This window comes from Gymnoscopelus braueri (assembly GCF_963280865.1).
Source record: "Gymnoscopelus braueri genome assembly, chromosome: 4".
In the NCBI taxonomy this organism is placed as follows: Eukaryota; Metazoa; Chordata; class Actinopteri; order Myctophiformes; family Myctophidae; genus Gymnoscopelus; species Gymnoscopelus braueri.
Window position 1 is genome coordinate 25,937,169 of NC_137605.1, and position 144,179 is coordinate 26,081,347.

Genomic DNA, 144,179 nt, shown 5'->3' on the forward strand with positions numbered 1-144,179 from the left:
ATTACTTTAGGTGCTGCTAGGTAGCTTAACCGACAGATATATCATTATTTAGGCTATTACTAATAGTAATGCCTATTCATGTATGGTTTGTTATAATAATCTAAATCTGCAAAGTAACTAATAACTAACGTTATCTCCAATACAATTACTTAAAATAATTGTGGAGTAGGATAATATGTAACATATTTGCCTCTGAGATGTAGTGGATTAGAAAAATGGAAACAGGCTACTCAAGTGAAAGTACCTAACAATTGTACATACGTACAGTACTTGAAATGTACTTCAAAAAAGTTGGAAAGTAAAGTTACTTTCCACCATAGCCCAGTTGAATATTTGTAACATGTAGGCCTATTCTTTCTGGTCCGATGTTGGACAAAACCGGGTTGTAGTAGCCTACTAACAGGATGGTAATGATTCGGCTTACAATGGCATTGTCACAGATGTGGCTTATTTATAGAAATGGAGATGTGCAGGGTGCCTGTCTGCAATGGACAGTACCACCGGACTGTGTCCTGCTGTCATCATATTCAATTTAGCCATGCAATGAACAATGATAGAGAGTCAAGGCAGCTATAACAAATGTGTATTTGCCACTTTTGTTGAAGTGATGTAGAAAACATTAACATTTTTCTCAAACCTTTTGAAATCCAACACTGGCATGCACTGATTCCACACAATCACATGTGTTCAAATAATGTAGAACATGTTTATTATCTCATATTTATCTCACATGTTTATTATCTCATATGTTATTCTATATCATGCAATAATAATCTCTCTGTCTGTCTGTCTGTCTGTCTGTCTGTCTGTCTGTCTGTCTGTCTGTCTGTCTGTCTGTCTGTCTGTGTAAATGAAAAAAGCCTCTGGCTTTTTGAGTCATCCATTTGGCATGTTTTTAACCCGTTCTGCCTGTAACTTTAAAAATCAAGATCTCTCTCTCTCTCTCTCTCTCTCTCTCTCTCTCTCTCTCTCTCTCTCTCTCTCTCTCTCTCTCTCTCTCTCTCTCTCTCTCTCTCTCTCTCTCTCTCTCTCTCTCTCTCTCTCTCTCTCTCTCTCTCTGCCTGCCTGCCTGCCTGCCTGCCTGTCTGTCTGCCTGTCTGTCTGTCTGTCTGTCTGTCTGGTGTCTATCACCATTTCTCAATTACCCACTCATTCACTCTCCCTCCTTCAGACCACTGGTCTGGGGTGGCAGACACCCCGTCTCCAGCATGACTGTGGGTTTGATAGAGAGGAGGAGATGACTGTAAACTATACAGAGTTTACAGTCATCTCCTCCTCTGTATCTAACGGCTACAGTATCATTTGGCTGCCTATCAAATATGCATTAATATAGAAAATTCAGAAGAACTCAACTGAGGAATGTTGTAGATGACAAGGAAAGAAGCCAAGAGCCCAAATTGAGGATGTTCAAATAAGACATTTAATCACTTGATATGGTGCTTCAAATAAGCGTATTTACCATCAACAAGACAAAATATCAACAATATTTTTTTTTCTTTTTAAGATTGTGTGTGTGTGTGTGTGTGTGTGTGTGTGTGTGTGTGTGTGTGTGTGTGTGTGTGTGTGTGTGTGTGTGTGTGTGTGTGTGTGTGTGTGTGTGTGTGTGTGTGTGTGTGTGTGTGTGTGTGTGTGTCTGTCAAAGTGCACATTGAACTACAATAGCTGTCACTTCTCTTACTACTTGAAAGTGTCCGACTGTGTTCTGGGTTAAATCTGTCCCAGACTTGTGTCCCACTTTTCTAGGTACATTGCTGTAACATTGTTGTCACGTGTGGCAAGAATTGCGAACAATCCTCCTCTGCATGGGGCTTTTGTAACATCTTGGCATTCATGTGCAGATAGGCCATAGGCTACCGTCTTTTCCTGCATGGGCAGGGACAAACAATCAAACAACAAAACTACATGTGTCCACCTTTCTGCTGTGTGCTGAACCAAAGAGTGAGAGTCAGCAGTTCAGTTCAGAAAAGGCAAAATTTCACAGCAGAAAGCCCCAAAGCTTTGACATAGGATGGGAAACAGTCAAAGGTTGTAGAATGAGTGGCGTAAGGTCACATCATGTTACCCAGTAAATCCTCAGCATTGATTTAACTGATAGTGTACAAATGTAACCAAATGGACCCTTTTGGTTACATTTGTACACTCTGTAAGGTCATTTGTGTTTCCTATAATAGAAATAGAAGGTGACATCACCCCATTGAAAGTAATAGCTGAAAACCTCACGAGATGGCGCCACTGTTCCTCAAGCTATATTAGGGACTCAGGGAGATAGGTGTTTCCTCTCTAAAGGTTATTACACCAATTACACTCCATAGAGTAATACTGTAGTGTAAGTGTTTGCTATTAGGGAGATAGGTGTTTCCTCTCTAAAGGTTATTACACTAACTATACTAGGGTAATCCTGTAGGTGTTTAGGGAGATAGGTGTTTCCTGTCTATATTAGGGTAATAGGTGTTTGCTATCAGGGTCGCTGCCTTTTACTGAGGTTTTCTTTTTTAAATCATTTATTCATGCACTGTAATTCTATTGTCTTTTTCTGTTTTATTTTTATTATGTCTGATGTTATGTTTCTTTTGCACTCTCTTAAGCTGTGTCTTAAAGTGTTAATGCTTAACGTTTTATGTAAAACACTTTGAATTTACTTAAAATTTGCTATACAAATAAACTTGTCTTGCTTCTCAGAGAAAGGATTTTACCGTGTAGATCTATTCTAGCGGGGTCAGCCCATAACTAATCCTTCTGTTTAAGTAAGCACTAAATACTCGTTAAGATTTTATTTAGAATCACAGAATCACTAAAACTACTGATTAGTGCACTACCAACTTGCAACCCAATTGTAGCCTACTATTTTACATTTAATTTGTATTCGTTTGGTAGCTTTTTATTTTCCTATTGTTTATTTCTTATGAGATGCCTTTTTATGAAATGTGCTATACAAAAACATTTGCCTTACCATCCCTAATGTACATACGATTCAACAGTGAGTATCCAGAGACATGTACTGTGTATTCCTTCATATGACTGGTCTGACCAAGTACATTTACTCAAATACTGTACATTTTGAGGTACCTTTACTTCAGTTGAGTATTTGCATTTTCTACATATACTTATATTCTACCTCTTCTCCACTACACTGCACTTTTTATTCCACTACAATTATGTGACAGCCTTCTCTGCAGATTTAGATTATTAATACAAAACATACTTCAAATTTTATAGCATCACATAAAGTAATTCAAATTAGCTCCAGCTTTACCAGCTGCAACATTAAAGTGATGAACACATTAATACATTACTAATTACAATCCAATAATATTATTGCGAAATGGGCAATTTTGCTTTTTTGTATTTTTTTTTACTTTTACATGTAACATAATTCTACATTGTGGTATAGTTACTTTTACTCAAGTACAAGACAAAATATCTGAGTACTTCTCCATCACTGGTCCGACCTATCACCAATTATGATCTACTTTTCACCATCATTCACTAGCCGAACACCACAAATGCCTCCTCCACCTCCCTCATTTTCTAATGACGTCCAGCTGCTGCTTGTCCAACTGCTCTGCTATGGTGTTTGGTGGGTCTTCATCAGAGGCAGCAGTGCTGTCTCCTGAGTGCAGGGTGGGGTTTGAGTTCCAAGTGCATTTTTGGCAGTGTCCGAGCTGAACCAGGCCCCTCCACAGCTGCAGCAGAACAACCCTCAGTTCTCGGCATCGCAGGGCATACAGCAGCGGGTTGATAGCTGAGTTAGTCAGGCAGAGGGTGCTGCAGAAAGCGAAGGCCCTCTGCTGGCCACGGGTCAGTAGCACAGCAGCATCAGCCAACATGAAGGAGAGCACAGGAAGCCAGCAGCTCACCAATATGAGTAGGATCAGACTAAAGGTACGTGCAAGCATGATGTCCAACCTCATGCGTGCGTGACCTTTCCCCTTCACCGCCTGCCGGCCAGTCATGGAAGCTTCGTGGCGATGGGCTTTCCACAGGATGAGGGCATAGGCTATGAGAATAAGGGACAGAACCACCAGAATGAAGCTGATCCAGCAGATAATGTAGCTCAGGTTGACATAGGGGAAGAGGCGTGAGCATGGCGGCTTTAGGCCCGTCGAGCACCTCCAGCCCATAACAGGCAGGAAGGCGATGAAGATAGTGGTGCTCCACAGGACCAGCAGGCCCAGCAGGGCCCGCCGGCGGGTCAACAGTACCTTGTAGAGGGGCGCCTGGTAAATGCAGAGGTAGCGATCTAGGGCGGTGAGCAGTAAGCTCCCCACAGAGGCAGTGAAGGCCATGATGACTCCGCCCAACTTGAAGAGGTAAGTAGGAGGCCCGTCGCTGCGCTGGAAAAGGTGGAAGTCCAGGAAGCTGGTGGTGAAGAAGATGCTTGCAAACACATCCGCCAGGGCAAGGCTGCCAATGAACAGGTAGGAAGGCCTTCGCCGTAGCGAGGCCGTGGCTGCGATCACCCCAAGCACCAGAGCGTTTTCCAGCAAGGTGAAGGGACCGGCCAGGAAGCAAATGGAGCCGATGGCTTTCTTCTCCGTTTCTGTTAGAACCATATAGCACTCCAGTTTCTCACAAGAGGCTGGGAAGTCAAGGGGAAAAAAAGGTTTTCATCGCAAATGTATGAGGCAAGTACATTTCAAATGTAACTGCATGTTATCATGAATGCGCTAAATGCATCTAATGACAAAGCCCAACCTATTGAGCTCCAATGAAATTTTCATCAGAAAACTTTGAAACACAAGGATGGACTGTATTTATTGAAGGCTAAATACTCATGGGTGATGATGTTGCGTTGCTCTCATCTTTGGGTTCCATGGTTCCTAAAGAGGTGGAAAACTCCCATTCTTCCATCTCTGCTGGTATGTTGAGGCTCAGAACAAGGATCTAATATAGGAATAAATGGTGTTTATAAAAATATATATAAAAAAATAATGAATAAATAATACACGCACGCACACACACACACACGCACGCACGCACGCACGCACGCACGCACGCACGCACGCACGCACGCACGCACGCACGCACGCACGCACGCACACACACACACACACACACACACACACACACACACACACACACACACACACACACACACACACACACACACACAAACACACACACAAAGTTATTTTGTGTTCAAATACATCTTAAACAGCTCTATATTACCATAGCAATCAATTGCTATATACTGTAGAGTGTTGAATTTCCCTGCCAGCAAAGTATTGTGTGCTCTGATCTTGCCTTTGCCATACATATACAAGTAAGACGCGCGAACGCGGTAAGCGAACGCAAAAAAAGAAAAAAAAGAATGAAAAAAAATATTTAAAAAAAAAGTAACCAATCAAATTTTTTTTTTTTTTTTTTTAAATCTGCGTTAAAAGGAGCATCTTAGAAAAATACAAATTCACAAAAAAAAAACTTGGAATGTTTTTGAACAATTCAACAAAGTGTTTGAAGTGCCTGTTTCACCCACTTCCGGGGGGCGGAGCCAAAATCCGAGCCCGATGTATTTGTTCGTAGACCCCCACTTAGGGGGGGTAGAAAAAGTTTGGGAGCGATTCGGGCACTTTTCATTTAACATGGGGTTTCAATGGGGAGTTTTTAGGAGCCTTCTCCGGGGCGTGGCTTCCGGGGGAAGGGGCGGGCTTAAACGTAACCTTGACAGGTGTGTTCAGTTTTCAAAGACCTTTCATTTGATGTATGGTACGTCTAAATTGGACATTTACTTATCTCAGAGGAGCTGCACACAGGCAGTGCACACAGGCAGTGCACACGGAGACACAGACAGAGACACAACCCAAGCAGGGTTACATAGTAAGCTCCACTTGGTCGCGTTCGCAAAGACTGTCCCATCCCAATGCTCCATCTGGACACTGTAGGTACACCTGATACACTCCAATACACCAACAGGACAAGAACATCAGTTAAATCACTGAGCATGTGTATCACACCCTTTCCATAGATGGCTGCATCAGGAACATGAGAAATCATGGTGATGACTGCCTCATCATGACTAAATGCAGTATCTATTGTCAACACTGAAGGTGTACAACATCCTCAACTCAGCTAATGTTCTTGCTCTTCAGGATGACATCTCATGTGGGTAAAGGACATTACTATTCACAACATTCACAACAGCGTGGGGGCAATTTAGCCAAGGATGGGATTGAATAGATGGAGGGTGGTGATCTTTCTGTGTGTGAGGATACACCTGAATCTTTTATGACCAAGACACACCAGTGCTTCAACTCACTCCAGTAAAACTCAAAAGTCACCCATAAGAAAATCACTTGGATCACAGTGTTCAAGCAGCTCACATCATGTACTTTACACCATTACGCCATTACACCAAAGAAAGAATTATTCTTCTATTATCATATATTAGTTTTATACAGTATGATTCATTCATCCTCAACAGAGTCCTGGGATGAATGATGGTCTAACTCTGAACTGATTGGATCGTTGTTAGAGCTTGTGCCCTTATCATCAGCGGGATGCTCAAAAACACAACAAAAAATAATCTTCACCTTGCCAGCCTGCTTTCACTATTCTTCTCACAAAGACGCTTCCATGGCAGGGACGGAGCGACCTAGCTGCATGCACAGATCACTGACATAATTATCTAATTCCTATTTTCTCAATATCCAAATCAAAGACTGTGCACTATAAAGGACTGGCACAGAAATGATCCTTTCAAACATCAAAATGCATGAATGCAGTATGAAGCAGGCCCTAATAAGTTATCATAATGGAATCCATTATGATAAATGGAATATGTCCATTGTTGTGTCCTATATAGCAGTGGTTCCCAAACTGGGGGTGAAGTGTAGGAAGAATGAAGTTGTCTACCCACTGTCAGCCAGTAGGATGGAGATGTGCAGTGTCCAGGTAGGCCACTGCTGTAGCTCTTCAAATGTCTTTGGCCCTGATAGAAACCACTTCAAGAGTGCTGCTGATACACTCAGGACTTACCACTGAACTTGCCTGTCAGCCCCATGCTGTAACCACATGCATTTCCAGTGCTGAACCTTGCATCAGTTTTGCAATGCAGCTGAAGAATGACTGTATAACATGCATCCCACCGGGATGCACAATTACATTATAGAGCTGTTCTGGCTGATTCCAGCATACCTGCAAGGTGTCAACAAACGGCTCCATGTCAACAAACTCCTCCCAGCCATTGATTGCGAGGCTAAGGTGAAGCGTTGTGAGCTTTTAGATCAGCTATTTTCACAATGTTTTGCGTCTTTCTTATGTAGTATATATAGTAAAAGGTCTTAAAAATCCTTAAATTGTAACTTTGGAACTGTGCAGATACCCATACACTTATAACTGTATGTTGGTTTGTTTACTGTTGAGTGAGAAAACAATGTTGCACATTAACCTAATCATCTGGGGACCCCCCAAAATAATTTGGGGATAATTTGGGGTCCCAATTTGGGGTCCCAACCCCCAGTTTGGGAACCACTGCCCTATTTGATCCTGCAGTCTCACATGCAGAGAAAGTAACGAAGGAGAAACCTAATGGAGTCCAAACTGAACCTATGGAGTCCAAACTGCCCCCTTTGGAGATTATATGGAAATATTCTTCAAAATTATGGTCATTTATGTGATTAAACTAATCTCTAATGGGATGAACGTATGCAATCAGTAGATTGAACAGCTAAAAGAGTATGTCAAGCTGCTGTGAGGAGATTAGATCAAAGTAAATGACCCTGCCATAAATGACAGTTGTCATCCATTACTAATGACCTGGTCTATATGTTGTGGAAAATGTTGCAGTGCATGGCTCAAACATTCAAATCATTTAAAATACTCTACTGTTGGCTAAACATAAAATCAAGTTAAATTATGAAAACGACAGATATGACGGAAAATAAACATTCTTCAGTTATCAGTAACTGCTTTGTTGCTCCTTATAAATGCATAACTCCCAAACAGCAAGAGTGCCCACCTTCCCATAGAAAGAAATAAAGCCTTTATTTTCAAATAAATGGATTATTATGCCCCCCTCCTATCTCAATTCCTTCACTTCATTCTGTCACGGTTATTATTACTTTTTTCATCACAAATAAACAATACAGAATATATGGGCACAAACATGGCAGGAATATTACTTTCCGGAGAGCTATTTCTCAATTCAACTGTGCATATTACACCACACCACCTCTGGCGTTCTCTTTTCTTTACGGCGCTGAAGATGTTGATTGACAAGGCACTGAATTCTGTCTCCGAAGATGCTATAGCCTACTGTCCTATCTTCATGGAAAGGAGTGTCAATAAAGAGAATGGCTCTGTGTGTGCAAGAAGCTCCCTTTATCTTAAATCTACAGTATAAGACCATCCATACTGTGGCAGTCACATCAAGCTCGGATGTTGTGTTGAAATATTATGTAATAACCCCAGTGAGTTGTTGTCACACACTAGTCACAGTATTTCAAAATCATCTGTTATAGAAGACGCTATTTGAATTGTTTATATTTAAAAATGACTGTTATGAAGAAGGTCCAAGAAAATGACAACATGGTTACCTTAAATACACTACAACAAAAAGAAGCCATGCAGCAAACGAACAACTTGCATGCTTCAAATGATTTTCTAATATTAACATTGAAATACAATTTGAACATGGAATAACATCACAATACCATCTAAACCAAATCAGGAAGTATATGAAAGGCCTAATAATAATAATAATAATAATATAGAAATAACCCTCAAGAATCTTACCTTCAGTGTCCTCTTGTCAGTAGAAGGGAACTGTGTCTCTGTTCATAACCACTTAACAGCCCAGACCTAGTGAAGTGAGAGAGCGAGGGAAGAGAGAGAGGCTGTGCATGGTGACAGAGGAAAGAGAGAGATAGAGGAAGGGGGGAGACAGAAAGAGTGAGAGAGACCCAAGGGATCCAACACTATTATTTGAAAAAATTATGAACACAGCTGCAGGGAGTATTTAACATAATATGAGACTAAAGTCAAGTTGTTTTAAAACTAGAGCTGTGGAAACAAAACGGTTCGTAAAAAAATGTCTCGCTCTTCTCCACGGCCTTATGTTTAAAGAATAACACTGAAATAATAGACTTGAGTATATCCTCCTTCCATTTAGATTGTTCCTTTTTGCATTCCCCCCACGTAGCCTGTGCTATCAGGGACAAAGTTTGAGCTCTTCTATATTTTAAAGGTGCAATACAATCCTATATAGGCAGGCAGGTGGTGTAAAATAGAGAGATCAACTCCTCTGGGCTCAAAAGAGGAGGGGTGTTGGAGGCAAGCAAGGGTTTATGAGAAATTGCTAGCAGAGTGGGAGTTGATGACAACAGAGCAGAACAGAGAACAAGATTCAGGGAAGAGGGTACACAAATGTTTAATTGGTATTCACTGTTCAGATCAACAGAGATATCACATTTATAAGACCAGAAGACAGGACGGAATTTAAGGTATTTAAATTTGTATTATTATTATTAAAAAGCACTTTAATAAATGTAGCCCATTTTAAGGGAGTTACGAAGCATTTCACATAAACAATGAAATAAAATAATAAACCAACAACAATGAAAATAGTCAAAAAAATATATATATATTACAGTCACCCAGAGTATGTATAAAAATATCCAAGTTGGAAGTGCCTGTGTCCTATCCTATATTAAAATTGCCTAATGGGTCGGCGGACCACCGACAAGTGCCCCCATCACTATGACTCAGACATAACCATACTGTATAGAGTTCATATATGGGCATAAAAGGGACATAAAAGGGAGCCAGAGGCCCTGGTTGCCCCAGGTACGATTCCAGGCCAGGCCAGCAAATGTGTCGATGAAATGAAATTTGTCCCTGAGCAAGACTCTTAAGCCCTAATATAATTTCTTACAGGCCCTCATTGGAAACAAGACCGCAAGGACTTTCATGAACGGACCTGTTAAAAGGAAAAAAGGAATTATCCTTACATGGACTGACAGATAAGAGATCTCCATACATAGGGGCATAAAAGGGACAAAGGTAGACAAGCATTGTGTCCCCTGGGTGCCTCTGATATGCCCAGTCGCCCATATATGGGCATATCAGTCGAATCGGCGGTGCGACATAGGATTAGTAAACATATCAATTGTTTTTCAGTTTTGTTCAATCAAAATACGAAACTATGTTCATTGATCTGTTTTGATATTTGATGTTGTATTTAAATTCAGCCTACACCTTTTCGGACCATTTTAATGTGCATTACTTATATACTGTACTATACTTTATTGTGTAAAAGGACCGAAATAAACGAACCTAACTAACTAACTAACTAAATAGGTGTGAGGGCCACGTAGCAGCCTGAACCTCTAGTACTGAAAAAGGGTCCATTTGTTGAAATGGCATACTTTAATATTGTCTTTGTTAGTCGCTTCTAGGTCACTCTGGATAAGAGCATATTATGCTACATGCCTAAATTGTATACGCATATTTTTTACTTGTGCTGCAGTTCTCTTCAATGTTTTGATGTTGTTGTTCCCCACACAGGATCCATACTATTCTATTTCATGTCACTTATGTACCTGGAGTATGGATACTTACCATTTGCATCTCTCAAGTGAATACTTTTATGGGTTACGTCCTCTGTTGGTGGTATTTGAGAGGACACGGTCAGAAGAGTGTCTATGGAAGAGCTGATGTCCACTTGTAAATGTTTGGAAAAAACATAAATATGTTCCAAGAAATTGCTCTAAATAAGTGGTCTTGGTCAAATTTGTTGATAAGTAAAGGTTGCAAAGCCAAAACTTGGCTAAAACGGTATTGTTATTCACAGAGAATTATCTTATCATTTGTCAACATAACTAGTATTTTGTAATGAACATTGCAGGGGTTTATGATTATATAACAACCAGGTCCTGTCAGTAGAACAATGGTATTTAAGTTCCTGTTTCCACATCTTAAATTGATATGTGAACTTGTACACTGTGTCATTACAAATGAAGTGATCTACTATTTTACATTATTCTATGGTAACCTTCCTCATCGTCTCCCCACACACACACACACACGCACACGCACACGCACACGCACACGCACACGCACACGCACACGCACACACACACACACACACACACACACACACACACACACACACACACACATTAAAATAACATTGCTTCATAATTGTTTTTATTTTTACAAATGATCTAGCTTGTGTTGTCTTTTGTATTTATCATCTAATAATCTATTTAGTAATGCCCACTCTGAATCCAATTAAAACATTTTAGTGTAATGTTATTTACGGTGCAACAGGGGGCAATGATAAACACTGGATTACAGTACAGTGGGAATAATAAGCTACTCAATAACATGGTAACAATGGGATAGTTGTCTCCGCCGAAGGTGGAGAATATGTTTTCGCTTTGTGTGAGCAAACATTGTTAGCCAAGCTAACATTGGGCAAGCTCCACATGACACGTGTCAAGTTGTTGACACCAATGCCTCTGATTGGCTAGAGGGACGCGTGACGAAATAAAATTCTATAAATAGGTGTGTCACTTCAAAAAGCCCCTACTTTTTGAAGTGAGGTAAAACAGGATCAATCAGACTTGATTGGAACAGTACCTTCAGTAAGTCCAAGTCACCCGTCTGTGCGTGTGTGTTTCCCTCTGAGAACACCTAACATTGGTCAAGCAAAGGCGCAGAAGGCCAAAGCTAAGAAAGCATACTCATCTACAATTGTAACGTAGAAGAGGACTAGAGTTGAAATGATCCCACAACAAAGCCGAACTCTTAATACGTGTCAATATGTTGACATCAATGTCTCTGATTGGCTAGAGGGACGCATGACGAAATACAATCCTATAATAAAAAGGTGTGTCACTTCAAAAAGCCGTTTACGTTTTTGAAGCGAGGTAAGACAGGATCAATCAGTCTTGATTGGAACAGTATCTTCTAGTCCAAATCACCCGTCCGTGCGTGTGTGTGTCCCTTTGAGAACACCTGACATTGGTCAAGCAAAGGCGCAGAAGGCCAAAGCTAAGAAAGCATACTCATCTACAACAGTAACACAGAAGAGGACTAGAGTTGAATTGATCCCACAACAAGACCGAAATCTTAATACGTATTAATATGTTGACACCAATGCCTTTGATTGGCTAGAGGAATGCATGACGAAATACAATTCTATAAATAGGTGTGTCACTTCAAAAAACCGTTTACGTTTTTGAAGCGAGGTAAGACAGGATCAATCAGTCTTGATTGGAACAGTATCTTCTAGTCCAAATCACCCGTCCGTGCGTGTGTGTGTCCCTCTGAGAACACCTAACATTGGTCAAACAAAGGCGCAGAAGGCCAAAGCTGATCAAACACACCAATCAACTGCTGAAACTGTTCAAGACAATGAAGATGAAGAAGACAGACAAGTATTTGAACAAACCAGTCAATTATGACGACTCCCATATGATAGATTGCTTCAATGTAAACAAAGCATTGCTTCAATTAAACAGAGCTAAGAATCATAAAGAAAGAATGAAATTAATCAGAGACAAAAAATCGCTAAATGACAAAAGACGAAGACTAGCCATGAATGCTTACAATATGACACAGCAAAGATTGCTACAATCTCTGGAAGAAAAAGTAGAAGAGTCTGAAGAGAACATCGAAAGGAAAAAAAGGAACTGGTCAGAGTATTTAAATAATGAAAGACAACATCAACAAGCACATAACACGAGTAAGAAGAAACGATACAGATCACAAGAATTAGAAGTTAATGAAGCTGCTCTCGCATTCTTAAAGAAGATGTCCGAAAGTGGACCCAATTATGTCTGTGGTTCCTGTGAACGAATGCTCTACAGAGAATCAGTGGCAGAGTTTAAACCTGGAAATTATACAGGAACGATAGATATTGTAAGTCTCCTAGGCAAAAACCCAACTGCAATCAAGCAAAACAACACTTGGATGTGCCACACGTGTCATCGGGCCATTAAACTTGGGAAACTCCCTACACAGGCTTGGGCTAACAACTTATTACTCGACCCAATACCCAAAATATGATTTTTAAATCATTTTTTTTTAAATAAATATTTCTTTAACATACACCTTTTTATTTAACTACAGTATATATCTTTTACTCTACTGTATCTCATTAGTTATTGCTATGATAATATAATTGCTATAGTCTGCTGGCGGAGACTTGTGCTCCGAGGAGCACATTTTCTAGTTAAATCTGTATTGCTCTGTACAGACCAAGTCTACTATATTTATTTATCAGATTACAATTTCTTGCCATAATCAGGCCAGCCTAATCTAAGTGTCCTTCTGGCAAAAAGGCACAATGACATTTCAATTACAATTTAATCAGGTCACAATAACACTTGCCTGAGGTGCGATTATCAGCTAGCTTCACAAAGCTGAAAAGTGTGTTAAGCAATACAACAATTGGGAACTGAAAAAAGTATTGTACACCAAAGTGAGCGCACAAGCAAAATAGGTCAGGTCAGGCAGGTTATGCCGGATATGTTCAATGTCTATGTATGTACATTATGACCATCAGTCTATGGACAGTGTCCAAAAACAGGAGGCTTTACAGTTCTGGCATCACGACTAATGGTTACATAGTGCAGTTGCGGCCTCCTCTCCTCCCCTGCCCTGATCCAATATATCTAACAGGCCAGAGGGCAGGAAGGCAGGAAATATGATTAGGAGCAGATGAGACTGCTCTAATAAGAGTCACTCTCTGTCACACTCAACAGGTGCATAAGCATAGCACAGTATATTGCAGCATGGTGGCAGAAGACCTCAGTTGGTCTATATCATTTGGGCCACATCATTGTGACACAACAGTATATTTTCTTTTGTGTTGGATAATTTCAGTCTTTCTCTCTTTCTGTTTACCAAACCTCCACTCTGCCTGTTCAACACCACTTGTCCTTCTGATTACAGCCAGGTGACATGAATGTGAAAAGACAAACAAGTGGCCGTCTTGCTGTGAGAGTGGCCTCTTGTCAACTAAGTATCACGTGATGGATAGCCTGCTGGTAGAGAATTGCTTTTAAGCATTGTTACTTGAGAAGGTCGCCATTAAGGTGCATGCATGACAGTAAGCTCAATTGATTGCCTTGCGTGAAAATGTCATGGTCTGCTGCTTTTCATGTTGCTCAGTGTTCACATGGCCTGTGTGTGGATGTCTCAGTACACTTCAACCAACCACCATTCAGAGTCATAATGTGAAACTCCCCTACTGTTTACCCTCCACCATTAACACCCAATAAAGGCCTAGTATTGGTTTGTTTACGTGTGCGAGAGTGGGGGGTTTAAGTGTGTGTGTGTGAGACAGAGAGAGAGAGAGAGAGAGAGAGAGAGAGAGAGAGAGAGAGAGAGAGAGAGAGAGAGAGAGAGAGAGAAAGAGAGAGAGAGAGAGAGAGAGAGAGAGAGAGAGAGAGAGAGAGAGAGAGAGAGAGAGAGAGAGAGAGAGAGAAATATTGCTGCCATTTGTTTAAAAGTTTTTCTCAAGCTATAACCTTACCTACAACATGTATAACATTTGGGACTTTATGACCTGCATGTGACTTGCAGTAGCCTCTCAGCGACCGCCGACCTACTTTCCATACATAGCTCTTTCTTGACTGGACAAGACACAGCCTTCCTAAGACTGTGCTTAAGGGATGGGTGTGCCCTTTCATGGACTATGTCTCTTTAGCTTTGTGACATGGAAAATGTTGCACAACACATGTATGGGTTACAAGGAGGTGAGAACTATTATGTGGGCTCTGGACTTAGATAATGTGTTCAGATATGCAAACCAGTTTATTCCTGTAAGTCTATTCTTTAGACTTTGACTATAACAAAATGTCAGTGAAGAACATAAAAGTGTTTTTCGAAAAGCATGGTCTGGATATCTATCCCTATTCCTTATAAGGAACAGAAACAGAAATAAACTGCATGGGCCCTTGTATATATTCTGGGACCTTACTCTGTAGACTTTTCTGAGGAGTTTAAAAACATGTAGCCTACTTTTTTGTCGTTATCATTTACTCCTGCTTTTATGGCTAGACACAAGAGCACTGAGAACAATGAGTACAATACCGTAGATCTCATATTTTCACTAAAATCACTGAATTTCACATCTCAGAATCAGAATCAACTTTATTGTCATATCACTGGTTTACTAATCTCTTAAGACAGATTCAGCTCTAAATCTAAAGTATAAAAGAGGAAAATTGTTACACAGAGCTACCAGGCAGGAAATTGCTCAATACAAATGACACACAAAAGACAGGTATAACAGAAAGAGTGCAACACATTGGCAACCTGTGACATCATGCAATGAAGTGATTCATTAACCATGTTGTTAGGACATGTTGTATAAAAGTGTTTATACTTGAAAAAGACCGAAAGGGTCGAAACGTCGTATCAGCTAGCTGTTTGTTGTGAAATAAAACCTGGAGCATCAAAGTGAGTTGCGAGCCATTTCTTTGTTGTATAAAAGTGATATAACATGATAACACAGGTGCCGAATTGGACCAAGGTTGTGTAGTTTATTGCACGGAGAAAGAAAAATATCAAAGCACAACATAAAACAAACATTTTTTCCATGTATATAACATGCTGTAATTTTGGTTAGACAGGTGAAGAATTATACTTGGAGCTAGATCCCTGCCTATATCAAGCCACAACATACAAGAACTATTTGGCCCATGTTTGCCAATGACAACGTGTCCCAAATTAACAGTCTGCAAATCAATGTTATTACCCAATCAACGTGACCTTGATAGGATTTAGGAACATGGTGACTGAGCAGAATGGACTCAGATAAGTAAAATTCCCTCTGTCTGGAGAAGACAATGATCAACAAACAGGAGGATATACAGACACAACAATTAGCATAAGGACAAAGGGATAGAAGATCAATGAATGTGCCCTCTATCAGCGACTTCACACATTACTGTCCAAACAATGGCCACTGTTTTTATTGTTATACAGTCAAACCAAGCCAGCAGGGGGGGGGTCGCCTGGATGGATGACCATGAGAAACTCACTGGGATTGACCAATGAGAGAAGAGCAAAAGAAAAACAACAACAAGTCCTGCAAAAAGCACTGGTTAGACCAGGGACAAATCCCATTATTATTTTGTATTATTTGTCTCTGTCCAAGCAAATTAGCAATTTCTTTGAGTGATTAGAGGTTGTATTTTGTTATTAGGTAGAGCAGAGGGGCGTGTGTTATGTTGTTTTTGTTTTCTGACCTGACCTCTATCTATCTATGCAGCATGTTGCAGCAGTTCAGAGCCAATGCACTGCATGTTGCTGCAAGTTGCTGGCTTGTGTTCATGGTGTCAATCCTTTTTCTTTCTCCTTGACAGATTCTTGAGTTGAGTGAAAATCTATATGTCAATTCAATTCAAAGGAGCTTTATTGTCATGAGAAAACACACGTTTACATGGCCAAAGCAAGTGTCAAAATATAATAAAAACAGGGGGTAGGCCTACAGCTGCATTGTGTTAAACAGAGCTATAGCCTATATGTCACATTGCCGTGCTGTATATAAGCTATGAGTGGCTTTTTTGAAACAAATAGCAGCAATCTTTTGCAATCAATTAGCAGCATTTTTTTTCAAAACTTCACAATTAGTATTACAAAAAGCCTCAAATTTAAAATGCGTTTAAAGGCAGCAGCTCTGTATGTGCAGTAGGTCGGTCTAGACTAGAGGTCTACGTTTAGTAGACCTCTACTATGTCTTGTCAAAATGTAATGTAATCAGTAGCAGAGCAAACACTTCTGTATAGATTACATAACGCTGAGCTATGCCTATTATTGGCTGTACATAATGTTTTATAAGGACACAGTGGGGTTTCTGGGGTCGATTCTAAACGAATGTAAAAGTTTTCAGCCGAGGGGGGTTTTCTGTGTTATTTTCTCACTTCTCTCCGGAGGAAATACCCCCAACAAAGGAAGAGAAAAGCATTTCACCGTACGACGGTGCCGCGCGCCAATAACAGACGATCTACAAGCTCACATCTCACATCGACGAGGCCCGTCGTGAGCTTTACAGATCTGCTGTTTTTCACCGTCGCCTGGCGAAGTGTGAATCGGGCTTGAGGGCATTGACGTCATCCGTCTGGCAACAGGCATTGGTGGAAAGTAACTAAGTACATTTACTCAAGTACTGCACTTAAGTACAATTTTGAGGTACTTTTACTTCACTGGAGTATTTCCCAGTTTCAATACTTTATACTTCTACTCCATTACATGTCAGAGGCAAATATTGTATTTTTTACTCCACTACAATTATTTGAAAAATTTAGTTACTAGCATTTTTATATTATAAAACAAACATTAACCACTTTAGCCCTATTTTATACCTAGGCTATTTGAACAATATGTCAGTACTTTTACTTTTGGTACATCTTGATGCCAATACTTTTTGTACTTTTACCCAAGTAACATTTTGAACACAGGCCTTTTGAGTTGTCACAGAGTATTTTTTATATTGTGGTATTGATACTTTTACTTAAGTAAAAATATCTGAGTACTTCTTCTTCCCCCACTGGCAACAACAGACATGGACGGCGTCCGACAGGAGCTCGCTGATTGGTCGCTACGCCTCGAGCTGCAGCGCGATTGGTCAGGCCTCGGCTACATAGCTCCACTGTATGCTCCATTTTGTTCGCAAACGGAGTCGGAGGGAGAATTTGTCGTTACAGTAACGAAAGTACGTACGAAAATCCCAGGTTTCCCGGAATTAGGTAGGAAATATAGCGTTGCTGCTATACATAAAACATCATCCACCTTTTTGGGAGATTTCTGAGGTTGAATTTGATCATCTTGTGACGATCTAAGGCTTTTTCACCAACCAAAGCCTGGAAGAAGTCGGTAAGTTTTTTATTTGGAGCCTCCGTCCGTCGCCATATTGTCACTGTTCTTTCTTTGTTGTGGTGCCAGACAGTAATGTGACCCACTGTTGTAAATAGTAAATAGTCACGTACTCGTTCATAGAGTTGGGTAATGGATTGAAAAGAAATCCACCGACAGAAGGTATGTTTTTTCTAGCTCGTCACAACCAGTGAGTGAATACCTCGGTTATTACGACGTCTTGTTTTTCCACGGGACAAACAGGGTTGCCATGTCTATAAGCGACGTTGGGCTTGTTTTTCTGTAAAGTTGCTTGTAAATATTGGTAGTTTCGGGTTACGTTTTTTGGTCTTGTTTCTTAAAAAAGTGTAGTTGCTTATTTTTTAGGGCTTGTTTCCTAATGTTGTTTAAACCAGTGTTCCTCAGAATCCTCACACATTTTCAAGTCAAGGACCCCGAATTAACATTTATTTGTCTACGGGCCCCATCTGAAAATATGTTATGCCAGGGACACCCCACATACAAAATTTGGGTTGTTAAAATACATTAATTAAAAAGATTTTTTTGCATTGTGAGCCTGTAGATCGTCTATTTTCAAATAGTCAATGTATGTTTTAAAAGGCGACGGGCTCGCTTCATAGACCTGGTTGCTTGTTGCTCTCACTAAATCTGGCAACACTGTGGACAAAGCCGGAGGCAGGCTCACAAACAGTGGGATTAGTCGCTTTATAACGTTTATTACTGTGTTATTATTGTGATCATCGACGACAAATAAAGGTGTTCTATCTATTTTATTTGATAATAATAATGATAGTTGTGACAATAGTGGAACACATTCTACACAATATCCAGACCTGGCGTGTTGTGTTTTCGCACTTTTAGTGCGATGACGCACTTGTTAATTCATTGTGTGTGTGGCCGCAGCTCCTTCCTGCTCCTGTGTTCGTCTTTGTTCATCTTCTTGTATTTTGATTATTTCCTTATTATTTTGAGTAATGAACATTGTCAGAACTATACGATTGCTTATGTTTTGTATATATATAACGATACAAATATGAATAATAAAAAAAATACCGTAGTTTTTTTTTTTACCGAATGAACTATGGTCAGATACACTACCCCCACTGTATCAACCAAACAGCTATCTAAACCACTGTTTGGGACACATTTGTATGGATCACGAGTAAATATCCCCTTAGTCCTAGGCATTTTGATTTATTTATTATTTCAAAATATTGTTTTTAAATCCCCCGAAAATGAAAAAAAAATGTCATGAATTCAATGATTTTTGAAAAAATAAATACAATCCCATAAATTATTTGTTTAAAAAGTAGTGAAACTAGCTGATCGCGACGCGTTGTGAGTTTGTAGATCTGTTATTTTCACTAGTTTGGGTCCCGGGGCAAACGTCTGATTTCGGAGCTATACAGCGGAGGGAGAGGTTCCGTCGGAGCTATTTTGGGTCTTGAGCTGAAGTTTGGGAACCAGTGATCTAAAGCATTGTTTATTTTCAACCCTCTGCAGGTAGGCCATCGGCTTCTTTAAGAGCATCGTGCCGTCGAGGTTGAATTAATGTTCAGCTCGGCTTCACGGGTATACATCGCTCATCATTGGCACATGAACACTTCACAACTTGCTGGACACAAACGTGCAGCGAGAAGTAGTAGAACGAGGAAGACTACTTCGAGGACCTGGAGATCTACTGGAGGGGAGACATTAAGCTGCTGCTCAGTCAACTTTGCAACAACAAAGAGGTGGGTGGTGGACAGTGTTGCCAACTTTTGCGAGAGAAACAAGCAACCAGGTCTATGAAAAGAAGCGACTATGCTACATGAAACCTACTTGAAAATAGCTGATTTACAAGCTCACGAATGCAACGCGGTGTGAGCGTGTAGATCGGCTATTTTCAAAAGACCCTGCAAAAAAATATGGAATCTTTTTAAAACATTTTAACAACTCAAATCTTTTATGGGGATCCCTGGCATAAGATGATTTCAGATGGGGGTCTGCAGGCCTACATATTGTTACATACTACATATTATTTTATAATTTATTATTATAAATAAGCAGCTACACTTAAGAAACAAGGCCAAAAAACCGCAACCCACAACACAACTACCAATATTTACAAGCGACTTAACAGAAAAATAATCCCAAAGTCGCTTATAATAAGCGGACATGGCAACGCGGACTGTTTTGCTCTTGGTTGGCTGGTTGTAGGGGGATGGGCGGCTCCGACCACACTGTCTAGTCTGCACGTAGGCCATAAGCCTTTGCAGTTGTTGTTATGCCCACCAGGTTTATCATGTGACCTGCTACTAGAATTTATTGTTGTTTGATAATAACCAATCTACATTTTGCGCAACCTTTGCACTGTCATACCACTTAGTACAAAATAATTCATTCATTTATGGAAAACAAAAACATAAAAAGATATATATACACATATCATCTAATTTATAACCTGTGCAATTTGTGTGTGTTGTATAATTGCGCAGGTTATACTGCAGTTATCTTATAGGTTAAATATTGCATATTATTGTACAACTTTGTATTTGATATGCACAAGAGTGCAAATAGTAGGAGCAAAGATTGATGTGTGCTGCGCTGGATACCAGTGCTTACAGCCTTTTGTGCACTTCATAGATGGTGACATTCTTCTTCTCATTGTTCAGGTGACACACAGGAATAGCAGCATGGGAGGTGGAGAGAGGTACAACATTCCAGTGTCCCACCCTGAGCGCCCGTTGCCCAAGAAGAACCTGGGCCGGGTCAAGCAACGAGGTCGTGATCAAAACATTGCAGCAACAGCAGCATCCTTAGGAGCAGTGGGGGGCCTTCACATCCACCACCATGGCCACCGCAGGAGCGACAAGGGCACAGCCTACCCCTGGTCTCCAGAGGCCCGGCAGGCCGCGGCCGCTGAGAAGAAAAACGCATCTGTCCGTTTTTCAACCAACTATGACCAGAATTGGGAGGGCGCGGTTTCCCATCTCAACAACCTCTTGTTGGACAGCCCAAGCTATGCAGGAGCAAAGTTCAGCGAGCCGCCGTCGCCCAGCGTGCTGCCTAAGCCCCCTAGCCACTGGGTGCCCTTCGCCCTGGGCTCCTGTGATAACAGGGAGATGATGACCTTCCAGCTGAAGAGCCTGCTCAAAGTGCAGGCCTAAGACGGAGCCCCGCACTTGACCTTTATGAAAAAGAAGCCAATGCATGAACTACGGCTCCTCTGAGAGTATTTAGTCCCACCAGGAACGCCACAGTGCTGTACTTCTTTTAGTACATTTTTAGCTTGTTCTCTTGGGTGGCATTTGCAGTGTTCTATTGCAAATGTTAAGTCAATAACATTTTTTTTTTAAAGTGATAGTTTCAAATATTGCAGAACTGTAGCCTTGCTGGTGGGGAAGATGCTCTCAGTCGAGACAGTTTCTGTAACTGACGATGAACTGGATATCCTTTGTACTTTTGCGCTCTGTTATTTTGTTTTGATGTTTTTATGTTGGCTGTTATAGCAGGCCGAGTGAGCTTTTCTTCCCAAATAGCAGGTATGGCAAGGTATTGTAGTAAGCAGTAGAGCTCAAATCTCTTTTACGGTCCATTTCTGTGGACAGATATGCTTTTTCATTGACACAGGTTATGCTAATCCTTTTTGGACCTCACCTCTAAAGCATCTGGTGCTAAAGCACATTCACGTTTGTAGCATTTTATTTTTTTTTAGTTTTATTTGGGGCCCAATATATTATTATTTCTTTTATCTGGGATGTAAAAGCCACTCGCCTGCAATTCTGCAGGGAAACCAGATATATATTTCTGGAGAGGAATCAGCTGTCGCGAATACAGGTCACAAGCATAACCTCAAAAAAACTGAAGGGTAATATGAGACCATGGCACACGGACCTTGGACTCTCAACTCCTGTACCTTTTTTATAGCGCTGTGCGCACTGCACTATGGGAGTTGAGCTTGCCTAAGGCCCGCAGCTCTCTATCATAGCGTTACTTGTGTTAAAGTCCATTTGTGTTGTAGTCGAAAGGTGTATGAGTCTGTCGCACTTAACCAAAGCAATGTCTTTAGCTGTGTTTTTGCCACCTTCTCTTTGCCTGACCGACGTGGTCACTAGTGCCATATCGACCACGTTGGCCGAGTGGGGAATTGGATGGGAGTCCCCGGGGTCACATCCCAATTTCAAATTAGTGCTGTTAGCCCCCTCAGTGGAAACGCCACATGGCAAACAATGCGGAAGAGGACCAGACTCAACAGGTGGTGGATGTGACTGCACCAATTTCACTCTGCCTTAAGCTCATGTCATGGTCCTGTTTGCTGTGTGGCCTTCTTTCCAGTGGGGAAGGCAGGGCTGGGTGATGTGCACGATGTGGCCCAAGGGTCTCAACAATGTAAGGCGCAAGGCCAGTGCGGGTGTGTTTACATTTATACATGGGTCTCAAGGGTTGGCCATCCCAACAATCTCCAGACACTCACTGCCTCCTGCACCCCTTTATCCTCTTGCACTTGTTGTCTTGAGTTACTGGCTGAAAAGCTGTTTTTCGCTCTTAATGGTGGGTGCGTTGTCGACTATCTATAGTGTCTTTATTTTTATTTTACCAAACCTCTATTGAGGCTGTCTTTTTTCCTTTGCAGAACGGGAGCTGTAATTGCCAGCTTAGAAATGACAAAACAAAGTACGAGAGCTTGAAAATATGTTAAAAGAGCCATGTATATAAGGAAATGTATTAAAATACTTGTAGCATATGTACATTTTGCAGGACAATTTGAAGGCCTGCTTGACAAAGTATTTTTAGTAATAACACTGAATGTACGCGACATGCTATGAACATGTCTTAACTTCAAATGCTGAAGAATATTTTTGTTAAAGAAAAGAAATATCTGCATATAGCATTTGTCAATACCCCTGCACTGTGTAATCTTGCCAGTGATCTTGCACATAATGTTTTTATTATTTTGTATTATGAACAGTGTAGGGTGAAAAGATGCTGTAAGTGCACATTTTTATAGAAAAAAAACAAAAAAACCAAATCTTTAATTGGACCTTGGAGGAGGCTTCTGTATGTATGAATTGTTTGGATGTATTTTTTATTGTGCTTACAGTATGTAAGCTTGCTTTTATTTTCCTTTTTTTATGATCAACCACTTGACAAGTTTAACAAAGCCTGATTGTGCCTATGTTGAATCTCTCTCTGAAAAAAGAACTTATCAGACTCATTTTGAGTTTTTGTTTTCTTTTTTTCCTTCATTGGGTAGAGCTCTTACTCATTGACCAAACACACATGGCCACCTGAAACCCACCTTCAGTTCTCAGTTGTTCTTCCGCCAACTGACAACTGAATTTGGTCCAGTTACTTTTATAAACTGTTTTTTCCAACTATTTTATGTAAAAACTGTTTTCTATTGTTTTGTAAATGATCATGCATGCAAAAGTCTCCTCATTCTAAACTTTTAACCAAATTGGCTGTTAATTTGTCCCACTTGTTAAATGTCACCGAAGATGAATATGAAAAAAATGATTCCCTGTCCGCAGAATTGGTACTAATTAGATGTTCAAAAATGTTAAGAAGAAACGGTATGCTATGCTGTTTAAATTGGTAAAGACAAAAATAAGTTCAAAAATATTAAACCCCTCCCCTTTCCCCCCTACCTTTGTGTCTGGTTGTCTGTATTAACATGTTCTTGATGCTCATAAGTGTGAAAGCACAGATTCACATAAGTGCACCCACACCACAAAAAAAGTACATGGCTGACGGAGATTTATTTAAAGTTTCACTAGGTCAGTTTACTTCCCAAAATTCCAAAACGGCTAAATGAAATTATCTTAACATACCCATCTGATTCATCACTGATGAAAAGTGTTCCAGAGCAGAGCTGTTCTCAATACCAATTCCAGTCTTTGAACATACACAATTCAATTCAATAATCTGGGTACCCAGATCTTTACTTCAAGGTGTGCTGCTCTGCAGCATCAGTGCACTTTTACATCAACGATCCATAATATGCAGCTTGAGATGGTTACATTTTCTGTTCTAAAAAAAAAAAAATGCATCCATTTAATGATGAGAACAAAGAATAGCTTCAATGGTGTAACACCACTAAAATACAGATGAGAGTACTAAGGAACACTTGGGAGTCAATTAATTTAGTACATACATACATACACAAGGAAATAAAGCAGCACATACTGAATATTATATGGACTACATGTAACAAAATAGGGCAATGGAAAGAATACTTTTTACAGATTTCTGTAACAAAAAATCAGGCTACATTCCATCCATTCCTTACTAATTTCAGAACTTAGTAAACAATGGCTGCCTGAATGGACTGTAATAACATACAGTAAATAACATGGTAACGTAAACGTGGCATCTTGGGGTACAACATGAATTGCATTATATATTATTTTCCTATTTTTCCATTGGAGAAATAACCAAAACAAACTGAAAAGTAAAATACTGCTATAACGTAGAATATTGAATAAAAATTTAGTATTAATAGATTTAAGGTAACTCAACATAAAAAAATAGGACTTAAATGGCAAAGTTAAATGGAACCATCTTTGAAACTATAATATGAGCTAAATCCACAGTACCCAAGTCAAAAGACACCAGATATAGCCAACAACGTATCAAGAACACTTCCAGGAGCTTGCATTATATCCAACAAATATTTAACTATACACAACATTAAAGGAAACTCCAGGTCTTTCTTTTCTCTTGTGCCGTGCAGCATGTTCAACCAATATCTTGGTGATATAAGCTAGCAATTAACAAGGGTGGGCATGAACATTTGAACTCTAGAAACCATACTCAAAACGTTTTAAACACAAAACATCCTTTAGACAGAGAAAAACAACAGGACTTTGGAAGTATGGAGTTCAATGGCCGCCAGACTTGCGGCCAGCCCACGACCGCGAGCGAGATCGAGACCGGGACGGAGACCTGGAGTAGGAGCGTGACGGTGAGCGTCCCAAGGACTGCTTCTGGGAGCTGGATGCAGGATGAAAGTCTTCAGCTGGGCTCGGGGACCGGGACTGGCTCTTCCTGCCTTTGGGTCTAGATCTAGCAGGGGTTGGGGAGTGAGAGGCTGAGCGACTACGGGATCCTGGGCCATGGTGTGTCCTGTTGTGGTCACGGGGAGGACCTCTGGACCTGGCAGGAAAAATAACGTGAAGCCACAGTGTATTTAGGATCACACTGGCATATGGTAAAAGGTTTAGGAATTTCCCCTTATCACAGGGAATATTTGATAGATAGTTAAATGCAGCATGGCAATAACGAGGTTAATTCTGGGTCTGATGTATTACTGTGATTGCTTCTTTGTTGCATGTTAAAAATGTAATGTTACTATTATTTGACTGCTGGGTAAAAAGAAAATAAATATATATATAGTGCAGTGTCCTAGTGCTATAAGACAAAACATGAAGATACTCACGGACTACAGTGAAAAGTGTGGTCTGTATGGTAACACATTGCAGGTTCAAGAGATGAGTGCGTGCAAGACATTCAAACTGTGTTATAAAACACGCAGGAGCTTGCTAAACCTTGTTCATACAGTCAATGGGCGGCTTATGATACGTTTTGCAATGTTGTTTTCATCTTATAGGGTGCATATGTCTAAACCAACTTTCATTTCTTTTCACCTTCATTTCTAATCTCATGTACATACCTGCTGCTATGTGGACCTACCCAAGTGATACCACCGTTGTGTGTAACCTTATGCACCTTATATCTAACCTCATCTTTTTTCTTGCCTATCTTCAACATGTTTCTCTGTTTTTCTTTCTTTCTCTCCTTGCTCTCCCTGCCCCCAAAACGAGCCCAGTGGCTTGTTTTGAACAAAATGCCTCAAACCATGAACGCAGCGTCCGATTGCCGTGAAAGACAGAGGAAGAAATGACCCTTTTCACAGTGACCTATTATAGTGCCACCAGGAAGCAAATTTTTGCAAAATATATATATTAAAAAAATATATATATATATATATATATATATATATATATATATATTACTCCTACACATCCAAACTTCATGCAAATCGGTACACATTATGTAGTCATGTGATCAAGACAGATCTGTCCATCCTGATTGGCTAAGATTGACATCTAAAGTTGGCAAGAGTGGCTCGTTTGAACACGCCTGTTGTAGCGCCACCAGGAAAGCTTTTATTATGTTCACCATGCACAATAAAATAAGCAAACCCAAAAACAACATACAATAAATTTGCACCTAAACATCCATATCAGTGACGAACTATGTACATAACAATCCCTACCTAATGTCCATCGCAACTAAACACATCATCATGAAACTTACCTAAACACCCCTACTACGCCACGAAAGAACCTCCACCCAAACATTGTCTGACTATAACACTATAACAAGCCACTTCACATTAATAACAATACAATTAACAGTAACTCAAACACAAAACTATATTCTACACTCCCACAAATCATGTGCCATAACTTCATCAACATGAATCCCTCAACTTCTACAGATTCCACTCACCTCTATGACTGAATTCCGAACATTCCTGTGCTGGCCCAGAATAACCTACCTGACCTGCCGGAGACCTGTGTTCCGAGGAGCACTTTTTCTAGTCTCTTCCTTAAAACAACAACAATTATGGAGCTTGCACAAAACAAATTTCACCCACTTCTTTATACCTGTAAACCTGTGATGTGACAATGAAGAGGATTCTGATTCTGTCATCATGGCATGTAAGTATTAAAACAAAGCGTCACTATATCAGTACCATAAAGACGTAATGATGGTGCTTACATACATAACAGATGTCATTTCTATGAACAAACGGTTGTTCCATCAACAAAATGCTTTATAAAATCGAACGGCCCACTGTATAAACTGCTGGTTGGTGATTTTACCATGGATCCTTGCTGTTGGTTTATGTCAACCTCCGACATGCTTTTGCATTATTTGTCATGGAGATTTTTGGTTTTTGGTGACAAACAAAATGGACAAAGTGTGTACTATCTCCCCATTCATTAAAGGAGAATTCCGGACAAATTAAGTGTTATCTTTCATGTCTCGTTACTCACCTAGCGACGTAAAAAGTGGCGTTCTTTTTTTCCATATATTCCCCTGTCGTCATTTTTTAAACCCCCTCCGTTGTCATAATGGGAGCGCGTGGGTTAGTGAAGTTCGTCTATTATAACCGATGCAATGTTATTTTTTTCTCTACTACGATTCATTGTAGAGTCTCATGATAGTCAAACATGCGCTGAAAATTCCTGCGAGCCTGCCGTTAATGGCGAACGATTTAACACTGGATGCTTGTTTCTTTCCAGAACCTGGCAACTCGTGTTGCCAGATTCTGGAAACAAGCAACCAGTGTTAAATCTTTCGCCATTAACACATTAACTGCCAAGACCGTAGCCCTACGGGCCGTTAAATCCAACTGTTAAGTGCCGAGACCGTAGCCCTACGGGCTGCGGTCTTTTCGCGCATGCGCGGTCCGGGTGCACTTTCGGAATTTTTTTGATCCACTTCCGTTTCCGGTTTGATGACAGGAAATAGAATTATTTGGGATCCGGTTTTCACGATCACGCCCGCTCCCATTCTACAGACGAAACTGAAACTCAATTCTCTTCCTGTAGTTTTTTCTCCTCGCATTTCACTGTTTAACGTAATCCGCTCTAACTCAAACATGGATGCCCCGTTTGACACGTGGTTTTCACTGGGAGATACAGGGAGATCTCGCGGATGTAAACAGACTGTGTAGCGCTCAATCTTAAGGATTTTAACAAGATCTATGGCGACATGAAAAAAACAAAAAAACAACAAAAACACCTTGGCACTGGTGAGTACATTATGAGATTAGCCCTTGGCAGTGGATGTGTTAACGGCAGGCTCGCAGGAATTTTCAGCGCAAAAAAATAACATTGCATCGGTTATAATAGACGAACTTCACTAACCCACGCGCTCCCATTATGACAACGGAGGGGGTTTAAAAAATGACGACAGGGGAATATATGGAAAAAAAGAACGCCACTTTTTACGTCGCTAGGTGAGTAACGAGACATGAAAGATAACACTTAATTTGTCCGGAATTCTCCTTTAATAGCCATCAGGTTGTGTAACTTATCACTGTACATTTGCACATAGTGTGAAATTTGTCCTCTGCATTTACCCATCCAAACTATTAGGAGCATTGGGCACCGGGGAGCAATTGTCTTGCTCAGGGACACTATATAAATAGTGATAGTTATAAAATCGAACTGTTACTACAGTAGGTTCTGTAGCTTATAAAATTAATTAATTAACCACTTAAGCCTGATTTATCGTCATTGTACGATCATCTAAAAATATATAATAATAATTATTATTATAATAATATATAATAATATCAGTTATTTTTGCCATTTGTGAAATGTTTTTTAAAGCGCAATATAGTGCCTTTAATATATTTTTTGTTAATAGCGCACCTGTCATTATCGTGGCTTCTGCTCCGTCTGTGCCGTCCATAGGATCGAGAGCTGCAGAAAAAACAAGGACGACAACATCTCTGACAATGGCCATATCGTAACCAACAGACAAGCAGTGAGAGTTGCATTTGCTAAAGGATTAACTCACTCTCTGGGGCTCTCAGACCTCCGAGGACGGCGCTCGTAAGAAGGGCTGCGGGATCGGCGGCGGTTGCTGCGGCTGCGAGAACGGCGGCGGTGGTCATCTCGATCACCGTCGTCGTATCGGGAGAAACTGCGAGGGGAGTGGCGCTCCTTTGTCTTCATCTGGTTAGGGGCTACAATGGACACATTGAGGTCAAGACAACACAGGGACATTTCCCTGTTTTAATCTAGTGTAGTGTGTGCGGCTGTGATCTAGCTGTGGTTAGATGCAATGTTGCTGGGACATGTAACATGGATGAAAGCTGTTCGTACTCTTGCGGTCTCCCTGGGCAAACTGGATCTCGATCTGGCGGCCGCACACCCACTTGCGGTCTAGGTTGTGAAGGGCATCTTCTGCATCCCGGACATCTTCAAATGTACTGGACTGTTAAGGCTTCTCTCTTAGGGAATTATTTTAATTATTTTTCGGGGTGGGGTTGGGGGGAGGGGGGAGGACAAAGGGCTGCGCACATACATACATACCGTAGTACACAAAAGCACAAGGCTAATACTACTACTATACAGGCTGGTGGCTCCATTCTGACAAGGTCTATACATGGAGCTGCTGTGTTCAATACAAAAATAATAATGTATACAAATCATTTTGAAATAAAAAATTAAGTTATTATGACTACAATTACAAATTACAATTACTGATTCAAATAGGCCTACTCGTGATTTGGGCCTAAAGACACATAAGACAAATACTGAGGTGGTGAGCCATCAAGTGGTTTGGGTAGGATACAAAAAGTTAGGTTTGTTACCTTTAACATGCTTGACCTTTGACCTTCAGCTTGCTCTTTATTGGCTTGGCAGAAGAACTTGAGGTTTCCTGCTTGTCTTTGCCCAATAAACTCTTTGCTTTTCCTCCCTTTGGTAGACAAATGGAAGCCTGGATGCTCTCTTTCCTCCACTTTGCATCTTCATCTTTTTTCTTTTTCTTTATTTTCCAATTCCACTATTGCTTGATGCCTGGGTGTCTTTGGCTTGCATCTACTCTACAACGGCCTTTCAACTTTCTTTGGTGTGGGGTCTCCAGAACTGTATCTTTACCATTTCTAAGGCAACAACAGAAGAAATATTAGTTAGGAATATGTTTAATCCTGCATACAATATACTAAGTGACAAATCAATAACACTTTCAATTAAATCCCATACAATAGACCAAACATTTGTGAAATAAAATACACGTAATGTTGACTCAACATCGGAGTACTTAATAGTCCACTCACTGCAACCAAAAGGTTATTATTTAAAACATTTACGATCAGTCAGGGAAAACATCACTCAAAACATCTGAAACATGAAAAATACAAAGGATATTGAATGTAAGCAAATCCTCTTGGTCGCCGTGTATAGAAGTCAAGTGGAATGTAGACATCTACAATAGGCCCAAAACGACCAAACTCACGGCGTATATCCTCTGGCCTAAAGTGTCATGAAATAAGGACATTTATTCTGCTGGCGAGCAGATACACTACGCTAGAGCCCAGTGTGTGGGTGTGTGGTTAGCATCGATTATGATCATACATTATGATCATTACTCATCATACTCACCTGCATTTCCTCCAGGGGATCAATACAAGTTTATCTTATTGACACAAAGACCCAATTACCACACTTACAGGAAGTGTTCTCATTAAAAACAAGTACATGAGCGTTTCCATCAAACCACTGTCCATCTCTGATTACAGCTATGAGAGCTAGATAGGCCAATACTTTTACTTCTACCCCATTACAGCTCAGAGGCAAATATTGTACTTTCACTCCACTACAATTATTTGACAGCTTTAGTTACTAGTTACTTTGTAGATTTTGATTATGAATACAAAACATACATTAACCTCTTCAGCCCTATACTTCAGCTATTTGAAAATAGCAGATCTACAAGTTCGAAGCATTGTGAGCTTGTAAATCTTCAAACGTGTTTTTTTTTTTTTTTTTGAAAACTTCTGCATAATGGGACATTCTGCATAATGAGTACTTTTACTTTTGTACTTTTAAGTATATTTTGATGCCAATACTTTTGTACTTTTACTTAAGTAAATTCTGGACTTTTACTTGCAACAGAGTATTTATACACTGTAGTATTGATACTTTTACTTAAGTAAAACATCTGAGTACTTCTTCCATCACTGTTATTTTCCTCAGCCGTTGGTTTGATTAGCTCGTGTTAAGACAGACAACTACCACAGCATTGTGGAGCCCCAGAGCAGCAGCACATTGACAGACTGTGACAGCCAGTGGTGGAAAAAGTACTCAAATGTTTTGCTTAAGTAAAAGTATCAATACTGCAATGTAGAAGTACTCTGTTACAAGTAAAAGTCCGGAATTCAAAATGTACTTGAGTAAAAGTACAAAAGTATTGGTATCAAAATGTACTTAAAGTACCAAAATTAGAAGTACTAAAATGTTTGAAAATAGCAGATCTACAAGCTCACAACGTGGGCTTGTAGATCGGCTATTTTCAAATAGACTAGGTATAAAATAGGGTTAAAATGGTCAATGTATGTTTTATAATGTAATAATTTATACATGCAAAGTAACTAGTAACTAAAGTTTTAAAATAATTGTAGTGGAGTAAAAGTACAATACTTGCCTCTGAGATGTAGTGGAGTAGAAGTAAAAGTATTGGAAATTGGAAATACTAATAAGTAAAGTACAAATACCTCAAAATTGTACTTAAGTACAGTACTTAAGTAAATGTACTTAGTTACTTTCCACCACTGCAGACTGACAGCACAGGGCTGCAGGCTGGAGGCTGGAGCAGAGCAGTGAGTGGAGGTTACTGTTAGATTTCCTCCTCCTATCAAACCTTAACGTTAGCCATCTTGGTCACGTCAAGCAATAAGCAGCGTACAAACAAACGTACCTGGATTCGTCAGAGATGTTCCTAACGAAGAGAGACGTGTTTGGAGGTCTTAGGTACCTCGCCATTTTGTTTATGGGAAACTGTTATGGTTTATTTTTTGACTCAATGTAACAAGATGTTTTGCCCCAAAGCTGCAGCAGCTGACGCTCTGCCTCCTTCGCCAGGGACTGCTCGGAATGTCCCATTGCGCATGCTCTAAGTCCATAGATAGAAAATACTAATGTGTGTGTGCGTCTGTCTGTCTGTGTGTGTGTGTGTGTGTGTGTGCGCGCGCGTGCGCAGAGGTGGAAAGTAACTAAAGTACATTTACTCAAGAACTGTACAATTTTGAGTTATTTTTTACTTCACTGGAGTGTTTCCAATTTTCAGTACTTTTACTTCTATTCCACTACATCTCAGAGGAAAATATTGTACTTTTACTGCACTACAATTATTTGAATACTTTAGTTTTAGTTACTTTGTAGATTTTTTATTATCCTTACAAAACATGCATTAACCTCACAAATGCGTGAGATGCGATGCTTGTAGATCTGCTATTTTTTACAAAAGAGTTACATATTGAACTTGATGGGATATTCTGCATAATGAGTACTTTTACTTTTAGTACTTTAAGTATGTTTATAGTTTTAATACTGGACGTTTACTTGTAACTGAGTAGCCTATATCTAGATTGTGGTATTGATACTTTTACTTAAGTAAAATAATTCGGTACTTTTTCCACCAGTGTGTGTGTGTGTGTGTGTGTGTGTGTGTGTGTGTGTGTGTGTGTGTGTGTGTGTGTGTGTGTGTGTGTGTGTGTGTGTGTGTGTGTGTGTGTGTGTGTGTGTGTGTGTGTGTGTGTGTGTGTGTGTGTGTGTGTCACCAAAATGTGGAATGCCTGACCAACAGCCATCAAAAAGTGTGACTCCTTATTACCCTCCTTCAAAACCGCCATAAAAGAGCACCTGTCTGCAATTCGTAACTGGTCCTAGAAAAGTCTTCTAAGCTTAACACCAGAACTGAGCCCCCCCCCCCCCCCAATTGTTTTCTGTACATATATGTTTGATTGCTACAGTACAGTGTTGATGAAGTCTTGTATATTATTGCATGTCTATACATGTCTTTATGAATTGAATACACAGGACCACAATGGAAACAAGCCCTTAGGGCTTTTTGTGTTATCCTTTTAGCATCATTGTATAATCGTACCACTGTACTATTTGCAAACTGTTAATAAAGTATTCAATCAAGCAATCAATCAATCAATGAAACTTATTACCCAAGTGCCTCTCCTCCTACTTGGGGGGTCTTAGCATATGGGTTGAGTGGTGCCTGTGCGCACTGTGCAGAGATGCTGGGATTGCAATTGCTCATGTAGGCTGATTGATAACACAGAATGTGGATAAAGATGACAAAAGGCACACTTTATAAGCAACATTTTTATTTAAATAACCAGTTCACTGCCAAGTTTACACCTTCTTACTCTTCCTGATGAAAGTTGTGGGACCCACGGACAAAGTCTGGAATGGGAAACATAAGACAGCGATTCATTGTTATGTAGTGCTTTTCAATCTTTCTTTTTGGCTTTAAATGTGTGTAATAAGAGAGAGACAAAGATAGGCCTACAAAGGAGGGAAAGCGAAAGGCCTACCTCAACCATCTCTCCTCCCTTGAGCTCTTGGATGTGGCTGAACTTGCCAGTGTTGGTGATTAGCTTCCCTCCCTCCATATTGACAGTGCACTGGGGATCACAGAGACAGAGACAGAGACAGAGACAGAGACAGAGACAGAGACAGTGAATATCTTGAACCAGCAAAAACAGATGATAATCGACTGGAACCTGAGCACATCATAGAAATATCATTGTTAGACACAAAAGACATACAGATTAAGACTTTTAGTTCTTTTCAGAATGATTTGCCTTATTTAATGATTTGTAGAAGAAAAAAAATACTGTTGATGTTAACCTTGATGTTTTCATATTTACTGGTAACACTCAAACAGCAATACAGTATATAACATTTTAATTTTGTTGATGTGCAGCAACAATTTTGGTGCGGTTTTAGAGATTTGTGCACCTTGATCTTCTTGCCATCCATGGTGGTGATGTCAGCCTCTTTGCCGATGGTGAAGGAGTTGGTGATAGACTTTCCAGGGGTTATGGAGGTGATGACAAAGCTGTTACCAGTCTGCTGGATCTCGGTACTGGGCTTGATGTCCTTGGCAACCTTGATGATATCGTCAGTAAGTCCTGGTGAATGAAGAGCACAACGGGGAAGTCTTTTCATCAATCACTGTTCAACTTTTCAACATACTAAAAAGTGTCATCTTTAAGTAAATGTAAAATGCTACACATAAAAAAATGGGAGATTCGGGAACTCAGAGTTCTTTATTAAACCAACATGTTTGTTTAATAAAGGCTGCTCCCTTTTTTTTTTTTTACTCTGAGTGCCCGAATCTCCCATTTTTTATCCGATGTCTTATTCCGTCTGATCAGAGCACCTTTTACTATTTTAACTCTGTTGACTGTACGTCTCCGGTGAGCACCTAGTTGCCTCGTTCCAAATGTAAAATGCTGTTTAATCCCCATAAGCATCATCAACATCCAATTCTAGGACCACGATGGAAACGTGCCCAGGACCTTTTTGTGTTATCCTTTCAGCCTTAATGTCTGTACTGTACCACATGCTGTTTACATTTCTGACTAATAAAGCATTCAATCAATCAATCAAAAAACATTCAGTCAGATCTTCTTCCAACATACCAAGTCATTGCAATTCAAGCTATTTGCGACATTATAATAAACACAAGAAACACCTGCTCACAAATTGCGGCTTTGGTTTGCTCTACCAATGGTATAACTTATTTCAATGCCAATCTCTGCAATGTTAGGGTAGCACCTTATGAGTCACACTCACCCATGGCTTTGAGGAACTCCTCGTAGTTCTCCTGGGCGTATACCTGCCATGTTCCAGCGAAGGCCATGTTTTCTAGAAAGGTCCGGGTTCTCCTTCACCAAGGCGGGCAAAGATGCTGTGACAGCTGTGTGTGAAGCTCAACACAATGTAGAGAACACCAATGTTATCACACCTTCTTATATCAGAAGGTGGAGAAGGGGGGGGCCCAGGACTGTGATTAATCAGTAACAAAGGCCTCTGGAGTAATCCCCACTGTTTGAACAACCTAGCGTTCACTTGCACCTGCTTGGCTTGACCTCAACTTCAAGTGAAGAGGGATGAGGATTTTGGATAGGTGGAGTGTGTCACGTGTGATCTGTGCTGCACGATCCCCAATGGCAGATGCTAAAAGTGGTGGGATATCATCATGATATAGTCTGTGTAACTACATTCTTATTAACCTTTTTCATACAGGATAGGTTGACTGAACATCCATGCTCGGGACAGGGCATTGAAGGTAAACCCGAGCAGAGGAAACCCACATGAACTCAGAGAGAACATACAAACCCCGTCAGATTCGACTGATGACCTTCTGGTTTTGTGGCAACAGTGCCTATATGTAGAGATGTGATATTACATTACTGTTGAGGGGACAAATCATTCACATGCCACTCATGTGTATGGACTCTGGCTATGTGTGCTATAAGCTGTACTCAGATGGAATGTGGGTAGGGTGGCACAGTGGCTCAGTAGGCAGAGGGCACGCTTGGGCCGTTATACCCCCTGGTTTTTAATGGTACTAACCGTGGCTGCCCCTGGGTGTCGAAGTGTCCTTTAGCAAGACACTGACCCACTAACTGCTCCCGATGAGCAGATTGGTGCCTTGCATGGTTTCCTCTGTCATCGGTGTGTGAATGTGTGTGAATGGATGAATGTGATGTGAGAAAAAAAGATTGATTCTGATACTTGTTAAGAACAGTGGATAAAGGCTGCAATGCACCATTTATCTATGTGAATGCAGGGCAGTGAAATATATTCAAAATTTGCAGTGAACGGTGTAGTCAACAGTTTAGTAGTTTGATGGCGCAAATAGAATAAGCCTAAACATGTTAAATCACCATTCAGTAAATATGTTTAGGCTTATTCCACTGTATTACACTTACACCGCCATGCCATAAAACTATTCTAAACTTAAACAATACTAAATGATTTGATGTCATTTGGTAGAAAAGTTTCATTACATTCCTTTGATTGTTAAACCTACTGTATGCAAACCTGTGCTGTTGAATTTACTAAAAGATAATCAGATCTACTCTACTGTCTGAGCTCCTATGGAGAGGTCAATGACACTGTGGCCGTTTTCCTTTTTTGGACGAGAGCAAACGACAAAATATCTGCTTGCATAATAATACACAAAGCAGACCTTTCCCTTTATCTTATGACACATTTCTACCAGAATATAAATTAGAATATATTAACAACAGAAACAACATTGATAATAATATTAATAATAATAATAGGCATCACCATAATCAATTTAAATAAGCAATTTTATTAGCTACACACAAGTGAGGACAGAAGTATTTGAAATGTTATTCAGCATAGTATGGTGCAGGGTTTCTGCCTCATTACAGAAATCTTTGTGAACGTCCTAGTTCACACCTATACGTCTAACATGAACGCCCTAATCAAATGTAACTCTCAACGTAATTGGAAATTTGAACATGCTCAGTTCTGTCAAGAGGCAGGAGGACATGTCATTACCAGTTAGCCACCTGCAGATTTGCTTAATGAACCCAACCTCATAACCTCCTGGTCTATCTCTCATATAGCTATAACAAAAGATTCAGGCTGTGTATTAATTGGATATGTGATGTTCTTGGCATATTCATTGGTTGCCTGGTGTCAAAATTGTATAGACATATTTAAGGATATGGAGGGTAATATCTTGGAGTAAACCTCAGTTAAAGTCTCAAAAGCACATATGCTAAATGCGTCCTCACAATGAACAAACCCACCATGTTCTTTAATCAATTATTTTTCTATCTCCTTTTCATTGAAGGTCAAACTAAAGCACGCAAATCACCTCAAAACAAAAATTTCAGACTCAGAGGTTCTCATCCTGATGCTGTTTTAATCAAACTCCACAGCGTTCGTGGGAGGCTTATCCCCATGCTTGTATATGCTCACAGTCACATTGACTGTCTGAGTGCCGTGCTTGTTACGCACAAAGATGTTGTAGTTGCCAGAGTTTTCCATTGTGACATTGTTGACAGTAAGCGAAGTGCTCTTAGGCTCCTTGGTGATGGTAAACTGACCCTGGTTGGTGATTTCTCTGTCGTTCCTGAGCCAGAACATTTCTGGTGCCGGGTCACCATCGACAAAGCAGGTCAAGCACAGAGACTAAATAGAATAGGAAGAGCAGACAAGAATAAGAAATCTATAATCTAAATTCTTGAGAAGATGTCTATTACTATTCTGGTTTCATCACAAAATGTGTCACCACTAAGCAGCTAAACAATTTGTAATGATGATCTACATCAACGTGCACTTTATCTCTAACAACGCTGTACCTTGCCCTCCATGATGGTCACCACATCAGGGAGACCCTTTGTAACCCTGGCCCGATCTGGAAACAATAAGGGTAAGGTTTAATCCTAGTTAAAGTCCTCACCATAATCATTCAATCAATTTAGCAGACAGAAATAGCATGGGGATTAACACGTTCTACTCACTTTTCTCAGCAAATGCCACTTGCCTGCAGGAAATAAAGAAGGAGTCAAATCAAATTGACATTACACAGTGAAAATAATTGTTGCAAATACCCTGTTGTTACCTCTAACCCCTACCCTCTACATAAGTCTGACCCCCATCTGTGTGTTCAACACCAGAAAGTCATGCTGAATACAAGATGCTGCACTTACTTCAACCTTTGGAACTCTAGCAAGGCATCAGCAAAGGCTGTCAGAAATAGAGAATCAGAAAAGCATCCAGCAAATGATGTAACTTCATTTAAATCATATGAATACATTTTGATTTAGTGCTTACTGAAGAAAAACTAAATATTTCTTAATACTGTTTAAGAAGGTTTAGGTTTATGAACTCTTAACAAATATTTAAAGTCTCAACATGTTTTTTTTTCTTCCTGTTTTGACTGGGGAGAAAATGCCAGATAAAGGAAATTAAAATGGCTTTCCCACCAACCTTGTCCAGACAGTTCAAGATGGCGTTTGTGTGTCTCCTGGCCATCAAACATCTCCAGTGTGTAATTGCCCTGGTCGTTCTCAGTGGGGTTAAAGACCTCAACCCAGACCCTCTGCATACTGGTAGCAGGCTTGCATCTGGCTTCCTGGTCAATCCTCTTCTCCCTGCAGGGAACGGAATAAGGAAATCGTTGAGGTATTTCTCTTCCAGTGAATTAGACAAAGAGACTTAAGTTTAGAGATGCATGAGCTTCTGCAGAAAGAACATCAATCATGGAGCAGTCCACTCGGTGAAATAAGTAGGGAATTGTTAACTTCCAGTGTTGCAGAGAGAAGAGGTGTTCCATAGTTCCTTATATAGGCTATATGATCAGATTACCGACAGCTATTCCATCACCTTGTATCTAATCTTCTGTTAGTGCTTTGAAAAAGGAATGGTCCGCATCACACATAATAATTTTCATTTCTTTCCCCAGTCACCTGCTGACTATTTTCTCATGGCTGTTCTTAAAACTCCCAGCAGGGGGTGGTAGCAGCATGAAGAAACCAACAAGACCTTAATATGTGACGTCCTCCTGTAGCTCTTGTCTACTCTGCAGACAACAGGGATAGATGTAAACAATCTATTTTTTTCCCCATTGCTGAACACAATTTGCTGAACACAATGAATAAGCTGGTGGGATCAAATATGACATATTAAATAACATGAATATATACTGTAGTCAGTAATCTTGATGCCCAAAGTTTAAAGTATACAGAATCATCTTCAGATGATTTGATCAATCTTTGACTGGAACAAAGTGACATTGGTCTTCTGTCTGTTGAGGAATTTGGGGAATCAGTTGCTCCACAGACCATAGTTAATGGTATAGAGAGGTGTACAGAGAATAGCTATTTATTTTGTATACTGTATGGTATAATATTGTATTGTATACTTAACTTTCAGTCTACTTTAATATTTAATATATAAGATAGTGGATTAAGTTACCCACCAAGCCCAGAAGCCTGTCCACCGTACTGATGAGCTCTATATTGACAGACACTCTGTATTGCTCATATGCTTACTTTCTGCCCTTCAAGCTTATTTGGGTCAACTCATACTCATGCCTTTGGCTGTTAAAATGAAAGAGGAACCAGAAGATGCAAATCGACCCGTTTTTTATTAAAGATGGTTGGCAACAACAAGAGTAGCCTTGGATGAGATTTGAAAGTCTCTGTGACTTGGCAGTGTTTTGTTTCTCAAAGACTTTCAAAAGGACCCCCATATTAATATTTATTTGGCCATGGACCCCATCTGAAAAATATAATTTTGTGCCAGAGACCCCCATATAAGATTTGCGTTGTTAAAATGTTTAAGAAATATTAAAAATTGCTCAAAACATTTTCAAGATCTACAAGCTCACACGATTGTGAGCCGTTCAAATAGCCAAAGTACACATGGGTTATATTAGTTAAAACTGCGGGACGGGTCCCTGGACCCCACTTTGAGAACCACTGCCACATACAGTAGGATGGGGTGTATGCTCAGGTAGGTTCAAGCATACACAATCTGCTATTTCTTTTTTTTTTTGCAGATCTACAAGCTCACAACGCGTCGCATCACAATGCGTTGTGAGCTTGTAGATAGGCTATTTTCAAACAGCCGACGTATATAGGTTTAAAGTGCTCATGATGTGGCCTTACTGGCCTATAATAGTCGCTTCTTTTAGGCTTCTTTTCCTTAATCTCTCAAGAACAGATTCTGCTCTGCGTTGGACAAGTGAGATAGTACAAACAGCAGAGGGCGCTGTTTTTCCTTCTCAATTGGCTCTGGGTTCCCAGATTGGTTTTCCTAGACCTGGTTGCTTAGTTCTTTCACAAAATCTGCCAACACTACTCACTTCAAGAGCCAGCTGTTCTTCAGGTAGTTCAGATAGTATTTCAGAGAGCAGTAGAACTTGAAGCCCTCAGAGGTGCACTGCAGCTTCATCGGGCCTGCTGACAATGCTGTGGGACAGACAGAGGAGAGAGAGAGAGAGTGAGATGGTGTTGGTAATGGAGGGTTTAATGGAGGGTTTACAAAATAATTCTAGAGGGGAAAAAACATTATAATGTCACCATTTGTTTACACTTTTGTCAGCTTGGATAATTGGATCTGGGTGACAAAAGTGACCCAGATCGAATTTCAGTTAATTGCATAGTATTCTGGAACATCACGCCAAACAATTAATTAGCATGGCTTTCAGTTGTAGTAGCCCCATACCAAAAGAGCACCCTTTATGTTTAAAAAACAACAACTAACCGTTGACACATTTCGAAATGGATGTTCCCTAAATTAGGACTTTGTGATTAACTCACCGCACTGTTTGCTCAGGCGTTGGAGAAGCTTATCAAACTCTGTAAATAAAGAGAATAATTAAACCTCCAGACAGAGTTGTAGGCTATATTGTTGTTGGAACTCTATGAATAACAAACACAGGATTAGGCCACAAGGTGATACGCTATCAGAATCCTGAGGGTACATGAAGACAAAAGAAGGAAAAAATACAGTTTGTGAGGACATGGAAATGTTATGGTGGCAACATTTTTGATGAGAGCAAATAGGATTATTGATGGTGTTTATTTGTTCACACGATGGCAGCGTCATGCCTCACCTTCATTCAGTAATTCCAAGGTGCTGTCATCCTCTCCCCTCCCGTCAGAAATCACAGCTTTGTACACGCCCGCGTCTGCCTGTGTTACCTGGGGAAAACCAAATCATAAAAAAGAAATGCATTCAGAACTTCTTCTATTCTATTATCACTGTTGGGTAGTATTAATATGTCCAAAACTGCTACTTTTCAAGAAATGGAAAAAAGAACCTGTGTTCCAGTGGTAGCCTGGTAAACCCTCCCTCCGGAAATCTCATTTCCATTTGATTCCAGGAGTGAATCAAATGGAAATGAGATTTCCGGAGGGAGGGTTTACCAGGCTATTCCAGTGGATCCAATAATGTAGTTATTATTTAGTCACAAGCGCTTGTTAATACTCCGCACAGGTTGCTGCTCCGAAAAAGTTTAATGTGCAAAGGTTACAACGTTTCGACCATCAAGTGGCCTTTCGTAACCTTTGCACATTAAACTTTTTCGGAGCAGTAGCTGCCTGTGCGGATTTCCTTTTATTTTCATATGTTCATGTTTAGCACCAGCAGCGACCAAGGTGGAAGTGCATAACAATTATTTTAAAATTATGTATAAAACCCATAGACTTAACCACTTTTAACTTGGTGTCCCTACTTTGGCCATGTCATTATATGGTAGGTGAAAATGTTTAAACATTTTCAATTTCTTAAATTTATGGGAAAAAAAGAGGATGAATTATGGACATACAGTACAAGAATTCTGCCTGAGAGCGACAATATTAAATATTGACTCTAGAGAAAACAAACACCGACATAATTAGATTTTGCCACCATGATAACTTGGTTGTAACCTACTGTAACCTGGGGAATATCCCCAAATACTTGATAGTACGCCACAGCGGTGTGTTTATAAACAACCCTATGGATATCCACACCACACATCTTCTCTCTCGCTCTCTCTTCGCTCCCCTAGTCCCTCAGCAACCATCTCAAATAATGAATCATATTCAGTATTCACCTGAGCTCTTAATGTCCTTCCCTTCCTCTGCTACACCATAATAAGCCCCAGAAATAGAACCGGGGGAAAATAACCATGACTACCTGTGGGATAACGAGTGTACTGATTCCTGATGACTGGTCGTACACAGCCTCCACCTGCATGCCATCCTTGGACCATTTCAGAGTTGTGTCCTTGGTTACATTTGTTACCTGAACAGGGAGAGAGGTACAACGCATATATTATAAATACAATATACACTGTATGCATGTATGCATTCAATAATGATCAGCATTATCTTAAGATAGTGGCACCTGAACAGTATCATACCCACAATGCATTGTGTGAACAGCCAGAGGAGAATGAAGTTCAGGTAACGTTAAAATGGTTACGCATTACTTTACAGGTGACTAGATTTGGCCATGGGTTTGGTATGGTTAAGGTCGGGGACGGGTAAGGATCTGGGAGCACAGTTAGCCAGAGGTTAAGCCAAAGAGATTGAGTGACCTTAAACTCAAGGATTCAGAACTTGTAGAAAGTACAACATGCCAGTTACAGAAAAAATATTCTGATAGATTGCTCTGGATGGATTTGAGTATATATATCATAAAATGGGTAATATATAACATTAGACTTATTGTTGAATGTAGTAAATCCCCTCCTGCCCAGTCCTGGGTAGGAGGAGCCAGAGACTGGGCACTTGCCTTATGGACACAGCTGACTTGTGTAGAGTGATCACACTTGCACTGATTGCAAAGGCCCCTTGAACCCAGACCCATAGAGAGAGAGAGTTACGTCACTAGCATAGACTCCTATCCTAAGAATGGAATGCAGAAGTTCTCTTTCTATCTCAATGATGAAGTTCCAATGCTTGGAACTACAGGAGGCAACATCCCGCTTTGCAGAGAGATCAAAGTGTGACGCAACTCTCTCTCTCTATGGGTCTGCTTTAAAAGGCAGCCACTTTACTTCTATGTGAGTGAGTTATGCTGGAGTGAAGAGTTTGTTCATTGTTTGTTGTGATTAGTTTCCTGTGTTCATATTGATGTATATCTGAGTATGGATTTAAGTTACCTTTCCTTAGTTATTGGATTGAGTTACCTTTAAGTTCCTGCCACTATAATAAACACATCTGAACTTTATATCTCTGGTCTTCTGGTCTTAACATCTTAAAATGCTCTGTATCCAGGTGCCTGAGTTGAATGAAGTAACCGGCAAAATAGTTTTCTATCTTTACAGCGAATATGCCCCTTTCAACTGAATTAGCCTCCATCAGTAAGTACATACAATTTGATTAATTACAAATGATTTGTGTCAGACTAAACATCTGTAAGGTACCTTGCACCTCATAATCAGTTCACAATCCCTTGTCACAATCCATGTCAGGTAATCCAGGAAGTAGGGTCCTTGGAAAAACACAGAACAATATGATTAACTACCTGCAGTGGACCAGAGAAACAATGACCACCTTCTCTTCCAAATGACCAGTGAAACACACATTAATAGTACAATGTCAGCACTCCAGAGTGAGAATGAATGCAGCGTTACACCCCCACACTTTGAAATCCCGTTAAAGGGTGGTGCAAGACTTAATGTGGGATATTGAGTAACAGAGAAAAGGGAGCAGTGGCAGTTGGCGCTGGGAAAATGAGTACAATAGGAATCTGAATCAATGTGGGAGACTGCGAGTAATAGACCCTCTGTGGATCCTGTTGGGTAATGAATAATTTATCTATTAAAAGGTGGGCTGAACAAAACACATCATTTGAACTTTGATTAAATGGCTTTTAGGAGGTCAGGAGCCATCCCATGCGGAGGGGCTTCTGTCACATCTGTGGCGCTCCCACCTGTCCAGCAGATGTCACTCTCCCCACAGGATCTGCCCCCCTCATATGTCACATTACATCTGTTGATTGTCCATTATGTTTACCTGTGTCCTGTTATCTTATGTGTGTTTCTAAGCCATGCCCTCTTGTTAGTCTGTGTCCAATCGTCAGTTGATTATACTGTAAGCAGCCTGTTGAATTCTAGTGTCTGTAATCCTGCGTGTTTGAATCTGTCCGCTGTCACTCTGGTGTATCCTACCTTCCTGTACCCAAGGAGAATGTTAAAGAAGGAGAGGTGACGGTGCACGTCACAGTACACACAGGGGCAGGCTTAGTGAAACAATATACCAAGCAATTGTGTGGGCCCCCCAAGGCTTGATATAACTTTTTTTGTGTGTGCCTTTTTGACGATGGTCAATAAATACTTGCATCTCAAATATCCAAATATAGTCTAAGCCTATCTAAAATGCAGGGTTAACAGGTGGTTGAGTCTGTCTTCCCTCCTCTAATTGTGCTCCAGTGCCAATGATGCCATGAGTTTGAAGCTTGCCTGGTCCACAATGCATCTGTATTAGAGGTTTGATTCTCTGCCCAGACCTGAGAGTTAAGTAGGAATCTTACAACCTCGTTTTCAGATGTAACATATTTTTATTCATTGGGGTAAGCTATTTGGTGTGCTAGTCAGAATGTTACATGTAATATAACATTGTAACCTTAAGGCTTATACGTATCGTCGATACATAACATTACAACGATGTTATAATGCAAAATACATTGCAACATAAGTAAGAGCATAACGCATGTGCCCGATCTTGTAAAATGTCGCACGTAATTCTGAAATGGTTTCTGTCATTCAAATGTCGCTATAATCTGATATACTGTAATCCTTGTGTCAAAATATGTTTTTAGCATCAGTCAATCAAAGGATATGATTTGAAATGGAAGTGTCTGATTGTTGCTGCCTAAACCACTCACTTTGCGAGTCCATTCAGTAAGAATGTAATTGCACGTAATTCTGCACAGATTTTAGTCATTAAAATGTTCTGTAATCTGCAAAGACTGATCGTAAATTAATTATGTCAGTTATGTTTTTATGATCGATCAGTCAAAGGTTGGGGAGAGAGAGAGAGAGAGAGAGAGAGAGAGAGAGAGAGAGAGAGAGAGTCTCTTAGCGAGTTGATGGGTTTGAGTCTGAGTACATGTTCTGAACTGCACTGTCTGGGAGGCAAAATGCAGCCAGGAGCCAGGTGGACAAGCGTATGAATAAAACACTATCTTTGAATTATTGCAACCTTTGTCAAATAAATGGTTCAGGAAAGTCAAATTCAAACATAGCATTTATTCATACGCTTGTCCACCTGGCTCCCATTGACTTCGATGCATTCCATCAAACCTTCGGCAGCAGCTTGCCTCCCAGTGCAGTTTGAATGCTTAGAACATGATGTATCTGACCGTTCCAGCTCTACAAAGCCTTGCTTGTACCCATGGCTCTGTGTCCTGTTGTTGCATTCAACCTTGTTGTGAAAGCAAATGTGTTTTACCCCACAATTCCTGCCTACGCTTTCCTGCATTTTGGTTGTTTAGTCATCATTGTATTGTGGCTTGCTTAAATGTGTTCATTTTAATGTGAATTATTATGATTTCGTGGCGATTTAATAGGGGGATATATATTTATTTATTTTTCAGATATTTCTATTGATTAAATGATTCATCTATCTAAATCTCATACAGATTTGTAAGTGGCATTTCTGTAAATTTGTGTTTTCGTTTGTTCTTTTTTTCATTCTCTCATTACAAAATATTGCCCCCTGCTGGCAGAGTCGAAATTGCCTATGTGACTATTTTGACTGTGTCTGTCATATATTTGTTGTGTATTTAGTGAAATGCACATGTATAAGGTTATTGCAACTGCAAAGGCTGGTTCTGCTAAGGTCATCAGACATTAAGCTACGGTAGGCCTATACTGTAATTCGTGTCGGGTAGCTCAGTTTGTCGCCTTTGGACCACAAGGTCATGGGTTCCTTCCCGGGCACGGCCAACTTGGCATTTGAGTAGCACGACTTGGGTGCGTCAAGTCGTGCGGTAAGTACAGGGTCAAGTGTTTTTGGCTGATGCCGACAATAAGCCTCTCTGGCCTACTTACTTATACTGTGGGTCAAGTGTTTTTCAACAGTAAGGGCACGGTCACGCCGCACTTTCATTCCACCTATGAGGGTGGATTCTGCCAAAGCTTTTCAATGGGAATGGCGTGGTTTGATGGTCTTGCTCATCCTTCCTGTGTCGCGCACACCTTGCGTTTATGTGTTCTATACGCCTTGTCTATTTGAAGCAGATAAATGCTCGAGACAGATGCTGTTGTCTAGTCGAAGGCGGACCGTCCCAAGACTCAGGAAGCGACATGGTGCAACCGAAGACGGTTCTGCTGCCAGCGCGGGCTACAGGGAGGGTCCTGAAAGTAAGTGACAGGTGCGTCACTGGATATTGGGACAGAATGCGCTGGCTGCAAAAAAAAAAACGTCGGCCGCGCACAACCTGAGTTTATCAGCCGGCAGCCATAGTTTGGTGTGACAGTGCCCTAAGGATGACTTTATAAATGGAAATTGTGAGACTTGTTTTTCAGACAATGGCCAACAGCCAGGCTACTTGGTCCCACAGAGACTGATTAAAATAAAGAAACAAGCATTAAGGGAAAATCTAAGTTGCTTATACACAGCAAAATCCTTAGTGTTCATGCATCCAATTGTAATTTTGGGAGTATACAAATGCAATTCTAAATCTATTTTGTATTCTGTTCACATTCAGAGTTATGTAAATGAACACAAAGAATTTTACTAGTGTATGTTTGCCAGTATTGTACTTGAAAAGGGTAAACCTCTCACCGGACTTCCTCTTGTGGTTTTTTTGATTAGCCGCAGACAGGGCCAGAGTCTGAAGGAACTCTGCCAGAGAGAGAGAGAGAGAGAGAGAGAGAGAGAGAGAGAGAGAGAGAGAGAGAGAGAGAGAGAGAGAGAGAGAGAGAGAGAGAGAGAGAGAGAGAGAGAGAGAGAGAGAGAGAGAGAGAGAGAGAGAGAGAGAGATTCACAGCATCACAATCTTTTACAAAATAAACATCTCTGCACAGGATACACATGGTTCTGTGTAGCTCCATGGGTAGAGCACTGACAGTGGGGCCATTTAAACATGTATATGCATCATGATATTGTGAGGTGCTTTGGATAAACTTGTCCACCAAACGATACAGTAGCCATATGTCTTAGGACAGGCTGATAATGTAGTGTGAACTGACCAGGGTCTTTGAAATTACAATTGCTAGACCAGGATAAAAAAGGATGGAGAGGATTCATGGAGAGGATGAAAAGGATTCAGGCTGGTGGTGAGTTTGATGGCAATTCAACTTGACAACAGCATGCATTTATCTCTTTGTGGAACAATTGATCTGCTCATAGCTACGGTATCTGAAAAATCACATTCCACGTGGGTTCTCCTTATTTAGACAGTCTCGAAAAGATCAGACCTGTTCAAAAGTCTTCAAAGTAAGACAAAACGAAAAACAAATCAAAGCTTTTAGTGTTCCAAAGTAAACCTAGCCCTCGTGGCAGTGTTGCACTTTGATGCCACTGAATGCTGTGACAGGGCGAGTGGGTGACTGACTTACTTTTATCCACAAACACCAGGGTGAACTGGTTCTTGGCACGGCCGTCCTTAAGCTGAGCCGTGTAGGAGCCTTCATCTTCCTGAGACAGCTGATCAAACAGGATTTCCACCAGACCGCTGGCCTTGTCAAAGTTAATCTTACGATGCTATGGAAGAGCACACGCACACGTCACATAAATTAATGCATGTACAGGCAGGTGCACACACTGCACGTCAATAAAACAATAGCTAAGCAAGGAGATGTAGGAGATGAGAACCTAGCATAAAGAATTAGACACTCAGACATTAGGTAGATATTTGTTTGCCCTTGACATGTACAAACTGCATCCGAGCACATACACCAATGCACGCTCAGAAACACGTACATTTGAGGTCTGTTTCCTGATATTCATATCTAGCAACATTATTGTGAGTGTGCAGTGATTGGCATCGGCAATGACTGTAATTTATGATATATGGGAAGCCAGAGGCCTTTAATCAACTAAATGGCTTTGCATTCACGGGCCTCAACTCTCTCAACTGTGATCATTTGGAATCAACTGTTAAGAGCTGTTAATGATCCCACTCAGATACTGGAAGAATAATGGGTGAGAGATGAACATTGAATTAGGATGAATGGATGGGAGCTCTTTAATAATAAGCAGTATTTCAGAGGAAACATTGAGCTGCTAATTCATGGATTCATACACGGTATACAAAATTGCTCTCAAGCTCAATATTTTACCTCTCAGCCCTCAATAGTCCTGCTCCTCACAAACATACAATTGCATGCAAGCATACACACATGCATACTATTACATATGCATGGATATGGTTTTCAGGAAAAAACATGTTATGTTGCACAATAATAGTTTTAAGCTTAATCTCACCACAATAGTTCATTTTGCCCAATGCTAATGGTTTCTCTGTCTTTTTATAGTGCATGCTTCACATTTAAATTGCACTTGTGGCAAATGGTAGGTGAAACCATTTGATTATTTTTCCATACTCCATTCCATTATAGTACTGATAGTAAGTAAAGTGTTTATGAAATTGCTTTTCAATGAGAATTTGCAGCTCTCACAGGCCAATTTTCCAAAGTCATATGAAGGTTTTGGCCATCAAACTATATCAACCACAGTACCTGCGGGGCACTTATACATAATGTGTAAGTTAATGCACTTCAATATGTGTGGATTAAATTATGTCCTATGCACATGGCATAATAATCACTCTGTGAAAAGTAGGACTGAGGTTTGTAATCTTTCATTCTATACATGATTAATGTGTGCATTTCTTTTACCTTGATCTCACTGGAGACCTTAAAGCCTCAAGACACTATGTAACTTTTTTTTAATGAATAAAATAAAAATGTGTCCAATCTGTACAGTAGAGTATGTTAATAGAATATAGCTTATTCAATTGAGGTGGTTGTATTTTGTCTCCCTGCTCTTCTATTGAGACATTTAGATCGTGTCAAAGGTCATGTCTCACCTAGACACAGGATTGACATGATGGTCAATATTCAATTTATCCCCCGAGCAAGCAGGCCGGCTCTATTAGATCAGTGGTAAAAATTTCAGCAACCCGTGTTCAAATCAAGGGTAGAAGAGGAAAGTTACTTAGTGCTGCTTTAATTCCTAATCCAAACCATAATCATTTTCATAATAATCTTTTTTTATGGTGTGGCACTGTAGGGACCAGCTCAGTGGCCTTGTGGTTAGAGTGTCCGCCCTGAGACTGGGAGACCCGATACCAAAGACTATCAAAATGGTATCCAATGCCTCCCTACTTGGCACTCAGCATCAAGGGTTGGATTGGAGGTACAGGTCCCTGTGACGTACTAGTGTCATCAGGAGTGTAATTGTACATCAAGCGGCCTCATGCCATAGACACAAGAGATAGGCTCCTGACCTATGGGCCTCATGGCTCTGGAACCATTGGTTCCCAAGGCTACTTATTTACAGTGTGGGCCGAGCTTTCTAGAAGAGGGACTCTGTGTGTGTGTGTGTGTGTGTGTGTGTGTGTGTGTGTGTGTGTGTGTGTGTGTGTGTGTGTGTGTGTGTGTGTGTGTGTGTGTGTGTGTGTCTGTGTGAGTTCAGGGCTAATCTCGCAAACCACTGGACCTGATATTTCAACAATATTTCCCACATGTGTTTTATACTTTTTGAAACATTATACTTTTTAAAGCTTTCATTTATACTTGAAGTCAATGTAGGTCAGATTGGGCTGAAACTTTGCCTGACTTTTGACTGACCACATAGTATTGACATCATATGACTGACGTCATAGACTGTATGAGTTATGTTGTTAGACCCTTGTTATTGTCTCCGCCAGAGGTGGAGAGTATGTTTTCGTTCTTGTCCTTCCGTGTGTCCCCCGTCTCAGCCAAGCTAACATTGGTCAAGCTTTGCGTGACACGTGACAATATTGTTGTCACCAATGCTCTGATTGGCTAGCGAGACGCATGATGACCTAGAAACCTATAAATAGGTGTGTCACTTCAGAAAATCATTTATATTTTTTGAAGTGAACTTCATTGAGCTAACATTGGTCAAGTGACACGTGACAATATGTAATATAAATAGGTAAGACAGGATTAATCAGGAACAGTACTGGCGGAGACCTGTGCTCCGAGGAGCACATTTTCTAGCTAAGTTCTGATTTCATGGCTTGAGCAGAAAAACAACATCCAGTTAGTGGCATTTGTCTTACGGGTGTACTGGCGATCTCTTGGGCATTGCATATGAGACGAAGCTCAGCAGCATTACTCAGGCTCTCTGTTTGAAGCCAAAGACGCACGCTGCCTTTCTCTGACACATCCACCTGCCAGCCTGACTTCAGGGCAATTACTGCAGCGAGGGACACCACAGGTGGAGAGGCACATTAAGCAGAGGTCACATTTAATCACATTAAGACAAATTTATATTCCGTGGTACGACGGTGTCCCTTGCCAAAAAGAGCTGATCTACAAGTTAACAACGTGTCACATCGTGTTCTTTATAGCAAGTGACACCCTCCTCCAATGGAGGGATAAGATTTACACTCTCACTCAATCACCATAAGACAAAATAGAATGTGTATGTGATGTTACCTGTGGGGAAATGCTACATTTACATGTTGAATAATTGATGTGCACAGTTTTGTTCACAGAGTTGGTCAATTATGTAAAGGTAGTACCAGGATTTATACAGTATGTCTGATGCACTGATATTTTTGTAGCAAGTGCCTGTGAGTGTACGTGTACGTGTACGTGTACGTGTACGTGTACGTGTACGTGTACGTGTACGTGTACGTGTACGTGTACGTGTACGTGTATGTATGTGTGTGTGTGTGTGTGTGTGTGTGTGTGCGTGCGTGCGTACGTACGTGTGCGTGCGTGTGTGTGTATGTACAGTATACTGTATGTGTGTGTTGGCTTTTAAAAACAGGATAAAGCACCTTTCCCAATAAAACATTGTACTTGCAGAACTTACATGGGTTTCTGACATGCCAGCCCAGTTCAGTCAATCTTTCAAGGTCTAGGGACAAAATAACAAGAATTAAAGTTAACATCCTAATCAGAATTGACATTTTGTGACAATAAACCCATTGCTGTTTGTTAGTGTTTAGAACAAAGTCCTGTTTTGTTTTAAAATCGATATTAAATCAGTCTCTAGGCTGAGCAGACATTTGGGACCTGCAATATCAGAAGCCAAGGAACTAGTGATGTGTTAACCTCACTCCGTCAAATGGAAGAAGCTTGCGACACACATTTTGTTTCACAGCGTACTTGCATCTGAGACTCCGGGCGCAGAATCGATGACAGACGGAGTTTCATTTTTTCAAGCTACTAGGCAGGTGATTGGATGATCCCGCCCCTAGCAGCCGCTGATTGGTTCGTATGCGCAGCGGTTCGGGCAGCTTTACTCTGTGAGCAATCCCAGACCCTCCTTCCTGAAACCAAATGCAAATGAGATTTCCGGAGGGAGGGGGTGTTTACCAGGCTAGTGATGTGTGGGTCGGCCTACAACTTGCGGGTCTCGTGGGTTGACCCATGGGTCGAGCGGGTTTGGATTTTGGGTGGGCCGTGGGCGGGTCAACCATCCACAATAAAATGAATGGTTCGGGTCAGGTCTGGTCGCTGATTAACTTTTTTTTCCCTTCTGGATGGGCGGGTCGGTTAGGTCTTAGGTAACAACAAATCACTAGTTCACAACATGATTATGTCACCATGATTATGGGGTAATCATGATTATGTCATGATACCTATGTCACATAGGTGACATCTAGTCACAACAAATCACTACAAGGAACCTTGTCAGTCATCTGCTTTTAAAGAGAACCCCACCCTCAGGTCGGGTCGCTGATTAACTTTTATTTTCCTTCTGGCCGGGCGGGTTGGTTAGGTCTTAGGTAACAACAAATCACTAGGTCACAACATGATTACGTCACCATGATTATGGGGTAATCATGATTATGTCATGATACCTATGTCACATAGGTGACAAAACAAAACAAATCACTACAAGGAACCTTGTCATCTGCTTTTAGAGAAAAAGCTTTAAAGGAGTAGTTCATCCAAAAAATGACTTATTTTCTAACAATTACGCCATGAAGCCTTCAATTCATGGAGATTTTTTTGTTTTTGTTGCATTCCTAGGCCAATAATTTTGATGACCGGGTGGCTCTTTGAGTCTCCTACTCTTTGAGAAGGCTCTTGACTCTTTGAGTCTCCTACTCTTTGAGTCTCCTACCGGATAGAGCAAATTATTGGCTAAGGAATACAACAAAAGCTAAAACATCTCCATGATTTCAAGGCTTCATGGGGTGTGTAATTGATAGAAAATAAGTATTTTTTTGGGTGAACTACTCCTTTAAGTAATTTTCTGTTTTAATTGTACCTGATGTGGTTTTTATAACCTGTTAACCATAAAAGTATCTTCTCTCCCCCTTCCACCCCCCTCTATTCTATTCTTCAGCGATTCTAAAGCAGTTTACCTTCGGCAGTGAAGTTGTAGCTAGAAGAAAGGCTTGTGTTGTTCTTCATCTCCACCGTATACAGACCCAGGTCTTCCTCAGTAGGGTCAGTGAAGGTGACAACGGACCTGGGGGTGAAGAGATGGTGGGATTGAGATACAGAGATGGAGCCACGGAGATAAAGAGAGCCGGCTTAATGAAAGGGCAGTGATCATCTGGCCGGTGGAAAGTATCTAAGTACATTTACTCGAGCATTGTACAATTCTGCCCCTCCTGTCGCTGGTTGAGACAGTGTGTAAAATAAATATCTGGGTCAGTGGTGGACGGTCCAAGGGTGCCACTTATAACTGTGAAAAGGACAGAGAGGCCCTGAAGGACAGACAGAGTGAGACCCGGGAAGCCTTTTCACACACTTAACTGTGAGAGAAAGCCTCTGTTAAATCTGACCCCTGGTGTGACTTTCAGAATTCAACACATCTTGTTTGACCCCATTCTCACATACTCAGGCCCATGCCTGTGTGCACGTGTGTGCTTTCACACACACACACACACACACACACACACACACACACACACACACACACATACACACACACACACACACACACACACACACACACACACACACACACACACACACACACACACACACACACACACACACACACACACACACACACACACACACACACACACACACACACACACACATGCACACACGCACACGCAAAAGCAAAAACCTCTACCTATTGTTCTTGTTCTCTACCCTGACTCTGGCGCCGTCGATGGGCTCTCCATAGCTCTTGCTCCAGAAGAACTCGCTCTTTTCTGTCGTCTCAGTGGTCTCGTAGGTCAGGAAAATGAAACCATCATTGTCCACACCAATTTCTACGTTTTTGGTGCCTAAGGCAGATAGAAAAGGTTAATGGTGTTTCAGAGTGTTAAGTGTTACACTAGCTGGTACTGGACCACAGGGGGCTAAGTTTATAGAGGCATACAGGTACAGTAGTTGTAGACAGAATATAATATATATATATATATATATATATATATATATATATATATATATATATATATATATATATATATATATATATATATATATATACATATACATATACATATACATATACATATATATATATATATATATATATATATATATATATATATATATATATATATATATATATATATATATATATACAGATACAGATACATTATATATATATATAATGTATCCGTTAGCAGCTAGTTATGCACATCCCATAACATAAGGTCTTCTTGAATAAACATGTATAGTCCTCGACAGTCTATGAGGTCATGGTCTGGACACTGAGTCTCATGTTTATTTAGAGCAGAAGGTCATGGATTACACAAATTGTGCAGATTATTAATATTATGATTTGAATTCCTAGCGGCAAGAAACAAACTTGGTATCAAGATACATTTTGGAACCCTATTATACAGGTGCTAGAACTGGACTATGGGAAGTGAAAATAGAGCTACAAAAAACCTTTGCAGTTTGAGCATAATGTGTAAAACACTGATATAAGGGGTTACACTGTAGTTTGTGGTACTCTGCTGATGACTGACCTTTTTGGGTGTGAGCTGTGATTGGCTCAGTGGGCAGGGAAGCCGAGCCCACCCCAGCTTCATTGACGGCAGACACCCGGAAACGGTACATCTGCCCTTCCTTGAGACCTGACATCTGAGTGCCACAGGAAACACAGATTTATCTTCATATTCATTGTTCTTAGGATATTATTTTATTAGCTATTTGATAGCTTAGCACACAATGACCATGCAAGGTCTCTTTGACAGAGTTTGAACAACCAATGTGCCTTCAGACTGAGTTGACATTTAATGGGATGTGTGACTTTATAAAGAAACACATTGAATAAACACAAGCCCCCAGGGTATTGCTAACTATTTTATCAATAAGGTGAACATTTTTAGGCAGAGCCTAAGTGGTAGGCTACTGATTGTAATCCTTGTGAACTGATAAATAATGAAATAATGGTTTCAGTTCAACTGTATAGAGGTGAGTGAGGTTAAGAAACTGCTGAAATCTATTGTCTGTGCAGGCACAGACAATCTTAACAGCAAGGTGTTAAACTTTGCTGCTGATTACATTTCAGGTCCCTTAAGTCACATATTTAACGAATGTCTGCTATGCGAGGTATAGCGACAGTGGAAGGAGGGAAACATCATTCCACTTAAGGACAATAAGTTACCTTTCTATGGTCCAAACAGTAGATAACCATAACGTCAAATGCAGCACTTAAATCTAACATAACTGCTTCTGCAATGTTTGGGTCAATCCCCCTCAACCAATCATCAGTCATTTGAATAAGTGCTGTACAAGTCGAATGACCCTTTCTGTTTGCATGTTGATATTTGGTAATCAAGCTATTATTGTCTTGTATCTGAACATGAATAATTCTCACTTTACTAAGTGCCTTTATTTCTATTTGACTAAATTGTTTACTGTAATAACACACATAATTCACAACACAATATTTGCTGGTAATGGTCGTATAGTTGTCATTTATAGAGCCATAACTAATTGGAATATTTTAAAACTTAATGTTAGTCAAAATTAAAAAAAAGAAGAAGAAAATAAATAATCATCCTTAAAGAATTATTTGCAGAGGAATTTATTTGGAATGCAGATGACGACTAGAGTTGAAGGCATAACTTTAGGCAAAATTTCAATACTGTGTTCCTTCATACCAGTGTTTGCATCTTTTTATCTGTTTTCATATGAATGTACATCGATGTAATTGTAATCAGTGATGTAAAGTAACTAAGTACATTTACGCAAGTACTGTACTTAAAAGGAGTAGTTCACCCAAAAAAGTACTTATTTTCTACACCTCATGAAGCCTTGAATTCATGGAGATTTTTTAGTTTTTGTCGCAAGCCAATAATTTAATGACCAACTCGAAGAGTCTCCTACTGATTCTCCTATACTGACCGATGACCTGGTCATCAAATTATTGGCTCAGGAATGCGACAAAAGGGGCATGGTGGCGCAGTCGGTAGCGATGTCGCCTCACAGCTAGAAGGTCCTGGGTTCGATTCACGCCAGGGACGCTCTCTTCTCCGCGTCATCAGTGCCCATACCCTAGATGGGGTTGGTGAAAGGGCCTTTCTGTGTGGAGTTTGCATGTTCTCCCCGTGTTCCCTAGGGTAGGTACCCTCACAAAAACATGCAGTAATCCTGGTAACTATACTGCCTCACCCTGGTCAGCCGGGGTGCCTGATGGAGGGGAAAGGAACTGGTTGGAATAACGTGTTCCTTCCACATGCTACGTCTAACCAGGGAACCTCCCCCCTGTCAGATGATAAGAAGCGGCTTGCTAGCTCTCATGCATAAGGAGGCATGAGCTCGGCTCTAGGCTCTCCCTAGGCTGGCAGAGGGAGTGTATCGCCCAGGATTACTTAGACAATTGGCACTGGGTGAAAAAATTGGTTACAAAATTGTGGGATAAAAAATAATTTAAAAAAAGGAATGCGACAAAAAAAATAATAATCTCCCTGAATTCAAAGCTTCATGGGGTGTAGACAGGGGCGCCGATGACGTGGGGGGGCGTCGGGTCCATGAATCTCAGATGTCAGGCTCAAACTTACAGTACCATTACCATTACCATTACTATAGCGGGGCGCAGATAGGTGTTAACGCGCCGTTGACACCTAGAACAATAGCCCAGACAGAGAAACGGCTCGCGGCGGCGGGGCGGGGCTATTGCGGCACGAGTTGAGCCCCCGCGGCCGTGCACATAAATCGGCGTGCCTGGGTGTAGAATTGATAGAAAATAAGTATTTTTTTTGGGTGAACTACTCCTTTAAGTACAATTTTGTGGTATTTTTTACTTTACTGGAGTACTTCAAATTTTCAGTACTTTTGCTCCACTACAATTATTTGAAAACTTTAGTTACTAGTTACTTTGTAGATTTTGATTACTATTATCACAAAACATATATTACCCACTTCAGCCCTACATCAGCTATTTGAAAATAGCCGATCTACAAGCTCACAATGCGTCGCGATGCAATGCATTGTGAGCTTGTAGATCTTTTCAAATGATTTTTACATTTCAAAACTTGTAAAATGGGACATTCTGCAAAATGAGTACTTTTACTTTTGTACTTTAAGTATATTTTGATACCAATACTTTCGCACTTTTACTCAAGTACATTTTGATTACCTGACTTTTACTTGTAACAGAGTATTTCTACATTGCAGTATTGATACTTTACCTTAAGTTAAAAAAAAGTAAGTACTTTTCCCACCACTGATTGTAATGTAATCTATTTTCGAATAGCCAGAAGTATAAAATGGCGTTCTTAAGTGGTGAACAACACATACCGTGTAAAAGGTTTTGGATGTTGGCTCATCATTCACAGCAGTCCAGCTCTCTGATTGGTCAGTCACGTTGCATTCCAGCAGATAGCCAGTAATGGGGCTGAGTCCTGCATACAACGGTACCGCCCACAGCAGCACCAGAGAGTCTTTTCTCACCTCCCTGAACTGCAGGTCATAGGGGCACCCTGATGGAAAGATCGTGCACGCGGGGCATGGGTCAGAATAACAGTAAATGAAGGTTTGTTTGCTTTTTCTATCCATGGACTGATGGGCACGCAAAGGAAGAGAGAGAGAGAGAGAGCGTGCGAGAGAGAGAGTGGTGTGTGTGTGGTGTGTGGTGTGTGGTGTGTGGAGTGTGGTGTGTGGTGTGTGTGTGTGTGTGTGTGTGTGTGTGTGTGTGTGTGTGTGTGTGTGTGTGTGTGTGTGTGTGTTTATGCCTCTACATGTGTGTATCTGTGTGTACTCTAGTGATCTTTCGCCATAAGAAGAGAAAACCACAAATCTTCCAATAACAATATGTCAAAATGAAATATAGGGGAAAACAATGGCCAGATATTGGGTGGTACATTTTCTTTCGCAGGGCCCCATAATAAGCCATAAGCAGACAGGTTTCCAGTGACACAGCCAGTGATCATAAAGAAATGCACAAAAAAATAATGGTAAAGTAAAAAGCAGAAAAGTGACTTTGCTTAATCTACCCCTCTGTTTCAGTGCCAGCGTGTGGTAGTTAATTTGCCTAATGATTTTCGGTCACATTTAAATTATTAATGACATTGGGGAAGGGTGGTGGTGGTGGGGGGGCGTGTGCCCATTTGCAGAGATTAATGAGCTGCACTTTAACAGTGGTGTGTGTGCAATAGCTTCTCTCCATTTCCAATATTAATATCATGACATTATATGAGTGGGGCCAGTGTACTGCGGGGCATGGCTGCCTACTGAACCATCGCATTATTGCATGATGGAGTGTGTTTATAAGAATGAATAGGGGAATGCAGGTATTATTTTGTGCATGGGCCTGCATGTGCCCTGTGTGTCTGTGTGTGTGTGTGTGTGTGTGTGTGTGTGTGTGTGTGTGTGTGTGTGTGTGTGTGTGTGTGTGTGTGTGTGTGTGTGTGTGTGTGTGTGTGTGTGTGTGTGTGTGTGTGTGTGTGTGTGTGTGTGTGTGCGTGTGTGTGTGTGTGTGTGTGTGTGTGTGTGTGTGAGAATTGGCCAGGGTCTCTTTGAGTTCAATCACTTTCTAATTCAAATTAAAGACTGCAGTTCAAACAGCTAATCACAGCGCATTCATTGTAACAGGCCGTATGTCACAGTCGTCTATTAACACAGGTCTTAAGCCTGCTGCCTGAAGTCAGTACAATTCATATGGGACGGTCCCATCTATTGCCTTATATAGGCAGTATATGAGCCTATCATATCGTCTCTGTTGGGTGGAAACCTCATATATGTCCAAAACTGTTACTTTTCAGGATTCAAATGCAAAAGTAGCAGATCTACAAGCTCAAAACGCGTCGCTTTACGCCACGTTTTGAGCTAGCATATCTGCTACTTTTGAGTGACGCTGTAGCATGATCAAGTAAGGCGTTCATTTACAACAAAAAAAAGTTGGAGATAAGAGGTTTCTGCCCGACAGCAACGATACACTGTATGGGTGGTGGTACAAACCTGCATCAGCATGTCTACTGTATACCCCTCACCTGGCTCTGGCATTGTCCATTCCTCACATAGGAAGGCTTCACTGGCTTCAGAGGCCTTTCCAACTCCGACCACGTTGGCGGCAAAAACTCGAAACTGGTAATAGTGTCCACTGGACAGGTTGGAAACCTAGAGGTAGATACAGACCAGTGGTTCTCAAACTTTTTAATTTCAAGGACCCCCAGGTTAATAAGCATTAGGCCACGGACCCCCATGTGATACCATTTGCTACTGTATCTCTGGGACCCCAATCTATACTATCTATACTATGAAATCCTAACTCTATTACTGTAATATTATTATTTTACCCAGTAACGAGTAGTGTAAGGTATTTCTCTGCCAAAACAGTAATATTATACCATATTACTATTGTAAACAATAGTACATATTACATATTACTCAGGTTTTGTTGGCTGCCTTTTGAAAACATTTCAGTTTAAAAGGTCAAGAGAGATTGCTGCTTTATTTTATAGCCTTTTTGGGTGATTGGTGACTCTTATTATTATTATTCCAAAAAATTGGATTCAGTTCTAAAAGGAGCTGGCTAAACAGATTGTGTTATTGTAGGCTACATCTATTTTCAAGTAATAAGTCATATATTATTATTACTTTTTTAAGGAGTAATATATAATAAGTAACATATTACTCTCCTAAGTAATATTGCCCAACACTGTCAAGGACCCCTGGGGGTCCCCGTACCCCAGTTTAAGAACCACTGATTTAGACCACACACAGAAACATCATGAGTGTTAGTAACGAGTCACTTTTTTACTCTAATGACGAATGCACAGTGAAAATTCGGTCTTAAAATCCTGTGTTGATTTATCCATCTGTGACTCTGAGGGTGTCCAAATGCAACTAAATGGACCACTGAAGGGGTCCATTTGGTTAGATTCATACACTCACAGAGTTAAATTAACACGCACAGATTTACAGTGTGTGCCTCTGATCAAAACCAAGGGGCCAGTTTCCGAGTTGTAAATTGAGGCTGTATAGGAAGTGACAGTTCATGTGAATGGCCTGTAGTCTCGCTGTTTCACCCCTGCTGGTGTCAGATTAGGCTCCATTCAAGCGGATGGGTTTTTGACGAACTTAACACTCGATTTTATTACCTTAACAAACATTGTCATAAATACTATATGCTTTCAGTCGCTAGTTTAAAGTCTTCTTTCAATCACCATGATATGCGTATTGGTAAATTATGCTCCCATTTATTTTAAAATTGATGATAAAATAGGGTATGCTGTAGGAGGGGCGTGGCTACCTTGTGATGATTTGATTCACAAGCTACACAACCAATAGCATTAATTCCCCACCCCCGCTCTGGTCCCAACCAATAGCATTAATTCCCCACCCCCGCTCTGGTCTCAACCAATAGCATTAATTCCCCACCCCCGCTCTGGTCTCAACCAATAGCATTAATTTCCGTGTAAATTTTTTGGACCGGATATAGAAAGATGGCGGATTTGAAATTGCTGAAAAATAGGCTTCATTTACGCTCTGTAGAGTCTATGGGCGTAACGATGTCCATATCTTTTACGGTCTATGATCAAAAAACGGGTTTAGCGCTCTCGTCCCGGTCCAATTTGACAGCAGACACTTTTACATGGTTCCAGTGATGCGCCTGCTGCTGCCGCAGCACTTCTGCGGAGGTCCCAAAGACACTGGCTTTGGGGAGATAGGGGATTCTGCCCTATTGATCTACACATTGATCTTCCTATTCACGGCCACTTTAAGCCCCTTATCGCCCAGTGAAGAGCTCTAAACCTCTCCTGCCGCCTTAAGGCCCTCTAGCAACAACTGCCCATCAATTGATGCAGCCAGAGGATGTTGGGGGGTGGAGGGGGGGTTTCATTCACACAGTAATAGCATTCGCTTCCCAAAAGCCCATTTCCCCTACTGCATCTATAGATCTGCCTTTAACTATACTTGGGTACAACTGAACTACCTCCTTATTGGATCAATATCATGGAGAGCGTCCACCTCTGTGAAATAGGCTACAAAGGGCTCTGCCAAAAAGGAAAAAAAGGAGGCAGGTACAACTACTGCCCACTAGGTGGCAGACATGCTACATTTGTAATGTGGCGGTTCATTCAGAGGAAGTTTGAATTTCAAATCTGGGAGACAGAAATCATTTGGATTCACCTCTTCGACTGTCCTAACGAGCCGGGATAGGTGGCGTGCCAGGCTGACTGCTGAAGCAGTGAATGATTTCGTGGGGAAATTAATTTACATTTGCTACACAAAGCGCGGAAGAAAAGAGCCTCGGGCACAGAATCATAGCACAATCAGTATTCAAATGAATCTAATTTGCATCCAGGAAAATGATCTGCCTGGGAAAAGTCTCTTTTAAGAGGGGAGATGCTAGTAGGAGGGCATTTTTTGGGAGAATGTGGGGTAGAGCCCAACAGGGAATGCTGCATGTTCTCACACTGTGAGTTTTCTGCAGCCAGTGTCGAGTGTCCAATCAATGAACTGAGCTGAAAAGACACTAAAGTTGATTTCGTCAACTAAAACTAGGACGAAAAATGTTCCTTTTCTCACTGACGAAACCTAAATAAAAACTAAATAAAAACGAAGCTATGATGACTAAAGTTAAGACTAAATATAATGATAATTTCGTCAAAAAATAAAAACTAGACTAAAATGTTAGTGAGGGACTATGGAGAAGAGATCCAGTAGAACTAAAAGTTCTAAAGTCATTTTATGTTTGGTTGCGCTCGGGTGTTGCGCTCTGAAAATAGCAGATCTACAAGCTCACAACAGTGTTGCACTGCAACGCCTTGTGAGCTTGGTTGTAGATCGGCTATTTTCAGCATGCAACCAAGTGTAAAATCATCCATTACGACGCCATCAAGGCACCGCCAAAATACATTTTAGTCGACTAAATCAACTGTAGATTTTGTCGACTATAATCTCATGATATTTAGTCGACTAAAACTAGACAAAAACAAAAACATTTCAGATGACTAAAATATGACTAAAACTAAATGGAATTTTATTCAAAAGACTATGACTAAAACAATCAAAAATTGCTGTCAAAATCAACACTGAAAGACGCCGCACTTTACATTTCAGAGTAATTGACACATAGTATGTAATTTCTTTAATATGCTTTGCCTGTTTCTCCCCAGAAGCTAAAAGTGGACAATTGGCATATAACACTTTTTACATATTGCCTAATTAGCAAGCACCTGTAATCTCCCTGAAACAGGCTCAAGATTTCATTTTTTCCACCGGGTCTCCATGGACACCGCTTGTTGCCTAGTGACATGGCTGATGCAACCGTGGGAGTTTAGGCTACAGTTGACATAATTGAAATGTAAGTGCTGAAATTTGAGATTTTATATATATATATATATATTTATAATTAAACTAAAACCAAGCTGCTATCTTTAAATATGTCACACGGCTGATTGACAACTTTTTGACATAATGCTGTATGTAACTTTTAGTGAATAAAATGTTCCAATCTGTATGGCAGAGTATACAATATAACTTATACAATTTGGGGGATTGTATTTGGTCTCCCTGCTCTTCTATGGAGACATTTAGATCCTGTATTGACACAATCTTTGACATGATCCTGTTTCTGGACCCGAAGGTCAAATTAGCTCAGTGGTAAAACTTTCAGCACTTAATTGAGCAGGAGACCTGGGTTCAAATCCAGGGAAGAACAGAAAAGTTACATAGTGCAGCTTTAAAGTGACCTTTAAAGCCATGAATTCATGGAGATTTTTTAGTTTTTGTCACATTCCTAAGCCAATAATTTGATGACCGGTGGAGACTCAAGAGTCTGAGTGGGAGACTCAAAGAGTCTCCTACTCAGTCTCCTATTGACCGATGACCCGGCCATCAAATCATTGGCTGAGGAATGCGACAAAAACTAAAACATCTCCATGAATTCAAGGCTTCATGGGGTTTGTAATTGATAGAAAATAAGTCCTTTTTTGGGTGAACTAGTCCTTTAAGGTGTCTTAATGTATTCTCCAGAATCTCCACCCATATACTGTCTCATGAAGACAGCTGACCCTAACCCTAACTTTAATCCTAGACCAAATTCAATGCACATGGTGGGAAACCTAAAGAAAACCATTGGAAAGGTTTATTGGTAATATAAAAAATATGACATCACACCACACGCCTAGATTTCACATCTGTTGGGATCTGACCGTGTGCTGCCTGTCTTTGGCAGGTTTGGTGTCGACCTCTCTCCATGTATCCAGGCCGCTGTCCCTCTGGTCCAGGTAGTACCCTCGTACAGGTTCACCTCCGTTCCACGCAGGGGCCCTCCAGCTCAGCACCATCTCAGAGCCGGTGCACAGGAGCAGGGCAATGGCCGACGGAGAGGACGGAGCGACTGGACCGTGGAGAGCACGGAAAGGGGGGGGGGGGGGGGGCATGAGAGGGTGCATGTTATTGTGGTGGTTGATTCTTGATGAACCCATTAAGGCCTGAGGTTCCGATTCTACAAAATGTCTTCTAAATCCTAACAGTTTCCAAACGTATGTTGCTCTAGTGGTTCTCAGACTGTTTCATGTCAGGACCCCAACATTTATAAGTATTTGGCCATGGACCCCCATCTCAAAATATTTTGTTCCAGGGACCCCCAGAAGCAAAGATTTGCCACGTGTTCGCTTTAAGATAATATATATATTAAAAGATTTGCACACATTTTCATGATTTAAATAAAATAGCAGATCTACAAGCTCGTAGCGCGGCACTCGCTATGAGCTTTATTTTTGAATAGCCAAAGTGTAAAATAATGCTTTTTAGCTTAAATCTAAAAATGACACAGATGCGTTCCCGGTCTTGATGGGTTAATAGAACCAAAGAACACCGACATAGACTATAAACTGTATTCTATTCTAGGTTAGTCTAGTCTAGTCTTTTGCATTCCGTTCTATTCCATTTGATTTTATTCTCTTATCTTACCTCTTCTGCTTTTTTATTTTTCATCCATTCAGGTCACTTAAGGACAATATGCATTTTCAGACACAAAGAATTGGCGTTCTGCCATCTACCCCCCCAGGTAATGGCAGACTATGGGAATACTCTGTTGGTGAGTGGCAGGCAAAATGACTCATCATTATAGCGGACTGCAGCAGAGTGTATATTATCTGAAATTGCACCAAAGTGCTCGACAGAAGAAAGGGGTCAGATGTCCTCAAACAGGTAACTCCTCCTGGTCTTAATTTAGCTATTGTGAACAAACTGACCTGTGACGAGAGAAAGAAAGAACGTCCCTGGCCCACAATTATGTTAATTGGATTTGGTATAATTTCCTGTCATTGCTTGATAGTCATTATTAGCTAATGCTATAGGAGAAAGAGACACATCTCGTATGATAAAAGCAGCCTAATGGAAGGCATCTTTGTCATTTGCAAGCTTGACTTTTTAGTCCCCATGGCTTCTCTAGTTTGACATTTTCCAGTTTTATGAAAATACATTTGTGTTGCCATTTAATAGTTGTTTAATATAAAAAACTATTTATCTAGTTTAGAAAGGAGCTTTACGAATTTAAGAGGTTGAATTTAAAGGTCACACATTAAACTCATTTTCAACAAGTTAATATAAGTCTCTGAGGTCACCAAAACATGTCTTTGAAGTTGTTTGCAGAAAATACAATTCAGATAACTCTTTTATACCCTTCATCTGGCATCTCAGCGAACCAGGTAAAGGTCATTCGACCTAAAAGTTGTATTCTAAAAGTAATACATTTGTTTTGTAAGTGAAGGCAGTGACCGGGACTACACCTTCTCTCTCTATACACCACTTTCAGTTTGGAAAGCTAAGGTACAATAATATACATACGAAATGTCTGCAGTCAAACAGATATTTTTCTTAAATGTGTGTCCTTGCTGACAGTGTGACTCACAGATGGCTGACTTGACCAAGGTGGCGGATGACTCGTCTGAATACTGGCTGTTTCCTGCTCTGCCAACCGACTTCACCCTGAACACGTACTCCTTATTCTTCTTCAGCCCATGGACTGTAAACCTAAACAAGGACATTGAGTTCAGGTAGATTGAATCACAAGTCCAGCCCAGCCAGCTGGTACGCCGTCAGCGCAGCTAAATCTACTGCATCATATAGGTGTTCGGAGATTTGAAAAACCTTTCAAGCCCACACATACTGTATCTGTACTGAGCTGTGAGCAAAGCCCATTGTTTTTTGTCATTTGGAATCATAGACAGACAGACTTTTATTGATTCCTGTGGGAAAATGCAGGTATCAGGAACAGCAATAAACAAGCATGCAACCAAGCCCCCATGGATCAGGGCTGGCTGCGCAAAAGTATACTAGTGGCCAACTCTGGTACTGTACGCTTTGGAACGTGAACAAACCAAGCCTGCAGGACTGGTAGGGCTTTTTGAAGTAAAAAGGTACTGCAAGTTTGGGCCAAAAACATGAGTGAGCAAAACATGATTGACCAAGGGGCTCGACTCATGAGCTTGCACATGGAGGTAGTTTATTAGCAGTATAGGACACATAAAGGACATTAATGCGCTCTTAGAAAAGCCCTCTAAGCTTAACACCAGAAATGACCCCCCCCCATGTTTACGTTCATTGCTACTAGTGTTGAGTTGATTATGTCTTGTTTATTATTGTTTATTATTGTATGTCTTTAAATGTCTTAATGAATTGAAGCAGTATAAGCAAACCTCACCTCAGCCCTATATGAGCTACTCCTCTACTATGAGAGCAACCACCTACACGCAAACCCTGCGAAGACTCAAGTCTGCTCGTTCCATCTCAGGAACCGGGAAACCAACCGACCTCTTAACATCATATGGTCTGGAACACCACTAGTGAACTGCACCAACCCTGTCTACCTTGGCGTAACCCTGGACCGCACCCTCTCCTTCAAGGAACACATCAAAAACACCAAATTGAAAGTCAGCTCCCGGAACAACATCCTACGGAAACTGACCAACTCCAAATGGGGAGCCACAGCACACACATTAAGATGTACTGCTTTGGCCCTGTGCTATTCCTCTGTGGAGTACGCGTGTCCTGTTTGGGAGAGATCAACCCACGGCAAGAAATTAGACTCATTGCTGAACAACACCTGCCGCTTGATCACTGGTTGCTTGAAGCCTACCAACTTGAACAACCTGCACCTCCTCACTTGCATTGCCCCTGCAGATGTGAGACGGGAAGCTGCCAGCCGAGTAGAGATCACAAAAGCTACCAGCGACGAACGCCACCTCCTTCATGGACGTGAGCCCCCGGCCCAATGACTGAAGTCAAGGAGAAGCTTCCTCAGCCATGTCCAGCCCCTAACAACATCCCAGGAAGAAACCAGACTCCAGCTATGGACAAAAAAGCTTGAGAATGACCCCCCTCCTATTGACATGGGAATAGCCCCTTCTAAAGGTCCCCCTTCTGGCTCAGAAGCATCATGGGTCCAGTGGAAGACACTCAACCCCCTGAGAACAGGAATAGGGCAATCAAAAGTTGCTATGGCCAGATGGGGCTACAAAACTGGCCCAACCATCTGTGAATGTGGAGAAGAGGACCATACGATGATACGATGCAGCACTGCCTTGTCTGCCCTCTACTACCCAACCAGTGCAGCTTAAAATAATAAAGAAATTGGAAACTGTCATATAACCACATGCTTCGAAGACACGAAAAGAAGAAGAATGAATTGAATACACAGGACCACAATGCAAACAAGCCCCTAGGGCCTTTTGTGTTATCCTTTTAACAATCATTGTAAATCGTACCTCTGTACTGATTGTAAAACTGTTAATAAAGTATTCAATCAATCAATCAATGCTTATGGTTATGCGCTGGGTGAGCAACTTTCATTGACATTAGTGGGCAGGGATTGTCTGTGCCTCCTCCAGATAGCCTATAATATAGTTCAATGTATACGAATATCCACAGTTAGACGCATTAAGGACACTAGTGTGCATGCTCTCTACTGTCATCAAACCTCGGAAGGAGAGAGATACTTTCGAGGTATTGCAACGATATGTACTGTCTATCAACGGTGAATATAATCATAAGTATTTAAGTAAATAAATCTAATCTATTAATCTATCAACAAGGGAACGCTTATAGCAACTTTAACCGTAACAGGCATCTGTCATGGTTCTGTAGTGTAGGCTACATTCTAAGTTGTCCATGTGTGAATCTTCCTGAATTAATCAGGAGTTAGTAATCCATGAAGAAAACAGAACTTCTGGGGTTCAGGTGTGGTTTTGGAGCCTGATGGCAACTGGCACAAACGACTGTCAGAATCGAGCAGTCGTTTCAAGCTCACAACACGTTGTGAACTTGTAGATCGGATATTTTTGGCGAATTGATTTGATGTAGATTGTAGACGGAAAACAGTGGTTAATTATTACCTGGTTTTGGTGACAGGCTTGTTGTTGATGGTGCTCCATCCTTGTGTGCCTGCTTCGCTGTAATAGAGGTAGTAGCCAAGGACGTCGTCTTTGTATTTGGGTTCCTGCCACTGGAGCAGCACTGAGGTGTCCGTGTTTATGACAGCCACCACAGAGTCCGGAGGAGATGGCACCACTGATGGAAAAGAGGTGTAAAACCACCACATAAAATGTATTTGTTCCTTAAAGGTTTTTGGACAATAATATTTACAGTATAGAGTCAGTGCACCACTGAGGGAGAACTAGACGAAGGACAGAAAGATAGAGAAGTTTGCGCTCTATAAACTCAAGGCTTACTAGGGCTGAAGACAGGTGTGAGAGACCAGCATGAAAGTCCATAACAAAAAGGCTTGCACACACTGAAAAATGAACATTGAGGCTGTGGATGCAAAAACATTATTTTACTTACAAAAGTGCAAAAAGTGATATGGTGAAATAAAGTGACACAGAGAGAGGACTATTTTTGCATCCAAAGAGGCTCAATATTCATTTTTCAGAACTAGATGAGAATTGTTTTGAGTCTGAACGAGAACATTGGACCGTTGAAATGTAGTGACCAAAAATACCCCACCCCCCCACCCCCCCCCCCGAACTGTTTACTGTACATATTTTTCTTTTTGAGTACTACTCGCTTCGGCTATATGATATTTTTGCATAGTATTGTATATTAGTGTTTGTCATTAAATGTTTTCATGAATTGAATACACAGGACCCCAATGGAAACAAGTCGTAGTGCTTTCTTGGGTTTAATCCTTTTAGCATCCTTTTGTATAGAACTGTACTTTCTGTGCTTTTTTTTCAAACTGTTATTCAATCAATCAAACACACAGCTTTTTTATAATCATTTTCATATCATTGTAGATAGTTTTTATTTCAAGATAGATAGATTTTTAAGAATATAATTGAGTCTTTTTGAGCTACTGTAGGACACAACTAGCTTCTGATGTCATCACCGGACACACAGTGGTGCTACTAACAGTTGCACAGAAAACAAACATATTATTCTTTCAGTCACAGCATGTTAAAAACACTGCATGTTGATATGTACATACTGATACAGTATGGAGATTAAATGACCACCTTCCCTCTCTCTCTCACCTTGTGGCTCTCCCAGGGAGATGGGTGCGCTGGGATCAGAAGGGTCACTAACGCCATACTTGTTGATGGCGCGCACCCTGAAGCAGTATTGCTTGCCTTTTTCCAGGTCAAACACAGGGAACCTGGGGGAGTTCACTAGCATATCCATACTGGCCAGCTTCCAACTGTTCTTCCCTGCCAGGGACTGGTTGGCAGGCAGACAACATCAGCAAGACATCAAGTGTTATTTTAACAACCAAAGACATTATTTATGTTCTATTCTTTAACCACTTAAACCCTATATACTGTATACTTTGTTGTATGTCAAATAGCCAGAATAACCAATCTACAAGCTCGCAGAGCTCTGAGATCGGCTATTTTCTCAGAATGTTTGCCTATTTTTGCCAAATGTTTGTCTTTTTTTTTGTCTATTAGGGCTTACCCTGGGAGGCTAGCATTATTATTATTATTATGTTTGTGTTGTCAATCACGTAATTAATGTTGGAGAATATAGTGCTAGAAATCTGCAGAGAATGACAGCGTGGAAGACAAACAGAGAGAGTGTCAGAGAGACAGACAGCAAATCAAAGAAGACAAAAGGGTGCGGACAAACATACAGACAGACAGATGGACAGGCAATCAGCATCCATCATGCCCATTTGTAATCTTGGCTAATTATCCAAAATGCACATCAACTGTCTGCTATCACTTCGCCATTATTCATCTATTGTCTCTTTGTATCCCTCTCTTTAAAGTGCTGCATTACTCTTTTGTTGAAAAGGGGACTTGAAAGGGAGATCAGCGATTATACAATGCCTTTTCAAGGGCAAGAAACGGATATTTGAAATTTCCCTCATTTTCGGGGTAGAAGTGAAGCCACAGAATTCAATAATTTTAGATGCAACTTTAAAAGTCCAATAAAAATCAATTTCCTGCATCTGTTTGCTGTCTTTCCTTCTCATTATTGCCATGATATTGGAAAACTGAGGTGCTCTGCTGTAGATGTAAAAGGATCACTCCCAGTTCGTTTGAAGAAAAAGGCTTCCCATATACATTTTAAAGTGCAATAAAGAATAAGATAAATAAAATAATATAATCTGCACACCTGTGTCATACATCACAAATATGTAAAATCCACAAACACCATTGTGCTGTCACTATTTTGTCAACCACTCACAAACGGTGAAATCCAAACCAGGTAGTTTCTAATCACCCCTCAAGTGAACATAAAAAGGTTCACAAGCAAGTAAATGAAACACCTAATGTTGAGGTACGTGGCAGGAAAGGAAACTTCAGGGTCTGCTTGCCTTTAATTAATCTACAAATTTCCAACTAAAGTGGCACCACAGCAGTAGAAGTAGATTTTTTTCTTCCACTGTTATGTCTTTAATTAGCACAGTTGCCAGAAGCTGTTAATTTGTCCCACATTCTGGCAGCAGACTGCACAAAATCAACAGTGAGGAAGTTGAAAAAAGTCATTGGGGAACTGACAGTACAGACACGCCAATGGATGGGTTCAATGGATATACGTATATTAAAACCAATTAAACCATACTTCGTTGACCGGGGTCCCCCAGGGGTCTATCCTTGGCTCACTCCTTTTTATCTCCTTTTTCTCTTTGGCAAATATTACCGATATAAGCTCACAACGCATCGCAATGTGATGCATTTATGCGAGCAACGCGTGTAGATGGCAGCCCAGCCCAGCCTGTACAGTAGCAGCAAACTCAGGGCCCCTTTGCATTATTTTATACTTTAGCTATTAAAAAATAGCAGATATACAAGCTCATAGCGCGTGACTTCGTGCTGCGCTATGAGCTTGTAGATCAGATTTTTTTTAAATCATGAAAATGTTTGCAAACCATTGAATATATATTTTTAAACCAAATATTTGCCTCTGGGGGTCCCTGGAAGTAAATATTTTGAGACGGGGTCGGCGGGCAAATACATATAATTTTGGGGGTCCTTGACATGAAAAAGTTTGAGCACCACTGATATAGCAGCATACGTTTAAAAAAAAAACTGTTAGGATTTAGAAGACATTTTGTAGAATCGGCCTCAGGTATTAATGGGTTAAATATGCTGGTGTTTGCATGTGGGAGTAAAAGACTGACCCGTTCCACGTAGAAGGTTAGTTGTTCCCTTCCCCTTGGTTCAGGCTCGGCCCAGCACAGCACCACGTAGGTGTTGCTCACTTCGCAGGCGTGCACATCTGTGGGCGGGAGGGGAACTTTGATCTGTCCTGGAGGCAAAAAAGGAAGGAAAAAGAGAGGAGAGGGTTTCAGTCAAGACCACGTTAGATTCTATTCTTTCATTTTTGCTGGATGACGCCAAAAGAAAAACAGGCAAAATATAATTTTTCATTTCTTCCAATGGAGGTTGGAGATCATATGCCTGCTGAGATGCTAGTGGTTACATAGAAGACAGTATAGGAAATGAAACGCCTTGGTTCACCACAGTCTGGGATAAAAAAAAAGAGAAAAAAGAAGATAGTATTCTGTTTTTAACACATACAGTATGATGCAGGTCTGCCTGTATAACTGTCATTCTTGTAGACTCAGGCTGTCTGTTCTCCTGTCATCCCAGTCTGTCTTTCTGTCTGTCTGTCTCACCATTAATGCCTGATTTTGTTGATTTTCTCCATCTGCACTTCATGTACTTATGTGTCTGTCTATCTATCGGCCCGAAAAGAGTCAGCAGATGAACATAATGTGGATCAAAGCAGCGACAAGACCAAAGACAACGCAGTGAAAGATGTTGATCAGACACTGTGACTGTGTGTGTGTGTGTGTGTGTGTGTGTGTGTGTGCGTGTGTGTGTGTGTGTGTGTGTGTGTGTGTGTGTGTTCATTTGTTTGTGCATGCATGTGTGCAATTGCATGCTTTTTTCTCCCCCATTGCTGGCCTTCACTGTCAAACCAACTTAACAACAGAGGACACGATGCACACAGACACAGTAGAAGCCTGTGAGATCAAACGTCCATCAAACACTGATTGATATCGATGGATACCCTAACACGCGCGCACGCACGCATGCACGCACGCATGCACGCACGCACACACCCCCCACACACACACACGCGCCCATCTACAAGAGGACATGTCTGGTTGTAGCCTAGACGAATCTGCCAGCGCCAGATTTATTTCTTGCTCGCGGCAGATTTGGTCTGGCCCCGCTCGGTTGTGATTGGATTTCGCTACCTCCTAAGTTGCGGGGCACCAATCAGGGCCCAGTAGGCTACGCAAATTTGGTTTATCACAAACAAACAAAAAATCAGCCCCTTGGAAATGCAGGTTCCACTCAGAGATTACAAACTAATATCTACGCAATGATATTAGTCTGGCCATGGCTAGTCTGGTTGTGTGTGGGTGCCTGTGGGCGCACGTTTCCAGGGTTGATCTCACAAACCGCTAGGCAAATCAGTGTCAAATGTCTTGTGTACACAATGTTTTCTTTATGTTTTCAATATTGTTTTTAAATATTTAACTTTTATCTTATAATGGAAGTCAAAGTCAGATCAGCCTGAAACAAATATGGAGTAGTACGTCACAGATATGTCATCATCATACTGTAGATTATGACGATGGCCACATTAGTCAGAGATCCACATGATAGCCCCACCATTATTAGCCCCATGTCTTGTTCACTTAAGACATGCCCAGAACATCATGTGGCCATTATATCCATTTACCAGGAAGCCACTGAGGAACCATCCATTCCATTATGCTCTGCAAATGGAACAATAATGTGCATGGCCTCAGCTGCGCACAATTACCACAACTAGCTAGAATATAATATGAAGATGCATTAAGCCGTGTGCCTGAGGTAACATAAAAGGGAAGGAGCATGCACGCGGTACAGCATGTGACACAGTTGCCACCGTACTGACAGAAGTGATGGCAAAGCTGGGTGTTCAAAGATATTTAATATTAAATTATATTTTATAATGTGTATATTAGTATTATTTTACCATGAATTGCATTCTCACCTTCCAGCTGGTCTTTAGTGATTGTGATCTCTCTCCCCCCTGTCCACCTTGACCACTGAGAGACAAATAGAGAGAGAGAGAGAGAGAGAGAGAGAGAGAGAGAGAGAGAGAGAGAGAGAGAGAGAGAGAGAGAGAGAGAGAGAGAGAGAGAGAGAGAGAGAGAGAGAGAGACACACACACAGAGGGATAGAGGGAAGAAAATAGTTAAAGAAAAATAGATTGATTTAATGAAGTATGAGAGCCCATGAGAACACTATTAGTGTTAATGTTGAAGGAGCTGTCCTTGGTAAGCAGCCAGGGCAGAGAGAGAGGAAGAGAGAGAGCAGGAGAGAGAGAGAGAGAGAGAGAGAGAGAGAGAGAGGGGGAGAGAGAGAGAGAGAGAGAGAGAGAGAGAGAGAGAGAGAGAGAGAGAGAGAGAGAGAGAGAGAGAGAGAGAGAGAGAGAGAGAAAAGAGAGGGAGAGATAGGAAGAAAGAAAAAGAAGCGAAGGGTGAGAGGTGGCCAAAGGCGAGCAACCTTCTGTCCGGCCTTCATCTGTGTCTAATGATCCACAGTATCTGACCACAGTCCCCATCAGTCTGCACATATACGCTCTCTCTCTCTCTCTCTCTCTCTCTCTCTCTCTCACACACACACACACACACACACACACACACACACACACACACACACACACACACACACACACACACACACACACACACACACACACACACACACACACACACACACACACACACACACACACACACACACACACACACACACACACCAGGCAGCTACAGAACATTCTATAACTAGAAAAAGTGCTCCTCGGAGCACAGGTCTCCGCCAGGTCAGGTACTGTAGGCTATTGTGGCCTCCTGATGGCGCTATAATAGGCCAACGTGAAAAGGGTGCCATTTCTTCTTAGGCCTTGCACGACAATCGGACACTGACTGCATTCGGACACTGACTGCATTCATGATTTGAGGCATTTTGTTAAAAACACTTGTTTCGCTAAATTAGACCTGTTGGTGGCGCTATAACAGGCCAATGTTAAAAGGGTGGCATTTGTTCCTCAACATAGTGTGAATGTGCGTGCAAAGTTTGAGCGCAATTGGACGCTGCGTTCATGTGTGTAAGTGTGTGTGTGTGTGTGTGTGTGTGTGTGTGTGTGTGTGTGTGTGTGTGTATTACCCATGGTTCTGGTGGGTTCCAGGGGGTCCAAAGTAAGGACGGGCTCTGTAGCCTTGGAGGGGCGTCCACACCAGCTTGGTTGACGGCACACACTCTAAACTGGTACATGGTCCCCTCCTTTAGTCCAAACACTGGGTAGTGGCATGCTGTCTGGACAATGTCATTACAGCGGAGCCACTGGGCTTGACCTATGTCATACCTTCAGACAGACAGACAGACAGACAGACAGACAGACAGACAGACAGACAGACAGACAGACAGACAGACAGACAGACAGACAGACAGACAGACAGACAGACAGACAGACAGACTTAGGACTGTTATTATTTTTTATTTATTTTATATTTTATATTTTATATATATAAAAAAACAAGTTTTTTTTAATAAATACAGTGAGAGAGAGAATTAAACAAAAAAGAAACAGAGAAGGAAAGAAAGAATGTAACAAATTAAGAAAGATAGAAAGAAAGAAAGATAGAAAGACATTTTGAAAACTGGACTGTGCAACATAAAGAAAATCTATTTCAAAATACTTTCAGTTGCACACAATAATGCATTTCAGACAATAAATACATGCCTACACCTCAATAACCTCTCATTTTGAATATATGACACAAAATAATACATCTCCAAATAGTGGTGTTTGGACATGGATAGCATGATGAACAGAGGTTGGTGGTAAACAAAGACTGTAAAGAGTAGACGTTTAAAACTCAGAGTTAGTGGGTTGCTAGGGAACTGGAAGGAATCTTGCCTTCTTTCCATTTTCCAACATCCAATATCATTCATCAGTCTAAAAGTACTACTAAACCATTTTTTAAAATTTGTGATGACACACAAAGCAGGAGATCAGCCAGAGAATCGGAGCAGCAAGGAGCAGTATTCCGTTTGCTGTACCGCACTGATCAAAAGAGAGCTGAGCCAGAAGGCAAGGCTCTGGATATGAGCCTTCCCTAAAACACTCTGGACAACGCTCCACATGTCCTGAAGTGTGGGTTATGACCGAAAGAACAAGATTGCGGATACAAGTGGCTGAAATTAGTTTTCTCAGGCGGGTGGCTGGCCTATCCCTTAGGGATAAGGTGAGAAGTTCAGTCACCCGGGAGAGGCTCGGAGTAGAGCTGCTACTCCTTTACTTGGAGAGGAGCCAGTTAAGGTGGTTTGGGGGCCTGGGGTCTCCCTAGGATGGTCCTTGGGGCACAGCCCGCTGGGAGGAGGCCATGGTGCAGACCAAGGGGAAGGGGGAATTATATCTCCACGCTGGCCTTGGAATGCCTTGGGATCCCCTAGTATGAAGTAGCCTAATGTGGCCTAGGAAAGGGAAGTCTGGTACTCTCTGCTGGAATTACTACCCCCGCGACTTTACTCTGGATAAGCGGATGGATGGCTGGATGTGCACGCACAAACAAACATATGCGCACATGAACGCTCGTGCGCACAAAAACAGACGTGTACGATGTGCATCCACATGTGCAAAATGTACACTTCACACAAGGACATTGTACAGTATGAAGAAAGAAAGTATGTACAAATCCTCACAAAAAGCACACACGCAATTGTACGCAATTACGCGTACATACACTCGTAACACCAGCACCAAACGCAAATGGGCCCAAGGCCCAAACACATACCAGCTCGCACAGACATGGTCCATACAGTACAAAGGAAAATACTGATAGATTGGTGTCAGTAATAAGTGGGCACCTGTTCTCCAGTGGGAGACTTTGACTCTGGTGTTAGCACGGTGTTCCATCCCCATAATTACCGTGTATATCATCCATCTCCTGTGAGCTCTGCCAAATGGATATTACACCACTGTTGGCTGCTACCACCGCCATCTTCATCTACCCCAATCCAATTTCCTCACCCGCTGTGCAGAGACCAAGATCTGCTTCAATGGGCCTGTCTTGCTAACTGTCCTTTGTTAAGTTTGAAATGAGCACAGGCTAGGGGCTAAATGAGCTGTAAGGACCATCAAACAAAATGTGACAGCTACAGTGCTACTCTCAAAGCAGCAGGATTGACGCCACAACATTAAAGACAAGTTATGGTAATTGAAGAAGATGGTGGGGAATATAAACCTTTGATTTAATGAAACGATAATGGTTTGGCAGCGTGGATACTGTCTTACTATTTCATAATAGAATGAAAGATAGAAAGATAGAAAGTAGCGGTAACTAGAATTTAAGATAAGCCTTATCAATGATGAAGTGACTGGGTGGTTTAAATGCATTTGTCCATGCAATGGGCTACACTATGTGCTTTTTGATGGTGCAAGACGCTTTCATCCAGTGTATTTCATATTTTCCACTAAACTGGCTTAACATACATACTTTTAAGCATAGTAACACTCATTTATAGGGAGGGAGTATCTGGGTATATAATCTGGGAACCCATTCGGTAAAAAACAAAAGAACATAATAATCTGTTTTGAGAGATTATCTGTGACACAAAATAAGCTACACTGTTAATTAAAGCTACTATTTTAACCAATCTGTATGGTAGAGTATGCTAATAAGAATGTAGAAAGATTAAAACATATAGATTGGTTGAACCCCGGGAAGTGGGTAAGGCATAAAGGTTCCGGATTGCAGCTTTAAAAGTAAATCATTTGTACAAATCTTTCAGGAAAGCTACATTGGTAACAACAACAAATACGTGAGTCTCCCACATTACCTTTCAACATAGTAACCCTGTACAAGACTGGCTCCATCTGCACTGGGCGGTTCCCAGGTCAAAAAGACAAAGCCCTTATTGATGTCAGACACTTGGACGGAGAGAGGAGATGCCGGCCCTCCTAGCACTGCAGCTGATCCATCTGAGAGAGGAGACAACCCCATAGAATTACACTCTGATCCACCGTACTTACTTACTTACTTTGAATATTACAGTCCAAACCACAGTAGCCTCAAATTTTGCAGACAAATATGAATCTTACAATAAATGCGAGACATCTCTGTTCATCTATACGTCCGTCCATCCGTACCGACTTCAAACTCGCCGTGCGCGTCGCAGACGACTGGAGGGGAGTGCCGTGCACTACTATCCGCTATATAGGCATATATGGCCATATACGGGTATGCCCATATACAGTATGTGCATATATATACTGATACTTCAGGGATCTCCATATATGGACATAAAATATGGCATATATGGAGATCCGGTTGTCCAGAACCACCGATCCGACCGATATGCCCATGTATGGGCATGCCCATATATGGACAGGTACAACGGGTATTGCATAACCGTGTACAGTTATGTGTGAGACACACACTCACACGCACGCACGCGCGCACGCACATGCATACATACACACATACACACACAAACACACAAGGACAGTTTCTGTGTATTTATAGATAGATACTTGTTTGTGCTGTTTGTGTTTTCGCAAGCTTGTATCGTTTTGTTCTAGATTAACAATTTATGTCTTAGCTTTTTATTGAACTTTATTAAATTAAATTACTTTTCATTTGGTAAATCTAATTGTGTGATACTTCAATCTGTGATTACTATTGGCTTTCATTGTGGACATGTATATGTGAGCTTTACACCTCATCAAAAGTGGAGAGTGCATTGCACCCCCATTTGAAATTATTTTGATCTCTGGGATCGCAATCTACATGGTCAAATCCTCAGAGTTAATGTAACTCTGAGAGTGTACAAAAGGGCCCATTTGGTCCCATTTGGTTCCCCCCAAGGACTCCTGGGGGTCCCTGGACCCCATGTTGAGAACCAGTGCACTATGTCCCATGAAAATAGTGTGAGTATAATATAGTAAGGAAAATATGACGGGTAATAAGGAGTGTGGAATAGCTGGGAGAGAAAAAAGAAAAAGAAAGGAAGAGCATGAGTGAGAAAGAGTGAGGATGTGGAGCATCAGAGTGAGTGAAGTGTAAATGTGACAGGATTAAAAGTAATCTAGTTAATGTAATCCCACAGTGGTTGTTCTCACATGACATCTAGGACAGAAAAGAGCAGGGCTAAGCCAGTGGGAAGTGTTGAGATTAACAGGTCAAGGTATGTGGATGAATCATCATCACAGAGACAGAGCGAGAGCGAGAGCGAGAGAGAGAGAGAGAGAGAGAGAGAGAGAGAGAGAGAGAGGGAAATGGGAGAATACATTAAGAGGACTGACGAGATAACTTAAGACGTTGACGAGATAACTTAAGACGTGACACATTACCAAAATGTTCCTCGGGGGCTAAATGAATGTTTTATCAACGAAAGTCGAAGGTCAACATCAGCCATCATCTCTCCACTCTCTCATTCTTTTTTTCTTTTTTTGTATTGATTGATTGAATTATTTATTTGTTAGAAATGTAAACAGCACGGAGGTATAGTAACAAGACCAGGAGACCTGGTTCTGCCAGACCCAGAATGAAGTCCTAGTATATAACACACCTACAAACCACTTTATAACTGAAAAGCATAAATCATTTTAGGCATTTGGTGTGGATTTTTTTTGTGTATAGGGGTATTTGGTTGTAGATTTGTGTATTAGCTAGACTAGGAAACATTCCAGTCTGATTACATTGATCTGGCTTTTGTCAGTCAGTGCACAGAATATGGCAGAAGAGCTTTGAGTTATACATATATACATTGCAAAAAATACATATATACATTGAAAGTTATTTATGTATGTCTTAAAAAAAAGAATATTAAAAAAAATGTATTGTCAAAAATATGGCAAAAGAGCTTTGAGTTCAGTATTTCATAAGTGTAGGTAATTTACTATGCTGTTTGTGTAGTAATAAATCTATGAAATAAGTTATGCGGAACAAAACTGCCTAAAAGTAATCTAGCGGACAACAGCAATAAGTTGTAAATGAATTTAATGCAAGCAACCACAATCAACCATCAAACAGCCATTGTTACTACGCATTTAGATCTGAGGCTGATTCTAAAAATGATTTCTAAAACTTAAAGGTAGGGTAAGTGATATCTTTTAGTTAAACAAAAAGTATTTTGTTACAAGGTGAAACACTATATTCTGATAGTAATCATTGTGATTACTGTGATCTTAGACTTCATAGGAGGCAATTATTGATAAAGAATGATGATAAAAAAGAAATACATTTATAAAGATTCTTTTTTATTAAAGTTATATTCTGATGTGCATTGTTCAAAAAAAATACATATATAATAAACAAAACATAAAAAAAACAAGATGAAAAAATATATATTGTTACAATTCTTTTGCCAAAAAATAAAAATAAAACAAAAAATACATATATACATAGAAAGTTATTTATGTATGTCATGTCAAATTTTGAATAATGGAGATAAGAGGTTCCTCCCTGACAGCAATGATATAATACTTCACACAGTATTATAGTAGTGACTAGAGAGGATGGCTCCTACTGATGGCTCACTAGAGTGTATATCTCCACCAGAGAATCTATGAATTCATATTGATTACGACGTCATATAGAAGGACTTCATATTGATGGCATCATATTGATGAGTTCACATTGATGACTTTTTCCACTCTATGATGACTTTTTCCACCATCTCTTTACTGAAAATATAATCTACAAGCTCACAACGTGTTGCATTGCGACGTGTTGTGACCTTGTATGCAATTGTTTGCCAAATATTTGCCCCAGAATGGGAACGCTAGGGTTAAAGGGATATATATTTTTAAATTTGGTAATTTTATCCTATCATCAGGCTTTTGGGAGCACCCCGGACAGTTTTTAAGTTGCTTGATTCAGTATTTAGATATTTGATATTCATTTTATCAGACACACCCCTGTCAGACACGGCCCATTTTATCAGACACGCCCCATTTGATCAGAAACGCCCCAGTTAGAGCTCTGTAGTGACTGGTGTCCTTGGTGACTCAGTCAGAGCTCTGTAGTGACCGGTGTCCTTTGCATGGTGACTCAGTTAGTGACTCAGTTAGCACTCTGTAGTGACCGGTGTCCTTTGCATGGTGATCTGTAGTGACCGGTGTCCTTTGCATGGTGACTCAGTTAGCACTCTGTAGTGACCGGTGTCCTTTGCATGGTGACTCAGTTAGTTAGCGCTCCGTAGCATTTGGCCCCGTGCCCACCTGGGGGGCGGGGCCCGCTGTCATCATCCTAACCAGTGGCGGAAAGTAAGTACATGCACTCAACTACTGTACTCAAGTACAATTTAGAGGTGTTTTTACTTTACTGGATAATGTCTTTTTTTCATTTTTACTTCTACTCCACTATATCTTCATAGTAAAATATTGTATTTTTACTCCACTACAATTATTTGAACACTTACTAGTTACTAGTTACTTTGTAGATTTTGGATTATTATTACAAAACATACATTAACCACTTCATTAACCACCAACCTTAGAACTCCATATGGCACTGGCTGATGCATCTAACTCTGACATCAGGGAAGCCATATTTGGGCATGGCTGACCTGCTGGGAGGCCGTATATGGATATACCATAGCTCAACGGGATAGCAGAAGCAAACTAGCCCGCTGGATAAAAAGCACCGCAGCCTCGGAGGGAGCCCAGATTAAATCGACGCATCCCAAGAATCTCCAACGGATCCCGTTCTCCAAGACTCAAGTCTTTACCACATAATCTCGTCAAGACTATTATCTTCAAGACTCTTTAGACCAAGATTCCAAAGCAGCTCTAGAATCTAGAAAAATACTTATTTGGCTCTTCTTTTCTTTGACTCTTGAGCTCTTCATTATTCTACAGAGCAGGAAACCAACAGGTTTCCACTTCAATTCACTGTTAACTGTCTTGTTCATAATGTTTTCTTGGATGTTGCATCAGAAAGGATCACCAAAGAAAGATGATCATGTTGTTGTAGCGGTGAGACACACGCTGTACTACTTTGGAAGGAACCGTGACGAGAGCAACGAGGATCAGATTGATGTTCAGGTCTTCAACACAGTGTCTTTATGCTGGATGAAGTTGCTCCCAGTGACACCTGGAAGAGGAGAACGACCCCCTGAGGTTCCCTCTATTCGTCGGGATACAGCTGTGCTGATAGAAGATATCATCTACATCTGGGGAGGGTTTAACTACGGAAGAAGTCAGCACCGCAACCTGCTTCATGCTTTTGATGTCGACACCCATAGATGGTTCAAACCACAGGTTTCTGGGACTCATCCAGAGGGGAGGTACGGCCACTCAGCCTGTGTCTTGGGGAAGGTCATGTATGTCTATGGAGGATGTAAAGACTGGCTGACTAGACAGACTAATGACATGTACAATTTGGACACCACCACAATGGTCTGGTCTTTAATTAACACCAGAGGCGCTCAGCCACCTGCTTCACACTGGCAGTCTGCCACCATCATCGGGACAAAGATGTTTGTATTTGGGGGTCGGTTTGATGGGAACTTGAGGTTTGACTACTACAACTGCATCAGAGTGTTTGACACAGAGACCAACAACTGGCTGATCACACCTTCTGTGCAGAAGCTGCTTCCAGGAAGACGCTGGGGTCATTCTGCCTTTGCCTACAATGGAGAGCTGTACATATTTGGTGGTGACGGCAAGGACCGAGACCTCAATGATATGTGGAAATTCAGTCCAGAGAGCTTCTCCTGGAAGAAGGTTGAGCCCAAGGGGAAAGGACCATCTCTGACGTTAAAGATGTTCTGTTGCATGGTGGGAGATCGTATCTTCCTCCTTGGAGGAAGAAAAACAGCCGATGACCTTTATGTCTTAGACTTGAGTCCTAGTCTGAAGACGTTATGTAAGCTGGCCGTTATTCAGTACGGTGTGGAGCAGTCTGAACTCCCACACAACATCAGGTGGGAACTGGCAGCCATGACTACCAACAACTAAATAAACAAAGAGAAACAAAAAAACTACGAGCCCAAAATAAAACAAAAAAAACAAACAAAAACTAAGTGTGTGACCTGGCAGTGATGACCATCCATCCATCCATAATCGAATGCAAAATAAAATAAAAAGACTGCGGATATTGCACTGTAGTTAAATAAAATGGTTATAATGCGATGCATTTATGTGACTTTGTTGTAATGCAAAGATTCAGTATGACAGGAGATGCAGTCAATGATATTGTCCTTCTAATAAAAACGTGAGGAGACGATGTTTAAAAAATAAATAATAATAATAATAAATTAATAAAAGGACCCTTTAAAAAAAAAAGTGAAATATCCCTTTAATGTGGTAGTATGTAAGTACGCTTATAATAATAAACTTAGTTCTGAGGTTGGTGAGGTTAATTGGCCTCACAACAGAACTTGCATTCTGGCCAGGTCAATTTGCTCAGGAAAAAAGACCAGGAGACCTGGTTCTGCCAGACCCAAAATGAAGTCCTAGTATGTAACACACCTACAAACCACTTTATAACTGAAGTTCATGATGTCATGAATAGTTTGTGACGAAAGGGGACGTCACAAACTTTTTTTTGGCTGGGGCCGGAGGACAAATTGCCCCTGCCCATGTATGGACGAAACAGGTACAAAGCCTCATGGTACAAAGCCTCCATACATGGAGGACACAGGTATAAAACATGCACTACGTCACGGCTAAGCCGGACTTCACATGACGTGTCAGCCTGTGTATACCCATGTATGGACGAAAGGGGGACAGACTTTTTTGGCTGGGGCCGGAGGACAAATGGCCCCTGCCCATGTATGGACGAAACAGATACCCATGTATGGACGAAAGGGGGACAGACTTTTTTTGGCTGGGGCCGGAGGACAAATGACCCCTGCCCATGTATGGACGAAACCAATCTGGGAACCCAAAGCCAAATGAGAATGAAAAACAGCGCCCTCTGCTGTTTGTACTATCTCATGTTGGCTCTGGGACAATGACGACGCAGCACACGTGCGCAAAGGAAACCAGGGTTTTAGTCTGCCTTCACGCTTCACTTCCGGGTGGTGCGACTATGTTTTCATTCCCACTAACAATATTTCTACACGGAACACCACTTCTCCCAGAGAACATGGATCGTTTTGGTTATAAGCCCACTTGTTTCTATGATGAAAGAGCAAGTTAAAATGTGAATATCTTTCCGTGGTTGTTAAATTAGTTTCGGCTTGTTTCGAGTAGGGAAGGATCAGCGGACACGTAAATCCCGCCCACTACATTTGATTGGGTAAAGCGCGGCCTGCTTCCTGATCTGAAGGCACGCCCACGCCCACACAGTGCGTACACGTTATGACGAACCTTCACGACAGATTCCAACGCAGAGCAGAATCTGTTCTTGAGAGATTAGGACGAAACAGATACAAAGCCTCATGTAAGCCCGACCCCTTGGGTCTGGCAAAAAGGCTAAAGGGATAAAAAAAAGTCCTTGTGGTCTTATGTAATTCTCATCCGATTCATTTGATGTGACTGAGAATGTAGGGGCTATTTGTTATTTTACTTGCATGCCAAAAGCAGTACCAAAGCACAAAAGTTAACAAGCCATTTAGAGGAGAACACGCTGTTTGTTGATTAAATAAAAAAAGACAATTCTGCCAACAAGGAAATCTAAATTAATTCTGGCAAATATGAAGCCATCTCGTGGTCGTAGGGTTGTAGGTTCAAATGAAATACATAATGCAACACGATCCAAATATTACATTTCACCAATATGAGGAATATATGGCTGACATTCATAAACTATTCACAGATATACGAACACTGGTTGGACTCACCTATGACATAGACAAAGGAGCTGTGCTCCTGAACCCCATCCCAGGTCGGCAGACGGACAGAGTACATGCCCTCATGCTCCTTATGCGCCCCCCTCAGAGTGATGGAGGCAGAGGCACCGGTAGTCTGAATGTCCACCCTGCTGGACTGATGCAACTGGACACCTGCAGGCAAGTGGACAGATGAAGATGACATGTCAAACGAGATACAACGCCGGTGGAGATTACTTTTTTAACAATTCATGATTCACCCAGTCTTCTTGAAGGAGTGTACTATTACTAAGCATTCTGTAGTTGCTTGATTGTATGTGTTTTACAGCCTTAAATGAACAAATACTGAAACTTTCATCTTTAATTGCAGTTGCCGAGAACAAAATCTGGGCCGTGTGGTGATGTAATCCATCGGTTCTCAACCTTTTCAGACCGCGACCCCCCAAACAATCATTTTTGAACTGATGACCCCCCACGCTGACAAGCACTTATTGTAGGAGTTGAAGCATTACATTTAGTTTGACTTGGTTTGATAGATAAATATTGTGAAAATAGCAGATCTACAAGCTTGTAGATCGGCTATTTTCAACATTTTATCTTATATTATTTGACATTTTGGCCAATGTTTGACCAGTTTTTATAGTATAGTTTGTTGATTACTTTTGATGCAGTAAAGGTCTTTTTTCTTTATTATTCTTTTTTGTTATTAAAAGGTCTTAAAAGTCCTTAAATTGTCACTTCACTGTCATCTGGGGACCCGACCCACAGGTGGAGAACCACTGAGCCAGCCATTCAAAAACATTGCTGGGAAACGACAAAAGACAGGGATGAAAATCCCCCCAACCTTCAACAAGTGGTCCTATTCTCTTCTTTTCACATTATTCTACGCAACTGCATCACGTCGCTGCTTTGCCTCCCTATGTCAGACTTCTGCAAATACATTGCAGCAATGTTAAAACTCACCCTGTGTCAGTGGATCTGGACTAGCTCCCCCATGCACTCACCGTCTCTGAACCAGGTGATGTTCTGCTGGAACGGCAGCAGGTTCGAGGTGAAGCTGCACTGCAGGGTGAGGTTGCCCCCCTCCTTCACCCTGGTCGGTTGGAAAGTGGTGTCAAACTGGGCCTGTGGGTCCAAAGCTGGCACTACTGTATGAGAGAGAGAGGAAGTGGAGAACAAAATCCTCAAATCATACGGTTACATGGTAGCATGGTACTGTAACACAATGGAGATATATTTTTTACAATTGTATTTAAAGGGGCATGGAACGCTAGGCTGATATTGCGGTTTGTTTTCCTGTACAGATTAAAAACAGGTGAACAGGTAAAAACATGACAGGCTAGTAAAGGTTAGGTTTAGGTGTAACCCAATCTGGTAACCCATCGTCAAATAAAAAGGAAAAACAGCGCCCGACACTGACTGGAAGCCGGTGTTTTGGTCTGCCCTCAGCCCTCCACTTCCGGTGGTGTGCCTATGTTTTCATTCCCACTAACAATATTTCTCCACGGAACACTAACACCATTTTCCCCAAAGAACATGGATAGTTTTGGTTATAAGCCCACTTGTTTCTATGATGAAAGAACAAGTTAAAATGTTACTAACTTTCCGTGGTTTTGTCGGCTCCGAGGACGCTGTTGTTAAATGAGTTTGGGTTTGTTTTTAGTGGGAAGCGAGCGCACAGATGTAAATCCCGCCCACTACATTCAACAATTTGGCCAATATTTGACCACAATATTTGACCAGTTTTCATAGTATAGTTTGTTGATTACTTTTGATGCAGTAACGGTCTTATTTGTCTTATAGGTATTAAAATGGTCTTAAAAGTCCTTAAAGGTAGGGTAAGTGATTTGCAATTATTCAAATAATTGCAAAATGGGTCTATGTTCTGATAGTGCTCGTTACTATAGAGTGTCCTGTCCATATAAGGAGTCTCCATGTCTCTCCAGCTCTTTATAAAACAGAAAATGCATTTTCGTTTCAGTTTCAGTTTCATTTCCAATTTTATCCAATCAGGATAGAGAACTCAATCAGGATATAGATTAAACAAGTGAAATTGGAAGTGATGACACTAAGAAATGAGCAGGCAAAATTTGAACAGGAACACTATAAAAATGAAGCTTAAAAATGGGTACTTTCTCCTGATTGGCTGAGATTTTGACACATACCAGAAAATGTATTTTCTGTTTATTAAAGAGCTGGAGAGACGGGGAGACTCCTGTTACTGAACAAACACTCTATAGTAGGGGTGTAACGATACGTTTTATCAACGATTCGATACGTATCACGATACTTGGTTGTCGATACGATACATGAACGATACAGGTTAATTTAGAACGATACGATACGTTTCGATTCAGCGATTTAGTCGATACATGAACGATACAGGACAGGTTAATTTAGAACGATACGATTCCATTCAATGATTTAAAATCGATATAGTAACTATTTATTTACCCAAAAATTCTGTGTGAAAAATAAATACCTGGATACTGGATATAAACCCCTCTTTCTCTTTTTTTCTTCTTAAAAGTACTTAGTATTGATATAATTGATTATTTGCATTGCAGAACGATTCGATACGATTATTTGCATTGCAAAACGATTCGATACGATTCAAAGTCAAACGATACGATATTTAGCTGTTTGCATATCGATATAGTAGATCGTTGAAAATTCAAAACGATGCATCGATGCAGTTACTGTATCGTTACAGGCCTACTCTATAGCAATGATTACTATCAGAATATAGTGCTTTAACCTTTTAACAAAATACTTTTTGTTTTAACCCAAAAATATCACTTACCCTACCTTTAACTTGTCACTTTACCAGTCATTTGGGGACCCCCCCAAAATCATGTGAGGATCCCCCTGGGGGTCCCGACCCACAGGTTGAGAACCACAAGCCCACAAGCTCACAGCGCATCGCAATGCGACACGTTGTGAGCTTATAGATCAGCTACTGTATTTCTGGCACATGACACCACTGTATAGCGGAGTATAAATGAAGCATTACACCTTGTGTGTTATACTATTGTGTGTCCTGAATACTGAAAGTAAACCCAGACACAGCATGAGTGCACTGCGAAAACAATCATTACAGACAGTTATGGTTTTTTCATGGAACAGTACTGCTGTGTCCAGGGTCTAGTTTTTGACAACTACAATGGAGATCAATGTGACAGGTAAGGTGGGGGAAAGAATAAGGCAGACCAGCAGATGAAGTGACAGGCCAGACTGGCCACAACGTTAGCAGATGATTAGAGATGAGAGCTCATTTCTCTACCATCTCCACAGCCTCATCACCATGTTAATCCAGACTGAGTTGACATGACATCTCTATACCGTGTCGCGCACTGTCGTGCCATGGTGACATCAGATCTCATTATTTTTTACACAAGTGACGAGCTTTTTTCTACCTCGGTTTCTCTCACTTGTGGCAGGGAGTGAAAATGAACAAAGTCAACGAGAGGCCCTTAATTAACTATAAGGAAGCTCTCATTATGCCAACCGTGCATAACCGACCGTAATGGAAAGAAAGGTTCCACCGTCTCCCAGAGCAACACATAGACAAAGGACAGCCATGACAGGCATCCCTCGGAGGTAAGAAAATAAACAAACACCAAAAAAAGGGGGTAAAGGAAGGGAAAAAAGGAAAACACAGACACACAAACGAGGGGGAAACACAACTGAAGACAGGATGAAAAGGGAACCAAGAAGGGTGTGACACCTGCAGTCTAAAGTTCTTGACGAGACACTCAGATACACTTTTCTTTTCATGGTTGAGTGAACTCTGAAGCGACGCAATGTGGAAGTGAGAGAAATGTTTGCTACAAGGCCCTGTCAAACCCTGCTCCCAGAGACGTAGCCGAGTGGCGCTGACACGTTTCTTATAATCATCTTACACTCCTTATCAGTCCTTGTAATCAGAAGAGCGTGCATAGCCTTAATAACCTCCCCCATCCCCCCTTGGATCTCTGCTTCTCAATAACTCCCCTTCTATGCTTCCTTACAAGCAATAATGATTTTGATAAATGCACCACAGTTGCACCTTTGTTTGGTGAGTGATCCATTTTGGGAAATAAGATCAGCTCTTACTGCTACTACTTGAGATAATTAATTATCGGCCCTATGAAAACACCAGCATAGCCTATACTACCCCCCCCCCTACCCCCCACCCCACCCCACCCATCAAGCAGACTCTGATGGCATTACATGCCGATAAAGATTAATTGAAAATGATTGCCATTTAATTTGTAGATTATGCAGAGAGTGGGGCTGTTGCACAGAACTATGGTAGAGAAGAATGTGTGGACGTATGTTAAAAGTGCTATGAACTAGCTGGAAGATCACAGCAAGGCGAACAGCCTCACACACACACACACACACACACGCACACGCGCACACGCACACGCACACGCACACGCACACACACACACACACACACACACACACACACACACACACACTTGGTGGAGGGTGGCTAATCCAGGTCAAAGAGTGGCACGGCCAATGTGTGATGCTCTCTGGCTTGAAGCAAAGCTGAATGAATCTAGTCTCTAGAAATGAAATATACATGACTCTCGCTTCGGCTCAAATGGCAAGGATTCGTTCAATATCCCACAACTGTGCCTCACACGCAGCCTTACTAAGCGCATATATATACATTAGTGCTGCATAGACGTGGAAATCCACGGTACACAAAACTTGTACATGCAGCGACCCCCCTCCCCCCTCTCCTTCATGAGCAAACATCATCAACACCATGCTTCCGTTCAAGTTTCAAGTCTTCAAAATCTGTCTTAGGTGCACAGCAGCAGGACTTGTGTTGTACAGTACCTCTGCCTTCAAAGCCACTCTGCCCTCGCAGCTTTCACCAGAGGAGAGGAACTTCAAAGCGGTGGCACAGAAAATGAAAGGGGACATTTTTCATTAGGCATCGGTGTGAAACTTACCAGGGATTTGCAAGTGCTCTGATCCAGCCACGGTTCCTTGATATGCTGTATGGAGGAGCGGGCCAGATGGGGGGAGAGAGGGGGGAGGGGGGAGAGAGAGGAAGAGCGTTGGGTAGAGTGAGTGAAAGAATGAAAGTACGAGGGAATGAAAATGGAAGAGACAAAGAGAAAAGACAGATCAATCGTGGTGAAACTCCGTTTATGCAAGTCACATCTAATATTCCCTTTAACCTATTTATAACCATCGAAGGACAGCCTGTGAAATATGGATTGCAAGGAAAAGCTTCTTGAAGTGCCTCATTAAGGCTCTCAATATCTAATGTATGTAGTAAGACAGAGCTCTATGTCATTGTTATTTCTGTTCTTACTGCGCCCGCATGCTTTTTCCAGTAAGCCTGCATGGGTCCCGTTACCAGCTGAGAAAAAAACCCGAGACAAAACAATACTTGGTGGTCGGAGGGAGTGGTTTAATCCACAATGCCCAATTTTTCTTTTCTTACATCAATTCATCACTGAGCCAACAGATTCATAATAATCGATTATGTAGAGTAGACACTTATGCATAGAGCTATGCTTTTCGCATCCTCCCTGTCTGACACTGACTCTGGTCCAAATATCTAAATTCTATCATAGTAATAATCTTTTGCTTATACAGAACACGGCATTAGGAGGAAGAAAACAAGTGGCATAAATCAATGTGAAACTGCTCCATGAGTGCAAAGAAGAAGGAAAAGTAAGTAACATGTTCTGGTTGGGAATCCAAACGTTCCCTTTTCTTACAAGAGTGAACACGTCGGGGAGCAGTGAGAAATAAGGAGGCATTAGTATTCACAGAGGGGTGTGTGGGGCTTGGCGGCTAGCGCAGTAACCCATCTATCACAAATCCGTGATGAATCTCCACTAGGGCTTTGAGTATGTACAGCATCAAACAGGCAGCTATACTCACAGTTCACCACCAGTGTTCCAAATGTAGAGGCTTCACCCAGGGGACTCTTGGCCACCACTTTGTACTCGCCAGCATCTTCAGGAGAGCACCTGGGGAGAATATAGGACTGTTATGCACCTGTGTGAAAGGTGATAGTAGGTCAAGATGTACTCAGTAGGAAAAAAAATGGGAATATTAGGAAGCTATAGCTATTGACTAAAATGACTTTTACCCGCTGTTCTCTCTACTGTGTAATAAACTATGGATTGATGATGATGTAATAATTTGTGAATCCACTCTGTCACCATATCGGTATTCCCTGATTCCCTGATGATCTACTAAATGTTAGAATTATTAAAAAGCTCTGAACAATTTATAGTAGATCAACAATTTGTCATTTTTATAATTTTTTCTCAACGATTGAATTCTTTCACAAACATAAGAACGCATATTTTCATTATCTTCTTAAATATCATCTGAAATAACCCTTGCCTAGATGTGCAGTGCAGTACTCCGATATTGTTTTATTTACAGCTTGCCAACTAGCTTAACATGAACATTAATAATAATGTTACCGTGGTCTGGATGAATAGGCTGCCCCAGTGCCCTATAGACCAAGTATTTGTTTACTAACATTGAGACTGGATGCACAGGTGATTGTTTCATGCAATCAATTCTCAACCTGTTGTTTTGGGGTGCACTGGTTTCAGCGCACCCCAACACCCTCTTGAGTGTTGGCTAGTGCTGCGCGCCCTAGCGAGACCTGACAGAATGGGTTTAATTTGCAACCAGTATGACACTTGCAACCAGTGTGACGTCGTCTGTTAAGGGTTCTATAGCTACTCACTCAATCTCTGCAGCAGCAGTAAGGAATCCTCTAACCAGGGCTACCAGGCCCAGATGCTAGCATAAAACAGTCAATGCTTGTTGTTATTGGCACAGTTAAAACACTTACTATATCCAATATCTTAGTTACATTAACAAGTAAGCTAAGTAAAGTGGTGTGCAATATTTAATTGCAATTGCCCATGAACTACTTGGCTCCAATTCATCACAGCACATGACTGCCACTCATGCCACTTAAGTCTGATTCATACTTGTCGCAATATCGTACAACATTGTCGCGTGTTGAAAATAGCTGACCCAATACTGTAGATATGCAGCTGTTGTGCCCTTAACGATTACTTCTCTTAGACTACACTCTTTGACATGTATTTATATGAAGCAAATTGTAATGTATCTGTTAGATTAAATGTATTCAAGAAAAATGATGTATATGCCTCTGCTAATGACTTAGTCATGTGCTTTATAAATAGTGTATGAATAATTAGTTATTAACTAATTATAAATAGCTTAACTATTATGAAATACATATTTTGTATAAGCCAAAGAGCTGAAAAAGTTATATTAGTGTTGATGATGGCGTGGTGTTTAATGCAGATTCTGCTTCTTCTTTCTTTCTCCCCGCCCCCCCCCTTTTTCAATATAGTTACAAGCTCATGCTCATCCTGTGTGTTGAATGTACAGTAGCCTATGTAGACTACTTCCTGGGCTGCGTTACTGCATTGAACCCCCAAATCGTTAAGAAGCACAGTGAGAAGGTGAGCGGTGGCACCGCCTGACTTACATGACATGACTGATTCATTTGTTTGCATAATGGTACAGAAGCAAGAAATAGCTTCCAAACACAACAGGGAGCTAAATGCATGCATTTTTCATCCGACAGCCTCATTTAGTCTTACAAGACTATGCCATTCTCCTCTCCGCCCCCTTATATAATTGTGTTTTATATGTTTGTTTATTCACGGCAGGGACTTGCTAAGCATGCAAGCTACTAGTCTCCCTGTTATATATTCATATATAGTTGGAAGTACTGTATACATTCTGCCCTCCAGTAGCCTATACATTCACAATAGTAGCAGAGAGTAGGGATAAGCTTCAAGTTTAACCAACAACCTATACCTTCTGATCTCCAGTGAATTGAGGCCAAACTTCTGCTGCATACTGTGTGTCCAAGGTTGGCTGTATGAGCTCAGAGGCACGCCGTCTTTGTACCTGAGGTGGAAAGAATAAAGAGTATGTGCAAAACAACCAGGAGCACTTTTCCCAAATGCATCAAAGCAAAAGCAGAAGCCAGGTTATGCTTGGGGGTTCCAATCCAGTGCTCGTGCCCAGACATTACCTATGCACATCTTTCATTAATCAACAGTTAATTCGGTCGTGTCTATTGCTGCGATGGAGAGTGCGCTGGGGTGTGTCTTTGATCTCTCATTCCGTTTTGAGTTGCGTATTGTCGAGGGCAGCTATCTGCTGAGCTCATTGGGCTCGACAGGTCCCATCTGGAACGGTTAAACCCACGAGCCGCAGGTTCTCGGCATCTCGGCTTGGGTTCATGAATACAGAACATTATATTCTTTTCATCAGCTAGTCTCTCACAGCACTGGTATCACGGTCAGCATTTAGAAACATTGCCTGCGGGAGACCGGTTAATTTCACTTTAATACGCACATCCCAACCCCAGGGATCAGGACCGGATGAAAATGTTGCCATAGCCTTAGTTTTAAATGGTTACAATGGTCATGGTTGGAACATTATTCTATACCTCTACTAATGAGCTCATGAATTAATTCAATAGAACTCTGCTGAATAAAAGATGAGCTATGAATCAGTCATGAAGATGTTATAACCTATAACCAAGATGCATGTAATTAAAATGTCATTCTCTGAAAGTGTTGACAGATAAGAGATGTGGTTGTGAAGGTCAGTGGAGTGCTGGAAAGAGAGGTTCAGTGTTGATTTCGTCGACTAAAACTATGACGAAAAATGTTCGTCGACTACCTTTTATCACTGACGAAAACTAAATAAAAACAAAAACAAAAAAGTTTGGTAGGGACTAGTAGAGATATCCAGTAGAACTAAGACAAGTCATCATGTTTGCGCAGGTTTCACAGACCGAAAATAGTTGATCTACAAGCTCACAACGCGTCGCAGTGCGCGCATGCAGCTAAGTGAAAATCATATCGATGCCATCACGGCCCACCAAAAATACATTTTAGTCGACTAAATCAACCGTAGATTTAGTCGACTAAAACCTTATGATATTTAGTCGACTAAAACCTTATGATATTTAGTCGACTAAAACTAGACTAGAAGTAAAACATTTCAGATGACTAACATAGGACTAAAACTATACAGAATTGTATTCAAAAGACTAAAACTAAATCAAAATTTGCTGTCAAAATCAACACTGGTTCTCACCAGGTGACCTTTGGGGGTGGGCAGCCCTGGACGGTGCAGGAGAGTTTGACCGTCATGCCCTCCCAAACGGCGTGTGCCCTCAGTGGGATGATGAAGTCTGGGGCCTTCCGACTCAGGTCCTCTAAGTACTTGAGGTGGACGGTTGCCTTCCTCTCTGCCTGGAACATGGACAAGCCCATGAATGACGAAGCTTAAAGTTTCTTGAAGTTTCTTTGTTTGCACGCAAAAAAAAAAACACATACTACTAAAAGAATAGAACATTGTTCTAGTGAGATGAATAAACCCAAAAGGCTCATAAGAAACAGCAGACAAAACAGAAGAAGACAAATATGCCAAACAAAACTGCAGTAGTGCAATAACAGACACGGAATTACAGAAAAGGGAGTGAAATGTATAAAATGAAATGTGTAACAGAAAGTTAAAAAAAATTGAAAAATTATGAACAAGTGTTCATTTATATTAAAGTTGTACAATGCAGATTCACAAATAACGATTTTTAGCAACCTCTGCTGGTCACTACCGTCACTGCATACAATTTCCGTAGTCCTCGATTACCCAGAATTCCATTTGTTTTCACCGGAAGCGTTTCAAAAAGCGCTCTTTTAATTGTTTTATACTATCTGCGGATCGTTTCTCTTAGCCAGTGGAGCATTAGTTACCATGAGCTGTGCTTTCTTTTTCTGTTCTTTTTCGATCTTCCAATCCTACATTCTCTTAAAATCAGCGTGAGGTTCCTTTTTGTTATTAGCGCGGTAGTTCCTGGCCAAACAGGAAACCGTTGCGGTAGTTCCTGGCCAAACAGGAAACCAGTGCATTTCCGCCTCCGTTTTCCGGCCAGATGACGTCATTTTCCTGGGAAAGTCCCCCCCCGACACCGTTCAATAGAAAATATATAAATAAAAGGCTTCCGGGGGTGAAATTCATGGAGTGGGTGTTGTGAAACTTTTGCCACTCACAAAATATATACAATTTAACTTTAGTTTTGTTGAAAACGTTACCTAGTATTACTTTAAGACGCAAATGCAGCCAGACTCCTTACCTGTTTGCGTAGGGCCATGTGATCAACGCGGGTGCGAATGACACGCTGATTCCTGATGACTTCTAGCTCCACCTTCTCACACTCATTCCCAAACATGGTCCACTTGTCTCTGTAGTATTCCTCATCAGCCGCCATGGTGTCTTTCAGCACCTCCCTGGTAGAGCAAAACAAAAAGATTGCATCGTTAAACATTTCTAAAATTGTCTATCTATCTATCTATCTATCTATCTATCTATCTATCTATCTATCTATCTATCTATCTATCTATCTATCTATCTATCTATCTATCTATCTATCTATCTATTATGAAAGAACTGTTCATTTGATTTCAAATGGGGCAGAACTAGTATAAGCACACTTAGTGTGAAAAATACAGTAATCAACAGTAATCAACTCCATTGGAAAACTATGATTATACAATCATGTTTCTAGGACAACACTATTAGAAAAGGGGACACAGAGGGAGAGGGAGAAGAGAGACCTTTTGACAATATGTAAGAAAACAACCATCAGGCCATTTAGATACCGGCCCAACAACATTTAGCACACTGTCATTAGGGTCCTGCAGGGTACAGTGGTTTGCGGGAGAAACTTTAGATTTTTTTGTTTTAGCTTGTGGATCGTCTATTTTCAAAAAATCTTGACCGAATTTGAAGAATTCTGTATATTCTTGAAACATTTTAACAACATAAATATTGTATGAGGGTCACTGGCACAAAATATTTTCAGATGAGGGTCCGTGGCCAAATACCTTGACATGAAAAAGTTTGAGAACCACTGACCTATTATGTCAACTCGTACTTTTCCACAATGATACACACTCACTTACACATGCAGACAGCCTAAGGCCCAGTTTGTTCTTTTGTGACTGGAATATCAAAAGGGGCTGTCATTGCTGATTCCCGCCAAGGTGTTAACATGCAGCAGCAGTACTTTTTATGTGTCAAATGCTGACATCAGTCTCTCCTGGACCTCTTCAGGTAGGGACAATTCAAAGCACTGCTGTGTCCTGGTCCTGGATACGCCTTTGATCAAGCCAGTTGTCATGGAGATGTGCCACTGGTGATTCTCGATTCACTTTGATTGGATCAGAGACTTTTTCAACCGGGAACCAACACATGGTGGCCAGTCACGCACGCACGCACAACAGAGAGGCACAAACGTTGAAGGCTTTGGGGGCTACTATATATAGGGCATGAATGGTCCCACAAATTCCTGTGATAATTTAGTCAACTACAGCACAAAGATGTTGCTGTACACACACACACACACACACACACACACACACACACACACACACACACACACACACACACACACACACACACACACACACACACACACACACACACACACACACACACACACATCGATGCATGTTAGCACCTCGGGGGAGGGTCTTTTCAAGTGTCTGAGAGTGTTATGGCTTACTTACTGCTCCAAGTGGTAATTTTTAATATCATTTCACGGTGTGAGGAGCGGCTGACCTCCACACAAAAGAGCCAAGCATGCGTGAGTGAGCAACATCATTTGCATAATAAGACTCTCCGTCAAAGGAGGAAGTGGAGGTGGAGGAAAGGTAGAAAACGGAGAGAAAAGCGTGAAACAGAGAGGGATGGAATGAGGTGGGGTTATGTGAATCAAACATTACAGCGTGCAAGGGTGAGTCAAATGTATACTGGACAATGCAAGCACATACTGATATACAGTATGTGTGAGCGCACGCACGCACGCAACGCACGCACTCACTCACACACACACACATCGTGTGCAGGCAAATATGCAACCCCATTATTTTGTTATTCAAATGACAGTAAAAGTCCCATACTGCCACTCAATCACAATTTCCAGGGATCTCAACACCATTCTGTGAGAGGTTTCTTCTTAATCCCTCTAACCCCCCCCCCCCCCCTCTCTCTCTCTCTCTCTCTTTCTCTCGCATCCTTCTGACTCCTCACTTTTCTGGCATCCCTCCCAAAACGCCTTCATCCCTCTGAGGGAGGGGGGGGGGGGGGGGTGTAAGAGAGAGTTTTGTGATGTAAATTATGCTTCAGAGGGAGACGACCTCATTAACGGTGGAGGTACGGGGATTACCACCCAGTGAAAATCCTCCGTGATACAGGTTTAACTCTGAGAGTGTAAAAATTGACCTGTAAAGGATTTTGCTGTGCAGGTGGGAGATATCTGCAAGGTTATGCAACGGCGCCTGTCGAATTAGCATTATAAGCACACCAGCGGACTGCTCTGTGCGGTGTGTGGGTGGTGGTGGTGGGTGGTGGTGGCGGGTGGGGGGTTATTTGAGAAGGTTGTGGGCTGAGGGCACTTAATGAGATGCCAAGCCGCCAAAGTTGGGCATGCAGGCGCAGCTGAGTCTCATTACAGTCAACAGCGCTTTGTCTTTGGAGAGGTGGTGATTTCACCCTCTAAGACCCCCGCCCCACCCACCGCTCTTTATCACTCTGCGCTGACAAATCCGTTTCCCTTGTGTTCTTCATCCTCTCCTTCAATGCTCTCTGCGTCCTCCGTCCTTCCATCCACTGCCGGCAGCTACTGGGTTCAACGCTTCCTTCCTCAGTTTGGGGGGGGGGGGGTATAATTTCAGCGCTAGCTATATTTAGCTAAGGATGAGGATATCTGCATATGCCAGGGATGTCAAATCCCCTCTCTGACACAAGGATCAGATCAAAGTCATCCTGGCTGAAGTATGAAAAAATAAAAAGAGCAGTAAAAGAGCCTTTCACTGCTCTGCTGGTGATCCCTGTGCCAAGGGACTAGTGAAGCCAGAGGCAGATCAAGTGTGACCCAGACAGGAGCAAGTTGACCGCGGAAGAGGGATTTTGGGGGTAAGTAAATCAAGGGCCAGACATCACGTTGCCCCTGGCTTCCCTGTTCTCTGTGACCTAAACTCCCTCCAGTAGTCTGGGAAGTATTTCAAGGTTGATGATGTAATCTCTTCCGAAGCCGGGCATTAATTCCCACTCCTTGTATTGTGATCATATGAAGACGTCATATCACATTATTGTATTATTGTAGCCTATTATTTTGTTGTTTTTGTTATGAAAGTTCAGTACATAGTGGCAAGGTGCGAGTTAGCATATCTTATTATGCTAATGCGTATGACTTAAGAGGCTTACGAATTGTTTCAAACTTTGGTGACTTTTGGAGTGCCCTTGCTATGGATGTGACTTGTCTGTGATCACACATCACAGCTCATCATGGCGTCATGTCATGAACAGTCCTGTCTCTTGTCTCTTTTTATCTTGAAGGCAACTTCAGATCATATCATTTTTTCAACTTTGTTATGCTTTTAGGCTGGAAAATGTCCTTGGCAAAGCAGCTGGCTGACAGCTGGTCATTTTAGTGTGTCTGTGTGTGTGTGTGTGTGTGTGTGTGTGTGTGTGTGTGTGTGTGTGTGTGTGTGTGTGTGTGTGTGTGTGTGTGTGTGTGTGTGTGTGTGTGTGTGTGTGTGTGTGTGTGTGTGTGTGTGTGTGTGGTGGGGGGGATCGAGGAGCTCTCCCTTCCATGTCTTATTAACAGTTTCCATTGGCTTAAGAGGACAGCTGAGAAAGATACAGCAGATACAGTTCCATAACAGCCATAAAGAAAGTTGACCCACTCCTCCACTCTCATGATAAATGTGCCTCATTCAGGAAGGTTGTCCTCAGGAGTAGACTAGAGCCCTGCATTTGAAATGAGACGGCACGATGCCAGCATGCACACAATGACTTATGTAGAGTATAAAGACGAGTTCCTTCAGAGAAAACATGCCAATTCAAGGAAATTATCCTGCAAAACATGCATTCATTTAATATTGTGAATAATTTTGTAGTTGCAATGTTTCTACATACATCATAAATAAAACTCCATAAAACATCTTCAAAAGAAGCATTCCAGTGATGTCATTGTTTGTGACATTGCAAAGTATTATTAAAGAGATTTGAATGTTAAATCTGAGTGTGCAGGGGTCAATACCTCGGTGTACATTGCTCATTGATGTATTGATGATGCATCATTGATGCATTGATGCATTATTGATGCATCCATTATGATTTTCAGTGGAAATATGGAATTACACGTTCCTGTTTTATATTAATGGTAAATCACGTGATCTCCCTCAAAGATGGACATTTTGTATTTATGAGCCTTGAATCTAAACCCCTTGAAAATAACACATTTGATCACCTCCAAAAAATGCACTACAGTATGTACAGTAGCCTACATGCACTATATGTCTGGATGATGTGTGAGACTCATTGAGTTTTGCTGCCTAAAATATAATCTCTGAAAGCAGTGGACTGTTGCCATGTAATGTAGGCCATGTGTTGCCATTTTCACTGTACAGTACCATGTCCTGTGGCGGGGGAACTTGCCAAGGAGCTCCTTAGCAGACATCACGTCGCCAGGGATGATGGGATAGTATTCGGCATAAGAAGGCTCCTCGTCGCTGTTGCATCGGGACAGCATGGCAGGAACACAAAAAGGACACACTTGATTAATAGAGAGTCATAGAACTCAGCTTAATTGGCAATTGTGAAATATGGGTAAGTAAATATTCAATCTCTAGTGCGTTACTCTTCCCCAAAAATGCTGGTGTATGGATTGTGTATATTATTCTCCTCAGCCTCTTGCTCCCCTTCAGGTGACAGCTGTTCTGCTGTTCCTCATGTTAACAGTAGGGGGGGGTTGGTGCACACAACACATGAAGGCCTGCTGCTACAGTGTGTAGGCAAACCTAATATATGCATGCATTTCGATTTATTCCAGCACTTAGTTTAAAATCCTTATCTTATCTACTGATAGAAAACTGCTTCATTGGATATCTTCTGTCTCTTCCTCTGTTTACTGTTTACTGCAACAGCAAGCAAAAGAGATACATAATAATGCCAGGATCCATGGAAGGCAGACCCTCTTGGAAACATGCTGTCAGCATTGTTTGTCACACTAATACCATGTTTGTGTGAGTGTGTCTCTGAGCCATAGAAGCCCACAGGCTTACGTATAGTTCAATGGGTTACCACAGGGCAGAAGGGACATACTTTACTTGCAGCCCTGTCTGTCACTGCTCAATTTGTCACACATGCTCTCCAGCATTGTCCTTTGATCTAGCACAGGAAATTGCGCTCATCTGTGCAATATGCTGCACTTGGTGCTTGTTGAGATTTGGCTGTAGTCACTCTGTCACAACGCCTGTAGTGATAAGAATTTGAGATAGAGATGCAGAATGAATGGAAAACACTGCTGCAGTGGCCTCCACAGAGTGATATGGTTTGATCACATGTAAGCTAATTTTGTCAAATGAGCACATTTTTTACACCGCTCATGAACTTTCTACCAAAACACATGGCAGTAGGACATGACTGGTTATCTGGTTTCATAGGCTCCTCGTGTAAAGGACCATGCATGAAATGCCTGCTGACCTGTTTTTCTCTCAACTGAAAACACATCTGATAAGCATTATCATTATCAGCTTCTCTCTGCTCTCCGCTATGTTCCCTTTTTCCTCACTGGTGCCTGAACACAAACACACACTATTGTCTGCAGAGAGATTGTATGACTGATCAGATTTCTGCATCATCAGACTACTAGACCTCACACCTAGGACTCACATAACCCCTGCTCACTATGCTAGGGTGTAATGGCTCAGGGTAGAGGACAGAGTACAGCAACTTGCATTGCAATGAGCCTGGTTTTCAAGATACTCAAGGGACCAGTGCCCATGTACCTGTCAAACTACTACAAAAGAGTGAGAAACGTCCACGGGCACAACACCACCGATCTCATTCCCCCTAGATTTGGTACAAACATGGGGATGAATTAATTCTACTACTATGCCACCAAAATGTGGAGTTCCCTACCACCAGCCATCAAAAAGTGCGACCCCCTACCCTCCTTCAAAGCAGCCATAAAAGAGCACCTGTCTGCAATTTGTAACTAGCCAAAATAAATGACCCCCCCACTGTTTTTCTGTACATACTGTTACTGTATACTTTTACTATGACTTGATGAATTGAATACACTAGACAGGTTGCCTGTTGGGTACCGGCCTACTCGGGAACGATGCAAGTTGGGAACGATGCAAATAGGGAATGCATGGCCCAGCTTGTTATGCAATACCGGTTATACCCATTGTCAGAGTACCCGTTGTAACTGTCTGTCTATCTGTGTCCCTTTTGTGCCCATATATGGAGATCTATATATCTGTCTGTCCATATCCCTTTTATGACCATATATGGAGATTCCTGATGTTATCAGTATATGCCCATATATCGGGGGGATCGGCGGTTCTGGAAAGTCCTTGTGCAGTGGTAAACGTCTGTGGAGAATGTGTGGAGAATGTCTGAAGCGCAAACTGACTGTGGAAAGTAGACTGACTACAGTAAGTAATCAAATGGCAGGGGTGGGGAATTCGACAGGTGTGGGGAATTTGCCAAATCAAGCTTGGGTCTGGGGTTGCCATGGCAATCAATTGGCTCATTTGGGCCGCTGCCGTGACCGCACACACCACAAAGGCCCATACTTGGTACTACTAACAGGCCAAGGGATATTTGTTGTCAGAGGCAAGGTCACCCGAGACAATAAGGTTGGGAGGCATTTGGTAGTAACAGGAGACGTGCTATCTTCTGTTCCGCTTTTACCCAAGAGACTATTGTACTCACGTACTGTATTGGCTTGAGAAGACTAATTATAGCAGTATTCACCCAAGAGACTATCGTACCCACGTACTGTATTGGCTTAAGAAGACTAAGTATAGCTGTATTCGGAGGATGATATTTCTAAATCTTTTGGTATTTCACATGTGCTGCTTCATAAGTTTTCACCAGACTCTGTATACAGTACAGAAAAATAAACTAGACAACTTCCATGCAGCATCTGCATGCTGGAATTGATTTCCACCCAGGTGTGTGTGTGTGTGTGTGTGTGTGTGTGTGTGTGTGTGTGTGTGTGTGTGTGTGTGTGTGTGCGCGCGCGCGTGTGTGTGTAAGCACTTCCAGGTGCCGTTGCTCCCTGACATCTAGCCTCAGGCATACCGTTTCAACATGCCACCTAACAAATAACAATGCAAATTGACGGCACTTCTCGTTTTCTTTTGTTTATAAGCTGGGGAATTTCCCCATTTCATGGCACTCAAAGAACAACTTCTGCTTTTTCCTGTTTACACACTAATACACACTGTTGTTGTTTCTCATTGCTCGTGTTTTGGTTCCTCGACTGTTCTCTTGCACGTACACCGTGGGGTCCAGGTTGGTGAATAATGTAGCACAAAGCTTTGGGCCTGGCAATGTAAGACCGGCTAACAGTCTGTGCACTGAACACACACACGCACGCGCGCGCGCGCGCACGCACACACACACACACACACACACACACACACACACACACACACACACACACACACACACACACACACACACACACACACACACACACACACACACACACACACACACACACACACACACACACACACACACACACACACACACAAAACTGAGGATGTTATAAACACTACACTTCCTCAAGGCCAAAGACAAAAAAAACAATAACAAAACCTTTACAGTGCATGATTATGGGAGATTATTCGCACAAGCCACAGTTATGAAAAGGGCGATGAAAGTTTCGCAGAAGTGAAACCCATTTTTACCTCATTAGAAGTGATGCTTCCTAAACCTACCCAGATGCCACTGTGCTTCACCTACAGTAACATGGAGATAAATGTGAGTCTCTAGCGTCCATTGGTGTCTCACTGTACCTGCTCTCTCACACACTCACAGAGCAACACATGACCTCTAAGTTCAGCACGTTGGAATCATTCATTTTCACAGCGGAGGGAGTCAAAAAAATATCATCTATTTTTGCAATTATTAGCAATTTTTTTAAAGTATATTTTTGGAAGAGTTTAAGGGCATCAGGGTGCTTTCTTGCCCCTCCTTTCTTTCTCTACTGTTCTGCCAAAGTTCCACTTGATTCTATTGGGACTATAAAGATAATAAAGAGATCATAAGTTGGCTCCAAAGGAAAAAGTGATGAGGCCTATAAAGCTGCAATCTGGGATGATGTTTCAAACAATCTGTAGAGCAGTGATTCCCAATCTGTGGGCCGGGGCCAGCTCACTATTCATGATCCCTTACATAACTAGTACATCTGCTCAGTGGTTGGAGGTGGTCTCCTCAGTCTTCCATTGAGAAATGTAGACTGGTGTCAGGTAGGACACATACTGGTTGACAAGTAGCCCTTCCTGAAGCTCATAAGCCCAACACCTCCCCTGGCCAAGTGGTGATTCCCTCTTGACTGAGCAGTAGATGTTTGGTTTCTCTCGCGAGGGCAGATCTGCCATAGGGGTGGGGCACTTGCCCACCACAGCATGGCACCTCATATTTGTCATTCAAAGAAGAAAGAACGCACATTCTCCGTTTCTTGGTGCAGAGCCAAACTGCAAGAACAGAATCATGAAAACAAAGCGGGGGCTCGCAACTCACTTTTGAATGCTCCAAGCTTTTATTTGCGACAAACATCAGATACCTCATATTTGTCAAACAAAACCAGTGCCCTTGCAACCTTTAGCAAGCTTTCACCATGGAAAATCCTGCAAACTATAACTATGTGTGTGTGTGTGTGTGTGTGTGTTCTACCTCCAGTGTTCCAGGGTGTAGGCTACCCACCACAGCTTTGACGGCTCATTGAGCTCAGAAAAAAAGGCTATTTTATTTATACATATTTTCAACTGATATCATTTTGTCGAGTAACATGCTGCGTGTTTCTATTTACAATGCCACTAAATTCCAGCAACAAAAAAAATCCATCACAGCTACAACCCATCAGGCAAGCTACTTCAGTCAACAGCACAATTCTTCAACAGCAAATCTTCAGTGTTAGTTTAACTCTGAGGCGTGTACAAATGGAACCAAATAAGGGTTCATTTGATTCCATTTGGTTTCATTTGTAAGAATTTCACTGCACAAATACGAAGAACCTCATCCTTGCCAAACCACTTGAGTTATAATGTGTACATGATGTAGATCGATTATGTGCCATTCAACTTTATCTGCATAATCTGTTATCGCAGACACTGCGGAAGAGTGAGCTTAGAAATGTATTTTATTTGCTGACTAATCATGTATTGTATTTAAATAAACAATAGTTTAGCTTATTGTTGTAACATCTATCTATTGTACAAGTGACTTTTTTTGTGAATTAAACTTTGAAAGTGGGTACACTTTTACACTTAATTGAACACTCCAGATTTAGCTGTGCAATGCAATAAGAGGCATATTTAAATCTTAACCACACATACAGAGGAATCCGTTTTAGCCAGTGATTCAATGAAATCCGACCATAATTCTATAAAGTAATTTTTAGAGCCTTTGCCGGCAGCGGTAGTTTAAGACAGGTTAGAGAAACAGAATTGTGGTACGCTGGGTTGAATTCCCAGATCAGCTGAGAATATCTGGGACGGAGAATAAAAATGAGTAATGTTCTGCCTTTCCTAAACGACCACCAAGGTGCCCTTGACCGATGCACTTAACATCCCCCTACTGCCTTTCCTAACCTGTGTTTGTACTGGGTAGCTCCCCAGTGTGAATTCTGGCTAAGCATAAGCAAGAAAGTAAGAGCACGACTGTTCTTAAAGGGGGTGTAAGTGATACTGTATTTGTTTTTTGTTCAAAAGTGTTAAATAGCTCTGTATTCCCATAGTAATCGTTACAGTGTTTGTACAGTAACCGGGGTCTCCCCATCTCATCTCCGATTTTTTTTCAGGTCAGGAGAGATAACTCATACAGGATACAGGATAAACACACTAACTAGGAAGTGATGAAACAAAGAAATGACCACACAACATTGGAATTGCTACAATATAAAATTGAAGCTGATTAATGGGTTCTCTTTCCTGATTGGATTAAAATGGTGATTAAAATGTATTATCTGGTTATTCAAGAGCTGGAGAGATGGGAAGACCCTTAAAAAACACTGTATGGCAATGATTACTTTAAAAAAAAAATATATATATATATTTTCTGCCTTTATTGATAGTATAGTAGAGAATGACAGGAAACAGGGAGAGAAAGACAGGGAGTGACACGCAGCAAAGGTCGTCAGGAATGGGACACGAACCTGCGACACACTGTCAGGCATTAGAGCCTATGCAGTATGCACCTGGACCGCTAGGCCAGCGGGCTCCCCTATGGCAATGATTACTGTCATGTACTGTCGTGTTCTATTCTTGTGTACCTTTATTTTGTAGTTATGTTCAAGTGTTTTCTGTTTTCCTTAGTTACTGTTACCTGTTTTGTCTCTCCCTGTGGTTATTAGTTATCTCAACCTGTGTCCTGTTAGTCCCAAAGCCAATTGATTGTCAGTTGTGTTCACCTGTGTTTTATATAAACCCTCAGTTCCTTAGTGTGTTTCCTGCCAGTTATAGATATTGTTACAGTGTTCTGTAGTGTATTCTTCCAGTTCATATTCCAAGCTCGTTGTGTTCGTAGTTTTGGTCATTACATTGTTGTGCACTTGGCCTGCTCTGCCTCAGTCTCTCTATTCTGCGTTTGGGTCCCCTGGAACAAAATATTTAAGATCGCGGGTCGGTGGACAAATACTGTACATATCATTTTGGGGGTCCTTGACATGAAAACGTTTGAGCACCACTGATATAGCAACATACGTTTTTTTTCTTCAGAAAACTGTTGGGATCTAGAAGGTATTGGTAGAATCGGGTCCTCAGGTCTTAATGGGTTAAAAAGAGCACCCGTGATAGGAAAAAAAGGGAAAGGAAACCGCTACATCATCCAAGTGCTTGATGGTGCGTGGTGGTCTTTGTACCTGGAAGTGAAGGTCTTCTTCTTGATGTGGGAGGACAGTTCCATGCTGTGAGACATCTGGGACGTCTGCTCCTCCTGCTCCCGTCGCATCGCTGTCCTGGTTTCCATGGTGACCCCTCCGACTGGCACCTGCGGGCGGGAGGGATATCTGCGCGTGAGGATGGAGAGATCCGGAGGGGGAAGACGGGGCAGGTCGAGAAGGAGGAAGGAACAGCTGTCCTCCTGGCATGCATGGTGGGAGTTGTGATGGCCACACTGGATGAGTAAAACGCTAAAGGCAGTGCAGCTATGGCAGGGGATCACAGTAGCAGTATTCAACGACACTCACAGGAGCACGTTATAGTTGTACGTTCAGTTACTAAACATGACTGTACTGTAGCAAATGAATGACTGCATCAAACTGAAGAGCGCGGAGAGTGCAGCTACTTTATTGTCAGTATTCAGCAGGCAGCTTTGCACGCCTAGTATTAAGTGCAGTCCAGGTGTTAAACGAATGACCGCGGTCACTACTTATTGCTGTGGTGTAGAATTGCTAATGAGTCGCCCAGCTTCTATCCGTTGGGAATAGTAAACGAGAAGAGTGGGTGTGCTACGTGTATGCAAAATGTTAATGGGACCATTTAGCTGGCTGATAGATTAGTTCTACAAAGAGGCACCAATCGTCTCACATCTGGAAGCATCTGGGGACCAGTGTCTGAAGTCCATTTAGAGACAGTATGGGACACCATTAATAATATAGCAGCTCTGAATCACCTCCTGCTACGATTACGATTTCCAACGATTCTTACAGGCGACCCCATGTCAACCGGTCCTGTAGCATGATGGGAATGCCACACAGCAAAAGGCAGGGTTTGATTGCAAAATTGCTATATACTGTATGTGCTTGGAAAAATATGCTGGCTGATGTTTACTGTTTAAAAACATGAGTATTTTACCAAATGCTTAAGATGATCCATTACTTTGAGTGTGATACATGACGTGTTAAATTAAACACACACATATTAGTTTCTCATATGATTGGTATTTCATTTTGAGATGCACCTCTTCAAGTCACAGTGTGTTCTTTTCATTGGCGTGCTAGACAGGTGTGTGGCTGTGGAGGAAGGTGGGTTCCAATACTTAAATGAATCAGCCTTTTTGTAGGCTGTTGAGCCAGTAATAATTCATCAATTTCTGCTGTGCTGCTGCCTGCACCCTACAGTACCACCATTAATCATCAGGCCGCTCTGGGGAGTTGAATGCAACCAACAGAATCGGGTCGCGGGTGAGCGTTCACTCACTCCCACTAGTAACCACCTGCGTTAGCATCATAAACAACCATAATGTGTTGCTTCTACTCATCACCGTACATTAATGCCAGAAACTCTGGTGGAAATACCAATAAGTAACATGCTAATATTCTAGCGTGTTGGGCCTTTGTAGTTCCCCGTTCTACTTTCCTTTCTTTGCTTAGAAGGCATATTACAACTGATTGGTCCCTGCAGGTGGGCCTCTCTCTAAAGACTAAGGACCTCTGCATCCAACTAGCAGACAACAAACACACAAAGGAACGTGCAGGAAATTATGGTATTCTATTCGTTGAAAGAAGGAAGCATTGTCGGAACACGGCGGGAGCTCGCGCTTCTAGTTGTCCCGGGAGAGTAATTAAAAGATACATCCATCAGAAGGCGAGACCATTAAGAAGTACAACTAGCAAGTGGATAGACTCTCAAGAGAATCAACAGACAGAAAAAGCCCCTGATAACACGAAGAGAGGGCAAATAATTTAGCAGCTCTGTGAAGTCACGTGTAAAAGAATAGCTAGCGTGTGATTGGCTAATCCTTTGGGCTTAGTGTTATAATTTTACCTTTCATTATCAGGCACTGCAGTGTGTTAGTAAGTTGTCCTAAATGACAGAAGGCAGACAGCCATGATTACACTAGGAATAGAGATCAAGACTAACAGATTCCACTCACGTCCATCTTTGAAGAAATGGTCTGTCCAAGGCACCTTAGGATTTGTAGGATGGATGATCAGTCTGTCTGTCTGTCTGTCTGTCTGTCTGTCTGTCTGTCTGTCTGTCTGTCTGTCTGTCTGTCTGTCTGTCTGTCTGTCTGTCTGTCTGTCTGTCTGTCTGTCTGTCTCTTTTCTCTATGTCTCTCCACCAATCTATCTCAACTTACTGCCTCTCTTCCTTGTTGCGTCTCTATCTCACAGCCACCTCTCCCTGTGCCTCTCTCAGAAAGCAGAGCAGGGGTGACCCTGGACACAAAGTGTCCATCAGTGCCAGAATGTGGACAGCACAATGCTGTCTCGTTCTTAAGGTGGTAAATATAGACCAATGACACCTCTCTTGTATATCCATAACCTCCAACCACACATGCACGCACCCACCCACGCACCCACCCACGCACCCACACACACACACACACACACACACACACACACAAACAAAATGATCAAGGCCAGCACGCTAGATTGACTTACAGGCAGCTCTACAGACGTGCCACTAAAGGACGGCACAATAGCCCCCGGCACAAATAGGCTGAAACCATGTGACCTGCAGCAGCTGAAAGGAACATCTGGAAGCACCGCAAGGTACTGTAGCGCTGCAAATAATCTGCTGTCACAGAAAGGAAATATAGATAGTACATATATGTGCCTCCCTCAACACTGCTCCTCTCGGGTTCAAAGGAAACAAAATAACAGCCTGGGACGACATGACAAGTATGAGAAAGAGAGATGTGATGGATGAATGAATGGATGGGTGGGGGGGGGCGGCTGGCTCAGAGAAAGAAAGAGAGAGGTTAAGCTAAGTGAGGAGTGAATGGGTTTTGTGCAGAATGGGGGAGCAAGACAAGAAGGAGAGGGAATAAGAGAGAGACAGAGAATAGGTTCAAAGGTGTTAGAGAGAGGGAGCCTGGAGGATGCGAGGTATGAAACAGAAACAGAAATGAGAGAGACATTGTAGGTGGACGAGATTGTCGGGGGGGTCAAAGCCCGGCACATCATCAAGAACAGGCACCACCCCAGCCACAAACTGTTCAAACCCCTACAACGACCGAGTCTGGGAATGGAGGTATACCGCAGTATCAAGGGCAACACCACCAGCTTCCACACGGCTACCGTCATGGACTGCATGATCACCGCCTGTCCTCAAGCTGGTCTTGGACTTTTGCTCTTCCACTTGCACTTGGACCTACCTGATTATACCAGGGACAGTGACTTGGACTTTTCTTGCTCTTCCCAAATGGACCTATACCTGTGGATTATACCTGTGTCAGTTACCTTATACGTGCTGATACTTTGCACCGTACTGCCATGTACGCGCTGTCTTTTTTTCTCGCACCTTAACTAACGTCCATAGCATATCATGTACAGTTTATATCTGCTGCTATGCTCACGCGCCTTTCTGTCTTACCTCAGGTACTTACCGCTCTTGATAGATATACGGTACTATGTGTAAATAATGTAGATAATTTGATATTTATTGATCTCTCTCCATCTCTTCCCCCTTGCCCCCACCCTTCATCTTCTTCCCTTTCTCGGAAATAACAAAAATGATGGAGCTTGCACAAAAACTAATTTACTAATTTACTATTACCCACTGTTTTACGCAACAGAGAGAGAGATGGAGACAGAGAGAATCACAAAGACGACAAGGAAAAGGAATGGGAGAGGCAGCGATGGATTGAGGACTCAAGGACACAGTGACTGGGTTGCAGTGTGAGGAACCCTAACAGACTGGATCAAAGCCTTTATTATCAGGCTGGCCTTGAACACCCACCAAATGTCACCACCAATAAAAGGGAGAAGGTTGTAAGAATGACCACGGCAACATCTGAGATTCACATGTCTGCATGTCTTCTTCTCGACTTCCATCTGTCATTCCACTGTCCCATATTGTTCTTTTTCTCCTCTTCCTCCTCCTCCCTTCTTTGCCCCCATGTCATTTGGTGTTCCTCTTTTGTATTCCTCCCCCACCTCCCGTCTCTTTGTCCCCCTCCTCCTTCTCCATCTCCTTTTACAGTGATCTTTGATTAGTTCCTGGAACTTGTCCACTGTTCTGTCTCATTAAACAGGGAGCTCAGTCAGCCTGACTTCATTAAGGTTATCACACGTGTGTGTGTGCATGCGTGCGTGCGTGTGTGTGTGTGTGTGTGTGCGTGTGCATGCGTGTGCGTGCATGCGTGAGTATATATGCGCCTGTGTGTATTCAGCCAATGACTTTGTCTTTATCAAGCTTTCTCTCCTGGCAAATGAAACCTTGATTCTTCTGCGGAAGAACCGCAATTAAAAGGATATCAATATCTAACCCACACACAAACTGCTATGGTCCATGTTGGGTGTGGATGTGTATGGGAACATTTGTATGTGCTTGTGTGTGTATGCCATCAGCAGCTCTGACTGATGTGGCCTAAAAGCACACAGGGGTGGGGGGGGCATGCCATTGTGCAAGGCCATGGCATTGTATGGAGGGGTGGGGGGTTATTTATAAGTCTTTAGTTGCCACACCTGCCTCTGGAATATCAGCACACAATACAAGTGGGGCTTCGTTTTGGCTCTCCTCTCATCATACATCAGATTCAGCAATGACAGTCTAACCAAGAATAACTGCTGCACAGAGGCAGCTGAGGGCCATCTTTATTAGTTCCGTACAATGGGAGACTCGGCTCCCCTTACAGTCATCAGGAGCCATCAGGCTCCCCTCGGCCTCACCAGGGAGCATAATGCCTGCTGCCAGATGAAATCCTTGTAACTGAAATGAATTTTGATGATTGAGTTTGCTGCGGAGGTAAGCGTTGGAAAGCGTCAGTGGTTGAAAATATGTTGTCCAATGGGCGATGCGTACGCTATCACCAATTTTATATTCGACCCTACCCCCATTGACACCAGAATAGACCTGTCCTGCATATTATACGAGTTTTAAAAGGATTGCCATGGACACACTTCCCAGACATTGCTCCTGCTTTGAAGTCTAGCAAATGTTGTTTCTCTTAGTTTTATATTGGTCACTCACTTTATAGATTCTCTTTAATTTTTTGTAGGTAGGTAGTGGGTATTTTTTTTACGGATGTTATTTTATATGTCTGTCATTGTTATTGTCCTGTATTTGCTTTTACTGGCAAAGCTGTGTAACATTTATGCCTCTTGGCCAGTTCACACTCGTAAAAGAGACCCAATCTCAATGTGTTTTTTACTGGTTAAATAAAGGTTAAATAAAAAAATAAATACAGTATACACTGACTATACCAAAGTCAGTGGGACAAGCCATCATCCCCTGCACAGTCTTAAAGCGGTTTACATGCTGTTTAATCAAGTTCCCATTAAGAGCTCATTAGAATGCAAGAGAGGATGTGGGGGTGGGGGGTATGGCATGTAATTGAATGCTGAATCCATCAGGCAATTTTGGTCTGGTAGAGCAGTGTTTCCCAAACAATGTGTCGGGCCAATTTTTTGGGTCGCAAGTCAATATTTCCCCTCACTTACGTGAATCAATTTCAGTATATACAGTAAAGGTGCTATAACAACAGCTAGATATCAGCTCTTAAGACACGAGGACCTGATTGATACTGTGGTGTGGGCAGTAGATCACTCAAGTGTGCTGTACTTATTACATAAATAATGACTGCTTTTATTGGGTGTAATCAGTGCTGATGAAGGGAACATTTACTACAGCTACACACTCACTCACGCACGCACACACACACACACACACGCACAGGCACACGCACAAGCACACGCACACGCACACACAGACACAGACACACACACACACACACACACACACACACACACACACACACACACACACGCACACGCACACGCACACGCACACACACCTGACAACTCTTATGTTTTTGGTGTCTCACTCATCCTCCCCAAGGACATCTCAAGCCAGAGTGAAGCCTCCCTGATAAACACTGTTACCTGCTCCACTCCCCTAGAAAAAACTACTAATATAAACTATTATGACCCTTATGCACATGCCACTGTGAGAACCACAGTTGTTATGAAACTGCCATTGTTGGCAATGGAAATTGCTAACGGAATTCGCAGGAACGTGCAATGATTTGCCTCTCAACTAGTGTGCTGTTGTTAATAGTGTTTCGTCCATTTCCACAACTGCACATTTGCCACATCTAGTTCTCTCTAAAAAAAAAGTGTATCTGTTTATACATGAAATTGAAAGAGTACAAGCCTTAAAACAACAAATAAAGATTTAATTTGCAGTAAAGTTCCACGGTTATGGCATCAGGCTTTTGTTGAGTGCCAAAGAACAGCATCCGTAACATGCATGTTTTTGCAGAAGGAGCGAGTGCATTCTCCGGCAGCGGCAACAGCCGCGGAACGTCCGCGGAACTTCCGGTGGAGGAGCGGCAGCTCCCGGCAGTGACTGCCGGCGGTGGAGCGTCAGCTGCCGGCGGAGCAGCGGAACTGCCGCGGAAACTGCCGGTGGAGGAGCGGCAGTCGCGGAACTGCCGGTGGAGGAGCGGCAGTCAACTTCTTTTTCCGCCGATAAAGTATAGTTTTGGACCATGACGGAGCCGCGCCGAATCAGCAGACCTTGAGGCCAAGGAGTCGTGCCCGAGCGCCTCCAGGCGCGAGTGCCCGCGACGACCGGCCGATGGTCTGCTATTCGACTAAGCGGCGTCCGAGTTATGTACCGATAGGCACAGAATCGTAAATAATATTAGTGGGGACTGCGTTACACAAACGCAGCACACTCCCAAAGCTGACGCCACCGGCAGCTCCAGCCGCCGCCGCCGCCGCTGCCGGAAAATGCACTCGCTGTCCCTCTGTTTTTGAGTATTAACATGCTGTTACAATATAAAAAAACAAGCATAAACAGATGGCCCCTCACCCGCTTACATTGTCTTCACCACTATTGAAATGTCTGTCCCCATAAGACCCCACCCTTTGAATCATTCTTATTTTTTTCTTTTTTTTAAACAAATTGTCAACTGGGTATGAGTAACTCGATGACACCTCGAGCTAGCCCTCTGCTCATGAGAATAGGCCACACCCAGCTTTGGCAGTCCCTTTATGGGCACATTTTAATTGTCTCACCACTATCTCGCCAGAGTAAATGAGGAACAGCCACAGAGGATCTCTTTGGAGCTATATCAAACTGGGAGATCGGAGTAGAACTTCATTAGTGGGGATCCATGCATATATTTCAAAGCAACCGGTTAAATGTCCACCTTATCTGAAAAGCTAATGTGGAGGAAATGTAGGGCGGTGGGGGAGGGCACTGCCATGATAGGCTGTATGTATAACACAAGACACCCACATTTCATAATTCCCCTTTGTTGAGCTTTCTCAGTATCATCAAGCATGTTCTGATAGGGGTGTAATTGCCTCAAATGATTTTTTCCCTCACTGAACTCCCTCTTTCCAAGTTGCCATCTTTCTTTGAGAGTTGCAATTACAAAGAATAGAATAGGAGAACATCGAAACCACACACAATTCTGGATTCTGGAGTTCATATATCAAAGCAGCCATTAATATAGTGTAAATGTTAAATCTCTTTACAAGGTGTTAAAATCTAAACCATGTTTTCCATGCAGACATCGTAACCATTGCCCCAATATAGCCAAACACATTTCTGGATCTTCACAACAAGAAGTCACTGTATGCTGTCTTTTGATACGGTGACACCAATCATATAATCTATTAACTTGAATACTTGAATGCCAATGTGGATGTTTTTGTATTGGAAGCACAAGAAGGCAATTTAATTACTGATTAGCAGAACACAAATATGCCATTAGAACGGCAAATGAGAATTACCCAATGGCGGTGCACTGCAAGGAATCTGGACATTGCAGCGCACATTCATTAAAAGCTTCTGTCATCAAGTTTTCGCTGTAAACACATGGGGAGGGGACAGGTTAAAATGCCTATTAATAACAAAGATAATCTTTCTGAATTTATTCTCTAAATAAAGCTACAGTTAGGTCAGGTCAGGTCTTAATGAAGAGTTAGATCTTGCACCTTTCTTAAGTTATAACATGTTGCGTCACTATTCTGGTTGCAATATTCATTGCAATTGATGTCATGTAGCCTTATGGAATGTTGTTTTTATTTATTTATTATTATTTACTTATTAATCTATATTGTGTAATTTACAGCTATTTTAGCTTTTCCTTAATGTTTTACATTGTACTGTTTTTTTTAACAAGTGGTTGTTGAGATTTTGCAAGTAATTTGTGATTGACACTAATTTCGGTTTGCTTAATAATATATAATCTATTTCAGATAACATTATGGTTTTTAGACGTATTTATCTATTATGTAATTAAATGCTTCACTGCAAGAAAAGAGACATGTTTTTATTTCAGGCCCATGCTTCTTGAAACAACGATTTGCTACTCGTCTATACCTGCAGAGCCTGAGAATCTGGAACGTCTTAAGTCTGCTGGTGCGATTGAAATACCAATCGTGCAGAGGACTGGGGTTTATCCAAACGCCTGTGCTCCAATCACAGTTCTATCATGCTTTTTAGCTCTCAAGAGGGTTTGACCTGCAACATCAGCCATCGCGTCTTCTGAAGGCTTAGTGGGCAGAGGGGAGAAAGAAAAGAAAGGGGCGAGCATTCTCCTGGCAGACAGAGAGCAAAGCACCTGTCAACAGTGTAGGCCATGCAGGTGAAGTCTGTTTCAAGCTCCTGGACAGCTGTCTGAAGAAAGGATAGATAGAAGGAGATAGAGCCAGAGGAATAATACAACAGGGTATCCTACCTTGTCTGCTAGACAGGCTTGGTGAATTGGCTTCCTCATTTCCTCTCATTGCCTCTACCCTTTCTCCCATGGTGTCAGAATGAAGTGTTACGTGCTAGGCCTTTCTTCCACTCCTCCGTTTTCTTCTCTTGCCCTCTGCTGTTGGTGGGTGCAGTTTGATTCATACAACTTTTTTTGTGAGTCCCTCTCTCTCTCTCTCTCTCTCTCTCTCACTCAGAGAGAGGAGACATTTGTGTTGCATGACCATGTCGCTTGCCGAAGATAACTGATATTCAAGTCAGCTGTTTGTGGGTGCATTGTCAGTTCCAGTGAAGAAAAAGGAAATGTCCGCACAAGATAGGTTGCTCTCCCGTCTTTTCTTCATTATTTTAACCAAAAAACAACGTTTCGCCCATGCAGGGCTTCATCAAGTGCATTGTCAGCTCCACCTTGTTTCGTCTTCCTTTGCGTTGCCTTCTTTTTTCCCTCTCTGTTCCCCTGCAGTGCCTTTCTCCCATCTGCCAGTCCTGTGTGCTCATGAGCCAAGGCTGAAAATTACTCAGTCAATCTCAAGGACCTCAACAGAAATTGCAAATTAGTACATTGGTGAATGCCTGAATTGGTCATACTCATGTGTTCTGTGTGTGTGTGTGTGTGTGTGTGTGTGTGTGTGTGTGTGTGTGTGTGTGTGTGTGTGTGTGTGTGTGTGTGCGCGTGCGCGTGCGCGTGTGTGTGTGTGTGCGCGCGCGCGCGCGCGTGCATGGGCTGCACGCATATGTGTGGGCGTCTGCACACGCACGCATTTGTGTGAAATTATGCTATAGGATATTGCAATAACCAATCCATACAAGGAATAAATGAAAACATAATAGGGGGTACAGTAACCCAAAGCTTAAATCCCTATTCACAGATTCACAGGATTGATTTGATATTAAATTCTTCATTTACTGTAGATATTTTGGTGCAATAGTTCCAAGCACATAATTCCAAAACAGTTCTCTCCTACACCCAATAAAAGAACAGTTCTCCCTCTACGATGGCATTTAACAGCCTCAATGTATCCAGCCTCCATGGCAATGTCTCTGATATATTAAGTGAAAGTGGATATATTGTGTTACTCTGTGTTCATATCCTGATTTGAAGGGGTCTAGTTTTCTTATAATGTCTTTATTTACACTTAGATAATTTGGATGCTATAATGTGTTTTTTGTTTTTGTTTTCTCTGTATGGTATGCTATGATCTGTGCACTTGTTACTTCCTTGTATGGATTGGTTATTGCAATGTATTTGAATTTGATGATCCCAATGATTTTCAATCTACCTTTATAATCGGAGAATTGCTACTTCCGCCGCTGACGCCACACCCACTCCATTCATTTGGACCTCTCGCCGCTGACGCCATACCCACAGCATTGATTTGGACTAAACACAACAACTACATATATGACATGTCACCACAACACCAGCCACAACGTGCACGCTGAATTTACGGGTGGCGTAGGGTACTTCACATTGGTCACTACACATTTGCCTCCACGGAACATAATTAATTCTACTCACCACATTACGACCACACCGGACGGGGAAACACTTTTGCACCGTTTACCGTGAGCACAACCGAACGCCGACGGCCACAGCCGAAACAACACGAAGCGGCGGCCATTGAAATCAGTGTCCTTTGCTTCAACCCCCGCTCCACACACACATTCTTCCACTTCATTGCACCGTGTCTTCTGCTTCCATTTCCACTCCATTCAGGTCAGTACAATGCTAATAAATTAACGCTCTACCTCACAACCACATGCTTCTCCGTTTAGTGTTTCATTAGCGCAAGCGTGGAAAAAAAACAACAGCGCGTAGTGGTGACGCATCTGGTAAACACAATAGGCTAGGATCATGATACCAAGGATTCGACAGTGATGTCACCATTATGCAAGGATTCGTCAATGATTTCAGTCGGGATGCCAGGTTCGAGTCAGGTTGGCGAAAAACAAGCGGCAGAAACAAGGAGGTTCATGAAAAAACAAAAGCCACAGGGAGCAAGACGGTGGATCTATATGGGGTCTGAAGGGGTCCGCGCTGTTTCGCGCGGCTCTCCAGGGGTTCCGCGAGGGGGTCCGCGGACCCCCATGTATTTTTTTTTGTTTCCTTTTTTTTATTTTTTATTACTTGATACATACAGACAGAGGGACACGGAGGGACCAACAAACGCAAAGCCCTGCGCAGCGGATGGGGTCTCGGGGGGCATAGCCCCCCGAGACTCTAGTTATGCTAAAGGGAAATGCCTTTTATTCTAAATTGGTTTTATTGTCATAACTATGACTAAAACTAGTCATCTCTCTTCCTATAGCTTTAAATAGGTAGCTACGTATTACATCTTACCATTATGTAGTCTTTCGACAGCAGAGATGACCAAATGTAAAGGTTGCAAGGCAAAAGACAGATTTCTTTTTACTGTGTTCATGTCATGTCAATGATGTCACATAGTCATCTATACCAGGAGTGGGTAACATCAACTCAATGATCACCTTAGTAGCCCAATCTGATCACAAAAAAGTGGTGGTTGCTATACCTCTGATCTATACACATGGATTTTTTTATCAACTTTTGGAGGACTTTTGCTAGAGCCATGCCCCAGATCAAAACTGGTCCTTTACGGCTTCGTTAGCTTTGATTTCACATTTTACCAGTTACCCTGAATGAAGAGAAACCCATTTGGTAGTAACTAAGGGTTGTAACAAGTGCTTTTAACAATAAACGTAGGTGGTATGCTCGAGGCAGTTGAGTTAATAAGTTAATTATGCAACTTCTCACAAGCCCTTGGAAAGAGGTTTGCAATCTTTATCTATCAAAAATAAGTTACTATGGGTACTTTGTTAATGAAGCCACACAAATGAAATCACAATGTCATGTTCATTGATGAAGCCACATTATACACAAAAAACCTGGCATCATCCCCACAGGCAGGAGAAAGTGCCCTTGCTTATGCCCCCATCATTTCACTATTGCCAAAACAACCCGCAACTGCTCTCTGTCCTACTCTCATTCAAGGATAGGCCAGGTCATTTTGTTGGCAGGGTCCCATATTTTCACCTCCTGATGAGTCTGGTTTTAGGTCATGCCTACTGCAGCACATCTATTTATTGCATGTCATGCCCAAAAGTGTGAACTTGTTAGATTCCATTCTTGATAGCTTCTCGTTTGTAAATTTGCTACCGTCCTGGTAATGAATTAATTGCAGTTTGTAAGTATGACCTTCACCTGCCCTCCCAAAAGTCTGTGCCCATGCATGGGGTGTGTCAACTAATGTGGAGGCCATATACTCTACTGCAGTGGTTCTCAACCTTTTCAGGTCGCGAACCCCCAAAAGACTCATATTTGAATTGAGGACCCCCACCCTGACAAGCACATGGAATTGTAAGAGTTGAGGCATAACATTTTGTTCGACTCGGTTCCACAGATAAATATTAGATTTATCTAATATAATCTTAATCTAATATTAGAAAATAGTAGATCTCCAAGCTCGCAATGCCTCTCGTTGCGAGGCGTTGTGAGCTTGTAGATCGTCTATTTTCAAAAATGTTGTCTCTTTCTTATATTATTTGACAATTTGGCCAATGTTTGACCAGTTTTTATAGTGTATTACTTTGGATGTAATGGTCTTATTTAATCTTTTTAGGTATTAAAAAGGTCTTAAAAGTCCATGTCACTTCACTGTCATCTGGGGACCCCCCTAAAATCATGTGGGAGTCCCGACCCACAGGTTGAGAACCACTGCTAGACTGTATGTCTCCTTTGTCCAAATCTAAATATCAATCTTTATAAATTAATCACCTCACTTAAGTACAAAGTACTTCACAAGAATATTTTTGTGAGATCCACAGAGAAAAAAAACAACAACATTTGTATGCATATATTATCAATTGCGATCCAGCTTTCACATTCTCCATCACTTTGCCTTTCACTTCCTGGTTGTGCATACTGTTTATGTTGTGTTCATTTATGGCCGGAGGTGGTTCTGTCTTTGGATGTTATGCACGTAGCAGCATGATCTGTGATTAGTCAACTTTTGAGGGGACAGACATGCATACATACTATACAAATAAAAGCTTCTCTTTGCCCATGGGGTACAAAAAACTAAATTTAATTCCATGGTACATTACTTTTTCACAATGTTACATAATGCCACATTTGAATAAAGCAGGTAGACAAGCACAGCCAGGGCCAATCAAAAAGTTTAGTACTCAACTTTATTTCGACTGTAACCTGGCAACAGACTGTACTTTGACTCCTTTTTATGCTGTCTACCTCACCTCTTTATTGTTTGAGCCATAAAAAGACATACAGCATTTGTGAAACTTGTTTGCATAGGTTTCTACAGTTTCTGTCAGTAGGTTTAACATGTGGTAATATATGATTCTGTATTGTTTGAATAACATTTCACCTGGAAACTTTGTGACAAAGGTGAGGGCCCAGTAAAGGGAGCTGGAAAGGGGCAATCTAAGAACTCATTTGGTCAAAAAAAAGAAAGAAAAAAAAGCAAACAAACAATCAAACAAATAAATGAATAAATAAATACATAAATAAATAAATAAAGATTAGGAAAAGGGTGACTTTCATGGCAAATATACTAGAAACAGCTTAAAATATCATTACATTTCAAGAGGATTCTTTCTCATAAATTTCCCAATAGTTGAGCTAGCTATCCTTCTTTATTTTTGCCAGACCCAGGGGGTCGGGCCTACATGAGGCTTTGTCGGTCCCCTTTTGCTATCGTTTAACGTTTTCTTACTGTACATGTCCCTCTTTTTGATTGGCCAAGCTTAGCGTGACGTAGTTTAGAAACCATTCAGATTTCCGGCCATTCAGATTTCAACCACTAGGGGTCTGGCAGTACCAGGTCCCCTGGTTCCCTTGTTTGAAGACATTCACTATTTTTGGAAGCTTTGCTTTCTCTTTCTTGTCTGCCACTCGCTGTTTACATCTCTGTGTGTTGCTCTGTCGTCCATGTTAGGTAGCTCTGGCATTGTTACAAGGCCCTGCACTAAGCATGTTAGGTGCTGTACCCCGTATACCTCCTGCTTTTACAGAGTGTTCTGCGCTAAAATATGTTGTGTGACATAGAATCAATGTCATCGTTAGGGTCACATGCTGTTATTTCTTTGTTTGTTTGTTTATTTATTCATTTTCTGACAGCAGCCCTACATGTCACGGGCCCAAATGCAACTAATTGCCTGCATTAAGGTAGTTATGCCCCTGAATATATTTCCAAGCGGGGTATATTCAATTTTGGGGGAAATGTGATATGAGCAAAAGTAATAGCCCACCACCCCCAAGAATGACCTTAAGTTCCCTCTATGTTGTAGGTTTTGGCATGGAGGTCAGAGCTTTTACTCGTTCATGGCACAGCAATCACTCAGAATGTGTCCTACTTGGGGTTGGCAAAAAATTGAGTTTGTGAAGTGATTCCTTGCACTGCTCGGCCAGTGCTTTCATCAAAATGATGGAGTCTTTCTCACAAGCCTCTTTGAGGCAATCAGCAGGTTATCCACGTACTGGATTAATGTCGTCGCTGTTGGGTGGAAACCTTGTATGTCCAAAACCGTTCCTTTTTAATTATAAAAAAGCGTAAAAAGTTAAATACTGAAAATAGCCGATCTACAAGCTCATAGATTGGCTATCTTCACTATTCTTGTGCGACACTCTTGTATGATGAAGTTGAAATATGGAGATACAAGGTTTCTGCCCGACAGCGTACTGTCCTCGGGGAAGGTCAAATCATTCAGGACATCAAAGCTCTACTATTGGGCAATGCAGTGGTGGAAATTAACTAAGAATGCTTCGCAGCGTGTTTATTCATATTGTGGTATTTCTATTTTTGTCAAGTAAAAAATCTGATTAGTTCTTCCACCACTGCTATTGAGTTTTTGTTGTTGTTGTTACAAGTGAGAGAGGGATACTGTATGGTGGAGCGTGTTATCAATGTCTGGAAGTCAGGGTATTAGCCCTCAGGGCTAATATGACTGTGTGAAAAGGCTCTAAAGGCTCCGCTCCTGTTCCTAGTGCCATGTGGAGACAGGTACTTGGAGAACGTTTAGGATTCGTTGTAACATCACACCCTCCAGCCTGTTTTTGCTGTTTGCTGTGTGATATTGTTTTCAGAGCCGCTGTCACAAATACACTCACACAAGGTTCAGTTTAGAGTCCAACAGCATCAAGTATCTGTGTTCACATTCAGAAGAATTTGAGTATTTCCTGTTTTATAATCTGGTTAAAAAAAAAGAAGAAAACAAAACTCCATCTGGTGTACAGTAAATCGACACCGTTACTTCACATAATATACCTAGATCCCTGCCCCAATAATTTACATGTGGTGATTGCATAGCTGCTGTATGAGCATTGAGCAGAGTGTTTAGTGAAAAAAAGGAAAGTGGAATTGTGCATGATTCTACTGAAATTGGCTCACTGAGGGTGCTCGAATTTGGCATGCCTCCAACTCCCACAGTTCTTATGTGTCTACTACCTGATGTTTCGCTATGTTTACACTAGACTACTCTCGCACCTGTGTCTACGAAAATTTGCATAGTTTGTCCATTCACCTTCAGCTTAAAGGTAGGGTAAGTGATATTTTTTGGTTAAAACAAAAAGTATTTTGTTAAAAGGTAAAATACTATATTCTGATAGTAATCATTGCTATAGAGTGTTTGACCTTCAGCTTAAGTGTTGTCTTGTCCTTAGGAATCTGATAAATAAGCTGTAGTATTCCCTGTACAACGCCCTGTTTCTCTGTGCTCTGCTGACATTCCTACAGTATGGAGCAGGAGAGGAGGGGGAAGAGCTGCCTGCTGCTGTGTCTCCACTCAGAGCCTATTTTCACAGGTTCTGTTCTGCATTTTCCTTGGTATACATGCCAACCTCCTGTGACTTATTCTTAGATTGAACGTCTTCAATATACTGGTCATTGGCAGTGTATATAATTGCTGGTTTACGGTAATTGACGTGTTTTTTTGTTGTTTTTTCGCTACATTATCATTGGACACCTCGTTTCTCAAATCAAATCAGAATAAAATTGCAAGTCATTCATCATCATGATATTGGATTATCCACACTGTTAATATTCACAACAGGCACTCTCATCAAGACAAGATGCCTGATGTCCATTGCTGATGTATAAATAGGTTTAAAGTGGTTAAATAGATTTTGATGCTATTAAGCAATTTTGCCGCAAACCCCCTCAAGGACCCCTGGGGGTCCCCAGACCCCACTTTGAGAACCACTGGCCTAGGCTTGGGTGCCAGTGCACCCAGAAACGCCACTGCAGAGAACCATTTAAAAACAAAAAGTCTTCAAAAACTAAAAATTATCCATGAATTCAAGTCTCAATCTCTATCGAGCGATCGATATAGAAAAAAAGTTTATTTTGGGGGTGAACTATCCCTTTAATGCTTTGAAAAGTTCAAAGCCATCAGTTCAATTTAGTGAAGTACAAAGTAGACAAAAGTAAAGAGATGGCCAATGAAATATTAACAATACACTTGACTTTTAAAGCAATTTCTGAAAATGGGTTACAAATTGTTCCATCTACGCCTTCCCTCTCAGCTTTCCTACTTACTATCTTAATAAAATAAAATAAAGACCACAAATTTAGCATGTCCGTGGCAAAAATTTGGTTTGAGAGAAATGTCCATCACATCTGGTTGATGACCCCTGGTCCTGACATATTGGTCCCCAGGGCCTCCAAAGTTTGACTCTGTTTAGCTTCTTTACCGAACGCAACTACTCTCTTTTGGCTCTCCTGCCAGTGAGGAGGCCCCACCGGGAGGATGTAGCACCTCCATCCTACTCCTCCCGCCCAACACTCCCTGCTGACAGGCACCACCCCAGCCTGTATAGGAGTATGTGCAGTGACAAATATCACCCTCCCCACCCGGCTTCCCTTCCCCCGAAGGAACTTTAATACTACGCCACCCAAGCCCTATTATTAGTTCTTCTTCGTCCTCATCTGTCGCTCCCTCTGGTGCTAAAGTAAGTAGCTGGACCTCAGTATTTAGTGGCGACATCATTTCTTGGGTTTGCCTCACTGCCTCGGCCAGTCGCGGCTTAATGGAAGGGTTTTTGGTGCTGCAACACAGGGCACCAACCTTAGGGGGGGCACCAAACGGCGGGGAGAAGGTGAAAGAAGACTCAAATCTAGAATTTAGAATTTAGAAGCAACGGCTGCTGAAGGAGCGCTAAAACAGTGACACGTGCCAGTGAATCGTAAATTTTCTGTGCTGCACCGAACCTGCACCACCATTTTTTTTTTCAACAGAAAAACAACTTTTGAAAATCGTATTTTTTGACAAATTATAAATCAGGCACAAGGCAGATCAACCAGATTTAAAAAAGTTTATTGAAAATTTCAACTTACTTCAAATGCATTTTGAACACGTTACATTTATATAGCAGTATTATACTGTACCAGTTACTTATATGTGACTCACATCACATCGCTTCCACAGATCGGACATGTTTAGTGGTTTACAACCATGTGTATAAGATTGCATTCAGGCTACATTGTGCCCTGCTCTTGTCACTGTGGCATGGGTTGTAACATTACCCCACCCTTATAAAGAATATAATTAGTAATAATTTCACCTGCTGTAATTCCATCCACTGAAAGAGCAGCAAACAAGGAGGAGAGCAAAGTTCCTCACAGAAAAAGTAAACAACCCTTATGAGTAAGAAAAAACATTGGCTTCAGAGACATCTGGAAAAGGGGTCTTTCAATTCTCACAGCGAACATGATCATGACTTTGTGACTGAACCTATCATGAAAAAAACAACACTTTCACTCTCCCTGTAATCCAATTATACTGAAGGACAATGCATAGTCTTTGTGCAAGACATCTTACGCTGTGTGTAATGTAATTAGCCTATATTTCTGTGTATCACATAGCCTGTTCATATGAAATGTTGACACACCAGTTTTGTACTTAAAATAAATAATCACTTCAAATATTAAAAACTCATTCTCAAACTATTCTCAGTTAATCAAGATTATTACACTGAATAATATTATTACTCAATGTTCCTCCCAGGACACACAGTTAACCCTTAGCAATTAAGGTAGGATAATTAACATTTGATCAAATTAAACAACTGAAACTTAAACATATTTGAAATGATTAAAAAAAAGGTCCCAGAATGTATGAAATGTCAAATTGATATTGTTGGAGTAACATACAGTAATTGAAACAAGAGCAAGCATTATGTCATACAGTGATAAGCTAAAATACCACAAAGCTCCTTTTTTCATCTCTTACTGTATGTAATAACCCGCCTTTGTATACACTATACAGAGGCGGGTTCACCCATTGAACAAAGCCAAACAAAGGCACATTTTTAAACAAAAGTTAAGGTGGCTTTCTGTGGAATGTTGATGGTTCACTTTTAAGGGAGGGAGTGTGAACCATGGGTGTGGTTCTAAGATGAACTACTATAAATGTTCATCTTATCATTGTACTTTGTCCATATATTTGTTTACTTCCATGTATTTTGCTTCCATTGAGGACCTCATTGTAAATAAGTGTTTTCGGTAAAGCTTTTAAGAGCTATTCCTATTTTGATGCTATTTTGTAGTAAGCTTAATTGGAATTCCTAATATCTATGTTTCTGCTGTGCCAAAGAAGGCACAGCATTTATTTTGAGATATGTGTATAGGACCTGATGTCCATTTTAACAAATTATGGTGTGCTTTCTTTGTAATACAAATCTTGAAATGCAATGGCATGGCAAAATAATTATACATTGTTTGGTAGTGTAAAGCAGTGGTTCTCAAAATTGTTTCACATTGTGAGCTCCTGGATTTTCCATTCATTAAATGATACAATAATTCTCTATTAAAGTTCTCCATGGCACTTTTAGAGCATCTTGCAAACCACTTTTGGGTCCCCAAAAACTTGAGAATATTATTTAAAGGTAACATAGCAGTCCAGTTTTCAGACAGCAGAGGGACTGCTTTGACCCAGTTCTTCAGAGTCTAAAGCTCCTTTCCATGGCATAATCGATTTTCCGCCTGGCTCTTTATAAAAGTTCACTGGGCTGAAACCTAGTCTGTTTTACTTTGAGGATCCAAATTAAGAAAAGAAAAACATTTGATAAGCCTTTCAGTATATTTTAGAAAGGAGAATTATCCTTGAATTTGTATCACCCAACCACCCAGAAAAAGTTGATCTCTCTCATCCTCTTCTCCATCTCCACTAGGATCAGTCCTCATGTCATGTTCACTATTGTCCCCTGCTGTTATTCCAAGAGGGGAGGCTGGCATCCAGTTTTGTTTGTAACCCGATTCAAATGTGACATGTCCCATTTGTGAGGTCTGATCCTCCTCTGTGGAAGAAGCAGGAAGTGAAAGTTTGAATGGAGAATAATGGGGGTTGTTGGAAACCTGTGATGGGGAGATGCTCTGGTCATAGTCTGAGTCTGAACACTCGGATTCCTCTATACTGTTCAGGGATAATAATGTTACAGGACAGCCTTCCCCTGTGTCTACTAAGTCTGATAAAAGTGGTTGTCCCTTTGGGATAAGTGGAATTACTGTGCCAGGCATGGCACTCCTCGACTGAAGTTTGAACATAGGGAAAGACAGTTGTCCATTGCCATCTCGAAATGTGGGCAAAAGCAGAGTCCCTTCAGAAATGCTGTCTTGAGAGTCCAAATCGGGGAAAGGTGAGGTCACCATTTTTCTTGGTTCAACTGAACTCCAGTTTGGCTTCCCAAGAAGAGACGGACATAGGGTCATGTCTTTTCTGTATTCATAAGTGGCCTGCTGGAACTCCTGAGCCTTTGCATCAGGTTCATGAACACCCACGGCACTGTAGATCGCAGAGGACTGGTTGCTGGTGTCTTGGGATACCGGTGGTGCACCGGAGGAACCCATGGAGGAGCTACTGTTCCAGGACAGGGCTGGGCAGGGGACGTCCTGAGGGGAGTAGCCCCCAGAACTCTCTGAGGGGACCGGCACCGTTGGTTGGATTGTGGCGTAAATTGTTTGGTCGTCACTTTGAGGGCAAACTGCTGGTTTGCAAATGGTTGGGTCAATTTGAGGGCAAACTGCTGGTTTGCAAATGGTTGGGTCAATTTGAGGGCAAACTGTTGGTTTGAAAATGAAGAGATTCACGTCTGGAGTCTGCACAACATTATCTTGGACTCTGAAACTGGTTACCTGTATGAAAGATAATAAAAAAGAATGACCAGAGTCAAATTAGAATTAGAATTTCATTAGTGGCAATCAGGCAGATCAGGGATCTCCATAAAAGAGTATAAAAGGGACACGGACAAACATCACAATAACCGGGCCAGAGTGGGGGGGGAGGTAGAGAGAGAGAGAGGCATGGCTCGATCAACGAGAGAGAGAGAGAGAGAGAGAGAGAGAGGGGGTGGAGAGTGAGAGGGGGTGGAGAGTGAGAGGGGGAGGGGGTAGGGAGAGAGGGATGGAGAGAGGGGCTGGGAAGGGAGGAGGGAGAGGCCTATTTCACTGTGGAATCAACGTTATTGTCACATCACAGGTTTACAGGTGTAAAAATTAACTGCAAAGAAGCATGTCAAAGAGAGCAAGATCAAGATATTTACAGATCGTTGCTGTCGGGCAGAACCCTCATATCACCATATTTTAACTTCGTATGTTTTTCATAAATTAATGAATTGTCAAATTGCGACACGTTTAGATCGGCTATTTTGCCATTTTTGAATTTGAATCCTGAAAAGTTAACGTTTTCGATGTATGAGGTACATTCCACCCAACAGCAACAATATACAGTAATACACATAGCTTTAGACCAGCAAAACATAAGGTGCAAAAGTGATAACACATCGGTAGGTCCACATAGCGGCAGGTATGTAAGATTAGATTATGAGATTAGATTATAATAAGGTGTAAAAGAAAAAAAGTTCACAGGAAAAAATCCACATGGCAGGTCCCCAAGGAAAGTGAAGTCCACCTAAAGGAACAGATCCACATTAAGGGAGAAAGAGAGAAAGAGAAATAGACAGACAAAGAGAAACAGAATGAAAGAGAAAGAGAAAGAAAGAAAGAAAGAAAGAAAGAAAGAAAGAAAGAAAGAGAGAAAGAGACAGATAGACAGATAGAGACAGGAGATAACGTCCAACAAATCTACACACAGACAGCACCACACAACACCTCACCATAACAAAGCAAACGTAGATTTCTTGATAACACAGGGGATATTGCACAACACACAATGATAGAATGAGAGTGCAAAGGGACACCAGAGACACATGTGCCTGAGGGCTTGGTTTTCCAGTAAATAAACATTTCCTTGTAGCAATTATTGCACATGTTTGGGAAATCCCAGCAGAGGTGTCTTACCAAGATTTTGGGCATGTGCTGTTTCTTCCCACCATTCACATAGCGAACAATAAATGCAACTGATGTTATGACGATCACCATCAGGAGAACAGCAGCAATGACAAACCAACGATAAACCATCCAGGGGTCACCTAACATGGAGGGAATTTGTGTCATGCACCATATATAAAACAACAACAACAACAACACCTAATACATCTGTCAGAACCAAAGCAAAGTGGTAAAATACTGACATACTGAAAAAGAAGGGCAGGTGTGTTCTTGGGGAGTAGTTTCCTGAATGTACCAATACCTACAGAAAGTGTTATCTGTTTTCAGTTTAGGAAGTAGTGATATTTCTTTACATTAATTGTGACAGCCTCTAAATCAAGATTCATCTTTGGCAGAAGTTTGGGTTGTGTTTCTGTTAAATTGCCATGATGTAACTCCAAAATAGTCTCCACATTGTCTCCAAACGAATCAATTCAAATAAAGCGGATTCTGTCAGTGCATAACATTACAACCCTGACAAGGCATTCATGTCAACTTCATCTTGATTTTACTATTTGAATTAAGAAGAAGATTCGGGCTGGATCCGCGGAGCCGGATCCGCATCCGCATCCTCATCAACTTTTAAAATGGGGAGTCGGTGGGGGCACGTGGGGGCATGGTGGCACAGTCGGCAGCGCTGTCGCCTCACAGCTAGAAGGTCCTGGGTTCAATTCCCGCCGGGGGCGCTGTGGGCGTGTTCTCTCCTCCGCGTCATCAGTGCTCATACCCTAGGTGGGGTTGGCGAAAGGGCCTTTCTGTGTGGAGTTTGCATGTTCTCCCTGTGTCCCCTAGGTGTCCCCACAAAAAACATGCAATAATCCTGGTCTCTATACTGCCTCCCCCTGGTCAGTAGCTGTGCCTGATGGAGGGGAAAGGAACTGGTTGGAATAACGTGTTACTTCCACGCACTACGTCCTACCGGGGAAACTCCCCCCTGTCGGGTGATAAGAAGCGGCCTGCTCACTCCTCATGCATTGAAGGAAGCATGAGCTCAGTTCGGGGCTGTCCCCAGGCTGGCAGAGGGAGAGTAGAGCTCAGGATTACAGCTTAGGCATTTGGCACTGGGTGAAAAAATTGGTTACAAAAATTGTGGGATAAAAATGGGGCTGTCTATTTTGGATTATAATTTATTTTAATAAACGAAGAAACTATTGACGATATCTCACCAAGATTTGGATGGGGTTACATAACCAAATCTCCTTTTTCTTTATGCTAGGAAATCTGTAGGTATAGTCAATATGGTTTAAATAGGCTAGTACAGTCACATTCTTGATCAGGAATGCCATCATGATTTTCATTTAGTAATATGGAGCAAAACAAGTCAAGGCCAGCAGAACTATGATTTACTGCCTTGTCTCAGTAGGCTCCAAGTAAGGCTGTCTAAAGTAAAGGCATACATATGGGGACACTGCTTTCTCCTACAAAAGCAAAAGTGTGAGCATTGCCCTCACCTTCCAGCGTGCCACAGAAGAAGGTTTTCTCACTTGGAGGTCGACCCATCTTGAAATGTGGACTGTAGACCACGTAGCCACAGTATTTTGTGTTGTTGTTGTTCTTCAAGTTGATAACAAACTGGCCACTTGTGCTTTCATTATCCTGGTGAGACAGTAGGACAGAAAGATGGTGCATCCAAAAAAATCTGTACAAAAAACGTGAAAATTCTAATAATAATGATAATAATAAAAATAAAAACACAGCCATATTGACATAAATATGTAATATTACTTCCTTCACAAGTGTTACCGATGATACTATAAGGCTTTGTTCCATTTCCTGTAGCAGAGCCTTTCCAGTGAGCCCACATGCACAATATAGATTGTTATAGACAATCCCATGGCATGACTACACAATTAACCTAGCATAGCCAGACTACTACTACTATTCCACAATCTCCAAATGCTTTATAGAGTCTGGAACTACACCCCCCAAAAGCAGAGAAAGGAAGCTGTCATCTGTTCATCATTTCTGAAAATGAATTTCTGTTCGGCATTTTTGAAAATCGTCTTTGTGCATAACTGTACTCTCTGGTCTCCAGAAGGTGTGTATACCCGTTCCCTGTTCCGGTTCAGTGTCCCATAAGTTTGTTTGATTGGCTCGGTAGCAGATTTTAACAGGAAACACAAATGACACCTTCATGTGCGTTTCCTGTTCAAATCATCTGCTGAGCCAATCAAATGAAGCTATGGGAAGATTAACTGGAACAGGAAATGGGTATGCCATCTTCAGGAAATAAATGCACAGACTTAGCAGCAACCTGATTCTGTTTGACCTGAATGGAACACCTTAATTTGTATCTTTGGTAACACCTGTGAAGAAAGGAACATTACATATTTATGTCAATATGGCTGCTGTGAAAAAAACAAATTCTGTGTTTTTTATGGCTGTAAATGAAGAAAACATTAACTAATTAAATAACACATTTTTTAAATGAGAACAGAAGAATGCATGACATCAATTAATAACACTGATTAAAAACTATAGTTGTAAAGCTGACTAATTGTGGAAAAATATATATTTGTGAGTGTGCTTATATGTAGTGTGTATACAGTATGAGTGAATGGAGAGTCACCTGTGCAGCCCACTTTGGGTCGGTAATATAGAGTTTATAAACTGTTGACTCAATGGAAGGTGGCTGCTTGATCTCGTTAAAAATGTCTGCAAGGGATGTCCCGTTTGGTCCCGAGGGCAAGGTAACGTTCACACACAGTGAGGACATGGTAGGTGTTACCGACAAGATGGGTTGCCCAAGAACAGCTATGAAATGGGGGGGAAAGTAAGGTCAGAGAAAGACAGACAGAAGGACGAGGGGGTGGTGGGGGTCTGGGGGGGTGACGGCAGTGGTGGAGAGAGATACTGTTTTGAGTAATGAACTGTTTTGCAGAAAACAGGCATTGGCAAGTTTCATAAAGGCAATTCAAAGTGCTCTATGCATAATGCATAAAAAGACAAACCAGCAGTTTAAGCTTACATTTTAGACAATGCCATTGCAGCCTATGAAATAACTTTTTTAAGTGGGAGAAAAACAAGTTCAGGGAAAGTTAATGTAACTAAAGGAGGCTTACTGTGTGCTATTGGTGTAAATCTGTATGTTTGACCATGAAGAACCCCATTGGCATAGACCCGGGCAATGTAGTCAACATTAGGAATCGGTGGGGTCTCTGCAGTCAGGTCGCAGGACAGAGCAGTAATTCTTTGACACTCCAGTTTAGCTTTTATAATTGGGTCATCCTCATACCTGCAATGAGTGCAACAAACAAGTTGTTAAAGTAATTAAGGTCATTACATCATCTTTAGGTTTATTGATTCCATTTGTATGTGCGATGAAAATAACAATAACACCTAGTCTGATTAAATAGTTACTGGCATGAATTTCAAACCCATTATTAAATATTATTGCCATTAAGAGTTATTTATCTTGAAATCAGTTTAAAACATAATTATTATTTTTTCTCAATTTAGCATTTTGGAGTGAAACTTGGTAACCAACGGTTCCCGAGCCAAGTGGCCCATAGGTCAGGAGCATATCTCCTGTTTCCTCAGCTTGAGGTAGCTTGAAGTACAAGTACACCCCCTGGACATGGCGCTAGTATGTCGCAGGGACTTACCCCAATCCATATCATTGATGCTGAGTGCCAAGCAGGGAGACATTGGGTCCATTTTCATATGCTATGGTAAGACTCGGCCGGGGATTGAACGGCAACCTTCCAATCTCATGGCAGACACTCTAACCACAAGGCTGCTCAGCTGGTGTGACTTAGTGTGTAAGTTAAATTAAATATGTATGTGATTTCTTTCCTAATGTTGAAGTTATCATATATTTGGTTCCTTGTTTCGTACTGAAGCTTACTACTGCACCACAGGTAAGATGAACTGAAATAAAATGAGGAACTGCTATTGAGTGGGCATGGTTGGGCAAATCTTTGTCTGAAGCGCTGATTTGATGCCAGGAAGTTGCGCCTGCAATTCCGTGTAACAGTGTCTGGAAGAAAAGTCAATAGGATTTGGGAGGCACTTGACATTTTGTCTAGGAGATGGTGTCATTAGTAATTAAAGTTGACATTTCCACTTTGTCGAGATCGTTTGTGGGAAATGAGCAAAAGTAAGCGAGGGGAAAAAAAGAAAAATGGTCCATGGGGGCTGTGAGATAGACGGAAAGCTTTAGAGCTTCATCCTGCGAGGGGATACTGACAGAGGCCCATACTAATCATAGACATATAAAGGTAGACGCCTCATTTGGCTCTGAAGCGTCTGTATCTCGGGCGCGCTTCCTGCTTCCGCAGGGCTGCCGTGTGCGTCACACACGCGGAAGTTCGGTAGGCCAATCAGAGGCAGGTGGGGGCGGGTCTTTTTGTAACCCAGCTCTTTACCCAGCTCTTAACCCTTTGAGAGGCAGCAGCTGACAGCTGTGCGCAGCATCTAGTTAGTTGGAACTTGGCAAACTCCACACTCTATTTGTGAAATTCAAATAAGAGACTGGTCCTTTTTCATATCAAGGTCCATTATTTATTCAGCATTTGAGTCACGGAACACCGTTTGATAAGCTTTAGCCTCTCACACCCAAAACGTAGAATATGTTATCGTTCGATAAGCTGTTGTCAAAATAACAATTGTTTACGTTCTCTAATTGTGTACTTGTTTAGTAAGTAATGCAGATGTTTAACAATTTGACTCTTGACAGTGTGAAATGTTATACTCAAGATTTAAAGATCTATAAGGGTCCATTTGGTTATTATCAACTCTCCATCATTTAGCTGGGTACCACCTGGAACCCCCTCAATGACCACTGGTGGTTACGGACCACTGGTTGAGAACCATTGCACTGACAAGTCCCGGAAAAGACGCACTGTGATTGGCCAGTAGTCAACACACTGTGAGCGCTGTGATTGGCCAGTAGTCACTTTGAGTGACAGGTTCCCTGCGGAAGACGGAAGAGCCGCCGTGTATAGCGATACAAGTCGCCCCAATGAACTGCAGAGGCCAATGAGGTATCTAGGTTTCTAATATCTATGATACTAATGACCAGGAACAGTAGCATTATATCTGAGCCACGGGAAGTCAAGCTGATGTCAGGTCACAGCACACAGCTCTGACATTGCCGGCAGCGATAAATTGATGGTGCCATTGAGCTGTATCTGAAACTATGGATAGAGTGAGAGAGGCATGGAGGTCAAATGGATGTATACCATCATAGTGTGTTTAGCCGCTCTGTGTGCATCTTTAAGGTGGAATTAATGTAATGGGTGTGATAAGCAGCCACCTGTGCTCCATGAACCTCACCTCCAGTACTCGACACTGTACAGGACCTGCTCTCCGGAGATGCCGCGCTTGTCATGCTCCCAGTGGAGTACATTGTTAAAGTTCCTAGAAATGAATTTTGGTCTGCCATCACTGGCAGCGAGACAGCCTATAGATCAGAAAAGGAGTCACAAAGTTATTATGAAGCAGAGTCGCACCCAACTTTTTGCATTTGACATTTCTGGACCTCTGCTCATTTTGCAGTTGTCATTCAATCTGTTCGCTATTTTGTAACCCTAACTGATGCATCAGTCAGCTATAGCCCTATGTTTCACAACCTCAAACTGATATTGCGACATCATACTTTTGTCCATGCCAATGTACTGTAGTCATATCGGTAACACAGCGCCAAACATATTTAGTTTCCGTCCTTCCTTCATACAATTCGTGCAGTAAAACATTTATGAACACATAAAAACTATTTAAAATCGTATTAGTATTTAACTGTGCTGAATCTATGACGTTTGTGTTTGATGTATGATATATGTTTTACATCACGGCTACTCAACATTGCTCAGGGGCCACCCAACAAAATACAGCTGTGTCCAAGGGCCTTAGCCGAAACTTTTATGCCCTTTTTTTGGGGACGTTTATACAATGTTTTTGTAACAGTTTACACGACTAATCTATAAAACTGGACTGGATCCACAGATACGGATCCGGATCTTCAAATAGTAAAATTAACAGGAAGTTGAAAATTGTATTACATTTTCAACTTCCTGTATCTGTATTGTCTGAATCAGCTTTGTTTGTGTTCGTTTATGTGCTAAAAGAGTGACTTTGAGAGCTGTTTCAGTGTGCAATGTAAGTCAATGAGGAGCATATTTTGAATTATCAATTTCTAATCAATGGAGCATTTTATTTTCCTTGTCCACCTTTGCAGTTACATCATGGCAAGGTAACTACACAACCACGGAAAGCTTTTTTAGCTGGATCTGCTGGTGACTACATTTCTTTTTCAATTTTGTAATAAATGTTTCATACAAGGGAGCAGATGACAGCTCTTGGCTTGAACAGACAGAATGTTGAAAGCCTCTGTATGGACAATGAACTTTTCAGACTGTAACTGGTACGCTTATACATTTTAGCAGTGCCATATACCCTCAGTATTCTGATTCACTTACCCAGAGCATAACACAATTGTAGAAGACGTCCAAAATGTGAATTTTTATAAGCTGTGCAATGCTAGCTTTAATCAATACTGAAGACCACATTAGTTGGATAAATGAAATTGCTTGTTATTTGCCACCAGTCCCTATCATGTACAGGGTTCTCTGACAGGGACTCATGGGAGATGTTTAATTCACAAATTCACCCGAAAAGACACTAACAAAAATCAACTGCGTCTGTCTCTTTAACTTACCGTGCAGGAGAAGAATGAACACCATAACAGGCAACATCTTTAGCCCAGTAGGTATGGGCAGACAGCGAGAGAGAGAGATCAAAACACCCACTCTCATGTTACTGCCTCATTGTTTTGAGGTCTTAGTAAAATGACCATGTGATGTATTCCGTAGAAAAACACGCTCCAAAATATTCCCAAAGAAACCAGCAGTCGAACAGTGAATACTAATTAGGACAAAATCGTGGCTACATTGTAAAGCCTCCAGAGCTGCACAACCACCTGTGTGCGTCTGCCCTGTGAAAGGTGTGTTCTTCGCCAGGTGTGCAACTGAACTTTGGAGCGTCTTATCACATTGTTCCTGTTTTCTCACTTACAGTAGGTTCCACCCCCTCTTCCAGCTCTCTCTCTTTTCTGCTGTCTCTCTCTGGTCTGTGTTTCTCTCTCTACATCGTCCTCAGACTGTCTGACGCATATACCGTACATACTTGTCTTTCAGGTTTGATCTGATGTTGCCTTTTGCGGAAAATGGTCCAAATTGTGCCTCATGGCAAGAGAAAGAAAGTGAAAGGACACAGTGACATCACACACACTCACACATGGAGCATGCAGGGTGTGCTGTGCATAATTTCATTATGCATAGAAGATACAATGTGGGGTCAACTCACACTCACAGGCATTTCTTTGCGTCTGCTGCTATTCAAAATGTCTCAGGAGTCAGGACAATTCAATGCAGGGCACAGTTTAGCAACCGAATGAATGAATGAATGTATGAATGAGCGTGTAATTAATGTTTCAGCCACTCTAATCACAATATTAGTGTGATGATTAAAAATAGTCTGGAGGAGCGGCCTTGTGTCATCCAAACTTTTGTGTTGTCTGTTCCCTCCCTCTCGGTCACTTATCACAGTTCTGTCTCCCGTCATTCATCCAGCCATTTTCAATTTCAGTCATCCAATCAGTCTTGTCCCACTGCAGTTCCTGGCTGGCACCAGCCAATCCGCTGACTTCACTCAACCCCTATGTAAATCACCTGTACCAGAGAGCTCTCTGTGTTTTGCTTTGTGTGTCTCTGTTTACTGTGAGTTGTCACAGGCTTTGTTGAATACTCGATTCGGATTGGCCAACCAAGGCCGTCTGTTATTTACTGATAGTGCCCTACCTCTGTTTACGTTGCTATGGAAGCTGAACCTTGTTAGCAAATAAAATCATTTTAAAATCAATGTTTTGTGTCAAATAATTCATGTTGTTCTTAGGTAGACATGTATTAAATGGTATAATGCACAGTGAGGCTGACATTGTTAGAAAACAAACACCAACATTTGCTGATGTCTTGCTTCACCCTGTCAGGGTTTACTTTTTAATAATGCTCGCCACCCCTGTACATTATCCCTGTGTTAGCTGTTTTGGTTTTTGTGCCCCTACTTGTTTTTTTATGGGGTTAACCGTGTTTGTCTGTCCCTTGTTTTGGGAGAGAGACAAGGTAAGTTGTACACTACAAGACATTAATTAACCTGCATCAAAAACATTAGATCAGAAGTAAGAGATACAAAACCCTGTACTCTGAGTAATTTTGCTTCTTAGATAGTGAGGGCATTTTTAAGTTAAGTCAACATTACAATTCTCAGTTCTCAACTTCACCAACCTGAAATAGCTGGTGCTTAATTGTATGCAGCAAACACAATTTCACAGACTTATCGATGATCAACTAATCAATTTGTCAACCAATTCCTATGACGATTAGTGACATTTCTTTAGTCAAGGACTAGTTACAGTATCACATTAGCACATTTAGTATATCCACAAACTGTACACCTAACTTCTTATAAATAGCTACAGACTGCACAAGGAATCCTGAGCGTTATTAGACTCTGTAGTGTACTGTATGCTTGTATTTTGGCATCACCTGTCAGCCCAGCTCTACAGTATACAGTATGTCTTGCATCAGTCATATAACATATTGCATCGCTCACTGAAAATGTTCAGCGAGCAAGGTTGTCTTCATTCATGTGGGTGTGGGTAGCTGGTAGCCGGTAAATTGCAGTCACTTCATCAACCACTGTTATAATTGTAAATTAACATGAACTTTTCTATCCATAAAAAGCAGTTCTAACCAGCCACCAATGTGCCAATGTCAATTTATAACGTTTATTTGTGGACCTTCTCACAATTTATCATCTTATAAAAAACTGACATTTGTGACGTCTCTGTAATCTATTGTATCTGCATAATATTGTGATGTTGTGATGTCTCACTCTTTTTGTTATTCTCTTACTAAAAGTTTTTCATTTATTCAGGGAAAGCCTACACATCAATATTCATATTTTCTCTAATAACTAAATATTATAATTTTTTAAAGGACAGCATGGGGTCTGGGGAAATTCTAGTTCTTCTCACTTTGCTGTTATTCATAGATAATTCCTAGGCATTACCACAGAGCAAAACAGATAAGAGGCCCCATGTTATGCATGTCATTCTGCTGACTATATTCAGCTTTCGAAAGAGCACTCAAGAAAATGGTTTGCGATTGAATTTTTGTTGGATGAGAGAATGAAAACTTCATCATCAAACCACTGATCGATCACATTTCAGGCTGACAGACTCTCTCTGTCTCTTTCTGCCTGTCTCTCTCTCTCTCTCCCTCTCAAAAAAAAGAGCAAAATTGAGTGATGTCAAGTTTTTTAGGGATGTTTTTTGACTCTTCAGTGAAGTGAATAATGGATTTTTACCAAGTCGGTACTGCAAAACGACGACTTTTTTCCCCTTCTTTTTAAAAACATTGCAGGTCTGATCTTTGTGCGTCCAATATGTTTTGTTTGAGTTAATATGCTTTGTCGAAGGTTTTATGGTCTTTGCCATCCTATTATACACAACAACCTGGTTCATTGACTTGTTTTAATTAAACTGTTGTTTGACTACTGTCCTGAAGCCAATGTCATCAAAACATGACAGCTGGTTGAGAACAGGTCTGGACCTTTTACAAAATTAGAGGGTTCAATCACCAAAGATAAAATGATCACAAGCACAACCAGGCAACCAGGAAACCTTTCACCCAGCAACCAAAAACGTACAAACCATTCCATGATACTGTAAAATAACTGCCATCCTTTATGCCCTCCCTTGAGGTGGTGTTTCACTGTTGACCTGTAACTAATTTCCCCAAAATGAGGCAGTCAGTTCTGGGGACAAATGCTAATTGTCCTTCTGGTAGTGATGGACCTTTTTTATGAGGCGTTACAAGACATCTGTCGGCGTATTGGGTCCATTTATTGAGTGATGAAACAAATAATCCATCACCTTTCTATATCACAGAAGTTTTTTGTTATTTATTTTTTTCTCCGCCAGGTCAGGTAGGTTATCATGGCCTCCTGGTGGCGCTATAATAAGCCAATGTGAAAAGGGTGCCATTTCTTCTTAGGCCTTTGATGGCAATCAGACACTGCATTCATGATTTGAGGCATTTTGTTCCAAAAATGTGTTTTGCTAAATTAGACCTGCTGGTGGCACTATAACAGGCCAATGTGGAAAGGGTGGCATTTCTTCCTTAACGTAGTGAAAATGTGCGTGCAAAGTTTCACCGCAATCGGTTCATGATTTGCGGCATTTTGTTCAAAACGGGCCACTCCTGCAAGCTTTAGATGTCAATCTTAGCCAATCATGATGGAATATGAAAAATCTAACAGATCCGTCTTGATCACATGACTATAGAGATCATGTGTACCGATTTGCGTGAAATTTGGATACGATCTGAAGGAGTAATATCCAAAAATGGGTTTTCTATAAGTCGGCCTCCTAGTGGCGCTATAAAAGGCAGATGTGAGAAATGCAGGGCAAAGGTTTTTCCTTGGCCTCTAGGGAGTGCACATACAAAGTTTTACACAGATCGGTGCAGTTATAGGTAAAACACTAATCGGCCTGTTATAACGCCACCATGAGGCTGATTTTTTTAAATTGTGGCAAGTGGCATTTCTTCCTCGGCCTAGTGGGAATGTACGTGCAAAATTTCACGGAAATTGCATGCTGTGTTCATTATTTGAGGCATTTTGTTCAAAACGGAGCACTCCTGCAAACTTTGGAAGCCATTCTTAGCCAATCAGGATGGAATATGAAAAATCTGAAAGACCTGTTTCGTTTAATGACTATAGAGATACTGTGTACCGATTTGCATGACGTTTGGACAAAATCTGTAGGAGTAGCCTACTGTCAAAAAAATCGTTTTGCAAAAAGCGGCCTCCTGGTGGCGCTATAACAGGCCCATGTGAAAGGGCCATTTGGGGCAGAGGTTCTGAATTGGCATCCAGGGAGTGTGTGTGCACAGTTTCGCTGCGATCAAGCCAACGGTGCGGGAGATTAGCTGTTCACAGACGGACACACACACACATGGACGGACGGACGGACGGACGGACGGACGGACGGACGGGGTGCAAAACATACTCTCTCGCCATGCCTTTCGGGGTGGCGGAGACAATGAACTGCCTTAATAATAATATTATTAACAAGCACATATTGTGCACATATGTGCTTGTTCAAATAATGGTAGGCCAACACACACCAACTTTGTCCTCAAAGTTCACTTTTTGAAAGTCCAAAAGGGCTGTGAGCAACATTACTGGTACATAGATTTGACAAATCCATACTTGGCCATGATGCCTGGGGCCCATTTTCAATGTTGAGCTTTGCTTTCACAATACACTTCCATTGTGTTTAAGTCACTGTCACCAAATCAATTTGCAGTGAAGGCATCCCAGAGGGGAAGAAAGACTTTGGTATTGTTGGACATGATTTTACACATTACAGTGAATCATCCTGTGCGCCTTTTGCAGCAAATAGAATGTTACTTGTATCTCTCATCTCACCGGCTTCTTTGAGTCATGGAGATGGAGCACAATATTGATGGAAACATTTAATTACACTTTTCAGATTCTACCTTGTTTCCAGACAAGTTGTAGAATTAAGCCCGGATGTACAACCGCGTTGCTTGCTGGAAATTATTCATCTACAGTATATTATATGACAGCCAGAAGAAAGAGAATTTAAAAAAATGTAGTGTAGAAGAAGCAAATGGTAGAAAAAGCAAAGCACCACATTAGGACTAATGTTTTGATCCTGCTGGATCTCCATCAGAGTAAGTATGACGGCACACTCACTCAGCTTAATAACGACACTCTTTATACGTCATCCTCATACAAGCCCACTGCAGCGTCTCCAGTCAAATTCTCCATACATCTGGCCAGCACGTTTGTGCTTTCTGCACCAGCATCTTTCTTTAGCACATCCACGTAGGTGGGTATGGGATCGATATGGATCGACCGTGTGTTGGTCCCCACAGTGCAAGGTTTTTGGCAGGGAGTTCCTAGTGTCGATGGCAGTGATCGGCTAGTCTCATTCTCCTGACTGCTACTTCTCTGATGCACTACTACTTTATGTATAATTATTTGTTACTAAGAATGACTTATTAACAGTAGCAGCACAAGGCTGATGCCTTTGATTGTTTATGTAAATACTTTGTATTTCATTTTTGTCTTTTGTCATTGCTCTAAGTATGGTGAAACAGGATGTAACTATTGTCTTTAATGACGTAATTGTCCACCATGTGTTTCCTATATTAATTGATTGTCGATTTATTTTGTTTGAAATGTAAAAAAAAGTGTTGGCACTTGGCACACTTAAAAAACATACATAAATAAATAAATAAAACAATTATTTCAGCTTTACCCTTCATTACCCTTAGAAAGTAGAGAAACTCCTCTGAAAACCACCATAACTTTCTGTGTTCTGTAGTTTCTCTCTCACCATCGATGCCTGCTTTTTAATTCTGTTGCAAAACTGTAATGAGCTATTCCTTTATTCCTTTCAGAGAGAGAGAGAGAGAGAGAGAGAGAGAGAGAGAGAGAGAGAGAGAGAGAGAGAATGAGAATGAGAATGAGAATGAGAGAGAAATATGTTGGTTGTCCTCTATGAACAGTAGTGTGGAGGACGAAAATAGACAGAAGTAAAAGCACATGAAATTCCACACTGTGGAACCTGGTATCCAATCAGTGGCGAGCATACAGGGCAACTGTGTTTTCCATCTCTGTGAGAGAAAAGCAGCTAATTACGGACTTACTGACAGCATACTGTCCATTAGCCTACCTGCTGCTCCCACTGGGGCCTGTATCCCCTGGAAACAGTGGACCAGGGCTGCAGTGGTGGAAAGATGTTTTACTTAAGTGACATCAGCAAGGACCGCCCCCTCATTAACATAACATTTCAACAATACACAGTTGTGCCTGAAATAGGGCATTAAATAATGAAATAAATAATGAAATACATAATTAAATAAATAATTAAATAAATAAATAATTAATTAAATAATTAATTAAATAATTAAATAAATAATTAAATAAATAATTAAATACGGAAATAAATAAGGAAATGCGGTGCGACGCGTTGTGAGCTTGTAGATCTGCTATTTTCAAACATTCGAGTACTTTTACTTTTGGTACTTTAAGTATATTAATTTGATGCCAATACTTTTGTACTTTTACTCAAGTAACATTTTTTATTCCGGACTTTTACTTGTAACAGAGTACTTCTACATTGCAGTATTGATACTTTTACTTAAGTAAAACATTTGAGTACTTTTTCCACCAGTGCACTGTAGTTATAGCTCTGTTTTCATCCTGTAAATATTTTTTTCATCCACGGTACCACCTGAATGACAGTGTTACTTTATAGCGCCTTACATTCTTACAGTCTTTCCCCCAAAGATACAGCATGTCATGGGGAAAACTTAATATCAGAATATCAGTTTCCTTAAATTAGGACAGATTGAAAATGACTTTATACTCATCATTTAACCACCTGAACCCCAGCATCCCTATTGTGGGGGGAACATCACGTGTTGTGAGCTTGTAGATCGGCTATTTTTGGCAAAGAGATTTGGTGTACAGTAGATCGAAAAAGAACGCAGTGAGGTGAAGTGGTTAAACTGAAGTGATATTAATGATTTCCAAATATTATCAAAGTATTCTGCGCCCACCCCTGGCCCTGGACTTGTGTCACGGCACCCTAGGGTGCAACGGGGGCTGGGGCACCTACTTTGAGAAACCCTGCCCTTGGACAGTGGTTCTCAACCTTTTCAGGACCCCCCAAAATAATCATATTTGAACTGGGGACCCCCCAAAATAATCATATTTGAACTGGAGACCCCCCCACCCTGACAAGAACTTGGAAAGTAGGAGTTGAGGCGTTACATTTAGTTTGGCTCCACAGATAAATATTGTGAAAATAGCAGATGTTCACGCTCACAACGCCTCACAACTTGCAGATTGGCTATTTATTTGGCTATTTTATATTATTTGACAATTTGGCCAATGTTTGACCAGTTTTTATAGTATTTTGTTGATGTTGAGTTTGTTGATTACTTTTGATGTAGTAATTGTGTTTTTGGTATTCAAAAGTCTTAAAAGTCCTTTATTTGTCACTTCACTGTCAGGGGACCCCCCCCCCCCCCAAAAAAATCATGTGGGGACCCCCCTGGGGGTCCCAACCCACAGGTTGAGAACCACTGCCCTAGGAAGCAGGGAGGGGCGGGGCTATTAGAGTGTTCTAATTGTCTGCCCCTCCCCCTCTCACACACACCTTACAGCAGACACAAATGTTTGTGACCCACTGTGTTTGGAAGGAAAAAGACTCTTATTAGTGAAATAATCAACTCCTAATGTAATGTTACTCCACATGGACGTTGAGTAGAGTTATCAATGTTTACCAGGCTGGTGAAAAAAGCTGTTAAAACACTCTGTGACCAGAGTGTGGAATCTCCATCCAGACCACCAAACAAGTGAGTGTTCTGCAGGTGTGTTAGCTACTTAGCTTAGCTAATTAACTGCTTAGCATTAAGGAATTGATGAAATTGCGTGTAATTTCACTTTTATTTGACTTGGTAAAAAAAGCATCAACTAGATGAAGCATTGCTGTGTGAAGTGAATATGAACCGTCTTTGTTTTAGTCCTGAAACATGACTGTCATATCATGACAGTCATGGATTAACTTCAACCTGGTGTTTGCACGTTCTCCATTTACGGTCCGTACATCTACATAAACGTTCATATTTCAAATATAAAGTGCTTACTTCATGGCCACGGATGTTCTAATTATATACGGGCCCTCATAAGTACCTGTATCTTCCGTATTGTTTAATAAAAAGCAGTTTAATCTGATTGGTGCCCATTTTCTCCGCCTTTTCACCATATGCTTTAAACTACGCCACCCTATCGGCTGGGAGGTGTATTGCACTATGCTACATTATAACTCTATGAGGAAAATGGCCACCGATCGGATTAAAATGCTCTTTAATGAACAATATGGAAGATACAGGTACTTCTGAGGGCCCGTACATCATTATAACATCCGTGGCCATGAAGTGAGCACTTTATATTTGAAATCTGAATGTTTATGTAGATGTACAGGCCGTAAATAGAGAGTGCAAACACCAGGTTGAAGTTAATCCATGACGGTCGTGATGCTGACACAGGCTTTGCAGGCCTAGTAAGTGGTGTAAAGTAACAAAGTACATGTACTCAAGTACTGTACTTAAGTACAATTTTGAGGAGTTATCAAATGTGTAACATATGAAAATAGCAGATCTACAAGCTCACAATGCATAGTGATGCAACACATTTAGCCCCTTTCGGGACCCTGATTACCTTTTTTATATTTGGGAAGGCGGTATCCAGGGTCCCTTGTCGCTCAAACCACTCTCTCTCGTAGTCGCGGGTACCACTGTCTGGTCTCGGGCTAATAGCTCGTCGCTTAGAAGTTGCAGAGATTTCTCAAAGGTACCCACAAGAGCAATAGTAGCGCGCCAGAAAGCTGCATTAATCCGCACGGATCGGCGATGCCGTTTAACATTTTTAATAATTTAGTAAAACTTAAGCTCCTCTCTCACACTCTGCTCCATGTCCCGCCTCCCCGCGTTGTGAAGCATGTAGGAGCTCGCCAATCAGAGGCAGTAACGTAGGACCAGGAGTTATGCGTAGGACGCGCAGCTTGTCAGTCACCTGTGGGTCCCGAAAGGGGCTACAACACATTGTGAGCTTGTAGATGGGCTATTTTCAAATGGCTGAAATGTATAGTGCTGAAGTGGATGTATGTTTTGTAATAATAATCAAAATGAAAGCTAAAGTAAAGTTAGTAACTAATGTATTCAAATAATTGTAGTGGAGTAAAAGTACAATATTTGCCTATGAGATGTAGTATTGGAAATTGGAAATACTCAAGTAAAGTACAAGTCCAGTGGTACTGGATTTGACGCTCAACAAAAGCTAATTCATCCTTATAATGCAAAAACTTGTGTTGCAGATGAAAGCTTTTCATTGGTTTCATGTTAATGTGTATTTTCAGACATTTAACCACTTAAACCGTCAACACTAAGTAAACTTTCACTCTGTACTTGGTCTGCTCTTTTTTCCCCTCTTTGCCGAAAATAGCCGATGCCTGTTGATGCTGTTTGCCTCAACCTTGCACAGCACTTTGCACAGATTCTGTTGTTTTTAAATGTGCAGTGTGTAGGGCAAGTGATGCTGGTGTTCCGTTATGCAGATTACGCATTATGTGGTGTCAGCCCTGGTACCATTTGCAGGCCGGTGTGTGCCTGTCACAGGTGTGTGACCATAGATATAGAGAGATAGATACCTCATTGGCCTCTGCAGTTCGTTGGAGCGACTGGTATCGCGGTCGCCATTTTAGAGTAGGCAAGCTACCATTCAAAGTGACTACTGGCCAATCACAGCGCGTTGACTACTGGCCAATCACAACGCGTCTAACTGTCTTTTGCTGCGCGGCTGCCTCTTACGAAAAGACCCGCACCCACCTGCCTATGATTGGCCTACCGAACGCCCCCTTCTGTGACACACGCGGAAGCTTGCCTACTCTAAAATGGCGCCCGAGATACCAATGTCTCAGAGCCGAAGGAGGCGTCTACCTTTATATGTCTATGTGTGTGACTGGCACCTGAGCATGGGTCCTGCAACTTTGACATCTGTCTTTGGTACCGTTGTGCAAATCTTGCCTGTAAATCTATGGTTCTTCAATGAAGCAAGGGGTCTTGGGTTGTTGTCTTCTTGACTTCACCAGTCTCACAGAACTTGGTCCTAAGTTTGGAAATGACATTTACTTGTAATTTGTACATTGCAGTATTGAAGTGTGATGAAATGAAGGCATGAATGCAAATTTGACTTGATTTTTAACGTTCCTGAGCTGGAAGAAACATGATTGTACAAACCCCTGTCACTTGACCGTTGAAGGACAAAGTGTGCAGTGGTGTAAAGTAACTAAGTACATTTACTCAAGTACTGTACTTAAGTACAATTTTGAGGTACTTTTACTTTACTGGAGTACTCATGATTTCCAGTACTTTTACTTCTACTCCACTACATCTCGGAGGCAAATATTGCACTTTTACTCCACTACATTTATTTGAAAACTTTAGTTATTATAGCTTAGCTTCGTAAGGTACTTACTATGGGATATCATCGCCCCCTGGCGATCATACAGAGCACGCACAGACTCCCGAATTGTATTTCCTATTGGAGTAGGGTCGTGTGACGCAAAACACCGGCGACCGGTGGTGGTATAAATACCACTGCGTCGCATGAGCTCGTTCTCTTCTTCCACTCTGCTTACGCGACTGCGCACGAGCCGAACTAGCACGGAGAAAACTTGTCGAATTCCAACACAACCCAAAGCGAGGGCATTGGCGTGCCACTCTACGGGTGCTTCGTCTAAAATCAGTTTTCAGTTACCTTAACTCTCCCGAGTTCCTTCGATTTATTTTACTTTCTCTCCTATCCTCTCCGTTTTCTCGCCACGAGGCGAAACTAAGCTAAGCTAACCGCTAAGTCCTAAACAAAGCAGCTAGGCTAGCTACCTAGCCTTTTGTTTGTTTGCCTCGTGCTCGACGGAGAAAGGAAAGAATGGAGGCGCCTCGTCCATGCGCCATGCGAGGATGTGAATACCTCGTAGCTGTGGACGATGACCACCGCCTCTGCCTGTCCTGCTTGGGGCCTAACCACCCCTGGCTCGCCCGTAACCGAGACGGAGACGAACACGGGTGCGACCCCTGCAGGAGCTTCTCTGAGGACCAGCTGGAGCGACACCTGGCCAGGGCCGCATCGCTAGCTACCTCAGGTAACGGCTGTGTTAGCCCCGAGGCGCCGCCCGCCAAAGCACCAAGGGTGCCGAAGGCTAGCTCTAGCCTGGGGGCCATGGGCCCTCCTCTCTACTCGGCCCCACGTTCCAGTGGAGCCATCAGTAAGGTCCGGGATGAGGAGGCCTTAAGGACCACCTCCTCAACCCCGGACCCAGACACCGTCGGGCCGTCTCAGGACAGCGACTTCCTCATCTTCTCCCCCACCACCTCCATCGCCGCCTGGGGTGACACTGCCAATCCGGACTTCGGCAGTGACTACGACGGCGCCGAGGAGGACGACGAAGGCCTCGTCGTGGTGGCGGACGAGGATGGGGACGTAGGCCTCACATCCTACCAGCAGTCACAGGAGGTGACGATGATCAGCCCGGTTCCTCCTGTGCCTGCACGAGAGACGGCGGTGACCCCGGAGATTCCTGGCCAGGCGAGGATATCCGAGGAGGCCGTCTCCGTCGTGCTCAAACGGGCGATCGCCAGATGCGGCCTGGCGCAACCCATGGAGCCTGCGAAGCTGTCCGTCGGGGTCCCCATACCGGGGTTCCAAGGTTTTACCCCCGCCCCCCTCGAGCAATTGAATCCAAATTGCTTCCATAAGCCTGCGGCGTCAGGGACGCGGTGCAGTTCTCCTGGGCGGTCAGGAAAGAGCCGGAGAGACTGGGGTTTGTCTCCGACATCCTGACTGGGGCCGAACTGGGGGTCGCGATGGACAGACCTCGCCACTGCCATCGAGACGGCCAAAGTGGGGTCGGTGAGACTTAGCCACGGGATTGGCCCCGTCTTCGTCGACCACGGTAAGGGGTCCATCACCGCCACACACGCCGCTCTCTACAAGGCCTTGGCTACGGCTGTCAAGGCCTTGAATGTGGGTTCGCTGCTCCAGGGCTCGGCCGCGGCGAAGCTTAAAGAGCGGATAGCCCGGCCCCTGCTGGACTCAGACACAGCGGCGGATGTGCACTCCGCCTCACTCGACGATGCAGTGGAGCTCGCGAGGATAGTCCTGCTTGCGATTCTCTGCTCCTGCAACGCGCTGATGTGGACGGGCCGAGCCATGGCTCTCACAGCGGACCTGGAGAGACTCCAGTGGCTCGACCTAGCCGCTGGGTGCAAGGCCATACTGACTACGTGTCTCCATGGCCTACCACTCAAAGCCGGCAACCTGTTTGACACCGCAGCCGACCTGATCACCAGGACCAAGGCAGCGGAGAAACCGCTCGAGGAGAGAGCCGCAGGCCTCCTCTCACTACCCACTGTGGCCAGGCCGCAACAGCAGGGAGCCGCGGGTGGCAAGCGTGCCTCTGGACGCAAGCGTGGCGCGTCCAAGGCATCCAGTTCCAGAGCTAGCTCCTGGGAGTGTCCTCAAGGCTCTTTCGGCGCTCAGGATGTCAGGCGCAAGGATGAGAAACGCGCTCCACCTCCTACACCTTCGCCTAGGCCGCAACGTAAGGACAGCGGGCCTAGTCGCAGAGGGAGGCAGCCGAAGTGACACTCATCGCCCGAATATCGGGCCCCCAGCTGATTACCCCGTCACGGCCTCTTGGCCGGCATCATGCGGGGTCAGCTTCCCACTTGGGAAAAATAACTGGCGCTTTCCTTGCCCAACCGGACGGAGTCGAGGACCAGTCCACCGGTGCAAAGAGACTAAGAAAGACGCTAAGGACAATGAATACGGTTCAAAGTCATGTGTGCCTTTGAGTTCTCAAGTGATGAGTGTACAAAATGTGCTTCCTGTGTGTGGAATAAATCTATTGCCAAAATCACAAATGCCCATTTTTTCCCCATGTCATAAAGTCAAGACAGCATATTTCCCGGAGGGAAACACTGTCCTTAGGGGCGGCCATAGCTGAGTGGTTAGTGAGCCCGCCTAGGGAGCCAGAGGCCCTGGTTGCCCCAGGTACGATTCCAGGCCGCACCAGCATATGTGTCGATGAAATGAAATTTGTCCCTGAGCAAGACTCTTAACCCCTAATTGCTCACAGGCCCTCATTGGAAACAAGCCCGCAAGGACTTTCATGAACGTCCTGTTAAAAGGAATTATCCTTATCCTTATCCTCTGCAATCATTCATGAGCCCTCAGTGTTCGCCATGTCCCCTAACCAGTCAGGACGACATCCCAAACACTGTAGGGACAAATACTGTGCATGCTGTAAACGATGATGAGTCAATCGCAGGTAGAGAAACCTTTGCTAATGAATCAAATGTCTCAAATGCTTTGTGTAAAAAGGGGGTTCTCTGTGAACAAAAATGTTATTCCATCTGTATCAATGCAGTACCTTTTTCCGTCCGGCAGAGTGCGGCAAAACGCCTCTGGGGCTCGGAAAGGGCACATAATGGCCGCCTCTCTCAGTCGCCCCAAAATGGCGGCGGTGAGGCGGAAGTTTACGTCACAGAGAACCCCAGTGTTACACCAGCGAAGCTCCCCAGGGGGAACACTAGTTTCGCTCCGAGTAGAAACACCGCACGACAGGTCCGTTCCCCTCGACCTCACCAACATGGCGGGCGAGGTGCGACGGAACTAGCATCAACAAACCC

At 41.9% G+C, this 144,179-nt stretch overlaps 6 protein-coding genes across 8 annotated transcripts; 1 reads left to right on the plus strand and 5 right to left on the minus strand.

Annotated features, from left to right (window-relative positions):
• Positions 1 to 3,443: 3,443 nt before the first annotated feature.
• cnr2 (cannabinoid receptor 2) lies at positions 3,444 to 8,768 on the minus strand. Its single transcript, XM_080426754.1, has 3 exons — positions 8,734 to 8,768; positions 4,773 to 4,884; positions 3,444 to 4,579 (listed from the first exon to the last, which is right to left on the minus strand). Exons 2-3 carry the CDS (start codon positions 4,849 to 4,851, stop codon positions 3,522 to 3,524), a joined length of 1,137 nt encoding a protein of 378 aa, XP_080282880.1. The 5' UTR covers positions 4,852 to 4,884; positions 8,734 to 8,768; the 3' UTR covers positions 3,444 to 3,521.
• Positions 8,769 to 17,636: 8,868 nt separating this feature from the next.
• On the plus strand, positions 17,637 to 23,458 carry pnrc2 (proline-rich nuclear receptor coactivator 2). Its single transcript, XM_080427291.1, has 3 exons — positions 17,637 to 17,829; positions 19,333 to 19,562; positions 20,484 to 23,458. The coding sequence occupies exon 3, from the start codon at positions 20,505 to 20,507 to the stop codon at positions 20,976 to 20,978; it is 474 nt and encodes a 157-aa protein (XP_080283417.1). The 5' UTR covers positions 17,637 to 17,829; positions 19,333 to 19,562; positions 20,484 to 20,504; the 3' UTR covers positions 20,979 to 23,458.
• srsf10a (serine and arginine rich splicing factor 10a) lies at positions 22,428 to 31,456 on the minus strand. 2 transcript variants are annotated; one of them, XM_080427289.1, is made up of 6 exons: positions 31,318 to 31,456; positions 29,210 to 29,503; positions 28,691 to 28,846; positions 28,411 to 28,658; positions 28,263 to 28,313; positions 22,428 to 24,966 (listed from the first exon to the last, which is right to left on the minus strand). In XM_080427289.1, the coding sequence occupies exons 4-6, from the start codon at positions 28,617 to 28,619 to the stop codon at positions 24,693 to 24,695; spliced, it is 534 nt and encodes a 177-aa protein (XP_080283415.1). In that variant the 5' UTR covers positions 28,620 to 28,658; positions 28,691 to 28,846; positions 29,210 to 29,503; positions 31,318 to 31,456; the 3' UTR covers positions 22,428 to 24,692. The 2 variants fall into 2 exon arrangements, with proteins under 2 accessions (XP_080283415.1, XP_080283414.1); XM_080427288.1 differs by having other exon boundaries at positions 28,411 to 28,579; positions 28,719 to 28,814; positions 29,191 to 29,503.
• Positions 31,457 to 32,728: 1,272 nt separating this feature from the next.
• Positions 32,729 to 34,351, minus strand: fabp10a (fatty acid binding protein 10a, liver basic). Its single transcript, XM_080426511.1, has 4 exons — positions 34,215 to 34,351; positions 33,375 to 33,547; positions 32,948 to 33,037; positions 32,729 to 32,816 (listed from the first exon to the last, which is right to left on the minus strand). The coding sequence occupies exons 1-4, from the start codon at positions 34,279 to 34,281 to the stop codon at positions 32,766 to 32,768; spliced, it is 381 nt and encodes a 126-aa protein (XP_080282637.1). The 5' UTR covers positions 34,282 to 34,351; the 3' UTR covers positions 32,729 to 32,765.
• A 1,432-nt stretch (positions 34,352 to 35,783) lies between these two features.
• On the minus strand, positions 35,784 to 104,793 carry myom3 (myomesin 3). Its single transcript, XM_080426547.1, is given in 39 exon segments — positions 35,784 to 36,596; positions 36,767 to 36,822; positions 36,929 to 36,951; positions 37,118 to 37,154; positions 37,398 to 37,561; positions 39,277 to 39,382; positions 39,734 to 39,772; positions 40,030 to 40,117; positions 41,097 to 41,204; positions 42,331 to 42,398; positions 45,698 to 45,757; positions 46,474 to 46,618; positions 49,167 to 49,303; positions 49,928 to 49,972; positions 51,432 to 51,538; positions 52,157 to 52,313; positions 53,007 to 53,121; positions 55,786 to 55,967; positions 57,477 to 57,603; positions 61,647 to 61,834; positions 63,353 to 63,474; positions 65,835 to 66,009; positions 66,972 to 67,155; positions 69,065 to 69,192; positions 70,939 to 70,975; positions 70,977 to 70,993; positions 72,117 to 72,185; positions 72,188 to 72,315; positions 74,793 to 74,934; positions 81,747 to 81,908; positions 82,739 to 82,882; positions 86,687 to 86,731; positions 87,633 to 87,721; positions 89,574 to 89,666; positions 90,870 to 91,027; positions 91,909 to 92,062; positions 96,254 to 96,352; positions 102,724 to 102,851; positions 104,679 to 104,793. Coding segments are annotated over 39 exon segments (4,302 nt in total). The 5' UTR covers positions 104,685 to 104,793; the 3' UTR covers positions 35,784 to 36,326.
• A 15,006-nt stretch (positions 104,794 to 119,799) lies between these two features.
• Positions 119,800 to 130,843, minus strand: ifnlr1 (interferon lambda receptor 1). Of its 2 annotated transcripts, XM_080426433.1 has the most exons (7): positions 130,484 to 130,843; positions 129,103 to 129,229; positions 126,888 to 127,060; positions 126,395 to 126,579; positions 125,277 to 125,421; positions 123,796 to 123,926; positions 119,800 to 122,631 (listed from the first exon to the last, which is right to left on the minus strand). In XM_080426433.1, exons 1-7 carry the CDS (start codon positions 130,578 to 130,580, stop codon positions 121,597 to 121,599), a joined length of 1,893 nt encoding a protein of 630 aa, XP_080282559.1. In that variant the 5' UTR covers positions 130,581 to 130,843; the 3' UTR covers positions 119,800 to 121,596. The 2 variants fall into 2 exon arrangements, with proteins under 2 accessions (XP_080282559.1, XP_080282560.1); XM_080426434.1 differs by lacking the exon at positions 119,800 to 122,631 and having other exon boundaries at positions 123,801 to 124,886.
• Between the last annotated feature and the right edge of the window lie 13,336 nt (positions 130,844 to 144,179).

What these genes read in the sequence shown, in the direction of transcription:
- cnr2 (XM_080426754.1), bottom strand. Translation starts at nt 4,851, where the DNA reads ATGGAAGAATGGGAGTTTTCCACCTCTTTAGGAACCATGGAACCCAAA. An exon ending in CGCAACATCATCACCCATGA is followed by an intron (nt 4,580 to 4,772) that starts GTATTTAGCCTT and finishes TTGACTTCCCAG; the next exon opens with CCTCTTGTGAGAAACTGGAG.
- pnrc2 (XM_080427291.1), top strand. Translation starts at nt 20,505, where the DNA reads ATGGGAGGTGGAGAGAGGTACAACATTCCAGTGTCCCACCCTGAGCGC.
- srsf10a (XM_080427288.1), bottom strand. Translation starts at nt 29,218, where the DNA reads ATGTTAAAGGTAACAAACCTAACTTTTT. An exon ending in GGTAACAAACCTAACTTTTT is followed by an intron (nt 28,815 to 29,190) that starts GTATCCTACCCA and finishes GTACATTTGAAG; the next exon opens with ATGTCCGGGATGCAGAAGAT. An exon ending in AGGTCTGAGAGCCCCAGAGA is followed by an intron (nt 28,314 to 28,410) that starts GTGAGTTAATCC and finishes TTTTTTCTGCAG; the next exon opens with CTCTCGATCCTATGGACGGC.
- fabp10a (XM_080426511.1), bottom strand. Translation starts at nt 34,281, where the DNA reads ATGGCCTTCGCTGGAACATGGCAGGTATACGCCCAGGAGAACTACGAG. An exon ending in GGAGTTCCTCAAAGCCATGG is followed by an intron (nt 33,548 to 34,214) that starts GTGAGTGTGACT and finishes TTCATTCACCAG; the next exon opens with GACTTACTGACGATATCATC. An exon ending in AGGGAGGAGAGATGGTTGAG is followed by an intron (nt 32,817 to 32,947) that starts GTAGGCCTTTCG and finishes TTCCCATTCCAG; the next exon opens with ACTTTGTCCGTGGGTCCCAC.
- ifnlr1 (XM_080426433.1), bottom strand. Translation starts at nt 130,580, where the DNA reads ATGAGAGTGGGTGTTTTGATCTCTCTCTCTCGCTGTCTGCCCATACCT. An exon ending in ATTTACACCAATAGCACACA is followed by an intron (nt 126,580 to 126,887) that starts GTAAGCCTCCTT and finishes CCCATTTCATAG; the next exon opens with CTGTTCTTGGGCAACCCATC. An exon ending in CTTCTGTGGCACGCTGGAAG is followed by an intron (nt 123,927 to 125,276) that starts GTGAGGGCAATG and finishes CCTCCATGTTAG; the next exon opens with GTGACCCCTGGATGGTTTAT.